Source organism: Stegodyphus dumicola, chromosome 10 (assembly GCF_044657685.1).
Source record: "Stegodyphus dumicola isolate Sdum_Otavi_A_Nest chromosome 10, ASM4465768v1".
NCBI classification, from domain to species: domain Eukaryota; kingdom Metazoa; phylum Arthropoda; class Arachnida; order Araneae; family Eresidae; genus Stegodyphus; species Stegodyphus dumicola.
The window spans coordinates 134,987,948-135,132,126 of record NC_140777.1 but is presented as its reverse complement, the minus strand read 5'-3'; the positions used below and the strand labels follow the sequence as shown (position 1 = coordinate 135,132,126).

The following is a 144,179-nucleotide window of genomic DNA, read 5'->3' as shown; positions in this document are numbered from 1 at the left end:
CTCTGTAACCGCTTATCCTTGTTTGTACTTAGTATTATTCTGCTTCTACTTATCTGTGCTTGTATCTCTGGATATCTCAATAATAAATATTAGCTTTGTAGACCACGGCATTTTCTATGTTTAGCACTACTAAAAATACCTAACCGAACACAAGATTCGTAACAAAGGTATCTAAACAGTGATATAAAAACCAAGCTCTCAATCTTAGGCATGGATAGTTAGACGCAATAGAATAAAAGGATCACTTGAAAGGTGACAATAAAAAAATGGCTTACTGTACTTGTTGTGAAATAAAGAATGCCAATAAATTAATGTTACTATTGTTCAGACAATATCAGGGATAGTGAGTTTCATCAGAAAGATTATCCATGAAGGAAAAAAAAGTGAGAACTAAAATCTTCAGAGTTTATAAATTGGTAATGCCTTATATTTTATTTTTACAATGTGCCCATGCTGTAGAAGCATGTAAAAAAGCATTCCATGACAGCAGTTTTACGAAACAAGTGCAGGTGATGGTGATTAAAAGAACATTATTTTATATAAGCATAGTAGCATAGTCGGACCATAAGCATTTCTAACATATGAAGAAACAAAATCTTTTGAGTATAATATAGGAAAGTACACGTTATAACTCTGTCCCAAATTAGTTCCTACATTTGAATACTTTTGTACTGATTATTGATACTGAAGATCTTACGAAATCATTTGTATATTTTTTTCAGAAATTTAAGAGCGCTACGTTATCAATCAACATTTACTTACCAAGCATTCCCTCCTTAAATCAGTACCAAATTAGTTTAAAAAATCCAGGGTTCGGACTCCCTTAAGGCACGCCTCATTTTGTAAGGACTCTTCCATCAGTAATTGCGTAAAACTAACTTCTAGCTAATAAATTGTGAATTCAATGATCTGTCTCGTGTATGCGAGCCAGTTCACATATAACGTCCTCCAAGACGGCATCCATCGCCTTAGGCAGACAGCCCTCGAAGCTTTACCTTAATCATATAAACATGATCTTTCGGATATACTGGCGTAGAGTCCTTACAAAATGGGGCGTGAATTTTAAGAGCGCGCGAACCCTGTGAATTTGCTACGAAAAATTGTCCTAATATATGTGCTACATTTCTGAAAAGTAAAAACTGACAATGAAAATTTAGTTACATTACCTATTTGTGTTCATTGTATAACATTGTATAATTTTACTTTTGTGGATTTACTAACTGAATCGAAAGTTATTTATGACTCCTACTTGAAATGTAGCAATTAATTTGAGACAAAATTTTCAAACTAAAATGCAACTAATTTGGGATTGAGGAAGTATAGCATATAACAGCATCAGAAGTTCTAAATATTGATGGCAGGTATATCAAAACGCAAAAACTTGAAACTACTGCTGCAACATTAAGGAACAGCGGAGAGTGATCAACAATATATTTCATAGCCACCGCTTTGCCTGAAAGTGACAAAGCAGTTTTTTTTAAAAGAGTTCATCATGGAATTTAATGCGGATGTGAGGCACATTTATTGAAAATCTTTGTATCACACTTTTGCAAGAGGGAATTGGTAGACAAAGATTCGACAGAAATTTTTATTTTTTCATGATAAGCATAATATTGGATCATTTTAAGATGCAGCCGCGAAAGATTTTATGCCTATTACCCAAAATAGAGAACCCAAGCGGAAGTGCGAAATGGATTTCAGAGAAAACTATAAATTTGCCAGTTCCTGCAGTGTTACATTCACATCATTTAGAAGTTTGTTATAAATTATCACAGACGTATGTTACAGTTATCAGAGCTAAATGCTTAATATCATAAATGGTGATCGTTTCTCGGTCATCGAATGTATCTCCACTGTTTAGATCTAGCGTCGAAAACAACTTGCTTCCAGAAAAGAGTGTCCAGAATATCGTCAAATTCTGAAAAAGGGGTAGCTGTCTTTTTTTGCTACGTCATTCAACTGGCGATAGTCAATGCAAAATCTTCTTCAACCGTCTTTCCTTCTGACAAGGTCCATTGGGGGATGCCCGTGGACTTACTGATAACATCGCTTTCTATGTCTATGTCATATCACTTAGTAAGAGGCAATCGACCATTAACGGCCTTTACCAATATATGATACTTGACTTTTAAATGCTACATCGCTTTCTTCCATATCCTTTAGAAATGATTCTACCTCTTCCTGTTTAGAAACTGGTAGACGTTTTGGATGTTGCTTAATTGGTGGATGAAGCCCGGTATCAATTCTCAACTGGTTCGACCCACGTCAGAAGATGAGCGGGAGAAAAATTACTTGAATTTCTTAACTGACATGTTTGGCAGCATTCCTCTCTTCATCGTTTAGTTGATTGTGCATTTTGCAATAACTCTTATTAATGCTTTGTGAGAAGACGGATTCCGGGGTGTTACGGTTTCGTTTAGTACTGGTCACTGGAGTACATGCTGCAACTACTTCATTCTGAATAACTCTCTCCTTATCAGTTACATTGGCAACTCTCACCCGGACAAAACAGTCCTCGATAGGTGGACGAGTGCTGTGGCTAGCAGTACTCCTTTCGGGCTGTTACAGTTCTTGTGATAATCTGATGGCGTAGCGGAAATTTCTCTTTTTGGCTATGGATCCATAAAGTAAAAATTATGTTCTTGCTGGTATTGTGATATCGTCTTATGATTTTCCGGTCAGATGTAACTCCTGCAGCATTACAACAGGGCTATGTCCTCAGAAGATGAATAGAATTCGTTATTTTTAAAGTCTTAGAAAAATATTGTATTTCCTTCGATGAAATGATAATTAAAAAAAGAATCTGATGGCGCAGCATATTTAAAACGTTATCTTGCGAGAATTGTCAACGTGCATAATGATAAGGACAATATTACCAGTGGTGTTACGATATAAAGTTAAAACACAATAGCAATAAAATATCATGCAACTTACAGCTTTAAACTTTGTGAATTAATATAAATATTACACGGAATGTTATATTTCTCATAGATTTTCTATACACGTAATGTATGAATTGAAGTCATATGATTTTGTAAAATTGTTATTACTTTGGTATTTCAATTGTTTTAATACCATTTATATGTTCAAATTAGCTGTCGTTTATTCGTGATCATCATCAAAGTACCAGGACGTTGACGCTCTTCCCAGCGTGATCTTCGTTCCCACCAACGGCCGAGCGGTAAAGTCGCTGAACACTGTTAATAGCGAACGGGCTAGTTGCGAGGGCGTTTTCGTGGTTTTCTCCCATCTGTAGCGCATTTCCGAGACAGTTTCTCTTAGAAATTCCTCCACGAAGACATCACTCCTCTTAAGCAGACAGCTCTCGAATGCTTTGCCATAATTAAATACACGAAATCAATCCATGCGTAGGCTGGTATGTCGTCAGTCTCTCACTTCGTAGCAAAATGCCTCTAAACATTTGACTAAATGAAATGTTACTAAATGTTTTAGAAAATTTAATTAATGTATTTAATAAACTGAAAAACAGTATGTTTAAATTATTAAAAAAATCGTCTTTTTATAGCCCATTTAAAATGTCCTTTTAATTTTGAACTAACGGACAGACACAAATAACCAAACTTAAAATATGTTAACTATAAAAATGTGGACTATGAATTTCTTGTAAAGACGTAGTGTTACCTAGCCACTACTTGTTTTAAAACTAAAGTTACTGTAATAGTAAGTTACAGAATTATTTGATAATACTTTTTTTTAAAGAATTGTAGATGGCGCACAACTTGAAAATGCTTTAATTATTCTTATACGCACTAATGGTCTTCAATTTAATTTTAAATGTCTTAAATCAAAGTTATATTTCAGAAATAAACCTGTTTTTTGTTCCAATGCTGGCTTTTGTTTGATACTACAAGAAAAAGGCTATAGGACCAAGGCGCTACAGGTTCTAATGACACATTATTTCAGACCTAATGCCAGAGTTGCGACATTTGTAATTTTATTTTTTTAAACAGTTAGCTTCAAGTTAATTTCCTTATTTTATGTTTTGTTTCATAATGTTCTCGCTCAGTCCAGACGTTTACGCATACTAGCTAGGTTAGGATTAGGTTGTAATTGGAACTCACGTTCTGAATCAAATTCTCAACTGTGTGCAACTTCTTGTCTAAAAAGATGCTCATTAAATTAGAACGTTGAATACCTTCAGCCGCGTTCATTAAGCGTAGAAAGCTATATGTGGTTTTCAGTTTGAATCGATAGAGCTGTAAATTTATGTAGTTGAACCCACGCTTGAAAAAGCTTCATTTTATTGTACAGAAGAAATAGCAGAATATGCAAGTATTTCAAGAGTATTCTGAAATTTAGTGAAAAGCTATCGTCTGTAAAACAGCTTTTACTGCTGACATATATTGCGGGTAAGGAAGTGTCATCGATGTTAATCTGTAATTCAAGCTTTTATTTAGCTAAACTCTTGGTGTCTGTCGTTATGGTCCAAAAATGCATCCTTTTTTTAAAAAATTTTTGATAAACTATCGTGTCTAAGTTCTGTGTTCACATTGCTTACAAAAGGCAACGTGCAGAAACGATTTTTTTTACAATTTTATCTATCTCTATATATATTTTCTGTTGAAACCGTTTTTCCGCGCATATTTTCATTTACCGAACAAGGGGAAAATTTCAGAAACTATTACTGTTTGTACCAACAGATACAGATGAACAGATCTTTTAAATAAATTTTCTTTAGATTTTCCACCTTTGAGTTCATAAATAGATTTATAAGTTTTAAATAAGAGCTCAATTTATAAAAAGTTTACATTAATTTTTTTTTTCCTTTGAAATCGATGGCTGAATGAAGTTTTTTTATATGAAAGAATAAAATGCAATTTTTTAAAACTGGATTTTGACAATTACCTAATTTTTAATGAATAGTAGATTTGTTTTTGAATTATTGGAATTTCTAAGAACTTTAATAATAAACTATAGTATTTTAGCACTATTAAATTTTAAAAGTGATAAGCGTTTGGTAGGGTTTTTTTAATTTTTTGGGGGTTATTATGAAAGACAGAAGATATTCTTTACAAAGACTGCTGAATCTTTCTGTCGAAGTCATAGATAGCTCGAGAGAAATGATTGTACCCTCACTGGACACACTTTCTAAATCATTTTGCAAGACTTGAAAGAAAATTAGATAAATTAGATTACTAAAATCTATTTTAAATTTTGAAAAGGGTTTTTCTTCTGCATTTAATCATTTGAAATCGTATGTTCAAATGTAAATATTCCTAAACTAGACAACGTTAGCTTCTGCGCAATTTATAATCCCTCTAACAATCGCATCACAGAAGAAGACCTGGAATGCTATCTCAGTAATCAAACCCCCACAAATATTGGAGGCGACTTCAACTCGACCGCAAATGGGAATGTAATTCACCATTACGTGGAAAACGAACCTATTTATATTTGTACCAGATCAGCCGACCTATCGTCCAAACATCCTCAACAGACGCTCTGATATCTTGGACATTTTCATTGCAAACTTCAATCTTCCCTTCTCTATGGAAGTGATTACGGATCTAGCTTCGGATCACGTACCTGTACTAGCAAGGCTCGGTGTTAACAAACTTAATTTTACTCACCCAAGGAAAATAACAGATTGGAAGCTTTTCTATAAGTTTGCATTGACATCACCAATTAATATTGTTAACCTAAGGACTCCAGAGAATATTGACACGGCTGTGAAAAAATTCTCAGAAAAAGTTGAATGATTTCCTAATTCAGGCCACGACAGAGAAGATCGACTCCTACACTCACGGCACCTTTTCCTCACACATCAGATCAATCATCACCCTGAGAAATATAACCAGGAAACGGAAACAATCTAACCGCACTTGAAACTCTGCAATAAAAACTGAAATTAATAGACTAACCAAGTTCAAAATTTAAGATCATCGCACTGAAACTTGGAATGCAAAAATTTAAAATTTAAATCTAGAAGACAGTTCATTCTGGAACTATCTGAGAAGAATCAAGAAACCCTCATAGATCATCCCGCCAATCAAAAGCCAATACGGCTTTGCCTTCACAAAACAACAAAAAAAATGATTTTGTTTTCGCAAGTCACTTATCCGAGCAGTTCATCGCGAACGATACTCCTTCCGATCAAGGCTCGATCGCCGCCATTACTGGTAACGTTAAAGACTGGATTGCAACTCCTACTCCGCACAATACCATTAAATTTGCTACTCCCAGAGAGGTCTGGGAAATTATAAAGCACTCCGAAAGCATGAAAGCCCTCGGAAACGACAGAATTACAAATAAACTGCTGAAAAACATCCCACACAGTACTATCTGCACGCTTGTGAGCATCTACAACGCCTGTCTTAATAACTCGCATTTCTCATCTGTTTGAAGCACGTTGATATCTTTCTCAATCCCAAGCCCAAAAGACCACCGGGCAAACATCCAAGTTATCGCCCTATAAGCATCCTTTCCTTACTAGGGAAGATACTCGAAGGTCTCTTCTATAACAGACTACTACTACATCTAGGATTTCTCCCAAATGAGCAATAAGGCTTCAGGAAGGGTCTTTCTACGACGCATCAGTTAATCAGGATTTCTGAGTTTATTGGCTCTGCCTTGCGAACAAACTCATTAAAATGAGGTTCCTTTCCAGATTTAACGAGATGGTAACCCCTCTCCCTCAACCGTGGTAACAATACAGTGAGCAATTACGAAACTATATTCGGTCGCTGTAGATTTATTTCCAACTGTTTGACCAAAAATATGTAACCTATATCTCATATGCTTTAATAGCCCCTCTTATAAGTTCACATTTCTCATCCTAATTCTGAAATGTGGACATATGTTTAGTTTGAAAATATATTTGTACACCTGACGTGCGACATACGAGTCTGTCGCGACATAACACACGTCTAGGGGACGATCGTTTGTTGTAGGAATCATATTAATTCGTCCCTTAACGTTTTTTTATAAAAGGACTGGTTTAAGCGCCCAAGATTTCTAATCGGTATCTGATTGTGTTTTGCATTCTTGTTCACTATAGATGGTATTGATTATCGCATTACTACTAATAAATATAGAAACGTGTGTATTTAATTATGGCAAAGCACACTAGGGCTATATGTCTAAGAGGAGGGATGCCTTTCGTGGAGGACTTTCTAAGGGAAACTGGCTCGTATACACGTTACACATGGGGAAAACCACGAAAACACCCATGCAGCCAGCCCGTTCGCGGGATTCGAACCTCGGACCGAACTACCAGTGTTCAGCGACTTTACCGCTCGGCTGCTGGTGGGCAATATAGAAAGAGTCCATTATTAGATTTTGTTTCTGATTCTCATACAACAAAATACATATATTCTACATTTAACATTTTCCTTTTTCAAAATGGCTTTCAAAAATGTTTTTGAAAATGTGAAGAAATATTTTTGCGTGAAGCTTTGCATACATTATTACATGCAGACAGCGTATTTTATTTGTTTTTCTCTACCATTAGAGATATTAATTCAAACCTTCTCATACTATGATTTGAGAAACAACGATAAATTGGGCGTGGAAAGGCAGCGGCCTCTATAAATATGGGGCGAAAATTTCTCCTTAATTTGAGAGTTACAAAATGTATTAGATAAAATATAATTTCGAAGACTTACCTAACGTTATAAATGAATTAGCTACAAAACCCTTTTGAGTTGAGTGGATTATTTTCTTCCGGGCATGTATTACTAACGTATGAATCATTATGAAAGCCCTATATTACCTTTTTAATGTCATTTGATGTCGCTACAAGAGAGGCCCTCACACGCTTTGAGACTTTCGTAACGGCTACATACAATCGAAAAACTTAACAAATCTAATATTTACATCCTCCCCCACAAAAAGCTCGTTTTATAAGATTTATTTGAATTTTTCAGATCCTCAAAATCACTGGTATGTTCGCAGATATTTTTACTGGGCGAATGACGGCCACGGGGTCGCATAGAGAAGTTATCCCAAAAATAAGTACCTGTTTTATGAAATGAGGCAAAAAAAAACAACCATTAATATAAAGCATGTTTAAAATGTGAAAAACTGTGAATTAAATTCAATTTTTTCTATTTACAGAATGCTGTATTTCGTATTGTAGATAAAGTACTTCATCTGGTAGATTAAAAAAAGATTTACTGTTTAGTTTAAGAACGAAGTTATCATTACAGAAAATGGGCAATGCCACGACCACCTCATCCAAAGTATGTACGTACGTTTTTAGTACACCTAGTTTTACGTGAGAGATATCTTTTACAAAGACCTCAAGTCCCTTATTTGCTTACTTTTCCTAAGGGGAATGAAGTTTTAAAATTGGAAAATCTTCCGGTTGCTTGAGGCAACTTGCCTTTTAGCTGAGTGCTGCATATTCGGACTTTAATCTTAAAATTTAAAATACTCTGCATCGTAACTGTCCTTGTAATTAATTTTACATTTATTCTAGATTAACGCCTGAATTTCCCTATGCGTATCTATCTATTTGAGACGTTTATTTATCTCCATCTAGTTATCTACATCTCTCTATATATACATGTATATTATCATTATTATGATGCTATTTTTATTTTAAGATTTATATTTTTGAATTCGTTGGAGCTCAAAATGTCAAGTGGAACGAAACGCGTGGCCAAAAGAACATATTTCTACGAATGTTAATGTTTTATATTATTACCCCTTGATGAGTTATTTTGAAATAATATACATATACATATTTGCATTTTAATATTATTTTAATAATATTAAAATTTTAATATTATTAAATTTATTATTTAAATATTTATTAATATTTAATATTATTATTTTAATAATACATTTAAATAATTATTTATCATTTTAGTTTAAAATATTTATAAAAAAAATCTAATGTATTCTAGAATTTCAATTGACAATTTACTTGGTTTTAAAATTTAATAGCTAGTTATGTTTTATTTTTAAAATCTATTAAAAACCTTTTCGAGATACTATTTTATTTTTAATATATATATGTACGTATATATATATATAAATTGCAGGATATGTATTTTAATTACTAATTTTTAACGAAAGGGAAGAAAACATACACAGTTTAGAGAATGGACTAGGCAGATTTCTTCTTTTGGGTTATATATATATATGCATTTTCACTTTGGATGAAAACTCTAAAATCGAATTTTTTTTAAGGAAAAGCGGAGTTTAAAATAAAATGGAACACAGTGTAATAGGTAACATAAAGCATTGCCAAATTGCTGACCACCAGTTTTTTCGTTCTGTCTTGAGGTATAAATAATTGGAAACAATTGTAAGATTAATCGTGTGTCTGAAATGGCGTGCTGAAGCTTTTAAATAAAACTGCGTTGCTTTTTAAGGCAAAGCGGTGGTTTAGGAAAACATTAGATTATTGTTTTGCTTTTTCTGTAGCTAATTATTCCTAAGAATGGTGTTGGCTACTAAATGTGTCTGCGATATAATTCGGAACTTTTATTTGTAATGTCAGTGAAGAAAATTCTGCTAATTTAAAATCGCCCGAAATTGCAATAAAATTCAAAAACCGTAGTCTAGACATTTTTCTTTCAGAAAATGAGGAATTAAGTTGGATATAAAAGTGAGTTAAGATTCATTCAGGAATTTATTTAAGGCTAAATGTTGAATGGAATGATTCACCAAGAAGCCCTATTAAGTACCACTAGATATTATTATTATTATTCATCTTTCCCAAATATGAATTCGGATTTCTGATAGAACTTGTACTTACTGTGCCGTCAAATTTCGGCATTTTAATTAACAACTGACGCTGGTTATTGTAATGATGGATCGTAATGTCTACAGAAATTAAAATTCTTTAGACTAGCTTGCAAATAAAGCTACAAACAGAAGCAATGCATAAAAATATGCCTCCCAAAATGTGCCTCTCAGCATCCCTTTCAGTATCAAATATTCCGGAATCTTTATCCAATGGACATAATGGGGTATATGGTAAATAAAATCAATTCCCTTATCCAGTACATCTCGTTTGATGAAGAAAGATTCAGCCTTTTTTTAAATAATTTAAAAGTTATTTAACAAGATTTAAATAACTGTGCTACAAACGGGTTTGTATAAATAATGACTTCAACAATGTAATTCAGTTTACTTATAGTGACAAATTAATATTGATAATTAATATGTCACTCATAATTAATTTGTTTCATTATCAATATAATATTGATAATGTAACATTTTTACAAAATGACTTAAAATTAAGCATAACTAAAAAAATACAAAACCAATAAAAAGAAATCTTCTACATTTTCCGGATCCCAATGTTAATAAACGGATGTCCGAAGTAACACAAAGTTACCATAAGTGCTTATTTTGATCTGTAATGTTATATGTACTACCAATATTTGAAATAGAAGTTTTGTTTATTATAGAAAAGTAATTAGTATTATGTTGCGGTGCCAAATAATTCCTGTCTTTTTAAAATTATACAATTAAAACTGGTGTTAATTCAGATTATAATTCTGGTAATACTGTACGTTAAACTGATGCACTAAATCAGCCCTGTTCCCTTTATAACTGCAAGCACAAAATACGCACTGATACTTCTAGTCAAAACGATATTTGAAGATTGGAGTCCTTCTTTACACTCTATGACGAATATTGAATTCAGTACAGAAGACTTAACTCTTTCTGTAACTGGTTATAATACCTCATATGAACAAAACATCTATTACGAAAGTAGCTTGAAGTTTCACATAAAATAAATTTACATCCTATTTCAGTTTGAAAAGAGATTAAGATATAAAATACTTGCTACACCCACTTTTATTTCTAAAATTTGGTTAGGTTTAGGCTAAGATTAAAATGGCTAGGGTTCAAAATGGACGAAGAAAGCAACGAATATTTATATCATATGCAAAAGCAATACAAAGTACATATTGCTGTAAATAACTATTTATTTGTATACTCTTGGGAGAATATTCCCTTAATTTCACTTTTGATTATGTTCACTAACGATTATGTTTTACTATTGAAACGTAAAAGTATAAATTTCATCTTTCATGCTTAAAGGATCCCTTTATAAATATATATATTATATAACTTTATAACTTTATAAATATGCCCTTTATAAAAAATTGAGTTTCATGTACGAGGGCTTTATTATGTTCTCGCTATCAAAAGAACTCTATTAAATTAATAATGAAATGTTCGTATCCTGACATAGATTGATATAAACTGGGAGGAAATTTTAGTAAATGGTATATGGAATTTTTTACTTCAGTGAATAAATTTCTAGAAAAATATATTTCATCAAATACGTATATATGCATATAGGACTATGCGATAACAATAAGATCTTCGCCTTTGTTTATTAATTATCTAAATAACATAGGATTAACTCTGTCATTGAAAGGGAACATAGACAGGGATTCTGTAAGAAAAAGCTGTAATATTTCTTCCGTTACTTCGAAAAATAAAAAACAAATATTGCTTAGAAAAAATATTTAGGTTAAAAAACTGAAAGATGGGCAGCTCTTGCGTCTTCCGCGATATAAAGAACCACGAAATTTAAACGTTTAAAACTCTAAGACACCCATCATCAGCAAAAGGGTCATCTGTGAATATGCTCATCTTTGTGCTGTGTTTTTGGATTTCTAATTACGATTTGTGTGTATATGTTGCATTTATTTTATTGTTTTCTCAGTAGCGCTTAATGGTAAGTTGCATTTGTTGTCCCCATCTCACCGGCTTTCTGAATTACCAACTGAATAGCCCTTTTTTTTTAATCCTTATTCTAACTCACCAAGTTACCTTTTCAAATTTATTTAGCAACTTTTAAAGAATGGATTTAGAAGTGGTATCAGAGTGTGCAAATGTACCCTGGTATCTAACTACCGTAGTGGTACAGCACATGTTCGGAAGAAACCACACGACTCAGCGCAAAACTACTTTGTAACTAATTCGTTACAAGCAAAATATTTGCAACATTAAGCGAACCTCCGAAATTATATTTTATATAAAACACTTTGCAACGCTCAAATTAGACAGAACGTATTTCCTATACTTTATCACTTTTTCTCAAATAATTATATGAGAAGGTTTGAATTCATATCTCTAATTTTAATGCAAAGCCAAATAAAAGGGAATCTGTCTGGAGACAATAGTGTGTATGCAAAGTTTCCCAGAAAACATTTCTTGGAAATAATACTTTTTTAAAAATAAAACGTGAAGTGTAAGAAACTTTATATCTTGTTGTATGAAATTAACCAAAAAAAAAAAAACCTGGGAATTGAATGTGTAGATCTATTTATATATTTATGATCAATAATGAGATAATCAATACCATCTATAATGAAGAAAAATGCAAACAGGATCAGATACCGATTACAAATACAGGGCGTTTGACCCAGGCCTTTGTGTTAAAAAAAGAGTCAAGACTAAACAGCAGTTTGAATGAGGCAAAGGCTCTGAATAAGGAGGAATGGAGTTAGAAGATAATAAGACACGGGTCTCTTGCTGTAGGAAAAAAACTGAAGGTATGCGCCAAAGGAAGTTTTTTTTCATTAATTTTAAAGTAATAAAAAATCAGAAAGGTTTCAGGTTTTATATTACGCTCGCGGAGGCTTTTTTTCATTCACATGCATACAAATTTCATGAATACAAATTTCATTCACACATGCATTCATTCACACAAATTTCGAGAACATTTGAGGTAATATATTTAGAAACAGCACATCTTTAGAATTTTCGATACACAGTCTCATGTACTGGAAATAAAAATAATTTTCCCCCCTACAGTGTTGCCACTGTTAGCTTTGAAGTCGTAGAGTTTTTTGATAAAAAAATCATTAAAAGTTTAAAAATGTGATAAAGATAATAAAACAAAGCGAAATTCAAAGATTCGGTCTTCCAGATGCCCATATTTTAACAAAGGACTAAGTTATTCTAAAGTTTGATGGCTCTAGGTTACGCTGATCTTTAACACTGCAAGAAAAATACATACGTTCATTTTTTATTATTTAATTTCTTTACATAGAATACAGTGCGATCATATTCGGTGGTACAATTCGAAAAGTGATAGAGCCGTTTGTAGTGATTCCAAGTAAAATGCTACTTCGAGACTAATAGCCTTTCTGCGCTAGCTTCCTTTTGGGTTAATAATAATTTAAAATTTTATATTTGTATTCCATTTCAATTTTTGCTTTCTTTTGCCGGAACGTAGGAAAAACTACTGTCATAAACTATCAGAATGAAGCTATTTCTACGGGAAATCCAAAGGTAGAAAATCAGCATGATAACGAAAAGTAACAGCTGATAATTAAAAAATATTTATGATTCCAAAGATTTTTTATTCGCATATTTTAGTTCTATATGCTTAATTTAAACGTTCAGAATCTAAAATACATAAGTATTGTTAAATCCTCCATTGAAACCAAATTACTGAACCCCAAATACATATTAAATATTTGCCTACTAATCTTCTGTTTCACATTGAGTCCGATCGAAATAAAGAAAACAATATGAACAAAATTTTCGCTTTCTAATTTGAAAGGTTTTCTTTTTCTGAATCCTGACTCAATTTAAAAAAATTAACTTAGCTCCCAAATTAATTTAATTGAAAATTTATATGAATTGTTTAGAAATTTAGATGAATTTACTATATTCTGTTAAATATAATATAGATTAATCGTCCTTTCTGTGTCTTATTAAAATTCTGTCCGGGTAACTAAGATTTTGCTTACCGTAGAAGCTTTGTTTCTTTAATGGCAAGTCTACTCTCGATTGAGAAATCATGACCTGTATATCATGACCATGAATTTTTGGAATACTACCTATTCTACTTATTCATAGTATCGTAACATGGAAAATTGTCATGTATACTTACTAAAAATTTATCCACGGAGCTTAAAGAAAATCCATCTTCAAAGGCGAATTTTCCCAGAACAAATACATTTTTCGTCGGAGTTTATAGGGCAATATATTCTGAGTTGTATATATATTTTTAGTTGAAAAACCTTGCAGGTTTATACTTAATTCGATGCAAAAAACTCTCGATAAATATTTTAGAATTTAAGAAAAAATTCCGCTCATTTTATAAAGCGTGATGGATTGCCATCACGCATATTTGTTTGCACTTTTAGAAAAGGCAGAAAATTCATCAAGAGGGAACAAACCCACATAAACATATGGAAATAGGAAAACAATTCCGCTGATGGGAACGGTCAAGTACAGAACTATGCTGTAAGGCGTATGCATGCATGTATATACATTCCAAATGCATGGTTATCTCTTCCTTATTCTTTACCGGAAAAACCTTTCCTTCACCCACTAGTTTGCGTAAGGTATCACATTAATTGCGCCTCCTTCTAAGAATTATTCTATAATCACCACTTTGCCCCGAAGAGTCAACGCACAGTTGTTTGTTTAAAAGAAGGAGGTTTTTGAAAAACATTTTCTCTTAAGTTTGGTAGCGTCTTCAAAGTTTTATGCTGCGAAAGGGCAAGAAAAAACTGGCGGTCAGCAGGTTAGCAGTTAATTATATTAGATTGTATTTAATTTCAAAATCCATTAATTCTTCGAATAATAGTTTGTTTCGATATATTCGGTTTCAAACTGAAAATACGTACACTGACTGAATAAGTTTGGTCAGGTTTGCATTTATCAAACAATATAAACTTGCTTCTCTTTCGTTAAATATTAATAATATAAATATACATCTTATATATATATATATATATATACATAAAAGTTAAATTTCAAATCAGAATAAAATAGAATATAGTATCCTAGGAAACCAATTTAAAAGGATAAATTATAGAATGAAGTAAAATGTAAATTGAAATGTTAAATATGTTGAAATTTTTTAGAACTATTTTAAACTAAAAACTATGAAAATGCAAATTAATTATTCATTTTAATGATTCAAATGGACTCGTAAAGGGCTAATAATTCAAAGCACTAAAATTTAAAAAAAAAAAAAAAAAAGAGTAAAGACTCGTTTCAATTCGTCCACTTGACATTTGGAGCACCAAAAGTAAAAAAAAAAAAAAATAAATAAAATAAAATAAAAATAATAAATAAATAAATAAATAAAATAAAATAAAAAATTAAAACAACGTAGAAAGTGAATCGACGCAAAATGCCAAAACGAAACTAACAACCCTCCTGAGCTAACGCTCCTTTCGGCTATAAAATCTGAAAGGATTCAGATTTTAAATTACGTCCAGAGGGGCGTTTTTGTAACATATTGTGTGTTACCTTTATTTATTAAATATCATGTTCTTCGCAAGTATACTAGGAAGTTCGGAATAGTGTCCTAACCAAAGCAAAATAAAATTAAAAAAAATAATAATAATAATTAAAAAATCTGAAAGTTTTCTGATTTTACATTACGTCGAAAGGAACTTTTTTTAACGTTTTCTGTGTTACCATTATTTATTAAATATGATCTTCGCACTTCAACCATAAATTTCAGTTCAACAGCAATATCGCAAAATAATTTTAAAATGAGCATATCTTTAGAATTTCCGATACAGAGTCTCGCGAGCTGGAGATAAAAATGTTTTTTTCGTACAGTGTCGCAATTGCTCGCTTTGAAATAGTTTAGTTTGTTAATCAAAAATTCGTTGAATTGCTACGAAACATAATAAAACAAATTTCAAACTCAACTTTGGGCTTCCGCACGCCTATATTCTATGAAAGTTTTACGCTATTCAAATTTTATGGTCTCAGAATGCCTACAGTGCAATATACATCCACCGCTTTGCTTTATAAAAGCAACGCAGTTTTGTTCAAAGTAAGTTTGTACGAGTGCTAAAAACCGATTTTTAAAAATCTTTTATATCATGCAAAACGTAGAAAAAGACTGGTGAGTAGGTTATCGTTGTTTTAAGAGATGATTGGAATATTGTATACTTTTTTAGACAGACAAAAGAATTAAGATTCGTTCATTGATCAATATTCAATTTTAATATTTTCTTTTCAGTCTTTACGAGTGAGACTTAGTTCATGTGTTCTTATCTCTAGGTGTGAAGTTCTTTCAATTGGCACTTTAAATCAGCAACTTCATATTGTCTCCTGGGTTTAAGCGGGTGGTGTTCGGACCCGAGGACAAATATCCAGAACCGACCGCATAGCGGGAGGAGACCTGCTGTTTGATCCAAAGCCCGAACTGCCGGTTCCCTGACCCGGGGGTCGGATGCCTGGAATCGGCTGGAAAACACTGTAAGCGACGTGAACCGTGCGCGGGACATTGTCGTAAGCAGTGGAGGAAGGCAGGAAACCCGACGTTTGATCCATGGGCAGGGGCTGTGGGAATGGCTTCAGGTTCGCCTGCTTGCGTCTCCCACAGCTCAGCGTCAGCCTCCTCGTGGCCCCGCTGGAAACTATACGATGCCTTGGTCCAAGCCCTGGCTCGTATAATCTAATGACGCTGGGCAAACCGATTCCAGGGGATCGACTGTTGGGAATTTCCGGAACCGACCATTTATGGGAGGAGCCCTGGGGTTCTCTCAGACCACTGGCTAGACTTGTGTCCTGACAGCGTCGGTCTCTTTGGGTATATAATCAGACTTCACAGGACTAGAACCATAGGTCTATCCTATGGTAGTTGCAGGCTTGGCAGGGACCGTACTAGTACTGTCGTGTCTGTTGCCTTCGCTATAGGGACGCTCTCATGTAGATATTAAGCACTGTGCCGGGGGGACCACTCCCCACGCAGCCCGCAGTGTGATGAATTGTTGCGATGAACATGAGAAGTCTCTGCAAGCTGTTCGGTGCGTTGGCGCCCCGCCGGCACAGTCGTCCGAGGGAGGCTGTGAATCATGCTAAGGCGCTCTAGAAGCAGCCAGGTAATATAGCCCGACTTGGTGTTAATGTCTCCTTAACTACGTATTTGCGTTTGTAATGCGAATCTGTTTTTGTAAGTATCATGTACTTGTTAGCGCTGGTGACAGCGCATTTGTAAATATCTTGTATTTGCGTATTCTCGATTGTATTGTGTATTTGCTTCCGTAGAACTGTGTACCTGTAGATATTAATATCAGCGTATCTGTAAAAATCATGCATTTACTCCAGTATTGACACCTGTAAGTATTGTATTGTAAGCACTTATATCGGTGTATTACCAGAATAATCCACAACACCAGCATTTCTATAATAGCATAATTATTTACATAATAGGAATGTCAACATGCATAGCTATTGTCCCCCTATTTACGATTTCTATACAATATTATAATCGATGTAACTGTAATGTGTATCTGCTTTTAATGTATCTACATTAGGGTATTTGTATATGTGTAATTGCGTACTTGCTTTTGAATTGCGAATTTGCTTTTTTTTTTTTTTTTTAAATAAGTATCATGCAATTGTAAGTATTAGTGCCAGCATATTTGTAAATATGATGTATTTGCGCATGTATATGCATGTATATGATGTATTTGCGCATGTGTTAGAAACTGTATTACGTATTTGCTAATGTAGGAATTGTGTACTTGTAATAACTAGCATCAGCGTATCTGTAAATATTGTGTATCTGCTCCAGTCTTGTGAACTTGTAAGTACTGTAAGTACCGCATTTTGTTACTGTCATTCTTTCTCCTGCCTTCTCTCTCTGTTACTCTTCTATGTTTATTTATATTTATATGCACCTTTGTACAATCACAGCATTATGTTATTCTATCACCAATGTAAATCTGAAACCGCTCCAGTATGATACTGTTACCTCTATGTTTCAAATCATTATAAATTCCCGGTGGAGCCTTCTATGGCTCCAGGGAGTTAATGCTTCTAAATAGGGGAGGACGCGGGACACATGCCTGCTTACCTATGTTAGACACCAAGCGTCCCCGTCCTCCGTCACCTGTTACCTGTTAATGTCTCCTGTGTTTGGCGCATAAGGCCTTGAGAGGTTTGTCCAGAAATTCATTACCAATAACTTCATATTAGATATAAAGTGTAGAGAACATATAGGTGGGCCTCCTGATTGAAGGAAGGGCTAAAAAGGGAAACATTGCATGTCTTTTTAAGGCATGTCAAGTTTTGAGTGCTATTTGTTGTAATAGTCAATATAATGTGCAATTACCTTTTCGTGATTTTTCTTATAAATATCAGTTTAAATTAATTCACTAGTAATAAATATGTGTCTGCAAAACTGAAGGAAATTACCTTTTTTTTCTATATTTCTTAGAGTTTGTTATTATAAGTCAGCAATTGAAAAATAGCACGCTAAAGAAATAAAGTAATTACATGGTGATTACGTCATGACTAATGTATTAGAAAATATTTAAAGAATGTTTAGAAAAATATAAGCCATAACAGGTCTAAATCTCAATCGTTCTGCAGTTTTATATGTGTTGTGTCGTAAATTTAAATTGTGTTAATATAATTTAATTAATTGCTATTAAGGTCTTTATTTAACATAAATTATATAACGTGCTTATTTATCAAGTCTAAACATTTGTTCTGATAGCAGATTCCATGGTGCTGATAGACAAGCTTGCGAATATTCTATTTACTGAGTTGCGAACATTTCATTTCCTACCCTCCTCAGAATATTCCATAAATATTTAAAACATATGTATTATAGTAATCTAATAAGAGTGTGTGTGTGTGTATTTAATTATGGTTAAGCACACTAGGGCTATCTTCCTAAGTCGAAGGATGCCTTCTAAGGACTTTCTAAGGGAAACTGGCTCGTATAAACGTTACACATGGGGAAAACTACAAAAACGCCCATGCAGCCAGCCCGTTCGTGGGACTCGAACATCGGACCGAACTGCCAGTGTTCAGCGACTTTACCGCTCGGCCGCTGGTACGCTCAGTAATCTAATAAGAAAACACAATAGTTAATCTCTATACATGTAAAAGTTGTTAAAAGAGCAAGTATCATTTCACATTCAGCACAAAGCTCTTCAGATTGCTTAAAAATTATTATTCCTCTTGTTTAGTATACTACAACTGCGCGTTACTATGAAGGATTTGGGTTTAAAAACAAAGTAAATAGATATTCCTTTCGAGTCTGCAACCTGTAGCTTTCTTATAATCTTCGGCATCGTAGAGTTTAAAATTTAAGTTTTCCATTTTAAGGGCTCTCTCTCTCTATATATATATGCTGAAGAATAAGTCTATATTTTCTTTCATCTTTTCCCAGTTAATATGTAAATCCGAAATAATAAGAGATTGAATTTTATTAACAGCTTTCCTTACAGATTTTATTTTCTCATGTCATTTTTGCTGTTTCGTTATCCGATTCCTATCTTTATTGCTAGTGGCTCTGTTTTGATGGCTGTTGCGTGATACTCCTCATGTCTTCATTGCTGTTGCATGATCTGATTCAGGATTACTGTCTGTTATTCCCTAGTTCATTTCATCATCTAGTTGGAGGGACTGAAATTTGTTTGAGTGTTCGATCTCAGGATTGGTGGATTACCAAAATATATAAACCTGATATGCAGTAGTTCAATACACAACAGGCAAGTACATCATGACTAAGAAAACTCAGAATACTACGCAATCGTACGTTTACATCTCATATAACAAATATATTTGAAGAAAAGCTTTTCATTACATTTAATAAATTACAAATTAGTCCGTAATAGTCAACAAAATATACTTTTTTTTCGTTTAAAATGCAATTCTGCTCATTTTTTATTTTACTAATTTTCATTCAAATTCGCTAACATCAAATAGTAAAAAAACACATTTCACATTCACACTTAACAAAAATATTTTTAAACATCTTTTTCAGAAGTATGAATACTTCTAAAGCTTTTATCTTTCTTAAGATGTTTCCGTATTCTAAGATCCATAATCTGGTTTTCTGATTAAGAAGTCTATTTATCTTTTAAAGCAGACGCATATCTTGTCAAGACATTAGACTTTTACGCAAAGACGCAATGTATATTTAACATTGGCATTTTTACAATCCATGCATTCAAAATCACTCCTATATTCCCGCTCTTTTTATCCTGATCTTATATATAGAGAAAATTGGATTTCGTTCCGATAAAATGTCCATAACCTTGGCATTAAAATATTTTATCACGTCAAGATAAATTCTTCACGATATTCTTCAGTCAAGTATTCTCTTAACCATTTCAAATTAAATTTTCCAGTTTTAAGAAAATGTTTATATTTTCCTCGATGCACTTCAGCAAAGCCACGCAATTTACCATTTTTAACTTTTATAGAAATTTTTATAGAAAGTTGAAAAGCACCATCACAAAACTTTTAATTTGTCTTTTGATAGCACCTTCATTCTTATCACGAGTCATTTCAGCATTGTAAGTAATAATCTTATATTATTTCAGCCGGTAACGGTGATTAAATTTCGTCTTTTCATAAAGCATTTAACTTTATTTATACACCTAAAGTTTTCGTGTGCATTTGATGCATGCATTCAACCAGTATACCACCTCTGATTTTTTCCTTACATTCTTGATACCGGTTTTAAGTTTCGTGGCATCTATTACATCTAGAAATTTTGATTTTGCTTCTCCAAAAAACCTCTGGCTTTATTTCGATATAATAAAAAAAAACATGCTCTTCTCTTTCTCTTTCTTTATCACGTTTCAGCGAAATAAATATTTCATCTGCCTTTTGCACTTTTAAAAACTCATCAAAGGAGAGTTCAATATTATTTTTTGTTGAATTCCGTTCTTTTTCCCAGTTGCATAGAAACCTCCATTCCAGAGCTTGTGAAACAATCATACGAAATAAAGGCTCTTGTGCAAAGATAGTCTTCTTTTTTTAGTTCCACCTATTCTAGTTGACCCTTAAACCATTGTCTAATTATCACTTATCAATAGTCGAGGTTTATTAACCGACTCAGTGTTCATCAAGAACTCAGGCTGCATGCCCTTATGAATTTTTACATCTATTTTCTCTAGCTTGGTATTAGCCTCTTCCCGCAGGGTGTGTTGTCCTAGACCACGACAAGATTCGAAATTCTTTAATTTGTCTCATTCTTTGTTGTCAAAAATAGCTATAAACTCTTAATCAGGTTACACCAAGAAGACATAGTCAACCTCTCAAATACAACAAAAATGTTCTGGGTGACTGCATAGAAAATAACGGAATGGGGACTGTTGCTGCCTGGCTATAAGCAATCAAAGCAATACGCAATGATAACAAACAAATAACATTCGAAAATGCGCAAAGTGAAAAGTCACAGAAGCGAGGCGCCTTCGACGAAGAAGCTCCGAATGATCCTGGCATTGATATCGACCTTGGGCTCTTCAGTAGTTGACAGTACGTTGTTTCTGAGATCAGTTTCAATTATCTCTGCACCTTATGCTTTGCCAAGGAGATTAAAATGCAGACAGGAAAACTTTTCTAACATTTTTCATCTACGCGTAAATAAAGCTTGTCTAGCAAATGGCGATCCTGCTGGCAAAGCATGAGCATGCCTATAAAACACTGAAATATACATTTTTCTATGACGTTGACTGAAAAGAAAACTCTAGCGCGAAATACATCTGTTAAGCAAGTCTATTATCTGATTATTGTTGATGTGAAGTATGTATTAATTTTCAAGTTTATTTTACAAATTCCAATACTTTGCATTTTTACTGCAGTCACTCAATCGCGAGATTGATGTTTAGAAAAAAGCATCAGCTCAACAGGCTTACATGCGGTTGATATTCTTAAAGAAATCAAGGATTTCATAGACAAACAATAAATATACCACGAAGCGCATCTGAAGCCGTAAAGAATTCCCTTTGCAACATTTCTTGGAGTCTGAAGAACGTTTCACGCAGATTACGTTAAATACTCCGCCCGATAGGAGTAGGTTTATCATTAGAATGAGGTTTCTTTCAAGATTTACCGAGATGGTAACCCTAATCCCTCAACCGTGGCAACAATACAGTGAACAATCACGAAACTATATTCGGTCGCTTTAGATTTGTTTAACCAAAAAAAAAAAAAAAAAATGTAACCTATATCTTGTATCCAGTAATAGCTCTTCTTATAAGTTCATATTTCTCATAGTAGTTCTGAAATGTATACAGGCGTTTAATTTGAAAGTGTATTTATACACCTGAAGTGCGACATACGAGGCTATCGCGACGTAACACAAGTATAGAGGAGGATCCTTTGGCTGTAGGAATCGATATGAATTCGTCAAAGGGTCTTGAAAACCGCGAATATCAAGCTTTTTTTAATGGTCATTTGATGAAAAAAAATATGTAGGAATAAACTCTCACAATTATTAAACAAATACGAGTTTTTACAATAAGAAAAGGTACATATCATAAAGTTAAAAACAGCCTATAGCGGTAATAAAATGTGCAATGCTATAGAGATTAAAGTAACCTGCAGCGGTTATATGTCATAAAGTTTAAAATAACTAACGTACATCCAACTAAAATTCGACTATCCTCTGAAATTATATTCGATAAACGCGTATCCGTACGACAAACCGAATGAAAGGCAATTATTATGACAATTATTATTATCATCATTATCATGTAATATATCCAAACCTTTATTGCTTCGAAACCTTTAAATTTAGATTTTGTTGCAAAACAAAACTTTTTTTTGCACACCTGAATCTGAATAGTTTGAATTGTAGGAGTATTTGGTGTATTTAATTATGCCAAAGCACACTAGGGCTATCTACCTAAGGGGAAGGATGCCTTCGTGGAGGACCTTCTAATGAATTGTAGGAGAAGTAGTGACTTATATAAGGTATTTGTGTTGAGAATGGTCAGCATTCGAATTAAGTAAGTTTGAAGAAATTTAACTGTTTTACTGATTTAGTGTATTAATATTGATATTATAAGTGCTGTTATGAAATGTTCGAATGGTTGCTTTGAAATAACGGCTTGAGTGCGAATGCAGGCAGTTGAACAGTTTTATTGCTACAATTGTTGACTCTAAATGTAATAGACGATAAATACGTTTTCATGTGTAAACTGTAACATTAGATTTTGCTGTACATATGAATAAGAACTGGCGGAAAGTCGCTTTCAGATAACGCTTATCCTCCAGTTACGAAGTGCACAAAAACCAATACGAAATTTGATGGCTCTAGGTATCTTTGTTTTTCACAATGCGAGCAAAATACATACGTTTATGCAGATTTTTCATCATTTAATTTCTTTAAATGTAGTAAAGAAAGATAATACATTTAATTGCTAATTTGGAATACTGATATAGCCTATTACAGTGATTCGGCGCATAATCTCGTTCCGAGACTAGAGCCCTTCTGAGCTAAAAATAAAGATCAAGAGTCAAGAATAGAGGTTAGGTTAGGTTATGTAATTACGGCAAAGCCTCGAGGGCTATCTGCCTAAGAGGAGAGATGCCTTCGTGGAGGACTTTCTAAGGGAAACTGGGTCGTATACACGTTACACATGAGGAAAACCACGAAAACACTCATGCAGCCAAACCGTTAGCGGGATTCGAACCTCGGACCGAACTACCAGTGTTCAGCGACTTTACCGCTCGGCCGCTGGTGAACCCGTCGAGAATAGAGAGAAAGTGCGTTTTGCCGGTATGGGCAACCTCAGAGTGATATTCTGAAGATTTGTTCCTGTTGTTTGTTTGAAAATCCTATTATTAAATTGCTGAAAACAGGGTAGCTAATTTTTTACATTTAAAAATTCTAAATAAAATGCTTCATATAGTCAAAATGTATTTGTTTTGATGAGCAAAGTTTTTTATTTCAAGAATCTTTATTTAATATAATACTAAAGCATAGAGAAATTTATTTTATTGTGGAATATGGAACAGAAGTATATACTCGCCGGTCTTTCTATGCGATGAAGCTCTTTTCATCTCTATTGCAGGAATCCGTCATATTAGACGTACTCATTTAAAATATTGAAATATTTATTCCTGATAAGTTATCAAAATTATTTTGAGGCATTCGTTTTTTTGCATTTCGAGCAGGTGCAATTATAAATTTAGATTATTCATCGAATTCTTTTAATCGTTTAGTAAATTTAATTTTAATAATTAAGTTTTGAACGTTAAATCGTTGTGTTTAATGTTAACGACAGCAAGTAAATTTATAGTAAAAAAATCTCGCGCAGTAATATTGTACAGCTAACATTTCTACTCAGTTCAAATATAATTTAAAGTTTCTTCAAATATGAAGCTATGGTGGACTGTAACTAGTTCCTAGAAAGAGACCAAGCCAAAATTACGTTATAAAAAGGCGTGTCCAAGCCTAGGACAAGTAAAGAATGTCTTGATTTCTCCAGCATGTCCTAGGATTCAGCCTTAAATTTTTGTAATTTAATTTCTATTTTAATGAAATGTTAGCCAAGAAAACCTTTTATTTAGGTTTAACTTAGTTATGTTAACAAAACAATACTTATTTACTATCGTTTTTATGAGTATACTGTTACAAAGCTGGTATTATTAGTATTGGTGAATATTAGTATTTTTTGCTATTTTAAAACCTGTTCTTTTAGACGAAAGGTTTGCAAGACTTCTTGCGCAATAATATGCAAAATTTAGAACTTCTGTTTTTATTTTTCTTACATGCGTTTTACTTTGAGATGTGCTACTTTAATCGTATGATTTAACTGAATCGACATCTTTATTGAAAAATTGGTTATTAAAAAATATAACGATACGAAAAAATCAGATTTAAAAGAGACAGACGAGAATCAGTCATCACTGCAGCACGGATTTTCTAATCCCGTTTAATTTATAAGTGCATAACAACAAACGGAAATCAATAAATCAACTCCAATAATAAATTTAATTGTTACAAAAATGTAACGGGTCTGGTAAAACTGTACTGGAAACGGTTTTCCTTAAATTTGTTCTGTCAGGTCTTATCGTTCCGTCGATTAGATACGAAACACAACTTTCTTACTGTAACACAGTAAATCGGCGATCACTGAGAACAGATGTTTGTTTAAATGCTATGCGAAGCATACTTCTTGGACATGTTGAGTGAGCTATGAAACATAATCGTCTCATATTGGTTTACCCGTTTCGTAACTCTTCCAATGTAAATTGAGATTTGGGTTTCGAGACTGCAGTTAAATTTAATGATTCTATTTGCTTTTCCAAAAATCTGCATAGTGACTAACCTTTTTTCTTAATTCCCTGCAAAAGATCAACAAATTGCTTTTATACCCTATTTCTGCAACCTCGCTGAAGGTGTTTAGAAATAATTTCAAGTATTTCATTATGTAAAGATCAATTGGATTCCTTTTAGATTGAGCTAAAAAAAATCATTCGCAATGTAGCAATGAAATAGTGCACCTTAGTTTGAATTACAATTTCATCCTGAACATAAGGCACTCGCTTTCCGCTCTTCTGAGTAGCTGGTTTGCTGTCGGCGGGTCTCTTCTTATTGCAAATCTATCAAAAATGCAAACATTTTTAAATAGGCACAAATATTGTGCCAAGTTGTTTGCGGCCGCAATATATTTACTGGAAATAAAATGAAGATTTAATCTGCCTCGGCTGCCAGTTTCCTATTCATTATAGAATAGTATTTTACTCAATTAAAATTCTTGCTCTTTATTACGGATTCAACCTTCTACTTTCGATACCATCAGTATGAAAGTTCTTTTTTATTACATACATATGTAGTCATTATGTATTTATATATTATATATACATATGCAGAAAGAGAGAAGGAAAGGAAAGGATTTTTGAGGTATCATAATGGTAAAACAATAATATCGTGACCCTGATGTAATAAAGATGAACTCATGTCACGTTAAATAAAGTTTTTGCAAATATTTTGAATATAGCAAATGATAAAATTTACTTCTATTTCGCAGTGGCAATTATTTCTTAAAATATTTTACAAGAACAAAGAAGCATTATTTAATCTCACATTTCAAGCATAATTAACACATAACACACACATGATTAATATAGTGCATTCACAGTTCAAAAATAATTAACATATAACTCACAGCTGATAAACATATCGATCTGACGATCCAAATATAATTTAGTTGAAGCATAATATTGATCAAAAGCATTCCGGGATGTTAAAATATTATTTTCTTCTGATAAAATATTGTTGCGTGGGTATGGATTCGTAATAAATTGAATGTACACAGTTCCGATGAGAGGTTGATAAAATTCATTTTACCAAAGAAAACACCTCAGAATTCTGGAACTTTCTTTCAAAAAATAGTCATACAAATCTTCACAGTACCACAGAGTACAAACAGTAGTACACTTCAAACTAAAAATTTTAAAGACAACATAATGCAAGGTTCATCTAAAGAGCGAAGCTAACCCGGAGATATTTCAGTACTTTGAGTTCACTCTTACATATCCCCCCACTTTCAAAGAAAAACAGGCTTGGCGACAGAAAAGACTTTTCGCAAAAGCATTACTGCAGTATCAAGGAAATTTTAAATGTAAAATTAAAAAATATGCATACCAAAATTATGAGGATATAAAATATGTAAATTAAAATCATAAAGTAATCATAATAATATATAATATAAATCATAAATAATAAATTTTCTAGACAGCGTCATATATAGCTTCATCTATCTCGTATGGGCCCACCAGCGGCCGAGCGGTAAAGTCGCTGAACACTGGTAGTTCGGTCCGAGGTTCGAATCCCGCGAACGGGCTGGCTGCATGGGTATTTTTGTGGTTTTCCCCATGTGTAACGTATATACGAGCCAGTTTCCCTTAGAAAGTTCTCCACGAAGGCATCCCTCCCCTTAGGCAGATAGCTCTAGTGTGCTTTGCCATAATTAAATACACCACAACCACCACCATCTCGTATGATTAGCGTAACACTGACGACGTAGCTGATTCGGAACTTGAAGTTTTGAGACCTTTTGCTTCTTTATAGCTCCTGAGATATATAGAGTTTTTTCCCCCTCGTCGTGAAACTGAGCAGTGCAATGTAGCAAAAGAGCTTAAAATGAAAAATAAAGAACAATTAACGCTAGTGCTAATATGACTTTTAGTCTCTGAAGGGGTAAGGTAGAATTTTTGCTAGTCGCCTTTCAAAATTGGTCGCTACATGAGTCACTGCATTTTTAATTGGTGGGTAATTGACGGTTAATTCAAAACTAAAAAGGTAAATGACTACCAATGATAGTGATATGCAAGTTTCAAATGCTTGGGGTGACTTCGATTTTATAGTTCAAATGAAGCAGATTTATTTTTAAAGTGAATATCGCAAAATAACTCATCCTGACTTTAGCGATTAAGAGTAAAAAAAACACATTGTAGTGAATTAACTTTTTCCTGTTTATGTTATTATTATTATTAAGTGAGAGATTAATTCATCGCTAATTTAAGACGTTCTAATACACACATTCAAAACATATATACACATAATTAATCAATAGTCACCGCTAAAGAAATAAAACTGGTGTACTCGTGAATTTTCATTTTGGAATAATTTCTTGTAAATTACATGTGCTAGTTGAAGGTTTCTTGGAAAGCCAATTTTTTGGCTCGTTTTGAAATAGTGATGGGCAGAATACGAAAATGTTTTCATTGTTATTTCGGTCTCAGAAAATTTCGTCGCTTTCATATTTTCTACTTGGACTTACATTCTGTCAAACTATTTTAAGCCTCCCAGTACAGTCAACTACATTCGACTGCCGGAACACGTCCTGCGGAACGCACTACAATAGCGGCGATCAGCGAAAGGAGACAGAAACTTCATTAATTGGTACTTTTACGTCACGAGCAACGCAATCGCAAATTAGTGCCTCAGAATGCAGTGCACCGTTATTCCTGGTTTTTCAAAGTGTGTGACGCATAGTACTCAAAGTAAAATTAGGTTCTTTTAACAAGAAAAAGCACAGAAGAGCTCTCAGTCTACAGGGAATTCTGCTCTCAATAAGGGACGTTTAAAACCAGCTAGGTCATATTAAAGCCACACATAGGAAAAAACAACAAGTAAGCCTGGGTTTGGATTCAGGTCCAGTTACCAGCATTTGAAGGTCTTTATAAGCGCTCGGTAACTGACCGAATGCGCAGTATCTAAAAGCTACTTGCCACAACTTTCTGCTCATATGTACAGCAATATCTGATGTTACCGGTTACGCATAAAAAATATATTTAGCATCATATTACATTTTGAGCAGAAAATTGTAGCAATAAAACTGTTCTTCTGTCTGTATTTATACTGAAGACGCTATTATAAAGGAAACACTCGAACGTTTCATCACAACATCTATAATATCAGTATTATAATACACTAAATCAGTAAAACAATTCAAATTCTTCAAACTTACTTTACTAGAATGCTGACCATTCTCAAAACAAATACCTCATAAAAGTCATTACTTTTCCTGCAATTGAAACTAAAGAAAGGTCTGCAAAGAAAAAAAAAGTTTTGTTATACAAATAAGCTTTATAAGTTTCGAAGTAATAAGGGTTTAATACATTATATAATTATGATGATAATAATAATTGTCACACATGCCCCGCCTATTCGGCACTATACGGATCGGTCCCAGATGAGATGTCCTTATTTTAGGCAAGTTGTAGGTGACCAGACGAGCATCTCCGAGTTGTATATATGTGGTGCACGGGGAGTCTGCATGTTCTCAAAGGAAAAAAAAAAATATGCTACCGGCCCAGGGCCCCATTCCGAGTCAGCAGACTTAAGAGTTTTCTCTGTAACCACTACTACCAGCAGCGCATGGGGTCAACACTCCCGGTTCCCAGGAATTAAAGTGGCGGGAAACATGCAAGCCACCAGGATTTGGCTAATCTTCAGTATTTCTACCTACGAATACCGCCATCGTCTGCCGTATTCTCTGGAACAGTTCTTAACACTAATCCGCCCAACCTGGGCGGCATCTGACACCTGTACAAGTGAATTGGTTGGTCTCGCGTTGGTCTCCCCCGCTGTCGAGACTGCTAAGGTATAGCTGGTATAGCTGCGAACCAGTACAAGAAAGACTGCCAGCCAAATGGCGGTAAGATAAAAGTAATCACCAGATTTAATTACGAGTAACAAAGTAAGTCACTTGTTTAAAAATCGAGCGCCGAATGATTTATAGCGTATGTTTGGTGTGCGACTTTCTTATTGGTGAGGGATCAAAAGTAGTCAGGTTGCTATTTATACCAGGGCGAAATTTTAAAGGAAGCACTCGAACATTTCAGCAATGAAAAACCTAAAATACTGTTTCTTTTAAAAAGCATTTCTGAGTGCAAATTTACATTTAGATTATAAATTTAGTGATGAAAATATGAGATTTTTATTTTTCTGGGAAACGAATAGAAACCTGGTTTTAAGAAAATGATTTCTGAGTACCGAGAAAGATTCTAATCACTAAATGACACTTTGTCTCGAGTTCCTTAGAGAGCGAGACAATTACGATCCTGACAGAGCGAAAAACGTGTGTACAGAGATTAAACGCATATGTCTTTTCTCACAATTTTATGATCTTGAATCCTAGAGCAGATAATTGAATATCACTGAAACTCTGCGAGCCAGATGATTGAAAGTGGAGAAGCCAGAGAAACAGACAGGAATGCTTCTTTACTTGTGATCTGTGTCACATAATTATCTGACATGAATTCATAGTACCATATTTTCAGATAAAAATGAAAAAAAAAAAAAATAATGACTAAATCCAGAAATAAATTTCGACGTGAAAAGAGAATTTTAAAGGTATGTACCCCGTGAGACTAAGGTTTGCTTCATTCTTCAAGTATCTAATTGCCCAGAAGCAATATTCACCGAAGCAATCATAAACTAGATAAATTGAATGATCTGTCATATACACCGAATCTTGGAAACAATGTTACACAACAGTGTTTGGAACTTTTGGTTTGAATTCATCACCATAAATCATGAAGTTACGCTTTAAAAAATAATGAAACGGGCATAGACACTCATAAGTTAAAAAGTTATTAAAAGTTTGAAATATCAAAAGAAAATTCCACCTGACAGAATGCCTCCATCAAGCATTGCACAGCGGAGACTTTTATGCAAGAAGACAAAGCATACTTTATTTCCCGCAGGTATTCTAGATAGTACTGAGAATTTTAAGTAAAAATAAAATCTCGTAGACTAAAAATTCACTTGTTGATCATTACGGTGATCTAAACAATTTTTTATTTTAACAAATTTACCAAAGGACGGAGAGTAATCTTTCTTGACTTTAAGGCGTCATGAAATCTCTTGTACCCTGTTTATATATAAACACTCAGAGCATATGTCTAAACAACAACATTCAAGTGGTATATTTAGTACATACTCAAGTATGCATCTTTAGGTAATTTAAAGCGAAACATACTCGTGGAGAATTAAAATGTTTAGTGTAGGCGAATGGTAAGACACTTACCATCATTATTACTACTTTCAATTGTACTTTTGTTTCGAATTTCATTTGATATAAGATTTTTCTTAATCAATCCAAACATGTTTTCTGTTAAATACATTTTTTTAAATTTTTACGAAATATTTGGAATTTGTTCTGCCATAAATATCAATGGTAAGAAAGAAATCTGGAAACTTTTTGCATAAGCTCTATTTAAAATCACTCAGTATACGATGCTGTCTCTGACTGATATTGGTCCTCGTTGGAAATTCTAGAATGCGTGGACAAAACGTGTTTTGTCATATTTTACTTTTGTGAAATTTAAATCAACCTATTTTTGTATAATATTTACACAAGTAGATCTTCCGTATTGATGAAACATTTTAGCATGCTCTAACTAAAAGCACAAACGAAATTATTTCCCGCCGTTCTCTAATGTATCTCCTAAATCTAGATTTATTAAAAGGAATGTGTTGAAAACTTTATAATTATATTGCTGAGTGCTTACGGGTTCGTTACGAAATGAATGCACAAGTCCGATGAATAATGAACAAATTTATTATTATCACAACAAAAATGTTTAAATTTTCTCAAATATTCTTGCAATATTACAATATATCACAGTAGATATCTTTTAACTACTAAAACGTTCAAAAGAACTTAATTATAAACAGATAAAGAAAGCTAATCCGCAAATTCGCTACAGTCAACAAGAGCAGTTTTCTAAACAACAACAGACTAAGTAAGTAAATGCGAACTGAGAGGTTTTCCTCCTTTTATAAGATTTTAAAATCGTTTGCGAGAATTTTCTAGTAATTTCTCGAAATCAAAAAGAGATATTTATTAAATGTTTCATGCACGCGCTCTTGTGTTTTAATTTTTCGGCTTAGCTTTCTTTTAATATTCATCACGCGCTGCACTGCGCGGAAAATAAAACCATTTAATTTATAATTGAACTAACATTAGATTTTTAAATACCAAATTTATAACAATATTTACGACTGTGGTATATAACAGTGTGTTTATTCTTTGGTGTTGTATAAAGATTTCTGCTAAAAACATAAAATATAAACTTGTTAACCTTCTGTTTATAATTTTCAGAAGATGCTTTACATGCAAATTACTATATGTTGGAAATGCGCCATCTTATGGATCAAATCTTCCGCTTTTGACACATAATATAAATTATTGCAGTTTCGTTTAAACAGACATTCTTGCAGGAAACAAAAACTGCTTTTAAATGTCAAAGAACATTTTTGTCGTATCTTTGAAAATAATTTTTGTTAGGGAAAAGATTTTTAAATCGTGACTTCTGCATCTTCTGCACAGTTTCGTCCAAAAATGTAAATTTTTTATGCTTTAAATATCTGAGTAATGAATCCATAACTTTAAATGCTGGCCTTTGCTGAAAAACGCAGATTTCATCCATAACGAACTAACAGTAGCTTATGTTAGCTAAATTATTAAATGAAATTTTACGGTTATGAAAGACAGATTTGATCAAACTGTGTTGAAATATGACTATCTGTTTTTTATGTTAATTAGACGCTGTTCTCCAAAAAAATCGAATAATATTTCTCGTGCATGAATTGTTCTTTTATAAACGGTTAGTTCAAAAGAAAGTTTTTTCATTTTAGCTGTTCAGCTGTATGCATTTTAAAAATGCGTTAAGGAAAGATTTCGGCATCTCCTGGGCTATTTCTCTCGTTGTTTGAGCCGTGTTTGGCACGCAGTATTCGGTGTTAAATTATTTGAATACGGCTAAGCAAACGACTGCTATTTTCATAAGAGATAGTGATGCCTTCCTGGCGAACCTTCTAACGAAACATTTCTGGTATTCTCCCTGCATAAGAGGAAATCAACCAATCAGCTATCCTTTCGCCTGGGTTCATGCCATGATCGGTTTTCTATGAGTTTCGAGACATCGAACACATCTAGCGGTATTATGCCATGCTTTCTGTGTGTGCCCGTATCACTGGCATTTAAAACATTGCACAGAACCGGGCTGAGATCTATATCCGACAATTTTGACACGCATATCCATTATATGTGTAACTTGATGAATTCTCTTTCCGTCGGGACCTCTAGGGATTTCTAGATAAAATACAGGCTGAAATGTTGGGACGCTTTCTCATTCTCTGTAGTTGCTGGCATTTTATTACTTTAATGTTAAGGTTTAAGAGCTCTTGTTTGGCGTCTTCGACCGGTATTTCAAGGGTCAGTCCTTTAATAAGGGTTTTATGGTTCTTTCTTATTTTAGGAGAAAAGTGTGGAGTTCGATCTTTTCCTTAGTGATTTTTTTCTTGAACACTTGGAAAGTCGTCTGCAGTGTAAAGCTGAAGTTTTAAAGTATCATCTTCTTTCTTACATTCGAGTTTTGTAACTCCGAGCTTTTCTTTAATTTCCTTTCTTATTTGTAACCAGTTTCTTATTTGTAACATTGCTAGTTATGATAATTGGCGATATTTTTATGGTTCATTTTTAAAGCTTTGTGAGCTGGAATTACTTTGAGTGTTGCTATTATTTTGTGTGACAGGAGTACTGTCATTATCCATTTGATCAAGGTTTTGATTTCCATTTAAAGTGCTAATTGGAAGACTCATTACATTGACTACCCGCTATGTTTTCTTGCGCGTTTTGATGGCTTTACCGTTTGCTGTTGTTATCCTTATTTCTGTTTAATTCCTGGGTGTTAAGTTTGATGATTTCCATAATAGAATTTTGGCGTTTTTGAGTTTCTTCTTCAAGAGGGGGCAAATATTTTGCAAAATTCTCTAATAAATCTTCGGTAGGTTTATTCAAAGCTGGACACTTTTGTTTTGTTGCAATTCGGTCTCTTTCTAAAATAGTGACTATTTTCGCTTTAGATTTATCGTTGGCCCAATTTGGGTCTGATTTCAATTTTTGCAGTGAGTCATTTATTTCAGATGCTCGTAACGGTGCTTCGCGTTTAGTCTTATTTTCATTACTCATATTATTTGCGGTCGAATGAGTGGAGTGTTCAGAGTCATCGGTTCTATTTGCCCAACTAGTAGTTGACATTTTAGATGGCAAGTAGCATTGCGAGAAAAATCACTCTTACAAACCGAAGTGAAGATGCAACACGAAAATTCCCAATAATTTAAATTTTACTCAGCCATCGGTGGTTATAGAAATTTTATGTATAGATTTTTTTCTTAGAAGCGAAGTAATAGGTCGTCTTAAAACTAATGGTGATCAGTCTGTTAGCTCGAGTGACAGTTGGTCACAGCCTCCTTCTCCTTCTTCATCCCCTAAGTTGATTTCTTTCACTTGGAGCTTGGATCAGTCTGTTAGCTTTACAAATCGCATCTGAACCGAAGAAATGTATTCTGCCGTGCATATATTTCCAAAAGTACATTCATGAATTGCGACTTTTATGATTTAAGTACCATTAGCATTAATTGATTTAAGTTCCATTATCATTAATCGATATTCTAACCGTAATGTTTGCGTTGTGTATATAAAAAAGAAAAACATTATAAAAAACAACGAGAAAAATAATATCATTATTACTCTTCCTTCTAGGCTATCTCGAACCATGTGGCTCTCTGTAGTTTTTCCCATTATAATCTTTATGTATTTCTACTCACTTTTTAAAAGATTCTCTGTAAATTTTAATCCATGGTCTTGGACCAGATAGACGCCTGGTAACTATCCAGATATCGTAGGGACTTTTAAAGATATTACTCAAAATTCCTTTCAAGGCTGCTATTTTGGAACGCGCATGTGACGGAAAGCTTATGTGTTATGTGCTAGTTTTGAATATTTTAAAAACTGGAGAACAATTTTACAATATAAACGTAGATCTATAGTCTAGAAAAAATGCTGTCAAATCAAATATTTAAAAAGAAACTCTTTACATTTTAAGCTTTAATTAAACGCCCTCGAAATTATTCCAAAAATGTCTAAACATCCTTTGCAACCGCTATTGATCTTTATTCTCTTAAATGTTTTGGAAAAAGTAATTATTTATATCTATCTGTCGTATTTGATCATAGCAATACAAAAATGCAAAAATTATCCTGTATTTATATGCTTGGGGAAAAATTTAAAAGAATCTGAAATCTATGCATTACTACGGAATACTTGTACTATTGAGATACTTAATCATTAATATGATTAAATATCTCAATATATCTATGCTGTATCTCAATATATCTATGTTACCGTGAAAGACCGAAATTGGAGAATGTCGACTTTCACCGGAGAATATCAACATTCACCAAATACGTCGGTGAAGGACCGAGTATTTTACTACATTCTTGTATATTCGGACCCTCACCGGTGTATGTCGACAATCACAGATATGCTTTGGTGAAAGTCGAAAAGAGAGGTCATGAACTTGTTGCAATAAATAAGATTTGAATCACATAATTTAATAAGTTTTTTACTACTGTTATTTTATTTTCTCATTTAGAACGTACTGTATAATTAAGTAAGTTTTTAACTTCTATTATTTTCCTTTCTCATTTTGAATGTATTGTGTGTTTTAGGTTCTCATGTTCTTAAGTTCTTATTTCAAGTCTCAAGTGCGTTTATTCGCGACTGAATAACGGAGAAGAAAATATAATATTGTTATATGTTCAACATTCACCATTAGTACACGGTTAATGTCGACATTGACCGGTGTAAGTCAGAAATAAGAGTATTTGGAAAATATTTCGGACATACACCAAGAGACTATGTGAATGTTGACATTCACCGGTGAAAGTCGACATTCTCCAGATTTCGGTGTTTCACTGTAACATCTATACTCTCTATACTGTATTTACTCTCGAAATCTTGTTATATTACATGAAAGTCAATTTTTAAATTTTTGTATTCTATTTTGAGTATTTCTGTTTTGATCATTTTGTTTTTAACATATTCTGGGCTCTGTTAATAAATACTTATAGAGCAAGCTGGCGTTTATGTTCATAGGCATGACTGGTATCAAATTGGAATAAGGTTTAATTATCGTCTGCAGCATTAAAAATATTCTTTTCTTTAAAATGTCGTTGAAAATAAACGATGGATCAAATATATATATATATATCATCAAATATATTTTCACGCTGTAAGAAGAGAAATACTCTTATTCAATTATTAAAAAAGATGTGAAAAACATGATTTTACTATTTCTACATAATTGATATGAAACGTCAAAGTTTACATCTGACTGGGAAAAAAGGAAAAAATGCCATACCGATCAATACCATACCACACTTATGGTGTATTCCACTCTTATTAAATCTACAGTCGTATCTCATGTTTTAAAGGAAAATCTAGCTCCCACTCCCAAAGAACTATTGAAAAATCTTTAAATATCTCTGTAGGAACTGTGAACAAAATTATAAAATCAATTATAAAATCTGATTTAAAGCTAATGAAAACAAAACAAACAAACAAACAAACAAACAAGCAATAAAACATGATGTTCAACGCCTAACGCCGAAACATGTTTCTCAGCGTAAGGCAATGTGCAAATTTCTGTATGAAAATTATTTGTTAGGTGAAAAAGGAAAATATATAATTACTATTGATAAGGCGTGGATATACTTATCTGCTTGAAATAAAAGGAGATCCATTTACTACCGAAAAAGAGGAGAAAAATACTGAAAATATGGGTTCCGAGAAAGCATCGGAAGTTTTTTTAAAGGTATAGGTAATTACTGGATTCTCTTATAGTAGAAAACCAAAATAAGGAAAGTAGAAAAAAAGACGAAATTAATTCGAATTACTATCAGAAATATGTTTTAGCACCTATTTTTAAAGAAGGAATTCCATCTCCTTATCCAAATAATCTTCACTCTGTTAAGTTTCCTCAGGACAAGACTCCAAGCCATACCTCTAAATCCATCCCAATCAAGTTCCCTGATGTATCTCCTATAGGTTACTGTGCATTTGAACTATTAAAAGAAGCTTGTACTTCTTTAACTGTCCTTTGAAGCTTAAACTGTCCTCTTCCTTTGAAACATGATTTGATTTGCAAAGATTCTAGAAAATGTAAAATGTTTAAACGTTATTTAACTAATTTCTCTTAAACCATATTGAGAGAATGAACTTCAAAATTGGAAGTATTCTTTATTTTGCAAATGCATTATGCAATTCCATTCTCAAAATTATTTTTTCTGAAATGCAGACTTGTAATCTCACTTTATTGAAACTGTTTTTAAATAAAACAATATTTTGTTGCCATTACTGTCACTTGTTATCTTTATTAATTATTATAAGGAAATAATTCAAGAAAATCGTGATTTGAATATTTCTCCTTGCTATCATTAAACACACATTATTATAAATGTGGCTAAAAGAGAACCCTTTTCTTTTGCGGATCAAACATTCATGCGAATGTGAGAGGCAACAACAGATCGACTAGAATTTTTATGCCTATCCCCAGATATAAAAGTAACTTTTGTACGTAATTAGGATATAATAAATACTCACAACACGGAAAAAAAGTTTTCATTCATTTTCGTTACAAATTGAAGTGTTAGCTTCCTCTCCCAAAGAATTAGTTGAAAATATTTGCTCTTCGAAAAACTAAAACTAGGTCTTCTTTAAAAACCTTCCTCTGGATTTCTTACACAAACACAATTTTATTACACTGTGAATTAGTGAAAAGTACTCCATATAAGCCTATTTTAATAAAGCTCATTGTAAAAAAAATCAGTTGTACCTAACTAAACCGAGAAATAAACTCTGAAATTCGATATGTTAGTTTAATACTCAGTGTCAGGCTTCATTAACATTTCAATTACAAATGGCGAACATTTTAATCCCAGGATTTGGCTTCTCTGTTCAACCGCAGCATGTCCTCTTGTGAAAGTCTTTATGTTAAATTACATAACCTGAACAAATCTAAAAGGGAGAGAAAGAGCTTATGTGAAACATAAATTTAAAATTAGAGAAAAAAAAAACAAATGCAAAATTCGATATGCTAATATTAATCTTTTTATAGCAAAATAAAAACAGTAATTTTTTCTCCTCTGAAGCGTTTTAATTATAATGCAGGAAGGAAGACCAGAGTTTTGGTCACAGTTGGAAGCTATAAGTAATGTAAAATTTTTAATGGTAACTCGAGTCATTACATTTGCAAACATTTTAAAATATACAAAAAAGAGTCTTAGGCGGCGTAGGAAACAAGAGAAATGATAATTAGAGAAAAGAATTATACTACTGAAATAAAAACACTTAGGACTAACAACTGGAGGTTTATCTGTCTCAGAGAAAACAGAAATACTCAGTAACCGAAAGTGCTTAGCCATCTCATTTTCGGAAAGACCATTGGAAAAAAATGTTTAAAGAACTTCCAAAATTATTAATAAGGTGAACTGCTTTAAAACATTTTCTTTTAAGATTTCGTCTCTTTTCAATTGTTTTAGACGGAAACTAGGAAATGACGAAAAGTAAATATTTTTTGAAATTTTAATTTCATTTATTATTAATATAACCACTCAGTTAGCAGCATTAGAAATGCAAATCAAATGCCATCAAATCACTAAGGAAAAAATTATTTTCGCATGCGCATTACCGGATTTTAGCTAGTCAACGATAGCAAAGGAGTAAAGATGTCTCTTAACAGACAGTCAGGTAGCAATATTAATATTTAAAAGAATTATTAACAGGGTAAAAAGTACGAAAATTTATACTTAACAAAGAGTGACAACATAATTTGAAAGCTAAATTATCAGCTTAAATACAATGTGACGTACACTGCAAAGTTACAGAAAATAACTGACTGTTATTTGACTTCACATTTCAAAACAAGTACTTCTTGCGTGGCTACAGAAATTTCATAGTATAAGCATGTTTGTTTAAGCCCTTAAAATGAAAGCTCAAAGAAATAAATTCCGTTTTGTAGAAAATCCATTGTGTTAAACGCAACCCCGCGGTGTCAACTTATAAAGCGTCATAAGCAGAAGAAGAATATAGAGGCACTTTGTTCTTCAATGAAAGACTCTCAAGTGGAAATTCCTTCATTAGTGCTACTATATCTCTAATTGCTAGAGAGAGGAACATTTGCTTTGCAGTAAAAATTGTGGGTATTTACTTTTAGCGTTCATGCTAATTGCATGTTAAGCGCTTGAGGACAGTGAGTTAACTCGGGCCAATCACTGCGTGATAGTTCTCTCAACACGAAGTAATTCGGGCGATCAGGGATTGAGTTAACACATTATTTGAAAATAAACACATATTATGTTACATAATAATTGAACCAAAATCAAATAACGAGAAGTAATTATTATTGCTTCAACCCACAGAGACTAAAATATGTGGTCAACCTATCAGGCTAGTTTTCATGAGGCACACGAGGACTGTGTATACTTGAGAAAATGTGCTCAAACTCTGATGTTTCTAAGACGCTTCAAATAATACCAGTAATTCTAGCGAGTAATCTGCAATCAAGTAGTACAAATTCTACAATCAAGTAAAAAAAAAATTAAAAAATAATTTCAACATTCTTCTTTCATTTGATACAGAAATAGAAAAAAAAACCTGTAGATGACATGTGTTTTGGATATTTAAAGTCCAAGCATTTGAAGCTCTGCCTAACTGATTTTAGGAAGAGAGCGGGTGCATTGTTAAGTAATGCATTTATGACATACAAAGAAATTTATGCCAAATAGAGTAAAATTTCGCCATCAAAAATTCTCGTGGAAAGAGTGTAACGCAGTATACATAAAATTAATAGTCTTAAAGCAAATAAGAAATTCTGGTTTCCGTTTGCTGTAACATTTTAGTTTTAATAAAAATGACTCTCAATCATAATTTTGCTTTCATGGTTAGAATTCTTTTTTCCCTTAACATTTTCCCCTTTAAAACGAATTCATGTCTTATTCGAAAGATTAGCGGCTTTCATTGAAGCGTAATGATCTCCCACTTTTGCCATTTCAAGAACTGTTATACAATCTAAACACTGTTATACAATAGACAGTTAAATTCAGATCTGATTCAGCTGGTAAACGTTACCAGAAGACCTCACAAGAAATGGAATCAAAATTAAGGATGTGCTTTCAGAAAAAATTAAACATAATTTAGCACCTACAATTTCTATATTAATAGTTTTCCCACTGAAACGGGCGTATAATTGTTTTCAAATTTCTATCATTAAGGATAATTACCGTAGCTCTTCGATTTTAAGATGAATGCTTTGATGCCTACAATATACGATAAAAAAAGAAGCTATGCACAGCTGTAAAGTGGAAATAGAAATCAATTTATGTGAATGATTATCCACTTATTAAAATATAGGCTTTATAGTTAAATTGCAAGTCAGAAAAACTAGTAATACGAGGGACTATGGTATTCTAAAATACCTCCGTTCTCACTGACTTCATGTAAAATGTACATCTTAAATTTCAGAAATCTGATTTATACCCCTGCATCTCCATGTCTAAGGCACAGAGAGCTGAATTCGACACATAATGACATTCTTCTAAACACACACAGTGCTCTTAAGAGCGATAACACATCATGAATCATTTACATAATAAGATATGATCGGGTAATCGTACATAAAGTTTTCCATTTTGTTTTAATATATAGGATAAATGAGCTGCTTGTAATATTTTGCATTTCATTAGAAACACTAATCTACCTTTTGTCTGTCTGATTATACAGGGTGATTCTAAATAGTGTTTACAAATTAGGAGGGATTATAGTACTCATCCAGATGAGCAATAATTACCATAGAACTTTGGGTCGCATTCCGCTCTGAGAGGCAGAAAAGAGGAATATTGGAATTCCAACCTGATCTTACAACAGTATTGGAATACGGAATACGGAATTCACAGTATACGGAATGAATGTACAGTTTTTCAAGCAGAACTTCTGTGCATTTATCTTGCCGTCAAATGGATCCAGGATTATGGGACAACATCCTCAAAGTACCTTATTTGTTCTGATTCTCTTTCTTCTCTTCAACTTTTGAACAGTATTACCAGCTGCGATAAATTGGTTATCGAAACCCTAGTAACTGTTAGTTCACTTAGAATTAGAGGTATTGGTATCTGCTTTGCTTATGTGCGTGCTCATCATGGTTTCTACGGAAATGAAAGAGCTAATTTCTTACCTAAAGATGCCTTAAACTTACCCACTGATATCAACATTAGCATTCCAAAGAGCTATTGGAAGTCCTTTCATTATAAAAAGCTTTTAGCTATGTGTAATAAGGAATACATTTCATCTTGTAATGCTGAAGTCACCAAAAAGTTCCGTCCATCTATTTACCATAGACTGAATTCCGAGTATTTCCTCTCGTTAAATTTTAAAGTGTCTCAGTTTTTATCTGGTCACGGTAAATTTGCAAGTTATATGTTTCGTTTTAATCTACGATCAAACAATTTATATAAATGTTCAAAAAGAGTTCCTCAGGATGTGGAGCATTCGATTTTCTCGTGCCCTACATTTGATGGCCCTAGATTATGCTTACAGAACGATTTGAAAATGTTCGGAGTGACTTGGCCAGTGAACTTATCTGTTTTCGTGAAGTCCAGACTGCTGTTCTCTGCTTTTGTTCGCTTTATTTATGCATGTAATTTTTAATGTTTATTTATACATGTAACCTTTAATGTTCTAATTAACTTACTTCTGTAAGCCCCGTGTTGTACATATGTGGTGCAAGGGGAGTCTGTGTGTTCTCAAAGAAAGAAAAAAAAACAGTATTGAAAAGCGAATGAATGAGACCAAAAGGTGCTTAGTAAGTTTAATGAAAAACTCACAGAAAGTGCACAAAAAGGAAAAAACCGAAAACTTGGCATTCCAGTGTTACTTCGTGCTCACTTTGAAGGCAAACAATCAAATGCACAGCTTTGATTCGCAAGATGTCAACCTCGTAAACGATCGCAACAAGTTAATTATCTAATGAATGGCTGAATACATTGATATCAAAGTATCAAGCCCACCAGCGGCCGAGCGGTAAAGACTCTGAACACTGGTAGTTCGGTCCGAGGTTCGAATCTTGCGAACGGGCTGGCTGCATGGGCGTTTTCGTGGTTTTCCCCATGTGTAACGTGTATACGAGCCAGTTCGCTTAGAAAGTCCTTCACGAAGGCATCCCACCCTTTAGGCAGATAGCCCTCGTGTGCTTTGCCATAATTAAATAATCCAATCCAATCAAAGTATCAATTTTTCCCCTTTGCCATCTTCTATCCTGCCCTCCTGGACATACTGTTCTGCGCTCATTCTACTTGAAGCACCCTTCTATGGGACACGAAGTTCTGACTGCCGGAACACAGCATGAACGTTTCATGCTAATCTCGGCATTCAGCGTTGCCGTTGGAGTAGGTTGATAATATTCACTTAGTAATATTATTCTTAATTTGTAACAATTTAGAATCACCCTGTATAGAAAACTGGGCTCATATGATCCAAGATCTTACAATTCGCAATTATTAACTTACAATATAGCGGAGCTGTAATCTAAATTAATGTCCATTTTGATAATATATAGTTGAGCAGCTGTTAAGAGTCTGGCAACACGACACTGAACTAGTTATTTCTGTATAGTGTACAAGTGATAAAGCTTCGACTTCAAATACTGAACCTTGTTAAATGCTCCAAATGAAAGACCCATTTTAATTACGCAAATGTCTCTAATTTCTAAAAAGAAATGTTATGCCCTAAATGAAGCTTTTAATTTGTGATTACTTAAATATTTGAAGAAAACTGTTATATTGTATTGCTATTTTTAATGTCTTGCGAGACAAAAAATTTTAAACTGTCCAGAAACTCAAGAATTTAATTGTTCATAAATATTACACACCAAAGAAACTAAATTATCACTTAATTGAAAGAAATTAGTCCTAACTCGGACATTATTAGTATTGGAACTGGAAAAATACGGTTTCCTTTCTATTTGTTTTAGTATTTTTGTAGTTATATTTAGTTTTCACTCATTACAAAAAATGTTAAATTAAATAATTTGTTATTATTAAGTAAGTATATAAAATGAATTAAACATTCGTTTAATTCCTTTTGTATACACAGCCATTGCTAGCACAGTTACTTAAATATTCCGACTAACCGCTTGATTTATTTTAAAAAATAAAACTGTGTCTTTCTACAGCAAATGAAATACTCTGAAATGAAAGCTATTATTTTTTGGCATATGGGACATTTTCTCCCCTGGTTAAAGATTTCGAGAATATTTGATGTTGAAAGTGATGTCGAGAGGTAAATTTTGTGTAAAATATTTATGCTTGCTTTTAGCTTTATTTGAAGTGCTAGTCTAGAAAATTTGAATACTATTGAAGATTCTTGGCATTGCCAATCATCATTTCAATAAAAATTAGCATTTCTCAAATAAAATGGTGAATTTGGCACGCAAAGTAAATATATAAAATTCTATTTGAAATCCCAATTTATACTTGGAAGAGTTTAATAATAATCTGTACTGCTATAAAAGAGAATTTATTGATTAATCACTCCATTTAGCATTAAACAAATTCCTGAATGAAAGGAAGCTCTGTTTCATGTCTAGCTTAACTTCATTTTTCGTAAAAGGCTTCCAAAACTCTTGAATTGCTAGTTGTATGTCAATTGAAACTCCATGTTGGTTTAAGAACACCTATTTGTTAGAGGGCAGAAAAGTAGAGATAAGTTTTTAAATTTTCTTAAACTGTCTCCAAACTCTAAGTTAAGTGTAGAGTCTTCACTTATAACACAAATCAAAGTTCCGAAAAAAACCAGAAACGCATTGGGCAGCGAAGTACAATCTAAACAACAAATATCTAACATATACTTTAAAGCCACCACTTTGCCTCAAGGAGACAATGCAGTTATATTAATGAAAATTCCTGTACATTACCAGATTTTACTGTAAGAGAAGCGATTTCCAAAATTTTATACTACAGAAAGTGACGAAAGAATTGGTGGTCAGTAATTTGACAATAAAATTTGCTAAGCATTTAGTGTCGGTTTATATTTCATTTTAAATACCATTATTTCTTCGAATCAAAGCTTGTTTCTAAAATTCGTTTTCATATGTTTCACTCAATCTGAAAATGTATATTTTGACTTAAAACTCAAAGAACAAATTTACCCAGCTTTTCTTTCAGTAAACAGCGTATGTTTGTTTCTCTTTCGTTAAATATTAATCAGTGAAATACATATCCTGCATGTGTTATTCATTTTAATAAATTAAAATTTCTTTCTAAAAATCTGGTATAGTTATTAAAATATCTATGGTAATCTGTAGTGCGACGAAAATGCTCTTTTTTTCTCTTTTCCTTTTTTCCTTTTTTTTTTTTTTTGTTATTGCTCGATAGATAATGTGCAACGTACTTTAATATTTATGCTCACATTTCAGTTAGAGAATTATTCGTACATCATAAGATTGCCATCTTCAGCCATCTTTCTACAGTCCTAGAGAAATTTTTTGCACGGTTCTTCAAAAAAAAGTCAATACTACATCTACGTATTACAAGGCCACTTCTATGTATGTTTGTGCAGCCTGGCTGTCGGACTCAAATGCAGAAATCCACAAAATTCATGTAGCATGGAAAAATAATATGAGAGAAACGAACTGATAAACGATGACTTGAAACTCGACCGATTATTTATGTGGAATACATAATAACTAAGCAAGCGTTTCTTCAAAACTGTAATGATGCAAATTTTTCAGAAGTTCTTAGTTACCAAATCATTCCACAAGATGATTGGATCGGATCTTTTCCTTCTCATGTGCTTAAAGATCGCAACTTCGTAATCTAATTTTGACTGCTGAATTTCTTTTTTATATTTTATATTATATTTTTTCTTTTTTGCACGGTGTGACTTTTATCTCTCGTCGCTTTTCATCTGATTAGCAAACATGCAGTACAGGAGGACAATGGTGTCTCCACTTTTACCTTATTTCTTGAACGTTCTCGAAGTTTCAACATCTAAATCAATTTTTGTGTTTTAAGTTAAAAACTGTTGTCACTCTATTAAAGTTTATTTAATTAAATTAGGAGTTTCGATGGATTCTTCTATTTGAAGGTAGGGAATATGGTCTTGAAGAACTGTCGAAAGTGACTGACACAGTCTTTATAATGAATATATATATATATATATATATATTACGTATGTTTTTCATTCTAGGATATTGCCGATCATATAATATGACCTATGTTCATAATAATCTGTTCACAACACAGCTGGTGTAAGCAGCTGCCAGTGACGACAAACCATCCAGAGAAATATATGGAGACCAGACTCCCCCTGATGTGTATTTTCCTCCAGATCTATTTTTTTCTGTTTATCATCTAGATTGATACACTTTTTTTTTACAAAAATATCGCACCACCTAGGCGGTTTTCCTTAATTTTTAATATTAAGTGAACATTTATTTTTATTTCTCTTAATTACAGTAAAATTTGATAACAATTTAATTTTTTTATTTGTGTTCTGTAGTGATACAATAATAGTTTGTAATATTTCAAGTGCTTGTACAAAATTCTACAGATGCCAAGGCATTTGAAAGTTTTTTCAGGGTTCTAATATCTTCTATGGGCAGCTTATCGGGCAACAAAAAGCGGTCTTTACTCTACAGCCTTCGTGATCCTTCGAAGGATTACTATTACATTATTTGGTGTAAAAAAAAGATTCAGATTTCGCTGGTTTCAGTTCCATTTGAAGATTAACTTCGCTTTTTGAGGAACGAGTTAAAAATTCCCATTACAAATTATACAAATGAAGCAAAATTTCTACCAAAAATGCCAAAATATAAAATGAGTTTAAAAACAGCAGTTACAACAGATGATAACGCAATCTTAATGATAGGAACTATTCACGTAATGTAATTAAAAAATATAGTAATTAAAAAATTTTATGAAGAAACACAAGTCCTAAGGCTTTGTCAAAAACAGTTCCACTCTGGGTAAACACAAAGTCCTAAGTGACACAAAAAACAGTTGATACTAGATAAACACAAAACACAATTCTTGGTTAAATACTAGTAGATATGGCAAAAATATGTAGAGTATGTACACAATCACCACTTTGGATTGTAGTGGATAGATCGCGGTCTTTCTACGATACTTTCTTAGGTAGAATCATAGTTTGTAAGTGCTTTAATGGCGCTGTATGGTGAATTTTGAATATTTGCAAAGAAATTATGCGCATTGACAAGAATTTGATCATGAATGCAGGGAATTTTCAGGTCATCATTAATTTGTTGATTTCGCACAAACCACGGTGTATCTGTAATAGCTCTGAGTATTTTATTCTGTAGCACACTTATTTTTATTCTCTCCGTCTTATTTGCAGTTGCCCATGCAGCCACTGCATACAGCAAAATCGGTCTTATAAGCGTAATGTAAAGTGTGCGTTTGATTCTTAAATCAAGCTGTGAATTTTTGGACCCCTTCATTTACTAAGCTATTTCACGTCCCTCCTCGAGGGCTGAATATGGATTTCATTAGGTAGGTGGGCGCACGTGCTCAAATGAAATTAACTCAAATGTTGCTGGTTTGAAGTTTCACTCTAAGTAACCAAGTAACTGAGGTGAAACACAAGCCTAGATTCGTGTCTTTCTTTTCTTTTCCTCTGTATTATTAATACAAAAACATTGCTTATTTTGTTTTGCTCTTTTACATCGTATAATTTCTTTTCCTATCAAATCGAAAGGCCACCAGCGAACGAGCGGTAAAGTCGTTGAAAGCTAGTAACTCGGTCTGGCTGCATGAGTGCTTTCCTTGTTATCCCCACTTTCTTGAGCCATTTTTCGTTAGAATATTCTCCACAAAGGCATACATCGAGTACTATGCCATAACTATAAACAGAACCAAACACGAAAATTTTGTACATTTTTTACACTGTTTACGTTAAAGCTTGTTCTTATAAATTTTTTTCAGGACAATTGTGCCCATATCAGCCTTCTGCACTGGCCAGCTCATGCAGTTGTTCACCTTCAGCGCTCTTAGAAGCACCCATATCAGGACAGCCGGAATACAGCATGCACATATTGCATGTTAATAGCGACTTAAAGAAAAATTTGGAACAGTGTGTGCAGTGCCAGACAAGCGAAGGAGAAAGATTTCACGTAAAGCTTGATGGTAAGGCAGTCGTTGCGCTGTTATTACAACAGTATATAGCCTAAAATACGTAAGTGTTTGCTAAATCATCCACCCAAACCTGTTATTCGTTATCCATTTGAATCCGGAAAAATCCGAACTTTAAATTAAATATGTACCTGTGCATTTTCCATTTCATATAGAACCCGATCGAAACATAAAAATAATGTAAGCAAAATTTTTCTCTTCTAATTTGAAAGGTATTTCTTTCTTGAATGATGAATTTACGTAAAAAATTAACTTATTTTTCAAAGTATACTGATGTAAAATGTGGGTGTATTATTTATTATTATCTGTTAATTATAATGTAGATTAATCTTCCTTTCTTCGTCTTATTAAACTTCAGTTCTTATAACTATGACTTTAGCTAACCGTGGATGCCGTTTTCCGTTAATCGGAAATCTACTGTAACTAAATTTGTGGATTGTACCTATTCTAATTGGTCATAAATGGAGTAACATAAATTATTGTCATGTAGTACTTACTCAGCGTTTCTCCTTTATGCGAGTAAAAGGGATGTTGGTCCCGCAGGACTGGGAAAACCTTTATCGAAGCTGATTGGTTTATTATGAATATTTTATTATCCGAACCATTGATGGTGATAAGGAGTTACTTAAGAAATAAACGAAACACGTTATAAGGACATTGACCGCTTAGCAAATTTAACAGGTTATTATATCTTCGTGACTTCTGTTAATGCTAAAATTTCTAATCAAAGCAGCTAATTTACCCAGCAAGTGGAACAATTTTAGGCAACATTCCAAATACACTAATAACAGAAGCCATAAAATGTTACCAAATTTCTACGGTGAAGGAAACAAAATACAGACACGTTATGAATTATTTACGTATTATTACTTAAGATGGCCATCTGTCTCTTCCCGGGCAGCGTAGAATCATAGAATTTTAGATTTTCAAAGCTAAATATAAGCAAATCTTCGTCGCCTTTGCGGAATTAAACATCTTGGACTTAAACGCTCAATCTGTAATATCTCTTTATTTACCACGACTCTCACTTACGTTCTTCATACCCAAAGTTATTTTTAAAATATTATCGAAGTTTATATGCTTTAGTAGATAGAAAATGGGGGTTCACCTGCACGCGGTGTGGGGTGTGGGCGTGGCCAACGACGTCACACAGAGGGCGGGACCAAAGGCAACGTCATCACACTAGGAGGCGTGGTCACGAGTGGAGTTGAGGTGTTGGTAGATTGCTGATTGAGTTGTAGACCTCCTGCTTTTCATTTAAAGTTAGTTTTTTATATTGGCAACGGGAAATATTTTCTGCATCTTAATTTTGATGATATAGCGATGCTGCCCTCTATTAATGAAAAAGTGAATGATATGTTTTAGAAATATATTTTTACGTCTGGTGTTAAAATTATTCAATGCGCGACTCTGAAAACAATGTAAAAGAAACAAATATAAAAAAGACTTTCCTTTAATAATAGTTCATCATGTCATGAAAATGAAATTACAAGATAATTTGTTTTTATTAGTCAATTTTATTCTGATACTTTTATCCTTTCTAGTTTTTCATGAAACTTTAACTTATTTCTCAGGTTTTCTGTTTCATAATAACATATTCATTTACTGTCATATTTTTTTAATACTTAACACGTTTCTAATTTGTAATATTTTATTTAATTTCCACATACTATTTTTTTTCATACCTTTCATAATTTCAGAATACCTGATTTTTAACTTATACGTTATATTTCACAAACGTTCCCGCACGTGCTGTTTATTTGTTACATTACTTAATTTTAGATGCAATTTCACACTTTTTTTTAACGTTATAATGTTCAATATATTCTGAATTTTAACTTCATTTACTTTTCATTTTATTTCATTTTAACTTCATTTCTTTCATTTTTTTTAAACCATTCTAGTATTCTATACACACTTTAACTTAGTGGTATGAAATTGTATTTAAAAAGAAACGTTTATTTTTCATGATCTTAGTTCTTTTACTAAATTTTCTACAGAATTTCTAATTTCTTTCACGTGTTTAACAATATCTTCCTTACATTACCGAATATTTTTTAAAAAAAACTTAAGTCTATAACTGTTAATTGCTTTTCTTACGTTCATGATTTCCCTTCTGTGTTTATATTTCTTAATTCTAGCTTAACTTATTTATTATAATGTTTTTATTTCTGTCTCATCACTCGTAATTCCAACATTTTATCCCTTTTTATTCATTTTAACGATATGGATTGTTTTCATTTACTCCATATTCAAATATTTCCTTACAATTTTTATAATACTTGTTTTATTCCTCGATCATAATAGATCATCTACAGGTTTTACTCAGAAATTTCCATTCACAACTTTACAGTTTAATACCATTTATATCTAAATGTATTTCTTTCTCATATAGTTTTATGGTCTTCAAAGTTTCTAACATCATATTTAGTTTTAAATCCCGATTACCTTTAAGTGTGTTGATAATTTTCATTTCTAATTTTACAACCACGTTCAGTGTTTCATCCACACATACCAAAATATTTCTTACATTTTCTGATATTTAGTCTATGTCATATTTCAGTACTTCAAATGAATTTACACTGCTCACACTATTATTTTTTCATGTTTTAGAGACACTGACTATACTAATTTTACTATTTTTCCAGCACTAATTGCATCTATGTCAGCACTCATGATAAACTAGCAATTGTTTTGCATCACATGCATAAAGAAATTCTTAAAACCAACTTTTTCAATATCGTACTTAAATTACTGTTTTCCAGATAGGAATTACCAGTATTCTTTGGTTTTACTCTGTTACATCTTTTTAAATTTTAACATCTTACTTTTAATTCTAACATACATCTTTTAAACAGTTTTTTCTTTTAATGATAGCCTTACCTTATTTCTTCAAATTAATTCTTTCATTCACCTTCTTTACTACCTTTCAGTACCTTCATAATTCACTATGCAAACGCAATGTCTTTCACTAACATTCTGTTTAATAATACCACAAGTTTCCTTAATTGACAAAAAGCGAATTATTTCTCATTTCAAAATAGAACTACTATATTTTTGCACAAACATTTCCTTTATCCAAGCCACCCCTTAATCTGTAACTGATGTAGCGATAGGAAAGGAGATTCTTATCATATGCTCTTTCGACATTTGAGGTTTCTAGAACTTCTTTGACAAGTATATCAATACCATCAGAAAATATACTTAACACTTTTACCCAGTTTAAAGGCAACATACTGTTATAAGAATGGTTTTAGTTAAATTTATAACACAAATAAACGCATTTTGTGCTAAATAGGCATAAACATTTAGATTCAGAGTATTTCTTTTTAATCCGATGTAAGACTTGAATTTCATTCATGATACGGATTGTCTCTTGATTTTCTTTTTGTTTACCTTACACTAAAAGAAAATTTTTATTTTACAAGTTCAGCTTTTAATGAAATAGAAATAAAAACTACGATACACCTGCTGATTTTAAGAAAAGGAACTTTGATATATTTCTGGAAATGTAAATGCTTTTAGAGTTTTCTTTCAATAGCGTTGATTTTCATTACTTTACTAACTTCAATAATTCTCTTATTAGCTAATATGAATGAAAGAAGATTGTCAAAAATGTGACACAGTATAATTCTTACGAACATATGTACCTTTACCAGCATACAGATATTACCGATTGAAATGAAGAAAGATACAGATATTTTACTCCAATCTACATTAAATTAAAAAAAATATTTAAACTTTCATACATTCCAAAGAATAAACGAAAACTCAATAGATATTGTCATATTTGTATATATGAGATAAAAGTTTTATGAATGGTATTTAAAGTAATGCTTAGAACTTCATAAAAGCGAACATTCACTATGTTAATACACATATCATCAGTTATTTACATTAATCAATGTAATATTAATCATTACATGTACTATATGCATATATATTTAAAGTTTAATTGTCTTACAATTGAATAATTAACTATTGAGAGAAAGAGGTTCATATCTTACACTATTTAATTCACATGGAACAAATTTTTCCATCAACCACATTGAACCAAGTTTATTAAATCCACCAAAGCTCTTTTATTTCTGCATTTTCACACTCACGACACATTTTAAATGTGACTATTGAATACCATTTCAAACACCGATATCATAACTCAGTGTTAACTCAGTGTAACTACATCATAACTCATTTTTTCCCTACTAACTACAATTTTATATATTCAAGAAGTACATCTAAGACATGATCATTTTCTATGTTCTAGCAAATCGATTCAATTGCGAACATACTATTAAGACTTGCGATTTTAGAAGACTTGCATGTATTAACGATGTCAACGTTTCTTCATTTTTATAAGATTCACATCAAATCATGTCGCATTCGAATGTGGTGTAAGAGATCACTTTTTCTTTTAAACACTTGTAAACAATGGATGCAATTTATAAGAAGAGAAGTATCATGCTGTTTCAAAACATCATCATCAGCATATTTCTGTTTCTTTTGACACCGGCAAAATTTAAAAAAAAAAAAAAAAAAAAAAAAAAAAAAGGTTCGTGAGATTTTCTTCAAATTCTGTTTTACTTGAAAAAATGTCCGAACACTCAATACGATGTAAAGATTCATATTGTTTTAAATTCTTATGCTCACTAAATATTTTTTATCACGATTTACTCTTAAAAGTAACTTTATAAGTTTTCATATCCTTTTTACATGAAAAGAACTTGTGATTATTCACTACAAATTTCTAAGACGAGAAGCTTCGCGACTTTTCAAACTACAAACTTAAATTTCTTAGGACATACACTACATCTAATGTTTCTTTCATGAGATTTCAAATATCTCTTCAGATTACTCGTATTCAAGAAACCTTACAAATATATCACATAAGTTCAGCGAACAATCGCTTCATAAACTATTAAATTTTCAACACGAGTGAATCACTTGAAGCATATACTGCACTGTAAACATACAATACTTAAAAAAATTGTTATAAAAAATAAAAATACATTCATTTCACCAAGAAGCTTTTCTATTTAAATACATTTATTTATTTCCAAAGAACAAGTTTCTGTATTATACATAAAATATACTTAGAATTTTCTTTCATTAGTTAATATCAAATTAACAACAATATCCATTTACTGATATTTGATATACATGTTTGCTTTAAAATTAAAACTAAAATTTCAATATATTTCTATTAAAAAAACATAAGGAAAAAAAAATACTCATAACATCAACCAAAGACAGAAATTTAAATAGAATAGCTGTACTTATATTAGTGCATTTTTATAATCTTCATAACATTTCGATTCAAAAAACCTATTACAAAATAAATGAAACATTTTTTTCTGCCTTAAAGAATCTCTTATATTTTTAAAATTAATACATAAAAATATATCTTCCCCAATATATTTAATTCTATCCTCAACACTTATTATAATGCAATCATGTCTTGTTTGTGAAGGATGATTTACAATACAACCTTCGCATTTAAATAGTTTTTTAATCCTGAATTTAATTCAGTTTTGATAGAGTTTATGAGTTCTTTTAAAAAGTTCATCATCATCACTTACCATATCCGAACAATTGTTTTTACATTTGATTTGCAACGGTAAAATAATTTCAAAAATACTTTTATATAAAGTATTAGATACATCAGGAATAATTTCTTTTAATTTTTTTTAAAATATCACAGTTTACCTTTAGGTATGTAGGTTTTAGTTTAAAAGAATTTTCATCTTGTTTAAAAACTTGTTGAAAAATACACTCACCTTCTTTGTTGAAAACTACCAACTCATTATTGCAAATGATGCTGGCAGTCGAATAGACAAGATTAAATTCATATATTTTTGAGGAAAATTCTTGCCATGTTGCAGGAGTTATAACAACACCGCGTGTAGTAGGGTATAATATTTTATTTTGTTCCACACATTCACGTAGATGAATGTTCATTCTGTTTTCAAACTGATTTATGGACACAAAATATCCCCAACCAAGAGTCCACTGTGCAATCAACTTCGAACTTTTTTTTTTCTGTTCTCGATTATTCGGCATGAAGATATTTTCAGGAACACACTTCATATAGTGGGCAAACCAGTCATCCTCTGGAAGTTCATCCTCATTATCTTCCAAGCGTCGTTTTTTAATTTTCGAAATTTTTATGTTTCGGAATGTGATACTAATTCTAGGATCTTTAACGTCAGGTTGAGAGGGTATTCCGTGCATCCAAAATTGATTCGTTGGGGGTTTCATTATAAGGAGAGTTCCATGAGTTAAGTCCACGCTTCGAGATGTGAAATTTCGCCTGGTAAATACCATTTCACGTTTTGCACCTAAACTGATGATAGGTATATCACTTTCAGGTTCGAGACAAGTTTCATTGTCTTTATGCGTTGAAATTTTCGCCACTCCGTCAGGATAATAGTTCAATAAAGTAAAAATATATTTTTTGCCAGTTATCCTTTCAACATAATCTTTTACATTTAGAAGTGTCTGAGTCCATGGTTCTGCACAAATGCTCGTTCCAGAGAATTCGTAACTAAGTCCTTCATCACCAAAATCACCAAAACCGAGTACTTTTCTTCGTGGAACATACTGAGTCCCATTAATTTCAAAACTAATATTTTTAAAATCATAATTTGATAGTTCATCTAGCAAAATATCAGCTTCATTTCGTGAATAAAATTCTTCGTATAATTCCACATTTAACTCTGTATCACATATATTCCTCATATTCGCTTCTGAATCTAACGACAATTCTGAATGATATAGAAATACGTAGCATTCTTAAATAGCAAAAATTATCTAAAACATACATTAACGAAATGATTTCATCAACACTTATCGTAATACATTCTTGTCATGTCTTGTTTGTGAAGCCAGTCTTTCCGGCGTCATATGTGTAAAAATAATCATGATAGGATAGTGGGAAAGAGTTATAGTGTCCTAATGTTGTTATACTGAACCTCGATATTACATATATGCATAAGGAGAATCTTAAAAGCATCATCCACTTATCATGATAGAGTAATGGAAAATTTCTAAAACTCTGATAATCATACGCGAAAGGATGTATTATCTTAAGGTTGTTGTTGCTATTCCAAGTTTGACAATACATACAGAAGTGAAGGAAGACCCTTGATAAGTGCTGCACGTTATCATGATAACGTGTAGTCTACAGCGCTTATCAAGGATCTTCCTTCACTTCTGTATGTACTGTCAAATTTGGAATAGCAACAATAACCTTAAGATAATACATTCTTTCGCGTATGATTATCAGAGTTTTAGAAATTTTCCATTACTCTATCATGATAAGTGGATGATGCTTTTAAGATTCTCCTTATGCATATATGTAATATCGAGGTTCAGTATAACAACATTAGGACACTATAACTCTTTCCCACTATCCTATCATGATTATTTTTACACATATGACGCCGGAAAGACTGGCTTCACAAACAAGACATGACAAGAATGTATTACGATAAGTGTTGATGAAATCATTTCGTTAATGTATGTTTTAGATAATTTTTGCTATTTAAGAATGCTACGTATTTCTATATCATTCAGAATTGTCGTTAGATTCAGAAGCGAATATGAGGAATATATGTGATACAGAGTTAAATGTGGAATTATACGAAGAATTTTATTCACGAAATGAAGCTGATATTTTGCTAGATGAACAATCAAATTATGATTTTAAAAATATTAGTTTTGAAATTAATGGGACTCAGTACGTTCCACGAAGAAAAGTACTCAGTTTTGGTGATGAAGGACTTAGTTACGAATTCTCTGGAACGAGCATTTGTGCAGAACCATGGACTCAAACTCTTCTAAATGTAAAAGATTATGTTGAAAGGATAACTGGCAAAAAATATAATTTTGCTTTATTGAACTATTATCCTGACGGAGTGGCGAAAATTTCAACGCATAAAGACAATGAAACTTGTCTCGAACCTGAAAGTGATATACCTATCATCAGTTTAGGTGCAAAACGTGAAATGGTATTTACCAGGCGAAATTTCACATCTCGAAGCGTGGACTTAACTCATGGAACTCTCCTTGTAATGAAACCCCCAACGAATCAATTTTGGATGCACGGAATACCCTCTCAACCTGACGTTAAAGATCCTAGAATTAGTATCACATTCCGAAACATAAAAATTTCGAAAATTAAAAAACGACGCTTGGAAGATAATGAGGATGAACTTCCAGAGGATGACTGGTTTGCCCAATATATGAAGTCTGTTCCTGAAAATATCTTCATGCCGAATAATCGAGAACAGAAAAAAGAAAGTTCGAAGTTGATTGCACAGTGGACTCTTGGTTGGGGATATTTTGTGTCCATAAATCAGTTTGAAAACAGAATGAACATTCATCTACGTGAATGTGTGGAACAAAATAAAATATTATACCCTACTACACGCGGTGTTGTTATAACTCCTGCAACATGGCAAGAATTTTTCTCAAAAATATATGAATTTAATCTTGTCTATACGACTGCCAGCATCATTTGCAATAATGAGTTGGTAGTTTTCAACAAAGAAGGTGAGTGTATTTTTCAACAAGTTTTTAAACAAGATGAAAATTCTTTTAAACTAAAACCTACATACCTAAAAGTAAACTGTGATATTTTAAAAAAAATTAAAAGAAATTATTCCTGATGTATCTAATACTTTATATAAAAGTATTTTTGAAATTATTTTACCGTTGCAAATCAAATGTAGAAACAATTGTTCGGATATGGTAAGTGATGATGATGAACTTTTTAAAAGAACTCATAAACTCTATCAAAACTGAATTAAATTCAGGATTAAAAAACTATTTAAATGCGAAGGTTGTATTGTAAATCATCCTTCACAAACAAGACATGATTGCATTATAATAAGTGTTGAGGATAGAATTAAATATATTGGGGAAGATATATTTTTATGTATTAATTTTAAAAATATAAGAGATTCTTTAAGGCAGAAAAAAATGTTTCATTTATTTTGTAATAGGTTTTTTGAATCGAAATGTTATGAAGATTATAAAAATGCACTAATATAAGTACAGCTATTCTATTTAAATTTCTGTCTTTGGTTGATGTTATGAGTATTTTTTTTTCCTTATGTTTTTTTTAATAGAAATATATTGAAATTTTAGTTTTAATTTTAAAGCAAACATGTATATCAAATATCAGTAAATGGATATTGTTGTTAATTTGATATTAACTAATGAAAGAAAATTCTACGTATATTTTATGTATAATACAGAAACTTGTTCTTTGGAAATAAATAAATGTATTTAAATAGAAAAGCTTCTTGGTGAAATGAATGTATTTTTATTTTTTATAACAATTTTTTTAAGTATTGTATGTTTACAGTGCAGTATATGCTTCAAGTGATTCACTCGTCTTGAAAATTTAATAGTTTATGAAGCGATTGTTCGCTGAACTTATGTGATATATTTGTAAGGTTTCTTGAATACGAGTAATCTGAAGAGATATTTGAAATCTCATGAAAGAAACATCAGATGTAGTGTATGTCCTAAGAAATTTAAGTTTGTAGTTTGAAAAGTCGCGAAGCTTCTCGTCTTAGAATTTTGTAGTGAATAATCACAAGTTCTTTTCATGTAAAAAGGATATGAAAACTTATAAAGTTACTTTTAAGAGTAAATCGTGATAAAAAATATTTAGTGAGCATAAGAATTTAAAACAATATGAATCTTTACATCGTATTGAATGTTCGGACATTTTTTCAAGTAAAACAGAATTTGAAGAAAATCTCACGAACCTTTTTTTTTTTTTTTTTTTTTTTTTTTTTTTTTAATTTTGCCGGTGTCAAAAAAAACAGAAATATGCTGATGATGATGTTTTGAAACAGCATGATACTTCTCTTCTTATAAATTGCATCCATTGTTTACAAGTGTTTAAAAGAAAAAGTGATCTCTTACACCACATTCGAATGCGACATGATTTGATGTGAATCTTATAAAAATGAAGAAACGTTGACATCGTTAATACATGCAAGTCTTCTAAAATCGCAAGTCTTAATAGTATGTTCGCAATTGAATCGATTTGCTAGAACATAGAAAATGATCATGTCTTAGATGTACTTCTTGAATATATAAAATTGTAGTTAGTAGGGAAAAAATGAGTTATGATGTAGTTACACTGAGTTAACACTGAGTTATGATATCGGTGTTTGAAATGGTAATCAATAGTCACATTTCAAATGTGTCGTGAGTGTGAAAATGCAGAAATAAAAGAGCTTTGGTGAATTTAAAAAACTTGGTTCAATGTGGTTGATGGAAAAATTTGTTCCATGTGAATTAAATAGTGTAAGATATGAACCTCTTTCTCTCAATAGTTAATTATTCAATTGTAAGACAATTAAACTTTAAATATATATGCATATAGTACATGTAATGATTAATATTACATTGATTAATGTAAATAACTGATGATATGTGTATTAACATAGTGAATGTTCGCTTTTATGAAGTTCTAAGCATTACTTTAAATACCATTCATAAAACTTTTATCTCATATATACAAACATGACAATATCTATTGAGTTTTCGTTTATTCTTTGGAATGTATGAAAGTTTAAATATTTTTTTTAATTTAATGTAGATTGGAGTAAAATATCTGTATCTTTCTTCATTTCAATCGGTAATATCTGTATGCTGGTAAAGGTACATATGTTCGTAAGAATTATACTGTGTCACATTTTTGACAATCTTCTTTCATTCGTATTAGCTAATAAGAGAATTATTGAAGTTAGTAAAGTAATGAAAATCAACGCTATTGAAAGAAAACTCTAAAAGCATTTACATTTCCAGAAATATATCAAAGTTCCTTTTCTTAAAATCAGCAGGTGTATCGTAGTTTTTATTTCTATTTCATTAAAAGCTGAACTTGTAAAATAAAAATTTTCTATTAGTGTAATGTAAACAAAAAGAAAATCAAGAGACAATCCGTATCATGAATGAAATTCAAGTCTTACATCGGATTAAAAAGAAATACTCTGAATCTAAATGTTTATGCCTATTTAGCACAAAATGCGTTTATTTGTGTTATAAATTTAACTAAAACCATTCTTATAACAGTATGTTGCCTTTAAACTGGGTAAAAGTGTTAAGTATATTTTCTGATGGTATTGATATACTTGTCAAAGAAGTTCTAGAAACCTCAAATGTCGAAAGAGCATATGATAAGAATCTCCTTTCCTATCGCTACATCAGTTACAGGTTAAGGGGTGGCTTGAATGGATAAAGGAAATGTTTGTGCAAAAATATAGTAGTTCTATTTTGAAATGAGAAATAATTCGCTTTTTGTCAATTAAGGAAACTTGTGGTATTATTAAACAGAATGTTATTGAAAGACATTGCGTTTGCATAGTGAATTATGAAGGTACTGAAAGGTAGTAAAGAAGGTGAATGAAAGAATTAATTTGAACAAATAAGGTAAGGATATCATTAAAAGAAAAAACTGTTTAAAAGATGTATGTTAGAATTAAAAGTAAGATGTTAAAGTTTAAAAAGATGTAACAGAGTAAAACCAAAGAATACTGGTAATTCCTATCTGGAAAACAGTAATTTGAGTACGATATTGAAAAAGTTGGTTTTAAGAATTTCTTTATGCATGTGATGCAAAACAATTGCTAGTTTATCATGAGTGCTGACATAGATGCAATTAGTGCAGGAAAAATAGTAAAATTAGTATAGTCAGTGTCTCTAAAACATGAAAAAATAATAGTGTGAGCAGTGTAAATTCATTTGAAGTACTGAAATATGACATAGACTAAATATCAGAAAATGTAAGAAATATTTTGGTATGTGTGGATGAAACACTGAACGTGGTTGTAAAATTAGAAATGAAAATTATCAACACACTTAAAGGTAATCGGGATTTAAAACTAAATATGATGTTAGAAACTTTGAAGACCATAAAACTATATGAGAAAGAAATACATTTAGATATAAATGGTATTAAACTGTAAAGTTGTGAATGGAAATTTCTGAGTAAAACCTGTAGATGATCTATTATGATCGAGGAATAAAACAAGTATTATAAAAATTGTAAGGAAATATTTGAATATGGAGTAAATGAAAACAATCCATATCGTTAAAATGAATAAAAAGGGATAAAATGTTGGAATTACGAGTGATGAGACAGAAATAAAAACATTATAATAAATAAGTTAAGCTAGAATTAAGAAATATAAACACAGAAGGGAAATCATGAACGTAAGAAAAGCAATTAACAGTTATAGACTTAAGTTTTTTTTAAAAAATATTCGGTAATGTAAGGAAGATATTGTTAAACACGTGAAAGAAATTAGAAATTCTGTAGAAAATTTAGTAAAAGAACTAAGATCATGAAAAATAAACGTTTCTTTTTAAATACAATTTCATACCACTAAGTTAAAGTGTGTATAGAATACTAGAATGGTTTAAAAAAAATGAAAGAAATGAAGTTAAAATGAAATAAAATGAAAAGTAAATGAAGTTAAAATTCAGAATATATTGAACATTATAACGTTAAAAAAAAGTGTGAAATTGCATCTAAAATTAAGTAATGTAACAAATAAACAGCACGTGCGGGAACGTTTGTGAAATATAACGTATAAGTTAAAAATCAGGTATTCTGAAATTATGAAAGGTATGAAAAAAATAGTATGTGGAAATTAAATAAAATATTACAAATTAGAAACGTGTTAAGTATTAAAAAAATATGACAGTAAATGAATATGTTATTATGAAACAGAAAACCTGAGAAATAAGTTAAATTTTCATGAAAAACTAGAAAGGATAAAAGTATCAGAATAAAATTGACTAATAAAAACAAATTATCTTGTAATTTCATTTTCATGACATGATGAACTATTATTAAAGGAAAGTCTTTTTTATATTTGTTTCTTTTACATTGTTTTCAGAGTCGCGCATTGAATAATTTTAACACCAGACGTAAAAATATATTTCTAAAACATATCATTCACTTTTTCATTAATAGAGGGCAGCATCGCTATATCATCAAAATTAAGATGCAGAAAATATTTCCCGTTGCCAATATAAAAAACTAACTTTAAATGAAAAGCAGGAGGTCTACAACTCAATCAACAATCTACCAACACCTCAACTCCACTCGTGACCACGCCTCCTAGTGTGATGACGTTGCCTTTGGTCCCGCCCTCTGTGTGACGTCGTTGGCCACGCCCACACCCCACACTGCGTGCAGGTGAACCCCCATTTTCTATCTACTTGCTTTCTTTCTGTCTATAGATGGAAAACAAACAGGGTTTTTTTTTGTACAAGTATATTTGGGGAGCAAAATATTTAGGTACACATATGTGTACCTCTGGATACAAATAAGTAAATAATCTCATATTTTAATAATTATAAATTTTAATATTTAAAGCAGCCATTAGATTAAAATATGAAATAAAATGTGATACCCAAAGGAAATTCACAACAACATCCTAATTTATAAAATTTATTATATTTTAAGGAAATTTAATTTTTATTTTATCTTTAGCAACACATTATTTTCTATGAAACTTCAACACAATTATTTTTAAAAGACATAAATGTACTCTACGTTTGGTACAGAAGACCCTTGTTTTGATGTACAGCCAAGAATTCTACATTTGGATGCATTTTTGTCATGTAGGAATTTTGGTACGTTATTTACACCATACAGACACAAGTCTTTTACCTGGTTGAGCAATTACGTTCCTCTGCTTCTTGAGGTGTTCTTCCACATTGGAGCTTGAAGGATGTCTTGAGCCTTCATCTATTAGTGATTAGATTTCTTTCATATCTGCACAACGCTGATGGGACTAGCAAGCGATATTCCATGATAGATTTAGCACCTGTGAGATTATTTTGCTTGTGATAGCAGGATACTAAATTATCTGAAAAATGCAGATTTGGGCGCAAAGTGAATAGTCTCTTGCGAAGGTTTCAAGGAAACATCCTATCGATAAGTCTCTTGACAAATACAATTTTGATTGAGAGAAATTTCAGTGTGTCGATCCAAATATGGAGAAGAGCAAGTCGAATTATTTTATTTGCATTTTCATTACAGATTAATGTTTGGAGAACTGAGTGGAATATAAATTAGTTTGGGCAGCTCTTTTCTTCAAAACATTCAGCCCTCAGGTATTCAAAAAACGAAGCCGATGGTGAAAGATACTGTAGGGCATTCTCAAAGTCACCCTGCAAGCATAAAAATTTCTCGGTCATTCTGCAATAATAATAATAATAACGTACCTGGCATCATAAAAATTAGATTCAGGAAAGTATATTTAAAATAAGTTTTATTTCTTTTCAAAATATTAAATAATTATTGTCTTTCAGTAGGCTCGACTTTTAGTAGCTATACTGATTAATTTGTACATTTCTCTATGCTTGAAATTATTTAAAAATATGATCCAAAAGTATATTGCTTGTGCATGCATTACATTGTATTAAATATCGTACATTTTTTCTTCTATACAACTCTTTCAATTTATTTACAATGCTAAACGAAATTGAGACATTTTCACTTGTATTCTCATCAACTCAATCAAAACGTGATTCTGAACAGACACTATCTTCCCTGTTGACAGAGGTAGGCCACTCATCATCACTGTTATCAGAAATTTCTGACAAATCAGTTTTTTGCAGAAGACATTTTATGTTTTCAGGAGTTAAAATGTCTAAAGTAAAATATATTATATCTTACGTTCACAGAACTGCATTGAAAACCATCTATTACACCGCTTGCTCCTATTTGTTAGGTGTGGTGTGTGTAGGTGTATTTAATTATGGCAAAGCACACGAGGGCTATCTGCCTAAGGGGAGGAATGCCTTTCGTGGAGGACTTTCTAAGGGAAACTGGCTCGTATACACGTTACACATGGGGAAAACCACGAAAACGCCCATGCAGCCAGCCCGTTCGCGGGATTCGAACCTCGGACCGAACTACCAGTGTTCAGCGACTTTACCGCTCGGCCGCTGGTGGGCCCCTATTTGTTAGGAAAACTTAATTTTAGTTTGTAAATGATATCAGTTACAACTGATATCATGAAAGAACAAAGTAATTACAAAAAATAAATTATATTAAAAATACTAAATTAGCTCAACAATAGCTATGGACTCGCTTTATTCTCAAGGGTCTAGAAATATGGAGAATAAAACGCCAAGATTATAAAAATTGCATTTTAATTAAAAAGGAGGTAAGAAAAGATCCAAAAAATCTATAAAATATAATTTGTTTTTCATTACAATTAAATACTAGTTCTGTATAATCATTTATGTAATCAATGGGCTGTTTCGGAAACATAAACTTCAAGAACAGCAACTGACATTCAGAAATATCCCCCCAAAATTTAACAGGTGAGCCTAATTTATCTAGCGGATTAACGTACACGTTTGTGGACCATATACATTTCCATACAGTGCAATAAAAAATCACTTTAACCAACAAAAAAACCACGTTAAATAAAAGCTGTAACCTAAGTCTTTCTAAATATGCACTTTTAAATTATAAATAAATTGTTAGTTAATTAATTATTACTCGTGTTTTCGAAGGTTTTGCGACAACGCCATTTTTTCAATACAATCCGCTTGTTGCTCTGATTTTTTTTTCAAAAACACGCACATCTGCTGCTATCCTTCTTAAAACTTAAAAGCTGAAAAATTCACAGACATGATGATCAGGTTGAAATTGAGTGAATGATACTGGAATCTAACCAGCTACTCAAAATCGAAGGTCCACTTATGTGGACCTCTAAAGTCAAGTTGGTATGTTTAAAAGACTTACCACTAAATTTTCGTGTTTTCATAAAATTGCTAATTAACTTTATTTTTTTATTATTATTTATTCTTTATTTAATTAACTATTACATTTTTAGTTTCCGAAAAGCTAGAAACGTGCTCTAAATGTGTCTATTCCAAAACCTGGCAAGTCAAAAAATCCAAAACCCTCAAAATTATAGACCTATGAGCCTCCTATGTTCGTTATCAAAGATTCGTACTGCTTGAATGTCTGAACGACTTCTGAACCAAAATATCGTTATTGATGAAAGATTTGGATTCTAAAAACAACGGTGCACGACTGGTGAGCTGGTGAGCTTCTACGAACATTATATTACGGTAAAAACCAGAAGAAGTTTTCCTAGGTCTAAAACATAGCATTTACCTGTGGCTTAGTCCGAAGTAGGCTTTAATATTATTCCATTTCGGCCTTTTACCGAGCCTTTGCGATAAAGCCAAGGAGTAACCAACGCCTTCCGGTAAAAGACCGAAACGAGGGATTACTTATGATAGAATTTTCTATTCTCAGATATAATGTATACAGTGTGTCCCGAAAAGGTTGGAAAACACTTCAATTTTTGAATTGTTAGCATAAATTGCAAAAGTGTTCAAAATAAGGTCTGATTTAAGGTTATATTGATAAAACTGTCCTACAATTATCTTTCAAACAGTTACAAGAAATAAAAAAATACAATATTTTGCCATTTCACAAATAAGATCCCATGTGAAAAAGCTGAACTAATGTACAATTCACTTGATAACAACTGAAGAGATTTGAATAATTTTTAAAAATAATTTTGGCAACAGTTAAAACATTTAATTCATAGCTCAGAAAAGAAATAAAACTAAAAATTACGAAATTTAAAAGATAAGAAAAATGTAGTGTGTTTTTCTTGAATACATCTAATACTTCTTACTACCTGTTACAACAAGGTTGATTGTTGTGGCATTTTGAATTACCAAGTAGATCAGCTGATTTGCAGAAACACATCTTCGTAGTACACTTCTTTGAACCGTTGCATTTTCTGATTTCTTGCCCTCCCCCAATTAAAGAAAGATTTTTACTACTTCATGTACACTTATTTCTCCTTTACGAACTTCTTCGATGTTGGAAACATTTTCTTTTCAAAAGTTAACCTGGTTTCTTGCATACAACGATTTTAATTTATCAAGCGTAGTATGAAGAATATAAAACTCATCATCTTTAATATCTCTAATAATGGCTGTTACTAATTTTGATTCCATTTTCGATCTATAAATATCAGGTAATTTTATTTCAACATTTTATCCTACACTACGTTTCGGAAAGATTTTAGTAGCTGCAATCTTCATCTTTTTTACCTGCTTCTGAAGTCCTTCCTTAGATGCCATTCGAAACACTTTCAAATTTTGAGCTTTGCTGATAATCGCACTCGTTTTGTCAGAGCATATATCTGTTTCTTTCTTTCTTTTTAGAATTTGAACTTCAGTATCTACTTCCATCGTTATGCATGATCCTTTTTCACATGTATTATTATTATTATCTTGCGATTCTAAATCAATTGTTCATTCGAGATTAGTGTCTTTGTCTTCTGTATTAACCCTGCATTCATTATTAATATTTATAACTTTTTACGTACTCTTCAGTGGCCATGTTACTATTCAAATGACATGGCAAAACTAAGTTAGCAAGTCTCGGCTTCATAGGACAACCAAACATAGCTTTATAATGTGAAAATTTGATTCCCTCGTGATATGCTTTGTTTTTCATTGATTGAACAAATTTTAATCCTTCGACCACTTTTATGTCTTGTTTGTTTACATCCGTGTTGGCCACATGCTTTCAACGTCTTCGTTCGCCCGTTCGACAGAACCTTGCTATTGAATGTGTCTTGAATTACACTGAACTATTTTTATATCACTCCGCATTTCACATAAACTCTTTATGAGCTGATTGCAAAATTCCCTTCATTGTCGGAATGGAGAATGTTCAGGGCTCTAAAAATTGTGAAAATATCCAGAAGACGATATGTTACTTTATAAGCTCTATCGTGCAGACTTCGGAGTAGGACTAATTTTGCAAGATGATCTCTATATATTAAAATCAATTTCATACCACAATCAGGATTATACTGTACATCAATTAGGTCGACTTGGAATCAAGAATTAATTTCAATATGCACAGCTGGTTGGATTATTGTTTATTCATTGAAGAACCGTGCTGATTTAAGCATATTTGTTTAGGAAAATGTTACGGTTAGTGACTTTTGTTTTTCTTACAGTTTCCGTGGAATTGCCATCACTCACGTTGCAAATCAAAGTGACAAAACGCAACGTGAATACGTTTAGCAGCCAAAATCATTCTAAAACCAACCTAGATAGAAAGCAAACTGTCAGCTAACACATTTTCGAAAGCACCACTTTGATTCAAAGAAACAAAGCAGTTTTATTCAAAAAAGAACAACATTATAATCCACGCGTGTCATCAAAAGCTCATTTTAAAATTCTTATACCACAAGATAGTATGAAAAAAACTGGTGGTCAACAAACTTGGCTTAAATTTGATTATGAAATTGTTTAATTCTGGGAATTAAAACTTAGTCGCAAAAATTCAATTTCACATTACTCATCCAAAGTAAGAAAGCATAAATTAAAAATAATTTTGCCAGTTTTTCATTCACCAAACAGAGCGAGTTCGCTTCTCCTTCGGTATTATGTTAATACATAAATTATATTTCTTACATCTTATGTATATATAGTATATACAAAAATTAAAACTTAAAGCATTTTATTGATGAAGCCTACGTGAATGTATTCCACTGTTCGTAGAAGCTGGTGAGTCGCATAGTATTTTTTTTTTTTTTCGAATCCAAACTTTTTAATAATATTGCTATTTTCGTTTCGGAGGAAAACATTGATGTTTTCAGGAAACGTAAATTCGTGTTGCATTTGATAACGAAGATAAGAGTTAGTTAATTTTGAGGGTTTGAATGGTGCTGCTCAGGTTTCGAATAGGCAATATTAATTCACATTTCTGTTTTCTTTAAATATAGCGATGTAGTTAATTAGCAATGAACATTATTATGGGAATAATAATGTTCATTGTTAATGTGCAGAGACAGTTTAGTAATTACCATTATTACAGGAAAAAACAAATTTGGACTTAACGTTTTTTATCATACGATTGGAGGTAGAGTTAAGTCAAGGAGCATATTTAGGCTTGTGGTTTAGCAATATAAGTGCTAACCTCAAAAAGCGAAGTTAACTTTTAGTCTCTTGAAAGATGGGTTTAAGAAACGTTCGACATCTTGTGGGGAGGTATAAGTGTTGTTCGCGAAATATAGTATCTTCGCTATGGAGTGCTAATTGGGTTTGGAGACTGTTAACCCTTTAACTGTCAAGTTATTTTGATGATTTGGGTACACAAATTGTCAAATTTTTTTATTTCAAAAACCAAATGTTTAGTACAAAATAAAATATACTTAAGAAGTTAAAAATTGATATTTTGACTTACATGGGTAAAATTTTTAAAGTTTTGTAGCCACTGCATATTTTCTTTGAGGCAGCTGTCACTCAACATGGCAGTTGCAAAGTTCGCTTCTAGTGGAGCATTATTTTCTAAAAATGAAAAAAATTAACTATTTTCTAAAACATAAATAAATATAAGTGAATACCTATTAGTAGTTCAGTAATTCAATCTTATGTGGTACAACTGGAAACACTTTTCCAAGCACAAACCAACTCCATAATCACTACACCAGAATCGTGATTCCTTCCTTATCTTTTCCCCATTTTTATCCTTTTTCGAACAACACACTTTGCACTATCTTGTAGGCTCACGTTTCGCAGGAATAGGAGGAAAATGGGATATAAAATGTCGTTCAGTAAGACGGGCAGGGTTATCTATTGTAGTGGTCTGCCAACATTCTTTTGTCCAGAAGCTGCATCATCATATTTATGAAAAACTCTTCTACAACTTGGATAAAAATGTAATACGTTTCCTAACTACAATTTTATAGAGAAAATATGAGTTCCAGAGTACCTTGTCTAGTAAATGTAAAAGTATCTTTTTATAATATTTTATCTGACGTTTTCGAATTGTTGGATGAAAGGATATTTCCTGATCACAGCGATCTACACCACCCATAGTTAGACCGTAATTAGAAACAATCTTCGGCTTGAGTATATCTCCATTTTTTATTTTTGAGGCTGACCATGGAAGTATCATGAATACTGCTCATCAAACACACATCCTTCATCTTCGGTTGAAGAATCTAAATCATCTATATAACGTTTCAAAGAACTGGACGCTATTTTACAACAAAAAGATCCCATGCACCTTGAACCAAATAACCTCTAACCTTTGAAATCTTCAGTAAAGTGCTGTCATCTATTGAACTGAGCGCACATTAACTTTTCCCGAGATACAGTCGGGTTTGACAAAGAGATGAAGCCGAAATAAACGTCTCCCAATATATATTCGGGTATAACAATACGATGCACTCAAAAAAAATTACCCCTAGTAATACTCGGGCGTGACATTTTCGAACACTAGTGCTGTGCCCGAGATTATCTCGGGCATGACAGTTAAAGGTTTAACAATAGAACTCGGCTTTCTTCGTGTCTGTGGGAGCTACCACTGCATCTACAAAAAGAACGGAATCAGTGTTTTCTGCTTGTGTTACCCGGCAGATTCACGCCCAAGATTGTTGCCACTAGCCGTTAGAGACTTTATATATTTTGGATATTGTGATTAGAAGAACTGGTCGCGTGATGTCTTCATCCCATTCTGGAAAATAAGACAAAATTCGAATTTTTATAACGACAAAACTGATTATGAAAATTTAAATCACCAGCAATAATAATATTGTTGAGAGTTTAGAGCAGTTTGTTAATATCTTCCTCAGGGATTTTAAAACCTTTGGAAGAGATCCCAATTACTGAAGTTGAATTTGGAAAAAAATTCGATATATTAGCTTCGGGTTTGTTCAGACTCAGTGTATTCATCCTTCTGTGAAGGGTATGGTCTTTAATATCTATACATGTGCCACAATGATACATTTCCAGCCGACTGACAGTTTGCCTGTCATGAAGAAAAATTGTAATTTGCAAGCATGAGAACGCTCCCTGGCTGGAGTTTGGTTTCTTGCATAAGAATAGGGTGAAAACACTTTTCATACAGATTTTACTCTGAATTCGCTAAGATTAGGTATGATATCATTGGTATTCCATAAACAGAGTTTTATAACGTCGTTAAAAGTATTGAATCTTCATGCTGAGGGGAATCGTAAAATTGGAGCGTAATATAGTTCTTAGAGTTATAGTAGGCTGTGTCAGCTCCAGAGTGAGCCACTCTAAGATGTGGCAGAGCGGCTTTGAGAGTTACAGCAACACTCTCTGGTCAAAACCAGACTGATTAGAAATTTGTATGATTCCTGAAAGAATATCGTTACAATTTAGAATAAAATTTCGTTCTTCGGGTACCTATAAATTTATAAAAGAGGGGAGAGCAACATGTTGTTCTCCTGTTACAACACTGGAGTTGAGACTCCGGAAGGTATATTACTAGCGTTAAGAGCAGCGACTGGTCTGCGGTTATTATTGATCTCTTTAAGTCCAAATGGCGAATTTCCCCTGAAGGACTATTGTTTTCGTTTTCAGATTTTGCGTCGAAACCTTTAAAATACTGTATCACGTTTCAAATCGTTACCACCAAATATTATCGCCCTGTATTATATTTGAAGAAATTAAATAATGAAGAATCTGCATAAATAAATGTATGTTTCTTGCGTTGTGATAAAACAACGGTACCTAGAGCCATCAAAATTTGAATAACGTAATCTTCCATAGAGTATGGGCATGGGGAAGACCTAATTATAATTTCAAATTTGTTTTGTTATCGATTTCATATTTTGTAACACTTTAACGAATTTTTGATTAAAAAAACTAAACGATTTCAAAGCGAGAAAGGGCAACGCTTACAGAAAAAGTATTTTTATCTCCAGCGTGTGAGACTGCGTAGGAAATTCCAAACATATGGGCAATTTAAAATTATTTTATCATATTATCATATCATTATTTATGAACTGAATTTTATGGTTTAAGTGCGAAGAGACATGGAATTTAACAAATAAAGGTAACACGCAAAATGTTGAGAAAAACTCATGTTGAAAAAACCCTCATGAGTTAACATGAAAAAAACTCATGTTAACTCATGTTAAAATCTGAAAAACCTTTCATTTTTTTTTCTTTTTTTGTGTGTGTTGTTTTTTTCGTTTTGGTTATTTTGGTGTTGGTGATGGTAGAAATGAAATATGGTGTGGGATTTCCTTCGGCTCGTTTAGGTTCCTTAGGTTCAATTTGTGGATTCATGACATTATAACAATTATTGTGTCATCTACACACTACATACTTACATCTACATAGTTTCATCTACATACTTCTCCTACGCCTAAATTTAGTTCGAATCCAAGCAAAAGATCTGCGGTCATTCGGGAGGGACTTTTACCATCAAAGGAAAAAATTCTCTTATCTGCACACTTTTAGTGGACATAAGAAACATATTGATACTTTCCTTTAATTTGTTTCTTCTCCAAACTTGGAAATGTTTCTGTTCACTCAGGTATATACTCCGAGAAGTGGGAAAATAGTTATAATCTTGATTCCACTCCCCTCATTACAGTCCTCAGCAGTTCTTCAATTGAAAAATACCAAGTCAATAAGATATTTCATAAGGGAAATAAAGTAATCTTTTAAATCGTCTGTACTATCACAATAAAGGACTACCCTTCACAAAACGCACTGCTTGAACGTTTAAAGGTCGAGAAGAGAAATGAAGCAAGCTATTACTAGGTTATCATAAAACGTCCTCAGCTGCTTTTGCACCGAGTATATTTTAAAAAGTTTGTGAAATTATCTTAAAGGAATCATAAATAAGAGTGCATAAACGGTTACTTTATCGAAATATCAAGTTTATTCTTATACTTTAATATCTATTTTAGGTTGAAAGGAAGACTTTAAATTGTATTAAAAAATATCAGCTCATATAACAAGATCAAACCCTGCAGTCCAAAAGGAAAAAAGAGAAAGTAAAATTCTCCTTAACAGAGGAAAGCGTAGATACTCAATTCATCTTAGAACAAAACAGTATTTAAGGAATCATATACTCCGCAGCCAAAAAATGAAAGATTCTCAGTTAACTAAATGCAGCTAACAGGTTCTTAGTTATCGTGCTGTGCAAACAAAAGTCCTATCAGTTACATTATGGAGCGAAGGAGTACTTCTATGTTTAGCCACCTCTTTCACACTTGTGATTATTCTTTGGGAGGATGAAGATTCATTAAGAAAAGTCTAAAGTCGGATTAAAATCGAAATTAACGTACAATTTAGAGAAAAAAAAATTAAATTACTTACCTTTCACACCTTTATCAGGGTGAACAATTCGGCATCTGCAATTTTAAGCGATACAATAAATACTTCACATTCTAGATCTTTACTTCCACCTCTATAAATATATATTTTACTCCGGAGGAAATGGTGCTGTATACCAAATGGTTGGAATTCCGTGCAGTGTATTCAGAACCTAAACCAACTGGTACTAAACGTTTTACTTTACACGAATATTTATTTAATTGCCGAGAGATTAGTTTAATAGCCATTAGCCACTACAAGGGACGGATCCGTGGCCTCTTTTGAAGGGACGGGCAGCTGGAATCATGCCTTCTTCGAGATTCGAACTCGGACCCATCGTTACGGCAGTCAGAATCACTAACCGCTATATCGGCGGAATATGTTAAATTAAGATCTTCACTTGAGTTCACAGAACGTAGCACACCACCATCTTCTTATGCGATATATTTGGATGTTTTATGCAATAAAACATTATTCAGATCTGTAATATATTTGAATAATTGATTCATTATCTAAGATTTTGCATCTGAGAAATTCCCAAAAACGTTTCCAAGGATAGTTGCTGTGCATATTATGGTGCATGTGGAATTTGTGGGGGCATAGAAAAAGAGTTATATTTTCCGAAATGTAGTAACAAAGCAATAGACTCCAGTTATCTACTAAAAAATAAAATGTATGTTATTTTTTTAACTTGTTGCTCACAGTGTAAAAAAACTCATGCAAAGTGCTAATAATATGTTTAATTCTTTCTTTGAAATTTTAAAAATTCCATAATAAATGTCGATCGATCCCGATAGATGATCTGATTATAAATGCATCTTTGTGAATTTATCGGAGCATGAATTAAATACGGTACTAATTTATTTCCTTTCAGTAGGAAGTACTTTATACTTAAGTAGTAATTCTCTTGCTTGATACCTTTGTAAAATGGCATTCTGCATCTCTTTGTGATGGTATAACGGAAATTTTAATTCCGCTGGATGTTTCTCTTCAAAAGCATGGGAAATTTGAAATATTTGATCATACGTACCAAACTCTTTTCTTTGAAAACCGTGATTATAAATATAATTTTCTATAACCAGAAAATATCTTATCATTTTTTAATAATAGCTTCACATAATTAGGAAATATTTATTCTGAAATATGTACGATTATTAATTCGAGAAATTGTATTTATAGTGCATCGCTTTAGCCCTTTATTCTAAATACGAATATATCTGAAATCATCCCTATAATGGAAATGATTTCATTTGAGATATAAAAAGAAAAAACTATATTTTATTATTTCCGACTTTCTTTCAGGATTTGAAGCGGAACCCGTTCTTAAATTTAATAAACGGATATTAGATAAAATACATGTTTGGGAATGTGATATATTATCCGTTTGGTAATACGTATGTGAGAAAATATCCATTCCGAAATAATTTAGGAATAGCTGCAATGCGTTAACAATAGTTCTTTCCATTGTAATAAATGTGAAGGCTTTATTGCGTAGATGGAATTTCAAACAGACGTGGCCGAGGTCAACATAATTTTATTGTTGGATAAAGAAATTCTGAAGACGTAATATTTGATTCACACATTTTTATGAGTACAATATTCATCCCACAGTTTATAAAAGCTTGACTAATCTTAAAGCAAATATTATATATTATAATACATTATAATTAAATATTGCATATTAATATAATAAACACTTTTATTAAGTTCCTAAATTTATTTCAAAGCTAAACACATCGTTGAAAGACCTTCATCTTTGAAACTGGAAAATGCAACAACAGTCACTAATTATGAAACCTTTACTACTACTATTTCGGGGTGCACTTGTAATTGTTCACATCTGCCACTGGAAAAAAAAAACTATTTCGGGGTGCTGTGTTAAAATTTCTTTATGACTGTGCATGGTTTCAATTCCGTGTTTGACAATGCCATTTGGAAAATAACCACTATTGCAGCTTTATCTTCTACAAACCTATGAAACTGAGTAAAAGTTTTAAAATTAACTGAATTGTCTTCACTCGCATTATGAATGTCCGAAATACATCACGAAAGCAAATGCCAAACAACAGTGGCAGCCTAGCCGCTAACGATAAGGCGATCTCAAATGTATGTTAATAACCACCGCTTTGCCTTCAAGGAGACAACGCGGTTTCCTTTAAAAAATTGACCCTGTTTAGCCAAGTTCTCGGAAGTTCTTAAAATTTTTCAGAATTTATACCACGGAAGGAGATGAAAAAAGCTGGTGGTCATCAAATTCGAATTAATTCATATTAAGTACCAGATTGGATTATATTTGAATTTAAATTCATTACTTCTTCGAAGCAAAGCTTGTTTCCAAAAATTCGATTTCAAATTTTTCAACTAAACTAAAAATGCATATCTCGACTTAAATTTCAAAGAATAATTTTTTTTCAGTTTTGCGTTCACCAAACAGTACAAGCTTCTTTTTTTCTCATTAAGTATTAATAGTTCTTATGTCTTATAAGTTAAAACTTAAAATCAGAAAATAAAATAATATGGTATCCTAGAAAAGTGTTTAAAAGGAATTTAAAAATAAAATATTACGATTAATAAATTTTAGAAAGAAGTAAAATGTAAATTGAAATTTTAGACTATACTGAAAGTATTAAAAACGTTTGAAATTAAAAACTTTGCAATTAATGCAAATTAAATATTCATACTTTTATGCTTCAAATCGACTCGTCAAGTGATATAATTTAAAATATTAAATTTCAAACAAATAATGAGTACTTCTTACGTTTTGTTGCAATTGACATTTTGAACACCAAAAATTAAACCAAAGACTAAATTTAAATTAAAACAAAATCTGAAACATTTCAGATTTTATACTACGCTAAATGTGAGTTTTCTTCATTTACGCACACAGACAAGTTTCGGGAGCATTTCGACTAATGTCCCTTTGGGAAAAAATATTTCAAACAAATTTATTTATTATAATATTTTTTAGAAATTCTGATAGACACTCTCGCGAGCTGCAGATAAAAATATTCTTTTCCTTACAAAGTTACCACTACTCACTCTAAAATTGCTGAGTTAAAATTCGTGAACGTTTTAAAAAATGTGAAATAGACAATAAAAAAATTTCTAAACTGGGGCTTTCCCACCCATATTCAGATGGTGTTGGTGCATTGAGAATACGGCAAAGCACACTAGGGCCATCTGCCTAAGGGGAAGGATGCCTTCGTGGAGGACTCTCTAAGGCACGAAAACGCCCATGCAGCCAGCCTGTTCGCGGGATTCGATCCTCGAACCGAACTACCAGTGGTCAGCGATTTTCTCGCTCGGGCGCTGGTGGGCTCCCATATTCAGATGGAAGTCTACGCTATTCAAAATATGATGGGTCTAGATACCGTTGTTTTTCCACAGTGTGAGAAGACATAAATTCATTACCCTTCCTTATTTAATTTCTTCAAATATAATTCAGGGCAATAATATTTGGTGGCAACAATTTGAAAAGTGAAACAGATATTTATAATCCATACATTTATAAACTATACATTTATAGTCCTACATATACATATTAATACTGTTGCTTTCGTATGCCTTCGTAATAGATTGAATGCATACAGCTCGAATGATAGGTTGATAAAGTTTATGTTATCAGAAGAAAAATTTCAGATTTCTGGAACATTTCACAAAAATAGTCGTACCTCTTTTCCCAGCATCACAGAGTAGAGGCAGTCGTCACTTGAAACTACAGTGGCAGCCTTTTGATCAGGAATTCGATACGCTTCAGGCCACGTGGAGAGTTAATCAATGACAAAGATGATGCATTTGTTGTCATCAGCTATTGGTGGCAGAGATCCCAGGATGTCACAGATCCCAGGATGTCAGAGACAATGTCAGAGCGCTACTACACTGTAACGTTGCCTCTTCCCTCGGCTGCCTTTCATTGGTCCTTTCCGACCTGGACAAGCATCGCATGATTGACACCCATTTTGCTCGTCAGATCTTGCATTACTCCAGTAGCACCGTTTTCGAACTATGTACAAAGTTTTCATTATTCCTCCTGTTGGACTGCTATGCAATTTTTTTAGCAAGTCCGCGATCCGGGATCTTGGAAGCACCATCCGCATCGGTGTGCCTTCCAATCATCTAACTCAAATTTCCGATACAAAACTCCATTTGGAATATGGAGTGAGTCCCAGAGAGCGCAGTATCATTTCATTATATATATATTATTAGTATATGGCATTAAAAATCATTAAAAAAAAATCTTTATTTTGCACACATATATATATATTTTTTGGGGGCGGGGGTTCAAAGGGAAGAACAAACTGCAAAATGAAAAATAAAACTTTAGGTTCTCTGAATCATAGATTTTTTAAAAGGTTTTTAGATAGGAATGTGCTGCCGGGTAGGTATTTTATTTAAAGATTCCATTAAATAAATTAAGAGTTTAATGCCGCCTGCTTCCAGCTGGTCTTTCTTGACGTGTTCGTCCCTCCAATGGTCAAGGCATGGTCAAGGCACAGACAAGCCATCGACCTTTCCATGTGATGATCCCTTCCGATGACGGATATTTATTTCATAATCTTGGATTCTCCACATCCACATGGTTACTTGGCCACCTGACTATCAGATTCGGGATTCCTGAAATTTAAGAGACAGGTCAACGATGCCTGATCTGTTCCTGAGCAAGAATTCCTTCCGCAATAAAATGTAAATTTGAAACTGTCCTTTTTTTTTTTTTTTTTTTTTTCCTTACATGCATTTTACCTTGAGATGTGCTCCTTTAATCTTCTGATTGCACTGTCGACATCTTTATTGAAAAATTGTTCGTAGAAAATATATCAATAGACGAAAATCAGATTAAAAAGAGACAGACGAGAATCAGTCATCACCGCCGCTTGGAGTTTCTAGCCACGTTTACTTTATAAGTGCGTTACAACAAAAGGAAATCAATACATCAATTCCTATAATAAATTTCATTGTTACTACAACAATGTAACGGGCTCGGTAAACGTGTAACACTTCTAAGAAGAAAATGCATTAATATTTTTCTTATAATAGAAAATTTCTCTCAAATTTGTTCTTGCAGATATAGGAACCGTTTTCCTTAAATTTATTCTGTTACAGTTCCGTCGATTAGATTTGAAACACCACTTTCTTACTGTAACACAGTACAACGTTCAATTAAAATCGACAGTCACTGAGAGGTTCCTTTAAATGCTACGCGAAGCATACATCTCATGCATGTTAAATCAGCTAGAAAACATAATCGTCTCAGAATGTTTTACCGGTAAATTTAATGTCTCTATATGCTTTTCCAAAAAGCTGTGTGATGACTAACCTTTTTTCTAAATTCCGTGCAAAAGAATTATCAACAAATTGCTTTTATACTTTTTTTCTGCAACTTTGTTGAAGATCTTTATAAATAATTTGAAGTATTTCATGGTGCAAAGATCAAGTGGATTCATTTTGGATTGAACTAAAAAAAATCATTCGCAATGTAGCAATGAAATTGTTGTGTAGCGAATTTAATTTAATTAAGTGATTCATAAAAATCAAAATTTTAATTTGTAATTATTCAAAATTTGAGCTACGCTAGTTTGGTTATATTCTTTTTGGGCCTATTAATTCTAGTGTAATATATTTTGGCTTTCCAAATTTAAGCGAACTGCGTCTTCAATCTTGTACACGCAAACAATGGATAAGTATATTTTTTTCTACGTAATAAACTCAGTTTTTCATGTCAAAAATTAATTTGATTTCTTAGTATTTAATATCATTAGTTTCAGAAAAATTAGCTCTTTAATTTGGCATAACTTTCATTTTTCTAACTTTAATTGCATTTCAGTTATGAGCTTTAATTAGTAGATTTTCTTCGTTTCGCTTGTGATTTAGTTAAAGTGGGATGAAATGCCTTCTTTCCAGTTGAAAAGTCACTTTTTGCGAGTTTTCAGCGTTCCTTCGTTGGGACCCTTGCAGGGTTGTTGAAATTCCTAATCTCCCCCGGTCGCAGGTGGTGTTTATTTGGCGAGGGTTTGGCGACATAGATTTTCCGTTGAGGTTTCAAAATAGTGGTTTTGGCGAGTTTGATAACATGAGGGTATGCTGTGGTTGCAACTATTTCAACTTTCGGCGAAAAATGGGTTGCGCCAACTTGGCAGTCCGGCGCTTTCCCTTTTAACGGGTTGTTTTGTGGGACGAGCACACTTTTTGACACTTTTTGCACTTTACTTCTTTTGCCCTTTGAATTGGCCGGAGGCGACAGCTGACTCCGACGAAGAAAATGGAGCTTCGCCCCGATAGACCTACGGGCCTCTTGGCTAAGCGCTGTGAGCGCGGGCCGTAGGTATGGGCATCTATGTCTTCAAAAAAAAAATCGAAATTCTTTCATCAGTTTTTTGTTGTGTGTGTTTGTGTATCTCAAGAAAAATATACAGAAGTAAATTTCTAGAAAAATGATGCGCACCATTGATTCGTCGCTTCACTCGAGACCAGAGCGTTAATTTACAACCGTTGTTTTTGGAACCTCATTTGCTCATCCTAAATTCTACTAGAACTTCAAGGCTACCGTAATGAATCCATACTGTTCTACGAACATTTTTTCCATTCAACAGGCCGCCAGCACTGTATTTCACTTATCTTGCCGTATTGGAACCTCATTTGTTCATCCTAAAATCTACTAGAACTTCTAGGCTACCGTAATGAATGCAAACTGTTCGACGAACATTTTTTTTTCATTCAACAGGCTGCCAGCATTCCTCATGAGCTTCGATGGTTTTCTTTTGTTTGATGCTCCTTAACAGATAAGTTCTTTTCTTTTTGGTTAATTCTTGGTTAGTTAAATATTATAGATTTCTGCAGTTAAAATGATTGAATTAACTTAATTTGTTAATTTGTTGACCCCTAAATTTTTTTATAGTTGATAACTTTATCCTAACTCTATAGAAATCATTTTTCTTTGGTGTATCAATCAAGTAAAAGCATTAAATGGAATAAAGATTTATAACCTTATTAAAATTATTGTAACTTAACTTAATGGTTAAGAAAATTAAGTTCTTCAGGAAATTATTTACTTGAATGTTTTTTTGAATTACTCATTGGTGAGGATGATTTGAAATAGTGCTTGTATTAGAGCATTCTTGTTTCTCAGGACGACTTGTTTGTAGAATAGTAAATGTGTCATTACTTATCTTTATCCGGTTAAACCTTATTTTAATTAATCTAAGAAAAAAACATTAAATAATAAAAATTGTTATGTGCAATAATAGTATTTAAATGATGATATTGAGTGCAATATTAAGCAATAATTTTTGTTGTATTGAGGAATTCTGTGTGAAATGGAAAGTGTAACTTGTTAATTTTTTTTTTATTTTCTCCCCGGGGAGGGTAGTGTTCTTAAATTTATAGATTATTTTGGTATGTTTTACCAGATTTGCAATATTAAATTTAATAGTAATTACAAGGATGTAAAAAAAGAAAAAAAATAATTACTTGGAATGTTTGATGTGTAAAACAATAGTTCAAATTTTGTTGAATCTATTTTGATATTTTTTTTCAACTAATGGATATATATATATTTATACTTGGCATTAATAGTTAAATAAATAAGTTTTTCTAGATCATTCAAAGGTTAAATTTTTGTGTGTGTGTTCATGATCTTCACCCGTCTCATTCTCAAGTTGATTTCAGGGTTAATCCGAAAACACAACGCAAATGTACAGGGCTTATTGATATTAGTATATTACTGTTAAAAAATTTTAAGTGTTATGTCAACAGAGTAGGAAAGGAAACAATTTTGGTACCATGTGATTTTTTAACATAACATATTGGTACCGTGACATTTTGTCACCATAACAAAATAATGCAACTCAGTCTGAATTACGATTTCATCCTGAACATAAGGCACTCGCTTTCCGCTCTTCCGAGTAGCTGGTTTGCTGTCGGCGGGTCTCTTCTTATTGCAAATCTATCAAAAATGCAAACATTTTTAAATAGGCACAAATATTGTGCCAAGTTGTTTGCGGCCGCAATATATTTACTGGAAATAAAAGGAAGATTTAATTTGCCTCGGCTGCCAGTTTCCTATTCATTACAGATCAGCATTTTACTCAATTAAAATTCTTTCTCTTCGTTGCGGATTCAACCTTCGACGTTCAATACCATCAGGATGGCAAAGTCCTTCTTTATTACATATATATGTTGTCAATATATATTAATATATTATATATACATATGGAGAGAGCAAGAGAGAAGAACCGAGGGAAGGTATGATTAGCATGTACACAAATATCCTCTGTTTGAGCAGCAACACGTACCCATAAATCCTAAGAAAGGAATTTTGAAGTATTTTAATAGTAAAATAATAATGACGCGACACTCATATAATACAGATGAACGCGTGTAACGTTAAATAAATTTTTTGAAGACATTTTGAACATTCCAAAAGATAAAATTAACATTTATTTCAAAGTTGCAGTCATTTCATAAAATATTCTACAAGAACAAAGAAGCACTATTTAATCTCACATTTCAAACATAATTAACACATAACTTACACCTGATTGATATAGTGAACTCACAATTCAAATATAATAAACAGCTGAATAACATATTGATCTCACGATCCACATATCATTTAGTTAAAGTATAATATTGCTGAAAAGCATTAAAATATGTTTTACATATCGTTTTCTTCTGATAATATATTATTGTGTGGGTACGGGTTCGTAATAGATTGAATACACTCAGGTACGATGATAGGTTGATAAAAGTTATTTTACCAAAAGAAACACCTCAGTATTCTGGAAGTTTCCAAAAACCATAGCAGTACAACTCTTCACAGTATCACAGAGTATAATCAGTATTTAAACTAAGATTGTTAAACACAAAGTAATGCAAAGCGCATTTAACTTAAAATCGTCAGTCACTGACTGAGCATAGCGGCTCCTTTAAAATCTATGCGAAATATCCATTTCATGCCAGTTGAATGAGTTATAAAACATAGCCCTGTGATATCTCCCTAGTATGAGTTCACTCTTACATATCCACCCTTCAAAGGGAAACAGGCTTGGCAATAGAAAATACTTCTTAGCGAAAGCATTAATGCAGTAGCAAGGAAATTTTATGCGTAAGATTAAAAAATATGTAAATAAACATAATGAGATAAATATATGTAAGTGAAAATCATAATTATAATTAGCAAGAATTTTAAATTTACCCACTCTATTCTAAAATACGTAATAATTTTTTTTAGGCTGCGTCGTTTGTAAATGAATCCATCTCGTATGGCTTGCGTAGCGCTTACGACGTAGCAAATTCGGAACTTAAAATTTCGAGAACTGAAACCTTTTGTTTCTCTTTAGCTACTGATATTACTGAGGCAATTTTGTCGTCAGAAGCATGATCAGTACAAGGTAGCAAAAGTGCTTAAAATAAAAAATAAGATCAATATTTGCAAATATAATGTAACCACATTAACTGTGGTACCGATAAAATGACTTTCAGTCACTGAAGGTGTAAGGTTGAATTTTTGTTTGTCGCTTTCAGAATTGTTCGCTTCAAGAGTCACTGCATTTTAATTGGCAGGTAATGGATGGCTAATCTAAAACTAAAAAGGTAATATATTGCCAATGGTAGTTATATGCCAGTTTCAAATTTAAGAGTGATTTGGATTTTAGAGTTCAAATCAAGATTTATTTTGATAGAGAATGTCACATACTGACTTTTCCTGTCTAAGCAACTAAGAGTTAATTGTAGTGAATATTATAGTGAATGAGCTTTTTCTCCTTTTATTAATATAATTAACTGCGAGACAATTTCATTTCTAGTTTAATACGTTCTACTACGTGCCCTTCAAGATAAATGTACATATAATATATCAACAATCACCGCTAAAGGAATAAAATTCGTTAACCTAACATTTTCCGTCTCTGTTGAAATTGTACCAAAATTTTATTTCATTTTCTTTACTTGTAGATTTACTTATCAAATTACAAAGCACTGTGGACTTTGTTTCAGCCAAAGCAGGTAGACTTTGTGTGTAAATAGTTTTTATTCTTGTGAAACGTTTCAATGTACTGCAAATTGTGTTTTTCATCATTTTACTTGCCAATTATTGCTTATCCAAAGAATAATTTTTATGAAATTTTAAAAATGCCTTACAATACATCCTGCAAGAGATGGCGCAACTAGGGCTCCAGTCAACTAAAATGCTTTTGATCACTACTAATAGATGGCGCCACACGAGCACCTCTTTTGTTCAAAGTTTACTTATTTTACGGACGGCGGCATAGGAGCCTCCATCGCTAGTAATCTCTGAGTTCTAGCACAGCATGTGTACAAGTACTTCCATATTATTGGATACAACTTACTCGATTCTTCAAGCATTTAAAAGTCAAGTGTCATATATTGGTAAAGGCCGTTAATGGTCGATTGCCTCTTACTAAGTGATAAGACATAGACATAGACATATAAAATTATACTACTCTATTGTTAATGCGGAGGTCTTAGGTCTTCACTTATTCAACAGGTATACGACCCTGAAGTCTTTGCCAATCTATAACTGTCCTTAGTAGGAATCCTAAAAGTGAAAAAAAAAATTCCAAATATTGGAATAAACCTGTACACTTGAAGTGTTGAATGGCATCCAATGTGGCAGTATGTAACAGTGGCATAACTTGGGCAAAATAGCGATTTAACATCTGACTTTTCTGGTAAAGCCAGTTTTTCGGCTCGTTTTGAAATAGTGCTGGGGAGAATGAGAAAATGTTTAGGGTTGTTCTATCAGGAAATTTTCGTCATCTCATTCTGTCTAACTAACCGCGTAGAGTCAACTACATTCGACAGCTGCAATAAGTCTTGCGGAACGCACGATAATCGCGGCGATCAGCGGAAGTTGGAGAGTGAAACCTCAGTTTTGATGCTTTGGTTGCATATTCTGGGAATTAATTTCGCTCTTAACACAGAATCTCGCGAAGAACCTCACACATAATGGCTCATAAATTGGTCCACCATAAAGAAGTGTGCCTTAAGATAAAATACAGGAAAAAAAAAAAACTTTGAGAAGCATTATCTCTGAATCGGTTCTAATTAATTCTTGTTCTTACGTCACGAGAAAGGAGATAGCAAATTAGTGGCTGACATGATTATCATCTTTAAATATGCCCTCATAATGTATTGTATCGTTGATCCTGCTATTTCAAAGCGTGTGACGTACAGTATTCAAAGTTAAATTAGGTTCTTTTACGAAGAAAAATCACAGAAGAGCTCTCAGTCTCAGTACAGAAAAATCTGCCTTGAGTGAGGGGCTTCTAAAACCATTCAGAGCGTATTAATGCCATACATTGGTAAAACCAACAGGTAAGCTTGGATTTGAAATCATGTCCACTTACTAGCATCTGAAGGTGTTTAAGCGCTCGGTAACTGACTCGGTAACTCAGTATCTAAAGGCTATTTGCCTCCAGTTCGTATTCATATGATGTTGCGGTTTACGCATAAAAAAACATATTTAGCGTTATATTACATTTTGACCAGAAAACTGCAGCAATAAAAGTCTTGAACACTCTGCATTTATACTGAAGACGTTATTTTAAAGGAAACACTCAAAACATTTCATTACAGCATTTATAATATCAGTATTATATTACAATAAATCAGTAAAACAATTCGATTTCTTCGAACTTACTTTACGCGAATACTGACCACTATTAAAACAAAGACATTATCCAATTCACTACTTCTCCTACAATTCAGACTATTCAGATATGGGGTCTCCAAAGAAAAAAATAAAGTTTTCTTATGAAAAAAATTTATTAGCTTTATAAGTTACGAAGCAAAAAAGGTTTTAACATATTACATTATAATGATGGCGATAATAATTGTCATACATGCTTCGACTAGTCGGCACTAACCGGAGCGGTTCCAGGGGAGAAGTCCCTATATTAAGCAGATGGTAGGTAACCAGTCGAGTATCTCTGAGTGGTAAATTTAAGCTAATCATGTTACCGACCCGGGCCCCCCATTCGAGACAGGAGACTTAAAAGTCCTTTTCTATAACCACTACTACCACCCAGCCCGTGTGTTCAACACTACCAATTTTCGGGGAGAATTGTGGCGGGAACCATGCATGCCACAAGGATTTGTCTAATCCTGAATAATGCTACGTACCAATACCACTACCATCTGCCGTTTTCTGTGGAACAGGACTTAACGCCAATGCGCCCAGACTTGGCCACATGTGACATCTGGACAAGTGAAACACTCAAGCTCGCTAGGGACTAGATCCGTGCCAGTACAATGAACACTGTCAGCTAAATGGGAAATATTTGAAAACTGCTATGCTATAAATATTAATGGGAAGATATCTGGAAAATCTGAAAAATCTGGAAAACGTTTGCAAAAGCTCTTCTTTAACACACTCAGTGCACGAGTGGCCGATGACTAATAGATTTCATCCTCTTCGGAAATTCAAAAACGAGCGTACAAAACGTTTTTTTTTTTTTTTTTTTTTTTTTTTTTTTTTTTTTTCATATTTGACTTTTGGAAAATCTAAATCCAGCCCCTTTTCGCATAATAATAATAATATATGCACAAATAGATCTTCCGTATTGACAACAAATTTTAGCATGCTGTATTTAGTTAAACGCACAAAAGAAATTCTTTCCCGCTGTTCTCTAATGTATTTCTTCAATCAAAATTTATTAAAAGGAATGTGTTAATTAATTAGTGTGTTTATTTAAAGGAGATTATTTTAAACATATTTACAACTGTGGCACATAACAGTGAATTTATTTTTGGGTGATATATCAAGATTTCTGCTAAAAAAATAAAATATAAACCTATTAGCCTACTGTTTATAACTTTCAAAAGATACTTTACATGCAAATTAATATATGTTCTACGTGCAAAATTTTAACTATCAAGTCTTCCGCTTTTGATATGTAATATAAATTGAAATACACACATGCATAATATAAATTATGTAGGTATACCTAATACATAGTATAAATTTTAACTGTTTAACTTAATCAGACGTACATCCATGAATCAAAAAACTGCTTTCAAAGCAAATTTTTGTAATATGTTTAAAAATAATTTGAAAATAATTATTGTTAGGAAAAATAAATGGTGACTTTTGCATCTTCTGTACAGTTTTGTCCAATAATGTAAATTTGTAATAAAACTCTGCTTTAAATATCTGAGAAATGAATTCATAACTCTCAGTTCTGGTCTTTGCTGAAAAATGCAGTTTTAATCTAGAACGGACTAATAATAGTTTATGTTAGTTGAATTATTAAATGAAGTTTTGCGGTTATGTAAAGCAGATTTGCTCCACATTGTGTTGACATATGACTCACTGTGCTTTCTGTTAACTAGACGCAGTTCTCCAAAAATTTGAGCAATATTTCCAACGCATAGTTTGTTCTTTTATAAAGGCTAGTTCAAGAGAAAGTTTGCTCAGTTTAGCTGTTCAGCAGTTTGCATTTTATTAATGGGTTAAGGAAAGTTTTAGGGATGTCCTGGTCTATTTCTCTTGCTGTTTGAGTCGTGTTTGGCACGCAGTATTCGGTGTTAAGTTATTTAAATACGGTTAAGCAAACGATCGCTATATGCATAAGAGGGAGTGGTGCCTTACTGGCGGACCTTCTAACGAAAGATATCTGGTCTTCTCCCTAAATGTAAGAGGAAATCAACCAAGCAGACATCTTATTGCCTGGGTTCGTGCCATGATCGTACCATCAGTATTCACCAGTTTTAGTGATTTACCTACTGTAATTTTTTATGTCCTGTATACATCACCTCGAGAAAGTTATTTATCGACCCGCACCTTTCGAGACCTCTGTCAGAGAACAATGAGTGAACAGCTCATTTTCATATTCACAGTAATCACCGGTGTCATAATTTACTCAATAAACATTCCGTGTTTGCTTCATTTTATGTATTAGGTATTAACAATAAAACTATTAAAATGTTCATTACTGTATTTTAAACCTAAGACATATTTTGTAAATTAATAATTGCGAACTCTCTAAAACATTTATCACGACAATATGGAAATGAAGAAAATACGTATTTTTTTATTCTTTAAATAATATTCGCATGACATCAATGTCGCATTAAAGTATGCGGACACAGACAATACACAAATCTGAAACTTTACTCAAGTCATCAGGTTCTGATAGCATTCGCCCTGCCATGCTGCGCTTTCCTATTAATCATAAACTAGAAACATAATTATTATTTACTCAGTATAATAATAATTATTATTATTTCACCTTCAAATCCTTATTTACTACTTTTAATCTGTGGCTGTGCACAGATCACTCTACAAGAGGGAGATAAATATTTAATCACTCTTGACAGTGAGTATTCAAAACGAAACAAGTTGCCAAGTGTCACTTCTTATATCTTTCTACCAATTCCTCGTGGTAAAAGGGTTGTGCTTGTTGAAGATCATCAGTATTTCGGTGACGAAATATTTACAATGGTGAGAGCGAACGCCACTCCTTTTCACCCGCTCCTTTTCACCCGCAATGCGAGGGACTGGAAAAATTTCACTCTCTTGCACACTGTCGCATCAGAGCTATAAGAAGAGAATATTTCGTAGTTTACCATTCAATTTAAAACAATTTATCACTGTTTTAGTACGTTCGAGCCAAGTGTCGGGTCTTGAGATTTGCATTGTATTGCACATTTAATTTATAACTGATTTATTACTCCTTTCAAAGTTCTATATAAAAATGTGGACTAAGACCGCAAGATTAAAAGAAATAATTTTTCTAGAAATCTGTAGCAATGTAAACAACCGAAAAATTTAGCCAGTTGTGTTATAGGAAGGTTGCCTTTTTAATTGTTTGGCACTTTTTCCCTCGAGGGCGTTGTCCCTTTTTTAGGAAGAATTAGTATGGTGTTTTCTGGGTAACATCAAAGTTGGAAAATTTCACCGCAGGCTGCGTTTTGCGAGCACTTCGATCTTTGAAATTGGGGAGGCGAAACGAATTGGTAAACACATTATCAAGCAGAAGATTAGAATTTCGAATCACATGTATGCCGTAGGTCCGCAGTAGCTGATAAGACAGTGATGGAGATTTTTTTCCATTAAGTGCAAATTATCGTTGCATTTTAATTGCTTTGGTCACATTTATTTGGCTTAAAGAGTGGGTATTGTCAAGTAATTATACATCCAAATGACCCACAAAAGATCTAAAGTTACGTTCAGCTAAATGTACGCTACTCAGTCAGGCAATGACGTACCTTTGACATGCCCTCTCTGCCATAGATAGGAGTATAAATCCAGAAAAAGTGTCAACAGTTAGAGATTGGAGACAGCTGAAAAATATCCATTAACAGAGAAGTTTCTTGGGACTATGCACATAATACAGGAGATTTCTATAGGAGTTTCCTTCCATCGCAAGAAGCTTTCAGAATCTAACAGAAAGCAAGCAAAAATTCTTCTGTAAAAATGAAAGTGAGGATGCATTTGTCAAACTAAAGGAAGCATTATATCTGACAATCCTGCCGCATCATCATCTCGACAAGTCATTTAACCTTCACACAGATGTGAGGAACGAGAGAATCGGAGCTATTTTTTCCAAGAAATAAACGGTCAAAAAATATACAATACTGGAATAAATGCTGGTCTAAGCCGGAGAGGAATTGCCGTGTCAATGGGAACGATTTGCTCGGCATAATTAAAGCCGTAGAATATTTCCATCGTTATCTCTGCGGCTGAAAATTCCTGCTCCGGAACAGACCATCCATTGTTGACCTGGTTCTTAAATTTTAAGTATCTCGAATCTAATAGCCAGGTGGCAAGTATCCGTGTGCATGTGGAGAGTCCAAAAGTATGGCATAAATATCCGTCACCGGAATGGATCATCACATGGAATCGCCGTCACTTTGTATAGAAAACCCTGCCTAGAAAACTGCCGATATTATTCCAGAATCGATACGAAATACGAGAGCCAGGTGGCAAGTAGCCGTGCGCATGTGCAGAGTGCAAGTTTATGGCATAAATATTCGTCACTAGAATGGATCATCACATCGAATCGCCGTCAGTTTGTCTAGAAAACCCTTTCTAGAAAACTGCCGATATTATTCCAGGATCGAAGCGAAATACGAGAGTGAGGTGGCAAGTAGCCGTGTGCATGTGGAGAGTGCAAGATTATGGCATAAATATTCGTCACCGGAATGAATCATCACATGGAATCGCCGTCGTTTTGTCTTGAAATACCCTGCCCAGAAAACTGCCGATATTATCAGCATCTTATCCAGGATCGAAGCAAAATACGAGCTGCTTAATCCGGTTGTACGTCAAGTTACAAATTTAACATCCTGTGATTCCGCTATCTCCAGTTCGCGAGACTGTCTATCGGAATTCCTCAAGATATGCTGTTTGTAAATATTTTTTGCCCAAAGGGACATTAGCCGAAATACTCTCGAAAGTTGTACGTGTGCGTAAATAAAAAAAAGTACACTTAGCGTAATATAAAATTTGGACGCTTTCAGATTACTTTAACTTTTTTTTTTGCTTTTGTTATAAATGGTTGGTGCTCAAAATGTCAAACGGAAGAAAATGTTAGGAAGTACTCCTTTGAACTTCAATGTCTTAAATTATTGTCTCTTGACGAGTCGATTTGAAGCATTAAAGTATGAATAATTAATTTGCATTTTCATAGTTTTAATTTCAAATGTTTTAAAAAATTTCATTATTTTCTAAACTTTTAATTTCCATTTTACTTCTTTCTAAAATTTACTAGTCCTAATATTTAGCTTTTAAATTAATTTTAAACACGTTTTCTAGGATATCTTATTCAATTATATTCTGATTTTAAATTGTAGCTTATAAGACGTAAGAACTATCAATATTTAGTGAAAGACTTTGGTGAATGCAAAACTGAAAAAATTTATTCTTTGAATTTTAAGTAGATATATGCATTTTCAGGTAAGCGGAAAAATTTTAAATCGAATTTCTTGAAACAAGGTTTGCTTCAGAGAAGTAATGAATTTTAATTCATATATAATCCAATCTAGTACCAAGTATGAATTATTGGGAAATCGTTGATCACCAGTTTTTCCATCTCTTCCTGTGGTATAAATGGTTGAACATTTTTAGATAAAATATTTCTATATCTGGACATATGTTAAATAAAACTGCGCTGTCTGTTTGAGGCAAAGCGGTGGTTATTAACAAATATAAGATCACTGTTTGCCATTGCGTTGTCGGTGTTTTTCAGAATTTAGATTTGTAATGCGACTGAAGGCAGTTCAGTTAATGTTGAAACTTTCACTCAGTTTGATCGGTTTGTAGAAGATAAAATAACTATAGTGGGCATTTTCAAATGACGTTAACAAGCATCTAATTGAAGTTATAATACAGCTCCGCGCGAATAGTAATAGTAAAGCTTTCCTAATTCGTAACCGTTGTGCATTTTCCTACTTTAAAGATGAAGGTCATTCAACTATGTTTTTAGCACTGAAATAAATTTAAGACATTATTAAAAGTGGCTATTAGTTTAAGTAGCTTGCTGCTGTACATCGCCTATTGTCTTAAAAGTAGTCAATCTTTTGTAAACTGTGGGATGAATATTGCACCCATAATGATGTGTCAATCAAATATTGCGTCTTCAGAATTTCTTTATTCGACAATAAAATTATGTTGACCTCGGCCACGTCTGTTTGGATGTCCATCATTTCATCTACGCAATAAAGCCTTCACAGTTCAATATAAAGAACCATCAACAAAGCATTCCAGCTATTCCAAAATTAATTCGTAACGGATATTTTCTCACATACCTATTCCCAAACGGGTATTTTATCTAATATCCGTTTATTAAATTCAAGAACGGGTTCCGCTTCAAATTCAGACACAAACATTGAAATTATAAAATAGACGTTTTCTTTTTATATTTGAAATGAAATAATTTCCATTATAGTTGAATCGAATTATTCTATTTCTCGTCGATAGCTGCAAACCACGATAAAATAATACCACACATATTATAGAAACAACGAAATCTAACTTTCAATACATTTATTTTCCATAACGACACTCTAGCGCTAGGTTTCTTTCTTACAGCGTAACATATGAATTGCAACTTCGATTGTGGAACAAAAATCAAGTTTCTCACAGACTCTAATTCAGCGCCGATTCTGGTGCCGCATGCGCTATTAGACAAGAATTTCCTCTGTCGCCAAGTATTTCTCAGCTAATACAAAACAATAGTGATGATTTCAGAGGATTTCAGCGAACTCACATATTTTCGTATTTAGAATAAAGGGCTGAATTGCAATGCAATATAATTACAATTTCTCGACTTAATAATCTTACTCGGTTCAGAATAAATACTGCCTAATTTTGTGAACGCAATTATCAACTCGAAAATGGTAAGATAATTTCTGGTTATGGAGAATTATATTTCTTATCACGGTTTCCTCTGAAATAATTTTGATATTTATGATTAAATATTTCAAAATTCCTAATGCATTTAAATAAAAATATTAAGTGGAATTAAAATTTCAGTTCACAAAGAGATGTAGACTATGATCATATCACAGAGGTGCTAAGCAAGATAATTACTACTTAAATATAAATTACTAAACATGAAAGTACTACTATAAAATTACAAAACTATTAAAGAAAATAAATGAGTACTTAATTAGGATTACTACTTAAAAGCAAATTTTAAAGCTTTTTTAATTACTTAATTATTTTTGAATTTTCAAGATCTTTGATGTTTAAATAAATATTTCAAGTGAATAAAGGTTTTAAAAGTGTTCTTTTTGCAAGAAATACATCTTATCAAAATCAAGAATCATTCAAATACAAAGAAAAGGAAAATTTTGTATTTGGAGTTTAAAATAAATATCCGTATGAGTATCGAAGGCAGGTACATATGGCAACAGTTTAATCAATAAGACTTTAGATTTTTGCTTAAACCTAAATATCTGTTCTTAGCTACATGTCGAGAATTAAAAAAAAAAAAAAAAAAGTCTACTTAATTGTTTTCGGGTTACGCATTTCGTTACCTCAGAGCGCTCGAAGCAGCCTTTGTGTAGTAGATGCTTCGTAAACATCATTCGAGTAGACAGTGTCGTGTCTAAGTTACGTGCCACTAAATTCACAAAGATAGATTTATAATCATGGCAACTAACGGAACGGGTTGAAGTTTATTAAGAATATTTATACCCTTGTACTTTGATTGGTTATTCTGGCACACAGCGGTAGATGCACTATTCTCGCTCTTTACAGATTGCTGAACATAAGTGAGAGCCCAAAAATGAAGCTTTTCCAGTTTCGATAGCCTTGCAAAAGCAACAGACAGATGAAGACAAGAACTTCGGTGATCAGCAAGCTATGTCTGGGGCAGCTGTAGAACAAACCCTTACCGAAAGAATTAAATATATTACTTAAATTATATAAATAGTACTTAACATTAGTTGAAAATTTTTTCACACTGTGAGCAACAAGTTTAACAAATGACAGACATATTTTTTTAGTTGTAAGGCAATAACTGCAGCCTTTGTTTTGCAACTGCATTTTGGAAAGGAACTGAATATATATCTAGCATATCAAAAAATACAACTCGTTTCCATGCCTTCAAGCGTACATAAGAACTTCCATAATTTTCCACATGCGCCGTAATATGCATAGCAGCTTCTTTGAAAACGTGTTTTTGGAATTTCTCCGAAGCAGGATCGTAGAAAATGAATCAAATATTCAAATATATAATAGATTTAAAAAATATTCAATTGCTCGATGCAGAAAACATGCGAAACAGATTGTTTAACCAGATGCTTGTGTGCTACATTATCTTAATTTAAAAAGATCTTAATTTAATTTAAAGACAAACATATTCCGCCGGTATAGTGGTTAGGCATTCTGACTGCCGTAACGATGCGCCTGAGTTCGAATCCCGGAGAAGGCATGATTCTAATCGCCCATCCCTTCGAAGGAGACAACGGTTCCGTCCCTTGTAGTGGCTCAAGACTAAAGGCTATTAAATAAAGCTTTCGGCATTAAAAAATTATTCGTGTAAAATTTAAATGTTTAGTACCGGTTGGTTTAGATTTCGAATAATCTGTACGGAATTCTAAGCCATTTAGTAATCCGGCCCATTTCTTCCGGAGCAAAATGTATTTCTAAAGGTGGAAGGAAAATATAAAGATCTAAAATGTGAAGTATTTATTGGATCGCTAGAAATTTCGGACTCCCCATTGTTCACCCTGATAAATGTGTGGAAGGTAAGAAATTAAAAATTTTTTTTTGCATTAAATTGTACGTTTATTTCGATTTTAATCCTACTTCCCACTTTTCTTAATCAACCTTCATCCTCCCAAGCAATAGTCACAAATGTGCAAGAAGTGGCTAAATACAGAAGTACTCCTTCGCTCCATAACGTAACTGATAGGACATTTGCTTGCACAGCACGGTAAGAGCCTGTTAGCTGCATTTATAATTCTCTGAGACTTTCATTTTTTGGCTACAGAAATATACGAATCTTTAAATACAGTTTTGTTCTAAGAAGGATTTGGATATCTACGTATTCCTCCTGTGTAAAGGAGAATTTTATCTTACTTCTGTTTCTTTTTTTTCCTTTTGGACTGCAGGTTTTGGTCTTACCATATGAGCTGATAATTTGACCGTGCAATTTAAAGTCTTCCGTTTAACCTAAAATTCATATTTAATTTTAAGGCTAAACTTCACATTTCGATAAATTAACCATTTTAACACGCAGATTTATGATTCCTTTAAAGCCCGTTTCTGCGACTTTTGCAAAATACGCTCTGTGCAAAGGCAACTGCGGTCGTCTTTTCATCTCCTAGAATTAGCTTGCTTTAATTCTCTTCAAATTTAAACGTTCAGGCGATGCGTTCTGCGAAGAGATTAGTCCTTTATTGGGATAGTATAAACTATTCAAACGATTACTTTATCTCCTCTATCATATAGCTTGTGAACGTGTTATGCCGCTACTGAAGAACTGCAGACGACTTTGAGGTGAGGCACGTGCAATCCAGGTTATAACTACTTCCCCATTTCCCGTAATACGTACCGTTATGAACATAAGGAACAGTTTGGAGGGTAAAAATGAAACGAAAGCGTCAAATAATTCGTTATTTCCACTGAAAGTGTGCAGGTGCGAGGAATATTTTCTACAATTGTAAAGGTCTCTTCGAAATGACCGCTGTTAGACCTATTGGAGTTGAATAAAATTTAGTTGCATCAAAACTTAAGTTTCTCACGTCTTCGTCTGCCTATGAGTCGATCCTTAGTCATTGTCTTTCGGTAACAGTGATATGAAATTTCAGCGTTCAGTACTGAACTTTCCAGCAAGCTGTAAAGTAATGTAATTGTTTCTCTTGTTTTGTGATTATGTTAATCAAATTCTGCTTGTAGTGCTGAAAAGTGAATTTTCACTAAAGAATCTTATATTCTTTCTACGATTTCATCCTGAGGATAACGCACTCGCTTTCCACTGTTCCGAGTAGCTGGTTTGCTGACGACGGATCTCTTCTTATTGAAAATCTATCAAAAATGCAAACATTTTTTATAGGCACAAATAATGTGCCAAGTATTTTGCGGCCGCAATATATTTACTGGAAATAAAGTGAAGATTTAATCTTCCTCGGCTGCCAGTCATCTATTCATTATAGATTAGCATTTTGCTCAATTAAAATTATTGTACTTCATTACGGATTCAACCTTATATATTCAATACCATCAGTATCGCAAAGTCCTTTTATATTACATATATATGTTGTAACTATATATATTATATATACACACATATAGAGAGAGAGATAATGATTAGCATGTACACAGATATCCTCTGTTCGAATAGCAGCACCTATACATAAATCCTGAGGAGGTAATTAAGGTATCATAATAGCAAAATAATAATTTCGTGACACTGTTGTAATAGAAATGAACACATGTAACGTTAAACAATTTTTAGCAAATATTTTGAACATCGCAAATGATAAAATTAACATTTATTTCAAAGTCGCAATCATTTCATGAAATGCTTTACAAGAAGAAAGAAGCATGATTTAATCTCACATTTCAAACATAATCAACACATAACTCACACATGATTAATATAGTGAACTCACAATTCAAATATAATTAACAGCTGATTAACATATTGATCTTAGGATCCACATATAATTTAGTTAAAGCATAATATTGCTCAAAAGCATTAAGATATGTTTTACATATCGTTTTCTTCTGATAATATATTGTTGTGTGGTTACGGGTTCGTAATATATTGAATACATTTAGGTACGATGAGAGGTTGATAAAAGTTATTTTTCAAAAAGAAACATCTCAGTATTCTGGAAGTTTCCAAAAAACATAGCTGTACAACTCTTCACAGTATCACAGAGTATAATCAGTATTTAAACTAAGACTGTTATACACAAAGTAATGCAAAGCGTATTTAACTTAAAATCGAGAGTCACTGACTGAGCATAGCTATGCGAAGATGTAAATAAAAATTATGAGATAAAAATATGTAAGTGAAAATCATAATTATAATTAGCAATAATTTTAAAATTACCCTCTCTATTCTAAAATACGTAATAATTTTTTTAAGCTGCGTCGTTTGTAAATGAATCCATCTCGTATGGGTATCGTAGCGCTTACGTCGTAGTTGATTTGGAACTTGAACTCGAATGCCGTAGGGAAAATTACCAGTACGACGCAGCAAAAGTGCTTAAAATGAAAAACAAATATAATGTAATCACATTAACCGGTGGTACCAATAAAAAAATAACTTTCAGTCATTGAAGGTATAAGGTTGAATTTTTGCTTGTCGCTATCAGAATTGTTCTCTTTAAGAGTCACTGCATTTTAATTGGCAGGTAATGGATGGCTAATCTAAAAGTAAAAAAGGTAATTGATTGCCAATGGTAGTGATATGCTAGTTTCAAATTTCGGAGTGACTTGTATTTTAGAGTTCAAATCAAGAAGAATTTTGATAGATAATGTCGCATAATGACTCTAATTCCTCTCTAAGCAACTAAGAGTTAATAAAACCATATTGTAGTGAATTAGCTCTTTTCTTTTTTTTTATTAATACTATTAACTGCGAGACAATTTCATTCCTAGTTTAATACGTTCTAGAACGTATCTTTCAAAATAAATGCACGCATAATATATCAACAATCACCGCTATAGGAATAAAATTCGTTAACTTGAGATTTTCCGCCTGCGTTACACCTAAACTTTTCCTTGTTCCGTATGCGAAAGTTTTCTCGTAAAGCCAATTTTTTGGCTCGTTTTGAAATAGTGGTGGTGAGAATGCGAAATTGTTTTTCGTTGTTCTTTCAAAAAATTTTGTTATCTCACGTAGGGCAACTACGCGGTTAGTTAGACAGACAGCTGGAATGAGTCTTGCGGAACGCACGATAATCGCGCTGATCAGCGAAAGGTGGAGAGAAAAAACTCAGTTCTGATGCTTTGGTTGCATATTCTGTTTACAGCTGGAATTAATTCCGTTCTTACTACAGCTTATCACGGAATCCCACAAGGGCCTCACACATAAGGGCTCATCAAATTAGTCCACCATAAAGGTGTGTACCTTAAGATAAAATACAAAAAAATAAGAAAACTTTGTGTGTGTGTGTGATTATGGCAAAGCCTCGAAGGCTATCTGCCTAAGGGGAGGGATGCCTTCGTGGAGGACTTTCTAAGGGGAACTGGCTCGTATACACGTTTACACATGGGGAAAAACACGAAAACGCCCACGCAGCCAGTCGGTTTGCGAGATTCGAACCTCGGACCGAACAACCAGTGTTCAGCGACTTTACCGCTCGGCCGCTGGTGGGGCCTAAGAAAAGTTTGAGACGTATTATGTCTGAATCAGTTCTGTTTAATTCTTGTTCTTACGTCACGAGAAACGCGATCACAAATTAGTGGCTGAGTTGATTATCATGTTAAAATATGCACTCAGAATATATTGCACCGTTACTCCTGCTATTTCAAAGCGTGTGACGCATAATATTTTAAGTTAAATTACATTCTTTTAACAAGAAAAAGCACAGAAGAGCTCTCAGTCTGCAGAAAAATCTGCCCTGAGTGAGGGGGCTTCTAATACCATCCAGGGCGTATTAATGCTATACATCGGTAAAACCAACAAGTAAGCCTGGATTTGAAATCATGTCCAGTTACCAGCATTTGAAGGTGTTTTAAGCGCTCTTTAACCGACAGATGCGCAGTATCTTAACGTTATTTGCATTTATAATATCAGAATGATATTACACTAAATCAGTAAAACAATTTCATTTCTTTAAACTTACTATACGCGAATACTGACCACTCTGAAAACAAATATATTATCCAATTCACTACTTCTCCTACAATTCAGACTATTCAGATTCGGGTCTCCAAAGGGAAATTTGTTATGCAAAAAATTGTTAGCTTTTTAAGTTACGAAGCAAAAACGGTTTTAACATATTACATAATAATGATGGCGATAATAATTGTCATACATGCTTCGCCTATTTGGCCCTACGCAGAGCGGTCACAGGTGAGTAGTCCTCATATTAGGCAGACGGTAGGTGACCACTCGAACATCTGTGAGAGGTAAATTTAAGCTCATCCGAGACAGGAGACTTAAAATTGTTCTCTATAACCACTACTACCACCGAACGCGTGGGCTCAACACTACCAGTTTTCAGGGAGAACAATGGCGGGAATTATCCACGCTACAAGTATTTGACTAATCCTGAATAATGCTACCTACCAATACCACTACCGTCTGCCGTATTTTGGTGAACAGGACTTAACGCCAAAGCGCCAAGACATGGCCACATGTGACATCTGGTCAATTCAAAAACGAGCGGACAAAACGTGTTTTTTCATATTTGACTTTTGGAAAATTCTAAATCCAACCCCTTTTCGCATAATATTTGCAGAAATAGATCTTCCGTACTGACAACAAATTTTAGTATGCTGTATTTATAAATTTAGAAGTCGAACAACAAAAATCAGCGTTATATTTTCAAATTCTCATAGGACTAGTTTCGATGGTTTTACCGAACCATCATTCTCAGCTGCAAAAGCGCAAATGAACGAGATAAGGTATAATGATTAGGTGAGATAAGAAAGCCTGGACAGGAGATAAGCCACTGGCGCCATCTGTTTATGAAAACAGAACTAACATATAATTTCTTTAAAGGCTGAAGGCAAAAATGGATTAGAATTAAGGTCGTTAACTAGAACAGAAAGATTTTTTTGAATGTGAAATGCCTCTAGAATATGCAGCTCAACAATAGAAGATGTTTTTTGAATATTTTTGGAAGCAGAAAAATTGAAAGTGGGATTTTCGGACCAACAATGTTGTGCAACAGAAGACTTTTTTCTAACATATGTCTCATGTTCCTTAACGCGAAAGTTTAAGGCTCTCTTAGTTTGGCCAATGTAAATTAAGCCACACTGGCAAGGAATCCTGCAAATACCCCAGGAATTCATGTTCGGAATGGGGTCCTTGAGTATGGAACTCGGAATTTTATTGATGGGAGAATAAACGAACCGAAAGTTAAATTTCTGCAAAATACCTGCAACATTATAGCTAATTGATAGAAAGAAGTGAATGACAACATAATTATTATAATTTCTCATCTCAACACAACAAAAGAAACGAAGACAGTTCGAAGCTGTTAATGGCATAAGAGTTCAAAGTCCTTCAGAAGTATGCAGTAGCTAGATAGGCCGTAATGAAACATAAAAATCTTGAATAAAATAAGTTTTTAATTAACATAAGTATAAGATGTAACACAAATAATGGGATAGAGTCCAATTTCTCGATCGGAGAAAGTTAAGCAAAGTTAATGACCTGTGGTCAGTGCGAAAAACATTCAGAGTTCAAGTAAATTTTAAAATTAAAATTTACAAGTTACAACCATGACGAATTGTGATGAATTGTCCTTGGGCGTTTGACAGTGTATTCAATGGTTGGATCATAATCCAACATTTGTTTAATTGCGTTATACTGACTATCTTTCATCTTCTCGAAGATGTGAGCTGTCATCAGTATAAAGTTATGCACAGATGCAATATCCAGGCCGTTATGAATTACAGATTTTCTCACGTACCAAGGTGCATTCACAATGCTACGTAGAATTTTATTTTGAAGTATATCCAGTTTTTTGCGCTCAGTTTTGTTGGAGATTGCCAAGGTCGGCACTGCATATAGCATGATCGGTCGAATTAGAGATATGTAAAGCATTTTCTTTATTTTTAGATTGTGCTTTGATTTTTTGCCGATAATAGAATAAATTGCCATGTAGGCTGAATTTGCTTTGTTTAAGATGTAAGAAATATGATCTTTGAAGTTGAAGGACTTATCTATGTAAACATCTAAACATTTATAGGAATTAGCTACAGGGTTCTATCTAAGTACATATCATTGTTGACTTTTAATCTTGTTTTGTATCTCCGATAATTCAGGGGATGATACATGTACTACCATTTCATGCAAATTTTTTTAATGCTAGAAATGGTATTTAATAATATTTTTAAGTTTCAGTTTTTTATTTGATTTAATAATTAATATCGGATAATGCAGGGTTAATGAATGTTATTACGATTTAAGAGCAAGATGACGTTCTAAAACGTTTCAGTGCTTATGATTGGCATAAATATAGCAGGAATAAATTATCACGTTATAATTATCTCAGTAACCAAATTAACCCCCTGAACGGTTCGGCGTTTTTAGGAAACGGCATAATTAATCGTGTGTACTCACCAGGTCTGTTGCAAAATGTTAAAAATTTTGTAAAAGGATTATAAAAACTAATATTTTATTTTATCAATTGTTTATATTTATCTCTATCCCTAACCTTTGTCGAGCATATGTGGCTCCCTCTAGCTTGCATCAAGTAAACTAACTTATGCAAATTTCTTATTTCTGGTCACTTTATTTAATTCTGATTAGGAGGTAAATGGTTTTAAACCATAGGCACTCCGTAATTTGAAATCATTGGCATTGGAGCGAGCCCCCCTTACCATGTAGATATAATTAGGCTAATTTTCCTTTCCGTTGAATTTAGCAAGCAAAATTAGTTTTTCTCCCTATGCTATCTTCGTCACATCTCCTATTTGGCTACTTTATAATTTGCATACTAACAGATGTGCTGTATATTACTCGTACCTTAAATCTGAGGATAGACTTATGCATTACAACATCTAACACCAAAGGAAGAATATAAGATTCTTTAGTGAAAATTCGCTTTTCAGTACTACAAGCAGACTTTGATTAACATAATCACAAAACAAGAGAAACAATTACATTACTTTACAGCTTGCTGGAAAGTTCAGTACTGAACGCTGGAATTTCATATCACTGTTACCGAAAAACAGTGACTAAGGATCGACTCATAGGCAGACGAAGACGTGAGAAACTTAAGTTTTGATGCAACTAAATTTTATTCAACTCCAATAGGTCTAACAGCTGTCATTTCGAAGAGACCTTTACAATTGTAGAAAATATTTCTCGCACCCGCACACTTTCAGTGGAAATAACGAATTATTTGACGCTTTCGTTTCATTTTTACCCTCCAAACTGTTCCTTATGTTCATAATGGCACGTATTACGGGAAATGGGGAAGTAGTTATACCTGGATTGCACGTGCCTCACCTCAAAGTCGTCTGCAGTTCTTCAGTAGCGGCATAACACGTTCACAAGCTATATGATAGAGGAGATAAAGTAATCGTTTGAATAGATTTTACTATCTAATTCTAATTACTTAGAACGCATCGCCTGAACGTTTAAATTTGAAGAGAATTAAAGCAAGCTAATTTTAGGAGATGAAAAGACGACCGCAGTTGCCTTTTCACAGAGCGTATTTTGCAAAAGTCGCAGAAACGTGCTTTAAAGGAATCATAAATCTGCGTGTTAAAATGGTTAATTTATCGAAATGCGAAGTTTAGCCTTAAAATTAAATATGAATTTTAGGTTAAACGGAAGACTTTAAATTGCACGGTCAAATTATCAGCTCATATGGTAAGACCAAAACCTGCAGTCCAAAAGGAAAAAAAAGAAACAGAAGTAAGATAAAATTCTCCTTTACACAGGAGGAATACGTAGATATCCAAATCATTCCTAGAACAAGATTGTATTTAAAGAATCGTATATTTCTGTAGCCAAAAAATGAAAGTCTCAGAGAATTATAAATGCAGCTAACAGGCTCTTACCGTGCTGTGCAAGCAAATGTCCTATCAGTTACGTTATGGAGCGAAGGAGTACTTCTGTATTTAGCCACTTCTTGCACATTTGTGACTATTGCTTGGGAGGATGAAGGTTGATTAAGAAAAGTGGGAAGTAGGATTAAAATCGAAATAAACGTACAATTTAATGCAAAAAAAAAAATTTTAATTTCTTACCTTCCACACATTTATCAGGGTGAACAATGGGGAGTCCGAAATTTCTAGCGATCCAATAAATACTTCACATTTTAGATCTTTATATTTTCCTTCCACCTTTAGAAATACATTTTGCTCCGTAAGAAATGGGCCAGATTACTAAATGGCTTAGAATTCCGTACAGATTATTCGAAATCTAAACAAACCGGTACTAAACATTTAAATTTTACACGAATGTTTTTTTAATGACGAGAGCTTTATTTAATAGCCTTTAGTCTTTAGTCACTACAAGGGACGGAACCTTTGTCTCCTTCGAAGGGATGGGCGATTAGAATCTTGTCTTTAAATTAAATTAAGATCTTTTTAAATTAAGATAATTTAGCACACAAGCATCTGGTTAAACAATCTGTTTCGCATGTTTTCTGCATCGAGCAATTGAATATTATTTAAATCTATTATATATTTGAATATTTGATTCATTTTCTACGATCCTTCTTGGAGAAATTCCAAAAACACGTTTTCAAAGAAGCTGCTATGCATATTACGGCGCATGTGGAAAATTATGGAAGTTCTTATATACGCTTGAAGGCATGGAAACGAGTTGTATTTTTTGATATGCTAGATATATATTCAGTTCCTTTCCAAAATGCAGTAGCAAAACAAAGGCTGCAGTTATTACCTTACAACTAAAAAAATATGTCTGTCATTTGTTAAACTTGTTGCTCACAGTGTGAAAAAATTTTCAACTAATGTTAAGTACTATTTATATAATTTAAGTAATATATTTAATTCTTTCGGTAAGGGTTTGTTCTACAGCTGCCCCAGACATAGCTTGCTGATCACCGAAGTTCAGGTCTTCATCTGTCTGTTGCTTTTGCAAGGCTATCGAAACTGGAAAAGCTTCATTTTTGGGCTTTCACTTACGTTCAGCAATCTGTAAAGAGCGAGAATAGTGCATCTACCGCTGTCTGCCAGAATAACCAATCAAAGTACAAGGGTATAAATATTCTTAATAAACTTCAACCCGTTCCGTTAGTTGCCATGATTATAAATCTACCTTTGTGAATTTAGTGGCACGTAACTTAGATACGACACTGTCTACTCGAATGATGTTTACGAAGCATCTACTACACAAAGGCTACCTTCGAGCACTCTGAGGTAACGAAATGTGTAACCCGAAAACAATTAAGTAGACTTTTTTTTTTTTTTTTAATTCTCGACATGTAGCTAAGAACAGATATTTAGGTTTAAGCAAAAATCTAAAGTCTTATTGATTAAACTGTTGCCATATGTACCTGCCTTCGATACTCATACGGATATTTATTTTAATCTCCAAATACAAAATTTTCCTTTTCTTTGTATTTGAATGATTCTTGATTTTGATTGATGTATTTCTTGCAAAAAGAACACTTTTAAAACCTTTATTCACTTGAAATATTTATTTAAACATCAAAGATCTTGAAAATTCAAAAATAATTAAGTAATTAAAAAAGCTTTAAAATTTGCTTTTAAGTAGTAATCCTAATTATGTACTTATTTATTTTCTTTAATAGTTTTGTAATTTTATAGTAGTACTTTAATGTTTAGTAATTTATATTTAAGTAGTAATTATCTTGCTTAGCACCTCTGTGATATGATCATAGTCTACATCTCTTTGTGAACTGAAATTTTAATTCCACTTAATATTTTTATTTAAGTGCATTAGGAATTTTGAAATATTTAATCATAAATATCAAAATTATTTCAGAGGAAACCGTGATAAGAAATATAATTCTCCATAACCAGAAATTATCTTACCATTTTCGAGTTGATAATTGCGTTCACAAAATTAGGCAGTATTTATTCTGAACCGAGTAAGATTATTAATTCGAGAAATTGTAATTATATTGCATTGCAATTCAGCCCTTTATTCTAAATACGAAAATATGTGAGTTCGCTGAAATCATCACTATTGTTTTGTATTAGCTGAGAAATACTTGGCGACAGAGGAAATTCTTGTCAAATAGCGCATGCGGCACCAGAATCGGCGCTGAATTAGAGTCTGTGAGAAACTTGATTTTTGTTCCACAATCGAAGTTGCAATTCATATGTTACGCTGTAAAAAAGAAACCTAGCGCTAGAGTGTCGTTATGGAAAATAAATGTATTGAAAGTTAGATTTCGTTGTTTCTATAATATGTGTGGTATTATTTTATCGTGGTTTGCAGCTATCGACGAGAAATAGAATAATTCGATTCAACTATAATGGAAATTATTTCATTTCAAATATAAAAAGAAAACGTCTATATTATAATTTCAATGTTTGTTTCTGAATTTGAAGCGGAACCCGTTCTTGAATTTAATAAACGGATATTAGATAAAATACCCGTTTGGGAATAGGTATGTGAGAAAATATCCGTTACGAAATAATTTTGGAATAGCTGGAATGCTTTGTTGATGGTTCTTTCCATTGAACTGTGAAGGCTTTATTGCGTAGATGAAATGATGGACATCCAAACAGACGTGGCCGAGGTCAACATAATTTTATTGTCGAATAAAGAAATTCTGAAGACGCAATATTTGATTGACACATCATTATGGGTGCAATATTCATCCCACAGTTTACAAAAGATTGACTACTTTTAAGACAATAGGCGATGTACAGCAGCAAGCTACTTAAACTAATAGCCACTTTTAATAATGTCCTAAATTTATTTCAGTGCTAAAAACATAGTTGAATGACCTTCATCTTTAAAGTAGGAAAATGCACAACAGTTACGAATTAGGAAAGCTTTACTACTACTATTCGCGCGGAGCTGTATTATAACTTCAATTAGATGCTTGTTAACGTCATTTGAAAATGCCCACTATAGTTATTTTATCTTCTACAAACCGATCAAACTGAGTGAAAGTTTCAACATTAACTGAACTGCCTTCAGTCGCATTACAAATCTAAATTCCGAAAAACACCGACAACGCAATGGCAAACAGTGATCTTATATTTGTTAATAACCACCGCTTTGCCTCAAAGAGACAGCGCAGTTTTATTTAACATATGTTTAGTTATCGAATACCACTGAGATCAGTAGTTTATCTGGCTCAATCAAATTTATGCCGGATGGGCACAATAACATAGAACTATCTTCACATAATAAAATGTTCAACCATTTATACCACAGAAAGAGATGGAAAAACTGGTGATCAGCCATTTCCCAATAATTCATACTTGGTACTAGATTGGATTATATTTGGATTAAAATTCATTACTTCTCTGAAGCAAACCTTGTTTCAAGAAATTCGATTTAAAATTTTTCAGCTTACCTGAAAATGCATATCTCTACTTAAAACTCAAAGAATAAATTTTTTCAGTTTCGCATTCACCAAACTCTTTCACTAAATATTGATAGTTCTTACGTCTTATAAGCTACAATTTAAAATCAGAATATAATTGAATACGATATCCTAGAAAACGTGTTTAAAATGAATTTAAAAGTTAAATATTAGGACTAGTAAATTTTAGAAAGAAGTAAAATGGAAATTAAAAGTTTAGTAAATAATGAAATTTTTTAAAACATTTGAAATTAAAACTATGAAAATGCAAATTAATTATTCATACTTTAATGCTTCAAATCGACTCGTCAAGAGACAATAATTTAAAACATTAAAGTTCAAAGGAGTACTTCCTAACATTTTCTTCCGTTTGACATTTTGAGCACCAACAATTTATAACAAAAGTAAAAAAAAGAGTTAAAATAATCTGAAAGCGTCCAGATTTTATATTACGCTAAGTGTACTTTTTTTTATTTACGCACACATACAACTTTCGAGAGTATTTCGGCTAATGTTCCTTTGGGCAAAAAATATTTACAAACAGCATATATTGAGGAATTCTGATAGACATTCTCGCGAACTGGAGATAGCGGAATCACAGGATGTTAAATTTGTAACTTGACGTACAACCGGATTAAGCAGCTCGTATTTTGCTTCGATCCTGGATAAGATGCCGATAATATCGGCAGTTTTCTGGGCAGGGTTTTTCAAGACAAAGCGACGGCGATTCCATGTGATGATTCATTCCGGTGACGAATATTTATGCCATAAGCTAGACCACTCACTTTTCATATGCAGCTGGATAAGCAGCCTGACATTGTTGCCAGATGGTTGTTGTATTTACAGGATTTTGATTACTCTCTAAAACATATACCTGGTTTTTCCAATCCTGCAGATTTTCTTTCTAGAGTTCCTGAAGCATCTCATAGTGTAAACAATATCAACTTATTTCATTCAGATAATACTCAGTTAAGCATCCAAAATATAGTTAATCACCAAAAAAATGACAAAACTATTAAGGATATCTTAAGCCAAATTAATAATAATAAAGCTAATACTTGTGGAAAATATTTTATTGACACAAAAAATGGTGTAGTAATGATAAAATTAAGACCTAGAGCGCATCATTTAAAGACAAGGCATTTAGAAAATAAAATTCTACTTCCAAATTCTTTAGTAAAACCTTGTTTAGAGATTGCTCATGCTCCGCATTTTGGTACTAGTAAAACTTATGAATTCATTAAGAAAAAGTATTTCTGGAAGGGCATGTTTTTAGATACAAAAAACTTTTGTGAAAAATGTCAACAGTGTTTGGAGAATAAACCAAGGTCATGTAAAACAATTACAAGCAATATAAAAAAATCTGATTTAGCACCTGGAGAAATGTTAGCAATTGACATTGTGGGTAAATTGCCCAGATCACATGATGGGAAATTTTTCATTCTAACTATTATTGATCACTATTCAAGATATTTAGAAGCTATTCCTCTGGCAAATATTACCTCTGCTACAATAATAAGGTGTATGAATCTTTATTTTTCAAAATTTGGTATTCCAAAAGTAATTTTATCTGATAATGCTTCAAATTTTTGTTCAGCTGAATTTGAAAAATTTCTAAAAGATCTCAATATTGAACACCGAAAAAGCTCCATTTATTATCCACAGTCTAAAGGAATCATAGAAAGAGTTCATCGAACTATGAAAGAAAGCATAGCTTCTTTATCCAATAAGGTAATCGAATGGTCAGATAGATTAGCTTTTTTCAAACTATATTACAACAATTCTAAACACATAGTGACAGGTTTTACTCCCGCACAGTTATTTTTTGGGCGAGAACTCAATACACCTCTAGATACAAATAATGAACCGGCAACGGTAGATAATCCTTTGTTACGTCAGAGAGAACACATTAAAGCTACTAGAGAATTAGTGAAACAAAACGAAGAAAAATATTTTCAGTCTCAAAATAAAGTTGTTAAAGGCAGAGAACCACCAAAATTTAATATTGGAGATGAGGTATTTTTAAAGGCTTTACAACCACCTCATGCTTTTCAGCCAAAATTCAATGGACCTTTCAAAATAATAAAAATTTTTCGAAATAAAAACTACTTAATTCAAAACATCGAAGACAACAAAACTACAAAAATTCATTGTAGCAAATTATTTAAAAGAGTTGATCCAAGGTTCAATTTGATTAATTAAGAACATTTATTTCATCGAGCTTGTTTTTCTTGTTCACTAAGTTAGAAAAAATAAATAAATAGAAAACATACACACATTTGTAAGTGTTAGGAAATTAGTGGATTTATTTCCAACAAAAGAATTTTTTTTTTGAGATTTCTTGATCAGTGTGGGTGTCGGTTGGCCACCTTCACTCACACGTTTGGTTGGCTGCAGGCTGGTCCGGGTTGACTAATGTCGTGGAATTTACAAAAAAAAAAAAAAAAAGTGTGCAGTACACTTAGTGATCATTACAAGTAACGAGCTAGACATGAAAATTGTGCTACTAAAACAAGCTTGAGTAGTAAAATATATATACATATATAACAATAATAAAAAGAGGAAGAAGAAAATTAATGTAAAAAAAATGCAATTGTAGAGTAATTGGTCTAGATGAATTTAGTAATTTCAAGGGCAAATTGATGTCATCCAGAAGAATTTATAGAATCTGTATAATTAGAAACTTGTCAAGAAAATGATCATTAATGCAGAGTTGTCTTTAACAGTGAAAATGTATGAATGTAAAAATAGGCATTAGCTTACAATTTCCATTTACAAAGAGAAAATTGTAACTTGACTACAGATTGTAATGAAAGTGTATGCTGTAATTATATGAGTAACTTGTATGATATGTATCAGTTATTAATTTTTGATTGTACTTCATATGTGTAGCACTTATCCCAGACAGTGAAATTATGATAAAATAATTTTTGACTATTTTTCATTTGATTTAACTATTATACCAGATCATACTTGTAATCAGTGTTGTGCGTCAGTAAATTTATCGTGCAATGAACTGTGTTTCGGTGAAATTTATCATACAGTGCTCAGCGTCAGTGAAGTGCAGTGTTCATGCGGTGATCTGTGCTTTTTCTTTGGCCGGAGGGAATGTGCTAGCAAGCCGGCATCTACCATCAGACGATATCGCTTCAAGAATTGTCATCGTATCGTCCAAGCCTTTGGTGGCAGTTGTTGGACCGGTTTTTTTCCTCTTCTGCTGCTGGCGTTCGGGGGTGTAGGACGGGCTTCGGTCTGTCCTCTCCCTGGCCAATATGATGTGCCATTTTCCTGCTTCGCTTTGCTGTTCCTTCGATGCTATCTGCCATAGATGAAAATCCTTTTAGTGAGATTTTTACATGAAGATTCAAGAAAATAATTACTCCTGTTTCCTGTACATTGCTGCAGAAGATAAATTTTGTTCGGCTTCTTCCTCCTTTTGAGAAATCTTCGCAGCACGTGTTTGTGAAACCTGAAACTTCCTGATCTAAAGAAGAAAATGCAGAAATACCAGGATTGATCAAGTATGCTTAATGACTGCCATCAAATTTTGATTGTTCCTTTTACACCAAGACTTTGTTTCGAGTGGATCAAGAAAGATTGACTTTATTCTGAGTGCAACGTTAATTCTGGTGATGCGCATCACTCGTGCTTGATGTTCAAATTTATTCGCCTTTGTTTATATTAATACTTAATTCAATATCAAAGATGAAGAATAAAATATAATTGATTTGGTAACATACAGTTGTCATACTTTGGGGTAAGTACTTTATTTTGCTGTCCTCTGTGGGTCACATATTTTATCCCTGTCATTCGGGTTATTGCGGAAACAACGTGATGTACTCTTAATCATTGTTGTAATTTCATCGCTGATAATTACTTACTAAAAAATTAAAAAATATAAATATTTTCACTACTTATAGCTTTTCTCAATTAATATTTCACCACATATGGTGCCATAATTATTTTTTACCACAGATACTAATATATTTTTACTACAGTTCCGTATAGACCACAGGCAAACATAGCAGAAAGAGTTAATAAAAGCATTGTAAAAATAATTCGCAGTTGCGTTAGCACACATCACAAGCGCTGGGATGGCTACATAAATGAGTTAGCTTATGCTTTAAGAACGGCAAATCACGATACTACGGGAAAAACCCCAGCAGAATTATTTTTAGGCCGAAAGTTAATTACGCCTTTAGATAAATTATTCTTTGTGCAACAAAGAGAGCAAGAATTTAAACAGAAAGATGTGCAAAAACTTATTGACCAGGCGCTTAAAAGCTCGTATACGGCAAGAAATAAGCAAAAAATATATTACGATAGAAAACTCCGTGAAGCAGATTTTAAAGTTGGGGATAAAGTATTGAAGCGGAAATTTTCTTTATCAAGTGCCCCAGACAATTTTACTGCAAAGTTAGCTCCAAAATTTGAAGGCCCCTATGTAATTCAGGAAATCAAAGGAGTCGTATTGTACCTTAAGAACGAGAGAGGGGAAATCTGTAAAGCAAGTCCCGACCAGGTGAAAAAATACTATAATCAAAATGATTTTGAAATCCTTAAACGTTTCTTGCAGGACTCAAGCCTAAAAGAAGTAGAAGGTCCAGAAATAACGTCACCCGTTCCACCACCCAAGAAGCAGAGAACTGAAGAGAGACCTAGCCCTTCTACAACGACGGTACCGAAAAGAAAAAACGAAAACTTTCAGACTCCAGCATTTAAGAAAAACAAGAACGCAAAGCCGCCGCGTAAAGAAACCTTGGTAAAGAGGAAAACACCACCTACAACGTATTGCAGTAGAAATTATACATCAAGGAGAACGCTCCCACGGCCAGAGAGTCAGGTGCAAACAAGGCCGCCGTTCCCGAAGATCAAAAGACAGCAGGAGGAACGAAAAGACCAGCACCAACAGAAGAAATTCAAGAATGACTCCAGACCGGAGGACGCCAAGACCAGCAATCCAAGGGAAAAACGAAAAAGACAGCAACCCGACGACTACTACGCCAAGAGGCCAGCATGCAGAGGACGAAAACGAAAAATTAATGTGGACGACACTCGGAGGTCATTAAGGAGAAGATTAACGTCCATGAAACCTATAACGTGGGAACAGTTCTGCCAGAAAAGAATGACGGAGTTCCAAACATCGAAAACTCAAAGATAAGTTAAAATTCTCTATAATTTTTTTTTCTTTTATTCCGAAATGTTATGCGTAAATACAAAGTTCTATATTTTGACGAAAGTCAATGTGTTTCGGTTGAGAATTAGTTTTGTTTTACTTTATTTAGCTAAGGCAAAAGTATTATTTTCTTTCAGTATAAAATCTAAGAACAAGCAGTTTCTGTTGGTCGAAAGACTAATTCTCTTATGTTAAAGCCAAAATTTGGCCGAAGATAAAAATAACTTCGTATTCTTGTATTAATAAGAATTTTAGTTTCAGTGCCGCCAGCTTGGCGAAGAATGAGTAAAGTAAAAATTTATTTTTCTCTTATTCATTTTATGGTAAATTGTAAAAATCATATGTATTAAAATTTTGTAAATATACGTAAATACTTGAAAGTTATGTAAAAGTAGAATTTAGTCTAGAAGCAGAGCATTTTAGATGCTAAATGCTTAAATGCTCAAAAGCAATGAATTCGAATTTAAGTATTAAACTGTAAATAAAATCATGCTTTAGTGCGAAAGCCTGCATGTCTAAAGATGAATGAGGGGGAAGTTAGAATGAATGTATTTTGTAGGGTTCTCCACCTACACTTGAATTTTAAGAATGTTAAAGTAGCTCATCGAGTGTTAGAATGTCGAGTAAGGTGTGTCTATTTGGTCGTTGAATTCTAACAAATCATTGTGTTTAGGGGAAGTGTTGCAATACTAAAACACGAATATTCCCGTTTGACACCACACATGGTGGAGAGCCAGGGTAAAGTTAAATTAATGCTTGAATACTTGAATGAATGTGAATTAAGCAGTAACTAAGGAAAGCGAATCATTTAAAAACAAAAATTTCTTCAGTGTCAAGAAAGTGTAAATTATAATGTATTTAGAAAGATACTGATACTTATTCCTTCCAGATGCTGGAAGGAAAAAAACAAGATTGATTGCTGAAGTCCAGGAAAAGTAGCTGTAAGAAGAGAGATTTAAATAAGTATCTAGATAAATTTAGTATACCTTTTGTGACATAAGATTTTTTTATGTAAACGAGGCTCTTAAAAGTTAGTTCAGAATTGTAGAAACTTTACAACAGGTCGTTTGTAGGACCTGCTTCCAAGTTTTCCAAATTCTGGCAGCGGCAAATGTAGGGTTTATATTTATTTTAACTAACATTTATTTTAAGTTTAAACTATCTTTCCTGTCAAGCCTTACTTTCCCCTGGAACTGCCAATGCCAGAGTATGTAAATTTTAGTAGAACGCGCAAGGATTCAAATTATCAGCGGAAGTATTCTGAGTTAAATAGAAAGGAAACGAGTTCGAAGGTGTGCTTTTCTTACTTCACGAGCGCGGAGGTAGTGAGTTAGAAATTGAAGAACCACGCGTTTCGGCCAGTGTGCTTGCCTCTGCAAAATTGTTAATCTTTCAACGTAATCTTCAGAGTTTGCTGAATTATCAGCGGTATTTTAGAACGCGGTGAGGTTAGTTACGTTTAGAGAGCCTCGTAGTTAGTAGCTTGTTAGTATTTCTTTTCAGGTTCTTATTTTTATTTTACCGCCGGGTCGGCGTAGTTTGTGAGCGTCAAGAGCACGCATTTGTGATTTCTAAAGTTGAATAAAAAGGGACTTAAACCCTTCGCAAGACTCTGTCTAATTTCCAGTTTCAGCAGTCACCACTTTGTTGCGTGCAGGTTGGAGGCGCGCAACTCTACAACGTAAATAAAAATGTATCGAAGAAGTTTATTCAGTTTATACTAACTTATTTGTTAAAAATGTAACTACTTTAAATGTAATTAAATGTTCTGTCCTTTCAAGTAGTTTCTTAGATGTCTTTTGTATAAGGTACTACCACACACATATATATACACACACACACACATATATATATATAAGTATATATATATATATATATGTGTGTGGTTTGGACAAAAATATGGAAACACCTCTTAAAATGCATGTTTGAACTGAAATGTTTTTTCCTGAAAAAATTGGTGGCCGAGCGGTAAAATCGCTGAACACTGGTAGTTCGGTCCGAGGTTCGAATCCCGCGAACGGGCTGGCTGCATGGGCGTTTTCGTAGTTTCCCCCATGTGTAACGTGTATACGAGTCAGTTTCCTTTAGAAAGTCCTCCACGAAGGCATCCCTCCCCTTAGGCAGATAGCCCTAGTGTGCTTTGCCATATTCTCAATAGACACACACACACACACACACACACCCTGAAAAAAACTGATGGTGACGATAATATGTTTCGTCCCTAACGCCACCTGTACAACATCCTCGATACGTCGCAACTGTCTTTCGTTATCGAGATAATTTTCTGTGCATGAGCGAATGCGTCATGTCAGAGCCAAATGAATTCGAAAGTGGGCAAACTGTTGGTATTAGTATGGTGGTTGCTTCCGTAAACAAGGTAGCTGAAGTGTTTGGTGTTTCAAGAGGCACAGTATTTGAGATTTTTAACAGGAAATCCTACAAAATTACATCCCCTAAATCTTAAAGCAGTTAAAAATGTGTGTTGAGTGATCATGAGAGACGATCATTGAGGAGGATTATGATGATAAATAAGAGAACGACAATGACTGCTGTACTCAATGTCGCACTCTATCGCTGCATTCAATGCCGTAGACTGCTTAGCTCAATGTCGCGCTCGAAAACTCTGTAAGCACAAAAATAGTACGAAGGGAGTAGGGTATTTTTGGTATCCATACGAGCAGGGTATTTTTAGACGATGCAAAAGCTACTCATCAGGGTTCTAAATCCCTGTAAGAGGAAAAAGTGGCGCCGAAATCATTAAACCTGTAACGAAAAGGTATAGAAAACTGCCATTTGTTCGGAAGAGTCTCTCCTCACACTTTTTCCGAGTCTTACGGGACTCGGAAACAGTGTGAGGGTTTACGTCTGGCCAGTGCTGTCCTAAGCGTATGATAGAAACGTTTTGCTGCCGGCAGTGAAACATGGCGGGGTTTTGGTCTTGGTTTGGACAGCCATATCGTAATACTCCATGTGACCCATCATTACTGTGCAAGGCCTCATTATGTGATTATTATGTCATATTATGTGATAAGAATTATGTGACTATTTCAGCTGATCACGTCCATCCCATGGTAAAAATTTTGTTTCCCAATGTGATGCTGTATCCCAAGACGATAGAGCTCATATTCACTTAGTTCACATTGTCCAGGGCTGGTTTTATGACCATGAGGCTAAACTGTCCCATCTATCACGGTCACCAGAGTATACCACCACATATCATCATTATTTTCAAATACTATAAGGTACTTTGAAGAGAAATCTGCGTGAGCGCTATTTACCATCATCATCGTTAATTGAACGTACCAACGTTTTACAGGAAGAATTGTACAAGATACCTATGAAATCGTACAAGACCTCTAATTATACATACCGAGAAGACTGCAAGCTGTTTTGAATGCCAACGGTTTTCCTACACATGGATTTCTGTTAGTCACCGCCCAACATGTTATATTTCGGTGTTGCCACATTTTTGTCCAACCCCTTACTTATGTGTTCTGTTTATATATGTGTTGTTATATATATGTGTATTGTAGATAAATATGTGTGTGTATCAAATCTTTGTAATTCCTTAAATATATCATTAAGTATACATAAATTATACATTAATATATCCTGAATATTTACAAACAATAACGGTACCTTCAAGCAGTTTTGTAAATAAGAATGCATAGCATGTCATATAGGGAGAAATCTATTTCTCTTTAAAATAAAATTAAAGAAATACAGAAATTTCGACTTTTGATCACAGTGTTTAGCTTCCCTTTACTGTAATATTATAACTGTAACGCTTTTTTCAATAAAAATGCGATTATCTGTTCATAAGGTTTAGATACGATCATGCCGAAGTAATTCCATATTTCTTCCCAAAATTTTCCAGAATTTTCTATTGACCATTTGTGGAAATCCCAATAAGAATCTGCAAAGGAATTTACATTAATTTATTTTTAAGTGGTCTTAGAAGTAAAGACGTGTCAGAAAAAAAAAATCACTTTTAAATTTAAAGGATAAAAAATGAATAAAATTATTGTTGACTGAAAGAATATATAATTTATATACACTCATCTCATCGAAGATTATACATTTAAAATAATTATGCACTTAAAAATATAAATAAATATTGACTATTCAGTTAGAAAAGCATTTCAATAACATAACATTAAACAAAGCATTTTCATTTTACATTTTATGTATTTTCATTTCGCGATTGTTTGAATATTGTGTGTATAGTTTCCATGATGAAAGTAATAAATGAAATTGTGAACATGGTTACAAACATATTATTACAGCTTTCGGTTGTTCAGGGACAAGATAACATATATCTATGTCAACGGATATATAGATAATCAACGGTCTGGTGTGCATAACATTACTGGAGAACGCCACGTTTACTGATTGACTATGAGCGTTTATTAAGTGCTATGTTGTAAGCCAAAATAAAAATTCAGAAAAATATGACTTTTTGAAAAGTTTCAAAGGGTTTATTAGCAATATGATGCAGTAGAATATACATCAGAAGGTATTGCGTGAAAAGTGTTGCATTAAAATAGTTCACTGATGTTATTTTAAGGTTTCTGAATAAATTTAAATGCCAACGTTTCGTATGCCTTGTGATGATATACATTTGGAAGTCTTGACATGATTGGATTGGATGTATAGAAAAACCTGATGTGTACATCCCTTGACTTCCTTGTACAAATAAATTATACGCAATTTTCCTGCATTTCATTTAAACATATTGAATTAACAGTTAACGAATTTTGAATTAAGTCTATTTCGTCGATAGCGCATAAACCACAACAGAATAAACCCACTCTTTAATGTTCACTATATTTATTTACCATAGCGACACTTCGGCGCTAGGTTCACTTAACAGCATTACATCTTATTCATTTTACAACTCAGAGTGCACAAAAATTATATCACCTGATTTATCACCTGAAAATTATATCACCTGACCATGTGATTATATCACATGTTCTTTTCAAATACTATAATAAATCTAAAACGATGTTTAAGAGAAATTAAACAAATAATAAAGACGCAGTTTTTTCACGCCACTTACCTAATGCGCATACGCTACTAATTAATTCTGTTCTCTCTTCGCGGCAAGTCAAAAATACATAAAAATTCAAAATATTTCTCATAGATGTCAATCAAAGTGAATTCGCTCGCTGATTGGAGAAACGCATACGCAGCAGTGGAAACGGGCCTTAAGAACGATATGCAATAATGTATCTGAATACTCTCTAATTAAGTAATTCAAATTAAGTAATTTGGGTCCCAATAAGGATACAAATGAATGTAATAATATAATACTGTATAATGTAATAATGATTAATGTATGTGTAATGTATATATAATGTATGTATAATGTACGTAAAATATATAATGTATGCCATTGTTACGCAGCAATAGTTTGTCAACAATATGTAATAATGCCATTATCAATCTTGCCTTAGACTTTCCCAGCTTGCAAATGCAGTGATGACCCTTGTTAGACCATGTAATTTTCTATATATACAACAACAAATACAGAGGCTCGGACAAGCGGATGGGAGAATATCCCCGGAGGGCGCTTTTGGTCAGTGGGACCGTCCTCGGGGTATACCGGACGCTGGGTTTCGGCGCCCCGTGCGAGACCCACGTGTGGCTCTCAAGTTCGACTATAGATACTGGTGGACGTGGCGCTACACCAATTAACCATATGGTAAAGGTGTGGTGCCCACGTCCTCCGTCGCATGTCGCATGTCATTAAAAATAGAAAGATATAGAAAAACATAAAACACCAAGTACAGTTAAAACAATTAAAAAAACAATTTTTACAATTAAAATTACACTTGTGCAAAAACAAGCTAATAACTTAAATGATAATTCCAGAATGAATTAAGCATAATTTAATTCGCAATAATAAAAGAAGACATTACTTTGTTGTTGCGAAGCTTAATTTCTCTAGATTGGCAGCAAATCAACTATTTTGCTAAGTTTCAAATGTAAACAAATATGGCTGCCGTGCTAATCAAAAATTAGGCTTAGCCGCACTTAAAAAACTTTTAAATTGTTGATATTGCAGGCAAGTTACCTAAAGGCATAAAAACTTTAAACGGAAGATAAAAACAACGTAAGTCAATAATATTTAAAGCAAAAAATGCACAATTTACAAACATATAAGAATAAAGAAACTGACCTCACTGAGCCTAGTAACAGAGTGGATATATATGTATGCATATATTTATATACTTTTGGTGCGGCTGATTACAACCAAAATGGTAAGGTGCACATCTACATTTCATAGCAGTCCTATATACAAAATTTCAACTTTCTGAGGTTTCTCGTTTTTGATTTGAGTTATGTGAGATATTAGGTAAATAGGTACAGATGCCACAAAAAAAATTTCTTCAGAATTCATTTAAAATCATTTTTATAATTTCTTGTGGTCCTTTATTCTTATGCATGGATGTCACAAACATAAACATCGTTAAATTGCATTCGATAGCGGTCAAAATGGATATTTTCGATGAAATATGATACCCGAAATTTTTCGCGATAACAATACTTCCTTTTTACTTCACACAAGGAAGTAAAAAAGAATGGAAACACGACTTAGATCTCCATCCACTGAATTGGAAGGGGGAACAATGTGGCCCATGAGCAATGCATTTCTGGCGTTGAGTGTAACGCAGATGCAGAAGGGGCAACTGAAATTGAAATTTATTACATGCTAACTATAAATGGCGAGCAGATACCAGAACGGTAAAAAATTATAGATTACACTTTATAAAAATTTATATAATGAAGAATTATAGTTTAAAATAATGTAATAAAAATTACTAATTTAATTACACATAAGCAATTCGTTGTGATTTATTTCTTAAGGTCCACGAATTTTATAATAACAAAGAATCAAGTGTATATCCCTAGCTTCATTTAAACTGCCAGATCAGTCCAAGTTTTAAAAAAGTATCCTTTCACTTGGACGGATCCGAAAGTCTCCCTATTACCATTACAAGAGAGCGGTATAGCTGATTGTTTATGTTTCCTGATTCGGGATAAATGTGGTGACTCTAAGCCACCCAAACTAAAATGTGGTAAACAATAATATGTTGTCATACGGATTTGGCCACTGGATCACTTTAAGTGGAGAAGAATGTAAGGAATTTTCTTCTCTCATATTGCGAATCTTTGTGGTGTAATTGAAGGCACTTCCGATTACCAACCGGAGTTCAGATTCCGGAGCAGACGTTGCTGATTTTTCGTGCTTCCTGATTACTTCTAATTTTATGTTTATTCAAAGTCCGAATTTCCTGCTTCATAAATTTCTTCTCATGCTCCCTAATTTAAAATATTTAATTGTACAACGTGTCATGCCTCGCGCTCGTTCAAACACGAGGTGGGTTCTTCTGTGTAAACTTACCATAGTGGGAAAATAACAGTTGTCCGCTTTGACATTTTCTTCACTAATTTATTACACAAACTGCACTATGGATACACCATACAACGAGTACACTGTAACATAAACTATATACAATATATATATACAAGGCGCGCAAAAGAAATTAAAATATATTTCTTTTTCTCTACGTTCTCACACGGCATGCTCGCCGGTCCAACTCCCCGTGCCCTCTCCGTCCAGTCTTTCTTCTCCCCACCAGCCTGCCTCGACCGGTTTTTCCGGGGTAAGTCACTTCCGTTCTTCGTCTTTCATCAGGGGAAGGAACTTCACACCTCCCCTCTGGTTTGTAAATATTTACGACTGAGTCGAAAAATTTGAAACCCATATTATTTTGGCACTTACCAGGTAGTCCCTCTTTTCCGGGACACCGCACAAGGAATCACAGTAAAATCAGAGAGCAAAAAAAAAAAAGGGTCATGCTACAGTTATAAACACTAACACAAAAAAGAACACTTAAAACACATAAACATAAAAACTGCACATGTCCAAATTTCTACAGCGATACAAACAAAACATTGCAATATCAACTCACTGACACTTCTTTAAGGAATAATTCGTTTACTAATATACCCTAATAACACAATCTTTTCTAAAGTAACCACAATAATACAAAAAAAATAATAAATGAAAATTACAATATCTATATACTTTTTGCCATACTAGCATTGAACATTATCGTTTCTAGTGTTACAATAATAAACAAACACACACAAAAAAATATATGATACCAACATTAGTTTCCTTTTTTTTTTTCAATTTAGTTCAGATTATTGGTCACTTATACATTCGTGAGGGATCCTCGACAATGCGTCTGCATCGGAGTTTTTAGCTCCTGGTTTATGCATTACAGTGACTTGGAAGCGGGATAGAGCTAATGCCCATCTCTGTAATCTAGCATTCCGGGGTATCCCTTCGGTTAAGTACTTTAATGGGTTATGGTCTGTATGCAACAAAATTTTATTTCCGTATGTCCAAGTTTCGAACTTGTCGAGAGCCCAAATAATTGCATACGCCTCTCTTTCTATAGTGCTCCATTTAGACTGAGCGCTAGTTAATTTCTGGCTAGCAAATGTTATCGGTCTAGCTTTCCCATACTCATCTCGTTGAAGTAAACACGCTCCAATACCTATTAGTGAGGCGTCTGTGTTAATTTCAAAAGGTTTCCGTATATCCGGCGTATATAAAGACGATGCCGTGTACAAAGCATCCTTTAATTCTTTGAATGCCTTCTCGGCTTCAGACCCCCAAGGTATATCATTAGGTATAGATTTTCTCGTGAGATCAGTTAACGGCCTAGCTACTTTTGCATAATTCGGAACATACTCTCTATAGTAATTATATAACCCCAAAACTGATCTTAATGCCTTTTTGGTTCTAGGTGGCTTCAAATTTTTAATGACCTGCAATTTCTCTGGATCTGGGCCATGTCTGCCTGAGCCTACTATGTGACCTAAATACTTTACCTCCGACTTGCCAAAAGAGCATTTCTCTAAATTAGCCGTAAAGTTCAATGTCTGTAAAGTACTGAGTACGGCTCTTAAATGTTTAAGATGTTCTTCCCACGTTGACGAATAGACAATTATATCATCGATGAAACTTTCAGCATAATCACTATGTGGTCTAAGAGCTTGATTCATAACTCTTTGGAAAGTTGCGGCAGCACCTGACAAACCGAACGGCATCACTTTCCACTGATACTGACCCTTCGGAGAAACAAAACTCGTCAGATGTCTACTTTCCTTCTCCATAGGGATTTCCCAATACCCCTTAAGAATATCTAGCGTAGACAAATAACGTGCTGCCCGTGCCTTATATCGAAGCTCTTCTGCGTTTTGCATAGGAAATGGGACAATCTGACTTTCCGCATTAAGCCCTCGATAATCACAACATAAACGTACGCTTCCGTCCCGTTTCGCTACACACACAATAGGGTAAGCAATCTCTGCTGTGGAAGGTTCAATTAAACCTCTTTCTAACAAATCAGCAATTTGCTTTTCCACCTGTGGCTTCAACGCCTCAGGTACCTTATAAACATGAGGTTGCTTTCTTTCAACTCCCGTTTTTAACCTGATACTGTGGGATCCTACCTTCGCACATTTAATCTCCCCGTCAAACACTACATGGAAAGATTTGATTAATCTGCTCAACTGATTCCTTTGTGACCTATCTAAATGTTTCCATTCCTCTGAAACATAGATCCTATCTAAAAGTTTGTCTACTTTAGGGTTTCTTTGAATAGGCGCGTGCTGCACCTCCCCAAATTCTGTGTCAGCCTCATAGATTATCCCTACTGCATTTATAGGCTGTAAATATTTCCGCAACTTATTTTGATGCAAATGTCTAACAGATTCATCTGGAAATTTTACCAAATATGAATGTGGAGACTTTTTCGCAACTATTTCTCCAGGTCCTGTCCATTTCGAGCAAAGTTTATTTGTTGACGTTGGTATCAGTACTACTACCTCATCTCCTATCTCGAATTCATTTTCCTTAGACCTCAAATTGTGATGATGAACATATTTCTGCTGTTTAGCTTCCGAATTTTCTTTAGCGAATTTCTCTGCCTCCTGTAACCTATTTCGAAGAGAAATTAAATATTCAGTAATTGATTCCCCAACTCCTTGTGGTAATACCGTCTCATCTACCCAACTTGATTTAAGTATCGCCAGTGGCCCCACTGGCACCCGACCATACATCAGCAAAAATGGTGAGACTCCGGTAGTTGAATTCGGTATCTCCCTATAAGCCCATAACAAATATGGTAACTGCTTATCCCAGTTTCTTCCTTGAGTATTTATCGCGTGATGCAACATTGACTTCATTGTTCCTATCCACCTTTCCACTAGCCCGTTTCACTGCGGATACACTGGCGTAGAAAATTTTGGCGAGGCCCCTAACCTAGTTAAAAATTCTTGTGTTAGCTTAGCCTTAAAGTTCGTTCCGTTATCCATGGCTATCATTCTCGGAACTCCTGTTCGCATGAAAATATCAATGAAAGCGTCACATGTAGCTTTCGCTGTTATCGCCTTTAGTGGAATTGCCTCCGGCCATCTGCTATGTTGATCAATAACACATAACACATACTGGTGCCCTCTTGAAAATTTTGGCTCAATCGGCCCTAAAACGTCCGCATTAACCACTTGAAATGGAAGTTCTGGCCTCCCTACTGCTGTAATTGGAGCCCTATCCTTCACTTTAACTTTCCTTCGTAGCTGGCATTCCTTGCAAGCTTCGCACCACTTCCGCACCTCCTTTGACAATCCTTCCCACCAAAACGACATTTTAATCCTTTCCGCCGTCTTCTTTGCTGCGAAGTGCCCCCCTTGTAAGCTTTCGTGAGCCAACTTCACAATTTCTTTCCTGCGGCTTTGAGGAACAACTAACTGACTACATCGCTGCCCATTGACACTTCCCGTATGGTACAAAATTCCTGACTCCAGCCAATACCCATTCTTGTTATTACGTGCATCCATGAACGCGCTTTTCAGCGAAATACATTCCGCTTGCTCCTGCCTAAAACGTTGAGTTTGCGATAAGGGTGGGTTATCAGCTGACACTTGCTCACTGCCTCCCACTTCTACTTCCCCCTCATCTTTACTCCTTACCAACGGTGTAGTACGAGCTATTTCCGCTTCACCTTCGACCTCGTGACTGGCTTTTTCTGTCGATTCCTTTCCGTCCAAGTTACTCGATACCTGACCAACTCCCAATACTAGTTTTTCTTCCTTATTTTCTCCCCAATAAATATCTCCTTGTTCCCTGAGAAGTCTAAAATCTCGAGGTGTCACCAGCGCCTCCTCGTTCAAATTATGCACTACTGCTGCATGAACGTTTACATAAGGCTGTACCTCCTCTTCTCCTGACCAGATACTGATAGGTACTGTAACTAATTGAGCTTCTACCTGGGGTCCCACGGCGGGTTGTAACCATATCTTCCCTCCAGACTCCAAATATTTTTGTGGAACTACCGATTCATGGATTACAGTAACTTCTGCTCCGCTATCAATCACTCCTCTGAATCTAGCGTTGCCTATCTGTAGTTCTATCCTAGGTAATTCCCCACTTGCCCTAGTTAACGGAATTTCTTCTGCATAGTTAGCTAACTTCAACCCTACGCATATTTTATTTAATCCCTTTGCTTCCACCTCATCCGTATCCTCTTTTTCGCTTCCTCTCTTGGGTTTCGCTATCAGGTTTATCGCTGGACAAAAACGCTTTATGTGTCCTTCACCCTGACACTGAAAACATTTTAGAACTTTCTTATTTGCCTGCATCATTCCTTGAGGTTCTAAAGTTTTTACCCCTTTGTACTTCTCCTTATCAACCCTGTAATCAGAACTGAAATTCCCCTTACTCTTATTTGGTCGTCCTAATTTTTCCCCTTGTCTTATCGGTTCCTGTTTTGGTCCCACTTTATTTACTTCCTGAGCACTCGTATTGTAATTTCTAGGCATTGCTGCAACGTAATTATCCAAATCATTTGCAAGCTCTGACGGAGATAACCAGTTTTCTACCTCTTTTAACAGTATATGCGCTTTAACATTTGCGGGTAATTGATCTTTTACTTGATCGACAATCAATAGTTCTCTTAATTTATCAAAAGTCTTAACTTTTCTGGATTCTAAGTAGAAATCAAGTGCTGCCTCAACCCTCGCTATGTGCTGAGTATACGTTTCCTCATATCTTTTTACACATTTTTCTAAATTCTTTTTATGTTGCAATGGGGTAATCTGGAATTCTTTTAATACTGTATCTTTAATCTTAATATAATTATCCAAATCCCTTTCACCCAGAGTTGAAATCAAACTTTTAACTTTAGTTTTTAAACTCTGCAAAATAATTTTCCCCTTATGTTCTTCAGGAATTTTATAGAGATTAAACATCATTTCCGCATGATGGAAAAAGAACGGCCATTCCTCAGCTTTAGATGGCGGGTCAATCATAACTCCTTTCATTATTTTTAAATGTTTCAAGAAATCATTTCCCTTGCTCTCAGCATCTGAAACCCCTTCATCCTCTGAACCCGATTTATTTCCTCCTTTATCTATTTTTCTACTCTGAATTTCTAATTCTTTAATTTTTATCTCGTGTTCTCTCTCTAATTGTCTTTCCCGAAATTCCATCTCTTTTAATCGGTCTTTAGCCGCATCTGCCTCTAACTTACACTTTTCTAGCTGCAGCTCCATTTCCTTTAACCTAATTTGAGCCTGCATGTTCTTAATAATTTCATCAGATTCTTCTGACACCCTATTTCTCCTTTTAGGACCCATATTAACTTCTGGTATTTCTTTTTACAGCTTTACCCATACAACACATAAATAACACTTAATTTTACAGGCAAACATACATATTTCACTACTACTGAATACTACCATTATTCATTTAGCAAACCTTATCATTAGTGAACACAATCATGAATACCTTTCTCATATTACTATTAACATGTATTACTACAACATATATTTAACATATATTTCTATTAACATATATTTCACCATATATTGTTAACACATAAATACCAAAAATTATATTAGCTTTTGAATTAGTACAAAAAAATAGTTCTGAATACATTGGCCTTACGCCGTAATACCTTACATATTCTGGAAATGAAACAAACATTTACTTATTGTTCTCAAACCATTAAACTAATTAATTTTTAATCAACCTATTAACTTTAATGACTAAAACATTTTGCCAAAACACGGCAACAACAAAAGTAGATAATTTCTACCTTAATTAGTAACATGAGCACACAATTAAATGTTTCGAAATTACTGCTGACATATTTTTGAACTATTTTAACATTCATTTAGCATACATTATCTCCTTAATAACAAAATTAATCATAATTCCTTATTTGCATATAAAATATACTTTCTAAGTGTCTACTGGCTTTAACGCCTGGCATTCTCATCATGTTATTAACCGACATTAACACAATTTAAATTTTCTCCGTTAGTATAGTAATTATAGGGAGGGAGCTCTCTTCATTTATATATTGTGCTTCCCAAGAAATTAAGAGGGACTTACCTTTGATCCCGATAGTAGAAAATGACGAGTTGTGCTCAATTCTGTACAATTTCCTCATCGCGCTGCATAACACTTCACTTAATAATATCACCACGGTAATGCTGATGATCACTTTTACCATCCACTGTTTCAACACTGCACGAACATTTCAATTAATAATATCACCACGGTAATACGGATGATCACTTTTCACACGACGAGGTTTCATACACCCTTTCGTTTATTTGCACGTGTAGGCTTACGCGCGCCACTTTCCGTCTTTCATGACCATCTTTTGTCATCTTCCTTGCTTTCGTGAATTATTTCCTTCATTTAAACCACGTTCACTCAAATCACTTTTTACGATCTTACTTCCTTCGTATTTTTGGTGATTTCTTTTTTCCCACTATCCTGCCGACTGCGCCATTTGTCATGCCTCGCGCTCGTTCAAACACGAGGTGGGTTCTTCTGTGTAAACTTACCATAGTGGGAAAATAACAGTTGTCCGCTTTGACATTTTCTTCACTAATTTATTACACAAACTGCACTATGGATACACCATACAACGAGTACACTGTAACATAAACTATATACAATATATATATACAAGGCGCGCAAAAGAAATTAAAATATATTTCTTTTTCTCTACGTTCTCACACGGCATGCTCGCCGGTCCAACTCCCCGTGCCCTCTCCGTCCAGTCTTTCTTCTCCCCACCAGCCTGCCTCGACCGGTTTTTCCGGGGTAAGTCACTTCCGTTCTTCGTCTTTCATCAGGGGAAGGAACTTCACACAACGTATTTTCTCTTCAAAAGTAGCTTGCATCCAAAATAAGATACAGCGAAAGAGGGTTTAGAATGCTAGGTTATTGGGGCAGAATACATATGAGTCAGAAATTCTTTAATTCAGGCAATGAAATTTACAGTATGTTTTTATAGCATTTTGAGTAGCTAATAATAATTAAACAATGTGATTAATATAAGAAAGTAATTTTTTTTGTATTCTAGAATAATTTAAAAGTAAGATTTATTTTAGTCTTTTTTTTTTTTTTTTTTAATATATATTAACTAAATGTGTACTTGAAACCTCCAGTTAAAAAAAAAACAAAAACAAAAAAGAAAACAGAAAAGTAAATGAAGTAAAATAAAATAAAATATGTGTTTACCGTAGATTTGTAAAATTATTTATCAGTCAAAATGCATGTGATTAATCTTAAAATGTTTACAAGAAATTTGTTATAAATGCGTAAAAATTCCATATTAATTTATGTTTAATTAAAAAAAGGTGCATACTCCAAACATTAATTCTAATTTTTAACTTTTTTACAGCTCATGTCTTAGTCAGTTTAATAAAGGAGCGAGCCAAAACCGCTCACATAATTGTTAAAAGATATTGAAGGCAAATATTCTTATCCCCCGCCCCCCTCAAAAAAAAACTTGAAATTTCCATAAAACTTTTGGTTTATGTAAGGACAGATGATCAACTAATTTTTTTTTTTATTTTTCAGGATTTTCAGTATTTGTGGATAAAACATTTTATGAAAACAGATATTTTATTTCTTGTAGTGCTCTAATACACTCGTGTGCAAAAGTAAGAGAATTTCAAAATTATATTTATTTTTACGACAGGTATAGTTTCAAAAATACTAATTGTGATACCGAAGAATTATTCAAACATTCAGAGTCTAATACGTAAATTTGCGTACATGTACCTGTCTGTGGAGCTGTGGCTATAGAGGGCACATAAGCACACGTGGGGGTTTCGACGATTTGTGTGCTTGCACTCCTTCACGATATTTGCTGTGTTTCTCGCAAGAGTTGTTTAAATTTTGTAAAATATCAAGAAAATGAGTAGCCTAGGATATATGGGTGACGGAATGAGATGGAGAATTGACGGTAGATTGGAGGTAGGCTAATCACAAACGCAGCTGGCTACAAAGCTCAATGTAACACCTATTGTCTTTCGCAATTTATGAGGACACTCGATTTATATCCAGAAGCTCTGGAAAATGTCGACCAACACACGTCAGTGAGAAAAAGGATCGTTATTTGGCATTTTCAGCGTATACCCAGTAGACCCGCTGCTTGCGTCCCGCTCACTGCAGGACACAAACGAACGCATTTAAACATGGTGCAGACACCGCACGCTTTAGACCGAAGATCAATGCAGCACATTTTTTTACAGATTAGTCGAGATTCAGTATGGACACTTATTCACGAGTACCTGCATTCTGCACTTATTCTCGGCGTACCTGTATTAATGGTATCGTGTTCCAAAGAGAGACTATGGAACACAAAGTCCTTATAATAGTGGAAGTGTAATGGTTTGTGTAGACATTACGTTGGACAGCCAATACCCCTGGACGTGTATGATAAACCCTCCCTTACTGCTATGAAACGTCTATTCCCTATGTAGCATAGACAGGAGATCTTAGAGCCTTATGTTAAACTATTCGAAGGTACAATGGCTCCTGAGCTCCAGTTAATGGAACAAAACGCTTATCCACATAGGGATTAGCTGGTGGTCAATTACTTGGAAAATGATGATATTAGCCGCCTGTACTGGCCAGTCAGATCTTCATAGCTCCTGAATTTAACAGTAGAAAGCACGTCTGGCAATTTCATCTTGCCATCCCCATCCGAGAATCATCCCGGTGTTGCACACTAGCTTGCTGCTGGCGTGGAATCAACTATCACAGGGACTTCTCAACTGCCTCCTGTCTAATATACAATCATACTGCGCGACCTGTCTGGCTGTGAAAGAGAAACATACCTACATCAGATTCACTTTCGGTTCTATATTACGACGTGGATTTCGAACATCCCTGCATTATCAGCTTTACTGATAATCATATCTACATAAAACAACTTTTGAATGGCACATCTCTTTCTCTATTTTAAGTGTATATTCATGCCAAATTTAATTAAGATCTGTCCCTTAAATTTTCATAATTCAAATTAATGTGCAATTCTCTTAACTGTGCAATTCTCTTAACTGAGAGTACATCTTTGTTTAATAGCAAAGAGAAAATTAAATTTGTTTCATGCCAACTATTCAACTTACTAATTAACATCGTCTAGTACTTTAAAAAATGCTTGTGGTGTTAATAAATTTGCTAAACATTCATATACGAACTTCTTCTCTTTTGTAGAACAGTTGGTAAATTTGAAAGCAGTTACGATAATTCATTCCATTACCATATGATATATTGGCTGAATGAACGACTTAATACAGTCCACGTGACAGGCATAAATCACATATGCATTATGAATAGAAAATAAATAATTTGGAAGTCTGAAAAATGCAATTTTGAAAGAAATTATTTTATAAAATAAGAGCAAAAATTTAATTGTAGAGACATTAGGTTATTTCGAAAGCAAGAGAGATTGAAAAAGGAGCAAACGCCTTCGCCGGGAATCAAACCGCGGACCTCTGGAATACGCACCCAGCGTGCAGACCACCACACCACGAAGGCATGCCAAGAAAGCGGGAGAAATACCTTACAGAATAAGCAAAATTTGATCGAACTTCCTATAATCCTAAATGTTTAAATGCCTGCATCTGTTTTAAAATCATCAGATCGAAGTTTACTACGTTTCTAACGCATTTAATTTCATTTTCCTTTGCAAAAAGAATTCTTAATTTGCACAAAGCTTCAAATTCATTCATTTTTTTAAAAGAGGTTGAAGATGTAAAATATTTTTGAATTGCTTTTTTACTTTGATAAAATACTGTACCTTTTCTTGATAAAAATCTGGTAGGAAACTTCTGTATACCAAGCAGTTTTGTGTTTTAAAATAATATAAATTTCGCTCAGTTTTCCCGACGCAAGTTATTTTTACGCAATAATTTTAAACTTACCAAAATGTAGATTGAACTTCTTCTCGACTACTTTCTTGAATTTTTCAAGTTGCGTGTCTGGAACTTTCTTGTCCCACGAAAGCACTGATCGGAATCCCACAAGTTTTGAATGATCTTCTAAAAAGAAAAAAAAATATGAAGCGTTTAAAAATTATTTATTATAAGCATAATAATCAGAAACACTTCCCACTATTCACGAATTAACCCTTTAAAGGCTAAAACGCCCGAGACGCCACATTCATTCGAACGAACACAACCGCCAGAAACAACCGAGATTGCGAGGTTTTCTTCCCTAACTCTAGAGTAGGAGTACAGTAGTAAGTAGATTTTGACAGTAGGAGGTGCAGTTTCCTCAAATGCGTTGTATCAGTTTATTGTAGACAACTTGTCCCAAAAGGCTAATGGAAGCTTCTTTGTCAGGAAGTAGAATGGATGTCATTTTAAATCGTCCCACTCTTTGTGCATTAATGGAGGGGGAGGGCAGAAAACGGAAGGACGGTAATGGACGGGAACGGGCTTTCTGGTATTTTAAGGCCACTGGTGGGTTTAGTAGGATACAGGTTAGTAAAGGCTTTGGTTTTCTAGCGGTTAGTAAACTTCTCAAGATTAAAGTTTCTTGCATCATTATATCCCTCTGTTCATGATGCACCTATAACTGCCATTTCACGTCCGCAAAACTTGCAGTAATTGCCTTTCACTGTTAGGTGGCATGACAGTATTCACTAAAGACATGCACAATAGTGACGACATGTGCGACACCAACCATTCGGCGCGATGTTGCATTTTGAGCAAAGACTTTTGAGTTTCCTTCATCATAAGCAGATTCCTTTCATTGAACAAGACATTCAGATCAGATTTATCGCTCGCTGTCTCCATTGTTCCTTGCTATTCTTGTATTCCTTATTAAGATACGGTATACTCTTAAAGAAAACATTAATTTAATTAAAAAAAAACATTTGCAATCTTAATCAAGTTCAGAGCCTTTCAGTGGCCAGCGCTGAAAACTGGTAGTTTGGTCCAAGGTTCGAAATCCTGCGAACGGGCTGGCTCCAAGGGCGCTTCCGTGGTTTACCTCATGTGTAGAGTGCATACAAGCCAGTTTCCCTTAGAAACTCCTCCACGAACGGCTCCTTCCTCTTAGGCAGATAGCTATCGGTGCTTTGCTGTAATCATATAAACGGAACTAAACACCATAACTATTGATAACAGCCAGCTTGACGAATTTGTAGTTGTTTGTATGTGTAAACAATTGCAGAAATTTTAGTGTTATCAGACTTATCAGAGCTTCTATCAGAGCAGTATTCGCTGATACTAACTTTCTGTTTAGCATTTCAGTATTTCTTCTTAAATTACTCATGATAACTAAAGAAGCGTGTTTCATCAAAATTATATGAACCAAATAGCAGTTTACTCTTGTTCTATAATAATATTGACAATACTCATCTAATTCTTTCTTTGCAATCGCCTCCTCTCGCATTAACTGAAACTTTCTCTGAAATGTCTCCACACATTGTCTGGAACTCAACGACTGCAGATTGTTCGTTAATCTTGAGCCTAACGCTTCTTGTTTACCCTTTAGGCACGTACGATTGATATATGGGATATGCACGGATACGTGGCACGTCTCTTGCTCTAGCATGCGGTACGTTGATTTTGGGTTTGAAATTATCGAAATATATTTCGGTTGAATTACGATTTTTATTTAATATCTGCGTTATTTTGACATTTGGCAACAGAAAAATAATTTCTAAAAAAAAAAAAAAAAAAAAAAAAAAAAACGATTTATTATGATTAACTATGAAACTAGCTCACAGTCATTTTGACAAGTATCTTTACAGCTATGTATTCATAATACAGAATTATGAAAACAGAGCTGGAATTGTTGAAAGGGGAATAAATTTGGTAATTTATTCGTCTCATTACATCGATAATTGTCAGCATAAATTAGGAGCCTATAAAAACAATGTTTTTTGTAATTTTCCTTGTAGAGATGTTATGTTAATTGGAAAAGCCAGAGAGATGAAAAATAAGCAATTCCTTCGCCGAGAATCGAACTGCGGACCTCTGGAATACGCAGCGAGCGTGTTGACCACCACACTACGAACGCACGCCAAGAAGGTGAGAGAAATACCTTATATACCCCATTTTAAAGGGCGACTGGGTTTTAGGGGGACCCCAATCGCCAAATCCTGGGTGTGGGGAATCATCATCCACCAGCCTTTTAGTTCGGGCGCCACTGTAGAGACATTCGGCATTTTTTGGAAGTAGGAAAGATAAAAAATGAGCAACGCCTTCGCCGGGAATCGAACCACGGATCTCTGAAATACGCGCCCAGCATGCAGACCACTACACCACGAAGGCACGCCAAGAAGACGAGAGAAATACCGTATATCTTCATGAAGTCCGAAATACGCTGAAGTGTCTTTTAAATAAGTTAAAGGCAATTCAAGTTATCTTAAACGATGCGACAGACACCAAAAGAGGGAATTTACTGATTATTTTAGGAGCCCCATCCCAGCGGTAAAATCACTGAAAACTGTTAGTTTTCGGTCCGGGGTCGAATCCCAGTGAACGGGCTAGCTGTATGAGGTTTTCCCCTGTGTAACGTGTGTACGAGTCAGGTTCCCTTAGAAAGTCCTCCATGAAGGCATGTTTTCTCTTAAGCAGATAGAACAGGCTTTGTCGTAATCAAATAAACCAAACTAAAAAATGTTTTCAGGATGTATCAGGATAACGGCGTAAGAATATATGTTCCAGGAAATGTTATTTCAATGAGGATTAGGTAATAATTTAGCATTTTAAAGGGGTTTGTCCTATAAGTATTTTCCATGTACGTTTTGAATATAAGATTATACATTTACAGTTTTTGTTTGTTTGTTTGTTTACAGCTAACTCCTGATTAATCAGGAATTACGTCCGTTGTTAATCCGAAAGCAGTTAGAAAAAACACAGAAAAGAGAAATCATTCATACCTCACAATCAACAAGAAAATGGCATTCACAGTTAACGTGTATATTCAAATTGTTACGTAAATTGAACAAATAAACAAAACAAAAATAATACGCTGTAAATAGCAATAAAGTAAACATTAATAAGAAGTGAAGAAAGAAAGTTATACATGGTGTTAAAGAACAATATTTAAAAGAGAACTCGGAAGAAAATCATTGTGTTCAAACTTACGTAAGAGCCGGTTACAATATTTTGCTTTTTGACTCAATTTATCTGCTGCCACTGCTCTGAACACGTGGATTTTACTTTTACTTTCTGCATTTTGAGTGAAAAGTTTTGTTTACGCTGATGATTTAAGATTGCAAGTTTTCTATCACTCTTCGATAAACAAACTTAAATATTTTTAGACAGCATCCTGTTAATTTTTCATATACATTTTACCAGCTTTTACGGAGTGTTAGGTACCCACTGGTCCAGTAGTAAAATCGCTGAAACATTGGTAGTTAGATCTGGGTTAGATTCTAGCCAAACGGGCTGATTGCATGGATGTTTTCGTTGTTATCCTCATGTGTAATGTTAACACAAGCCAGTTTCCCTTAAAAAAAAATCTTCCACGAAGGCATTCTTCCTGTTAGGCAAATATGCGTAGCGGGCTTTTGTCCTAATCAAATAACAAACCAAAACATGAAGCTTCAGTTAGCTGAAGTTCTTATAATACAATATAATATCTATGCAAATTGGGGGAAATTAAAATTTGTAGTTAACATTCAGCAAACTTTAACTTGTTCCTGAACATTAAACACTTGTTGCGCCTCAATGAAATGATATTTTAGTCTTCACTACGCCTGCCTTCTTTGATGGAAATGAAGGAGACAAATTAGAAGAAAAACAAACTGCATTTTTAATTTGTAAAATTATACTGTCAGTTTTCCTCAGTCTTTTAAATATTTTTCAGTCTTAATATTTCGATTTTGTTATAATCTAGATTCATTTTCAGAAGCACATACACTTTTCAGAAGTAAGTTGGTTTAACTTTACATAAAAAATCATAAATATTTAGGAATTTGTTTTGTACAATATAAAGTGAATCTACTTTTATTTTCAGTTAATCTTTTCAGCTAATTTTCGAAAGTAGAATGTACCTTTCTGGATAGCATAATGTAATAAACTTACATTTTGAAAAATTTGATGTATGCCTTACATTCTGTCACGCTCCTTTTTGTTTAAAAATTTCTGACCCGCGAACTGGAGCACAAGCTGATAGCTACTTATCTATATCCTATATCTCATTTCTTAGAAGCAGAAAAAGTAAAGTTAAATTGGATCATATATTTAGTAAAACTTCTTAAGAACTGCCTCTCAAAAGGTATTTCTAAGGGAAAATAATTCATACTCATATTATTTATTTAAAAAAAAGCGAACCAAGCGAATGCACATTTTGAAATGGGAAAAAAAATAACATCTCAAAAGTTGCAACAGATTGACAACTAAATATCTTAGATAAACTGAACAAGTAGAATTGAGATTCTACTTGTTCAGTTTATCTACACCAAGATTAACATGATTATGCTAATATTCACAGGATTATTTATTTTTCGAAAGAAATCTCTTCGTTCTGTTTATTGTTTCCAATTTGCAAATTTTGTAACATAAAAAATAAGAACTGTTACTTGAGGAAGATATTTGTTGCACCCATGAAAGTAAACCATCATAAATACAACAAATATACTTTGAATAATTAAATCTTTTCCTAAGAAATCCAGTTGACAAGTATCCACCTGATATTGATTTATGACGTAATAGAAAACATATTTATGATGCAATAGCAATTTTTTTCTTTATCATATGGATTTGCCATGTAAAAAGCCGATATTATATGGAAGATTGTAATCTATAACGTTAATTTCTGGAAACTTAATTTTAAATTAATATATTGTTGTGATGAATCTCTCTTGTTTAATATCAGAACAATCCCCTGAAATTCATCTTGGCAAAGGAGCAAGAATATGACTGTCGTTGACAAGAGTCTTATGCACCAAGCAGATTACACTACGACTATGCTCTTATGCTCTCCCTCCCCCCAATTTTAAAGAACACCTCAGGGGGCCGGGTTTGAGGGTCTCCCATCTCTCTTCTCGTACCACCAACCTCTCGAGATTACTTTCAGCTCGCCACATATTTTGAGTGCCCCCATGCCACAAATAACACTATACATTAACAAACATCCATGCCTTCTAAGGAATTCGAAACCGGGTCTTTCAGCACGGTAATCGAAATTACTAACCACTGTCCCGGTCTGGCGGCTTAATTAATATGCCTTTAGTAACTACTTACCTTAAAATTGTTTCAAGCGCTAAATTAAAATTTGCATACCAAAATCAGATTGGAATTTTTTCTAATAAGTAACGATAAACTATTCAGATTTCGCGCTGTAATATGAAGTTTTAAGATTGCATTATTATTTAAAAAATTTTTACGAGTCCGAAAAATTTTAAATATTCCAGAACATAATTCAGTTGCCATAATTGTAACAGGCCTTAATTTTAAAATTAAGATTTCGTAACCCTTTGGATAGCCTCTGGAATAAAAAACAAAAATAAACGATGGTCATTTAAATAGAAGGCAAAAACAAAATGATAAATAAAAAAAATAATGTACTGTAATAAAAGATAATCATGTTCTGATAAACCAGTTTATAGCCAATATTGCGCAAGCAATTTTTCATTGATATGTTTTGCACAACGATAATTTTCACTGATATGTTTTGCACAACGATAATTTTATTAAGCCAGAATACAAACATTAGCTACATTTTTTACTCATGTCAAAGCATAATAAATAGATGTTTATATTGGAATAATTTAATTCAAACAAAGCACACAGGGTTGTCTGACTAAGCTCAATCGCAGGTTTAAGCCCGAAGGTATCGCATTGCTATTCACTATTAAGAACCTCTCAAAGGGACTTTCAGCGGGACGATTTTTAAGACCCTCCATACTGCAAAGACAATAAAATCACAAATTCACAAGCTTATCCGGGATTCACTATTAAGAACCTCTCGAAGGGACTTTCAGATGGACGATTTTTAAGAGCATCCATACTGCAAAAACAATAACATCATAAATTCACAAGCTTATCCGGGATTCAAACCTAGATCCAACAGCATTGAAATCAGTCAGACTGTACTAACCTGTATACACTGACCTTAAAAATAAAAAAATAAAGAAAAGGAATATGTATTCCATGAGTTATAAAATATTTGTTGACATTTCATTTCAGTTTTATAATTTGAGTGCCTGCGTCGATATCTTTGAAAGTTCTATTTGTCTAAATTTTCTTAATTCCAGTTCTCAAAGTTATAGTTTTTTAGAACTTAGAATTATCAGAACCTGAATCAGTTTCCAGCAGAATTTATGAATGACTTTTTTAGTAAAAATTTACACTGGATTTCAAACTTTAAAGATAGGAATTTAATGTTTAAATTCTCGGAACTTTTACTGTGTGACTACTTTGAATTTAGCTTACATTTAAAAGTTACTTGGAAATTAAATTTACTTAAATAATACAAAGTTACGATAAAAATTTCCCAAAAATTTTAATTGTTAATAGTTTTTATTATTGAAAAATAATCATTTCTTCCAACAACGAAAGCAAGCTGGACTGTAGTTACGCAGAGTAGTTATCTAAGGAAAAATAACCTTTTTATACATTACTGATAAAAAGATAAGAGAAGAACAGGAAATTCAAAAGAAAAATGCAAAAAATGTCAAAGCAATATAAGAAAGTTTGAAAAATGAGCGAGAGTCAAATGACTCAAGACAATGCGAGAAAGTTAACAGTTCAAAAACAAACCAAAAAAAGCAAGAAATTCAACTAAATTTAAAAAAATGCAAAAACGTTAAGAGTTTAAAAAAAATGCAAGAAGGTGAACTGAATCAAAAAAATGCAAGAAAGTTAAGAGCTCAAAAATGAAACAAAAAAAAAAAAAATGCAAGAAAGTCAATTGAATCAAGAAAATTAAGAGTTTAAAAAAGAAAAGAGGAGGTAACAAAAAAAAGTGGAAAAACATCAAACTGAATCAGAAGCTGTAAGTCTAAATTAAAAAAATATGAAAGAAAATTACCTTTTCTTTATTAGTAATTAATGCCGTTATTCTAATGAAATACGATGAAAATTCTATCTTCGACGAAACCGAGTATGACGTTAAAATTAGCGTCAATAATGAACACTATTTTCTATCATTATTTATGCTTGTTTCTACATTCATCAAATTTATATCGTCAATTATTACATTACAAATAATCTTAAAGGTTCATACTCACTTTTTCCCATGCTGTTCTTTCGAAGAAAATCAAAAAGGTGATATAATATAGAGAAAAATTAATCTAATTTATTTCATTGGCTTCAAATAGGTAGCATAAATAGCAGGTAACATTTTAGCTTTATGCGGACTGGAACACAGGCTGGGCTTCTTAAGAGCTACAATGCTGATAACAATTGGTATCGATAAAGTAAATAACAACAGTCCGAGACAAAAACTGTTGCTGATTCAAGCGCAATATCTCACTAGACATATACGTAATATCGTCATAGTGGAAATTGGCGCGTTGTAATATCGCTTTATCAGAAGTTTCAAAGTACTTTGTCCGACATTAAATATTAAAGTTAAAATTATCGTCATCGATAAAAATGATTAAACATTAAACTTTAGCAGTTATCTGGAAAACGATATTTCATAACATTTCGTAAAATACTTAATATTGAAAAGAAAAAAAGTAAATTTGTATCATGTATTCTTATTTTTTCCCATTGAAGTACGGTTAGTAACGTTATTTTCCTATTGGGGTTTTTATACAAAACAATATAATTAATCTATCCTTAAAATATTTAAGATCTTTTTACATCAATTAAAGCTTCTCAACGAACGATGTTCAGCATTTCCAGTTCTCCCTCATATATTTTTTCTAGTAATTCCTTTGCATAAAATTACCAAGCGCAAACTAATTATAGCATTAAGATATGCGAATACAATACAGAAAATTGGTTTGTTTTCTTTGGGGGGCAGGAAGCCAGTTCAAAATAACTCTCAAATAATTGCATTTACAGAAATATTTTTCCTAAACTTTTTGTGTTTTAAATGTTCCATTTGATAATCCTCATTCTTCCCTATCTTTTTACACCGCAATTTCAGGTTTTAAAGATTTGTTTGGGTACATTCCCATTCCTCTTGAACAGCTTCTCAAAGACCAAAATCCGGGAATGATACATCAGACGATTTAGTACGGATATGTGTGTCGACAATGTACTTAATAACCGTTTCCTGTTTCATTTTTCGAAGGAAAGTAACAGGGATTTAGACGTGTGACTGCTTGCTTTATCTTGATGCAGTTCTACTGATTGAAGGCTATGTGGGTGAAGAGAAGGTATTTCATATTTGAAAATTGCCTATAAAATATGTTCCTGATAATATGTGGAGCTGACCTTAACAGCTTTCTGCACTCTGTTTAATTTTTTGGCGTTATATCAAAAACCAACAACAGTCATAAATCCCTTTGAAAACTTCTCTTCAGATTCTTTTAATCCGCAAAAAAGTGCAAGAAAAGTGTAATTTTAGCTAAAGGGTATCCAAAGAAACATTGAACATCCCGTTATTTAGATATTTTTTATTAAACATAAACTTTTTTCTTACTAAAATTTATTAGTTATAAACTTTATTCAACGTGTCCGTATAATCATAAGAGTTTATTTTTTGAAGTTTGGGATATTTTTTAACCAAAAATGCGTTGAATAATTTCATACAAAATAAGAACTTTTAAAAAAGGTGATCTGTAGAATACGTTGAAAAAAATGAAATTATTTCAGAAGTGTTTAGTAACTGATATTGGCAAATAGAACTGGAAACCCCAGATGTCCGAAAATGGACGTGAACCACTGTGTTTAGGAAAATTTTAAACATATAGCAGTAGCTCACAGTAGTTTTTGACATATGTGCTTTTCAGTTTCATTTACAAATATTAGCTACTAAATATTACTAACATACTTTCATTTTTTCATATATACTATTGATCATCTATTTTAAAATCTGCTTGTTTTGAAAAATGTTATTCAAAACACTTTTGGTAAAAAGAAAAATTTATTTAAACGATTCTGAAAATTAACTTAAATAAGACCTCGGACATTTTAAACAAAAAGTTTATACATGTATTTGTTAAAACAATTTAATAAAAATATGCAAATAACGGGGCATTCGTTGATAACTTTCATGTGTTTTGACATGGATTTAAGTAACTTTGCAACCGTTCTTCTGCAAACACTTGTCTTCTATGAGCTAGCAGCACAACCCGATTTTTGCATTCGAAAATTGCCCACCAGCGGCCGAGCGGTAAAGACGCTGAACACTGGTAGTTCGGTCCGAGGTTCGAATCCCGCGAACGGGCTGGCTGCATGGGCGTTTTCGTGGTTTTCCCCAAGTGTAACGTGTATACGAGCCAGTTTCCCTTAGAAAGTCCTCCACGAAAGGCATCCCTCCCCTTAGATATCCCTAGTGCGCTTTGCCATAATTAAATACACACACGCATTCGAAAATTATTGTGACCGGCAGTTTACACCTGGAAAAAAGATTGAGCCGATCTCCAACACCCAAAATTTAAATTCGGGATTTAGGGTTTTTGTAAAGCCAAACCGAAATTCTCAACATTTCCTTTAACCTGGGCGCCATTTTGTATTTGTTTGTTTGCTATTTCTACAAATACAAGCGCCGGCTAGCTTTAAAAGTATTTATTAAGAGAGCAGAGGAACAGTTACAAAGAAAATTTGCATCGAAACAAAACGTACATCAAAACTAAACACCTAACATTTAGAATCAACGTTTAAAATTAACGCTAGTGTTACAGAGACACAATAATCGAGAATCCATCCTCATCGCAACTAGAGCTCGACTTACTGCAAGTTGTTCTCGTCGCCACTGGATGGCATTCGATAAAATAGTTCGATATACAACCAAATAGTTCTGCAACAACTTTTTTATGAAAGAATGGTCCATTCCTTTCGAAGGAGTACCATATTTTTTCATATTTTTTCTTACATATTTACTCCCTACATGTTTGACAGGATTTAAATTCAGAGAGAATTTAGAAGTTTGAATAATTTTAGGACAGTTTTATAAAAATCATAAGCGAATGTTTAGGGACGTATGTTTAGGATCGCTAGCTTGATAGAACTTGAATGTATTTTGCATTCTACGTTTTCCTGCAGATGCTTTCACGTTTACATAAATAGAATTATACTAATTATATTATTTCCGATAAACACAAAAATTTTATTCCATAGGCAGCAAAATGTCCACATATAATTACGTTTCTATTCCTGTGCTTAACGGTAGGCATCCGATTTCTGAAATTCAGCTCTAAATTAGTTTTTTGTTTGTAAGAACCACTTAGCTGTCTTCCAAAGTGACAGCTGAAGTAGGTGTAGAAACTACAAATGAGAAGCGTTAAAAGTACCCTTTACTAAACTCTTTAAAATTCACAACACGTTTGACGGTAATACAGTACGCTCACTCGGGAGGTAACTCAAATCACAAGAACTAAACTAAAATTCGAAGATATTTAACAAGTCGTAGAAATTTCGCTACAGGGCTCAGAAACTCCTGTTCTTTAAGGTTAAAACTGCGTCGAAATCTGGTGGAAACAAAGTAACTGCTGTTATGCCTCGTAAATCAGCAATAACTGCTTGCTACCAAATTTAAATATCCTGGCATTGACAGTTACGGAAATGAAGGCTTATAGGAAAGAACGTTAAATTAAATTGGCTATTTGAAATAAATATAAATCGCTACATGTTACATATTATTATTTCGTCCATCTGATCCAAATGTATTATTTTTTTTTTTGTTCAAATACGAATAACTTTGTTCCAGGATGGTAAAACTCTGCTTACTGTTGATTTTGGGAAAGCCAGAATTTTTTTTTTTTTTTGGACAAATTCTGTTTTTGCTGATCGGCGAGTGTATACTACATATGCCTTAAATAACTTTTCCTAAAAGTTTCAGACTTAACTCGTACTGGAAACTGTTCTTCTAAATCTGTTGAACGCTTTACAGCGTCAATTTTTGGCTTTTATTTGATTTTTCAAATAAAAGCCAAAAATTGATGTTGTTCAAACTTCAATGCATGTTCCTCGTAATTCTATCGTTATATTACATCAAAGATAGCTAACGTTTTTACATGAAGGCTATTTTCGATATTTCGTTTACTTTTACTACCTTTAGAAAGATTAATTAATAAATTCTAACAGAACTGGTAGTTAATTTATAGCCTCTTGCCGTCTTCACCTCAGATACGGGAATATTAACATACAGTTAGTCACAAAAGTCTGCGTACAGACTAAATTTTAAATTAAAAAAACACTTAAAGCATAGAAAAATGTATTTTAATCATTGCATTTTTTTTTCTTCTATTAGCTAAAATTGTAAGCTTAAATAAAAAGTAAATAATATCAGTGTAATACTTTTTACATTTTTTCAAAAACATATTTTGTCGAAAAAACTCAGAAATTCCCTCCAATAACTCTGCGTACACTTTAAAAAAAAGCAAAATATAAGTTTTTTACATTACTTCAATACTTTGTGGGATATCCTTTATTCTTCAAAACAGCTTGCAGACGTCTGGGCATTGACTGAACTAGTTTTACAGTGTCATCCGATGTAAATTTCGACCATTCTTCCGGCAATTAACTGATTAGCTTATTTCAGGACGTAATATTGTGTTTTCGAATTCGTTTCTCCAATTTTGCCCACAAATGTTCGATTGGATTGAGGTCTGGTGACGGTGGAGGAGTACGCAACTGTCTTGGAGTGTGATAGAGGAGATATTCCTTCACAATTTTAGCTGTACGTTTTGGGTCGTTGTCTTGTTGGAAAATAAAGGTATTAGAAAGGTTTAAATTTCGGGCACTGTCTCGTATATTTTTCCTCAGAATATCCAGATAAACATACTTATCCATGACTTCATCAATAATGTGAAAATTTCCAACTCCTTTCGACGACATACACACCCATACCATCACACCGCCAACTCCATGTTTGACAGTTGGATTTTAATTTCTCAGATTCAGTTCTCTTTCTGGTTTTCTCTATACAATAGGGTGGCCATTAACTTTAAATATTGTAAATTTACTTTCATCTGACCAAATTACATTGTTCCAGAAGTCCTGCGAAGAGTTTAAATATGTTTTGGCAAAAGCAATTCTTTTCTTTCTATTTGTCTCGGAAATGTATGGCTTAGACCTAGGTTTGCGTCCAGGATAATCGGACTTTCGCAGCACTTTTCGTACAGTTTCACGAGAAATTTTCTTGTTGCTAGTTAAAAAAATGTCTTTTGCAATGCTTGCAGCAGAAAGTTTAGGATTTTGTTTAATTCGTAAAAGAATTTTTCTTTCTTCTCTCTGCGTTAGCTTCTTCGGTCTCCCACATCGTGGTTTTAAAGTAAGATTACCAGTGTCAAGATAGTTTTGAATAACTCTTTGCACACTAGAAAATGGTTTTCCAATGGTTTTACCAATATAACGAAGAGTTTTACCTTCTTCTCTCAATTTGATAATTAGTTGTCTCGTAACTAAAGGAATTTCTTTATTGGTTGTCATTTTCGTCAAAGAAAATAGAAATAGCAATTTCCAATCAACGTGAAATTTGCTTCGGAAATCAATGACCTTAAAACTGTAACCTTCTTTGCATTCTCAAGTTTGAAGTTTAAAAGTTAGATAAGAAATCCCCCGCCTCCTTCGCGTTGTACGCAAACTTTATTGGCTTTGATTTCTGGCCACTTATCTTTTAAAAATTAGAGTGCATAAATTATTAGATATGAAAATATTACAGTTAAATAATTTCAAAGTCCCTTATTGAAACTAAATATTTAAAAAATAAAACTTAAGAAACTACCCTTTTAGCACCTTAAAATTTGGATTTGATATTACTTTTCTTGATGTACGCAGACTTTATTGACTAATTGTATATTGACAAACAAGTACCGTTATGTATAATGTTCAATGTATCATTTTTGTATTTTTAGTTTGCACAATATCTTCATTTTTGTATTGTAAATTGTGTTTCCTTCGTGTTTTTTAGCTATTTAATACGTTGACTATGTTTGCCAAATTGCAATAAATATAGAACGTTTGGCGAAACTTTTAACAAAGCTCGTTAAAATCGGCCACTCGCCCCTTGTTGGCGATAACTTTAGCCTTTAAGCTTAGTTGAATAAAAAAAGAATGGATTATTAAATTAATTAATAGAATCATTTTTACTTCTTTATTGTATTTATTCCCATATTTGGAAAGAGCTTTTCAGTGGTGCCATCTATGACATAAATAACCAACTAAAGCGATAGATTGCATACTATATGAATACCCAGTTGTTATATCCAACAAAATACATCTAATGGTTTACATTCAAAAGCAGCAAAAAGCAAATTAATAGTATTTTAGATGAATTAACGTATTGTAACGACGTAGTATAAATATGATGTACGTGTGAGTAACACGTGCATAAGAAAATATCCCTAACATTAACTAGGAAAGCCGAAATCTTAGTTAAGATAGACATGTTACAATTAATAATCAAATTTAATAAGGAAAAGTAACAGTTGCCGGGTACATTATAACGGCTTAAGAAATTCAGAGCACAGTACAGATGCGAGTACACAAGTTCCCATATCTCGGCGAAGCAGAGACGCACACATTTGTTGAAGTAGTTCCACTTGACTGCCGGGGAAAATTCTTCTCTCCCCGTCAGCCTGTAGGTTTGCCAAACGGGTTTACTGTTTCGCCAATTGGCGCTTTTCTGTACAGTTTTTAAGTCCGTATCGCCTGTTTGGCGCTGCCGCTGCATACGCCCTCCACAGTGTCAACGAAATGTGACATACCGATGCGGGGGTCGGATTAATCGTCCAGAACGGGTGATACAATTGTCCGAAGTTTTGTTCACACTCTTGGAAGCAACTTGAGAAGAGTCCATGGTTACAAAAGCGGGTTTCAGTCTATCTATGGAGATCGTTTGCTTAGTCCTTTTTATTTCAAGATCAAACGTTTTATCTTGTCTTTCTAGCACCTTAAATGGTCCATCATAAGGAGTTTGAAGTGGTTTTCTAACTCCGTCGTGTCGAACAAACACATATGTGGACTTGTGAAGGCGTGGATGAATGAAACATGTTCGCTGGCCGTGGCTAGAAGTCGCGGTCGGGCGGACACTGGCAAAGTGAGATTTTAAATCCTCCACACACTGTTTGGGGGACGCATCCGGAGGTGTCGGATTGAAAAATTCTCCTGGGAGACGGATAGTCTTTCCATACACCAGTTCAGAAGTGGTTGCTCCTATGTCCTCTTTGAGAGCGGCGCGGAAACCCATCAGCAGCGTTGGAAGGGCAGCCACCCAGTCACTGGTATCGTGCGCTTTTAAGGCAGCTTTCAAAGGACGGTGAATTCCTCGATCCGTCCATTCGCCTGTGTGTGGTACGGAGACGTCCTGATCCTCTTGATTCCCAATAATTGGGAAAGGGCTCGAAATAAGCCGCTTTCAAACTGTCGCCCTTGGTCGGTAGTAATAACAGTCGGACAACCAAATCGAGTAATCCAGTGGTCATAGAAAGCCTGTGCTACTGTGCGTGCTGTTATGTCTGGTATGGGTACTGCTTCGGGCCATCTAGTAAATATATCTATCATAGTTAGACAGTAATAATTATTTTGAGAAGGAGGTAGGGGACCAACAAGGTCAAGGTGGACGTGATCAAACCTCTGTGATTGGTCTGGAAACTTCATTAACGGGGTTCTAGTATGCCTGCTTACTTTTGCTTTCTGGCACGGAATGCACTGCCGTGCCCATTTCGCGCAAACTTTGCGGATGGAAGACCAAACAAACCGTGAACATACTAACTTTGTTGATGCGCGAATGCCGGGGTGAGACAATTTGTGCAAGGTGGCAAAAACTTTCTCACGGAATGCCGGAGGAATGTAAGGACGGGCGTTACCTGTTGACACATCGCAATATATCGGTAAGCTACAATTCGGTAAGGTAACTTTTTTGAGATGTAGAACTTTTGACTCTTTAAGCAATGTTTGTAATTCTGGGTCGATTTCTTGCATTTTAGCGATTTCCTCATAGTCGATAGGGTTAGGCATGCTTATTGCTTCTATACGCGAAAGTACGTCGGCAGCGATATTCTCTGAACCTTTTTTATGACGAATTTCAGTGGTGAATTGTGAGATAAAGTCTAACTGCCTAGCCTGACGAGGTGAACACTTATCCAAACGCTGTCGGAATGCATACGTGAGCGGTTTGTGATTGGTGATTAAAGAAAAGTTCCGTGCTTCCAACATATGCTTAAAATGCCTAATAGCAGCATAAGCTGCCAATAGCTCTCGATCATACGCACTATAGTTTCTTTCCGCCTGCGAAAGCTTTCGTGAGAAAAATGCGAGAGGCTGTAAATTTCTATCAACTATTTGTGATAGCGTTCCACCGATCGCGAAGTCTGGCGCATCAACCTGTAAAACCAACTGGGCATCTTTCTTCGGGTGTGCCAAAAGAACAGCATTAGCGATTAGCTGTTTGCACTTTTGAAATTCACTCCGCGCTTCCTCAGACAAATTCAGGATTGTCTTATCATTTTTCTTAGCCCCTTTTAAATACGAAGTTAAATGTATTTGATTCTGGGCTACGTTGGGTAAAAATCGACGGTAAAAATTTTAAAATCCTAAAAATCTCTGCAAATCTTTTACCGTTTTAGGAAGTGGGTAGTTAAGTATCGGTTCCACTTTGTTCGTCGGAGGCTTGGTACCATCTTTATTGATTATATGGCCTAAAAAAGATATTTCCGGAACGCCGAAAACACATTTCGAAGCGTTAATTGTCAATCCATATGAAGTTAATCTTTCAAAAACAGTACGTAGGTGAGATTTATGCTCATCTTCCGTATCACTAAATATCAAAATATCATCTAAGTAGACGTAGGCGAATTTTAGATCTCCAAGAATTTCGTTCATAAACCTTTGAAAGGTTTGAGCTGCTCCGCACAGTCCGAAATTTAAAAACGGAAATTCGAAAAGACCAAATGGGGTGCAAAATGCAGTTTTCGGTATATGATCTGGATGGACTGGTATATGATGATATGCCCGAACGATATCAATTTTTGAAAAAATTGTCTTTCCGCTAAGCGTATTATTAAAGTCTTGTAAATGCGGGATAGGGTATCTGTCGGGTTCGGTGCACGCGTTTAGTTTTCGGTAGTCTCCTACTGGCCGTATGTCGCCCGAACTTTTAGAAACTACATGAAGAGGTGATGACCATGCTGATTTTGATGGTCTACAAATACCTTGATCTATCATAAATTGAAATTCTTTTTTTACTGCTTCGTATAACTTAGGGCTTAACCTACGCGGTTTACTGTGCACAGGAGGACCGTTTGTTTCGATGTAATGAACCGTACTATGCTTTACTCTACCCGAATCGGATTTTAACTTCAGTACTTCCGGAAAGTCTTTCAAGATTCTGTGATATGGTGAATCACCAGATATTAAATTTACCGAAAAATAATTTTTAGAATCGGAAAGAGAACCAATACGAGTTAATTTCGTAGTATTATCGATAAGCCTACCTCGTTTTAAATCGATTAAAAGATCAAAATGCCTTAAAAAGTCGGCTCCTATTATAGGCACTGGTACATCGGCGATTAAAAACTTCCAAGAAAAGTTTCGTCTAAGTCCTAAATTCACAGTTAACATTTTGTTCCATACGTAGAAATTCTGGAATTATTCGCGGCAAATAATTGAAGCGAATCAGGATGCATTTTCTTAAACTTAGAAGTCGGTGTCACACATGAAACATCCGAGCCCGAATCAATCAAAAAGTTTAAATTTAATCTGTTATCGTAAACATGTAAACGACATGCATGTGCGACTGCCGATAATTTCGATCGACAGCCGCTACTACTAGTTTTCCTGGGCCGTAGTATTCTGAGAAAAGAACAAGGTGCTCGACATTTTCGTGCATTATTACCGAATCGCGAATGAAAATAACAATAATTGTTCACACGCTCTCGGGAATGCCCACGCGAAAAACTACGTGCTTTGTTATGTTGATCCCGGGGGAAATTATTCCTCGTTTTTACCGCGGGAGAGTCGCTCGACTTGTTTACTTAGGGCAGAGATTTCACTCCTTAAGGCCTTAAGCTCCTCGGGGGGGCACCAGAATCGTTAGGGTTTCTGGGGGAACTGGCCGAAGCTGCCTGGACCGCGAACACGCTGTTGTTCGTTGGCGTGCGCACTTCAGCTATCTTATCAGCCATTTTTGCTAAATTGTCTAAGGATTCCGAACTTATTGATAAAATGGCATGCACCTCGGAAGGTAACCTTTGCAGCCATAATGATTTTAAAAATTCGTCAGTTATACAGTTTCCACCTAATTCTCTCATTTTTCTCAATAAGTGAGATGGTTTGTCGTCCCCTAAATGCAATTCAGAAATAAGTCTGCGTATTTGCTCGCTTTCCGAATCTGAGAATTCTACTATTAACCTAGCTTTAAGGGCATCATATTTAGCCGTCGCTGGGGGATTAAATAAAATATCTGATACTGCGGAAAGAGTTTCAGGGTCTATCGAAGAAACCACGTGGTTGTATTTTGTACTATCGCTACTAATCTTCGCTAAAGCAAAGTTACTTTCAACTTGAATAAACCAAAGTTTAACATTTTTTTTCCATAAAGGGGGAATTTTAACTGCCACGTGTGAGATTTGTGGCTCCTGAACCGCCATATTCGATTCCTCGTTGGTTTGGCCTTCCGATCCTGGCATGGTTGCCAATTATAAATATACCGTAAATCGTAAACTTAATGTTTTGCACTATACCTTATCAAAACAGTATCAATTTAGAATAAAATAACGAAGACATTCAATATCTCAATAAAAGTGTGAGCACAAATATTACTCAAAGATCAATTTTAAACAATCAATAATTAAATTAAAACTATAATTTTAGAACAAAACATATCACAAAAACATAATTAAGACCAATCACAGATAATTAAAAAAATTTGACCACATACCTGTAAATCCTCCTTAAGTGTGATAAACCACGTGTAATCCGTACGATAAAATGAGGAGGAAATAAATAGGGTGGAGCCTTTATCAGTCATAAGGAAGAGCATTGGCATCAAAATAAGGCATATTTTTAGTTTTTTTTAACAAAGATTGAGACAGATAGTCATTAGGGATCGAAACAGAAGGAGCGAGGGACAGGGTCACCAATGATGTACGTGTGAGTAACAAGTGCATAAGAAAATATCCCTAACATTAACTAGGAAAGCCGAAATCTTAGTTAAGATAGACATGTTACAATTAATAATCAAATTTAATAAGGAAAAGTAACAGTTGCCGGGTACATTATAACGGCTTAAGAAATTCAAAGCACAGTACAGATGCGAGTACACAAGTTCACATATCTCGGCGAAGCAGAGACACACGCATTTGTTGAAGTAGTTCCACTTGACTGCCGGGGAAAATTCTTCTCTACCCGTCAGGCTGTAGGTTTGCCAAACGGGTTTACTGTTTCGCCAATTGGCGCTTTTCTGTACAGTTTTTAAGTCCGTATCGCCTGTTTGGCGCTGCCGCTGCAAATACAATATAAAAATCCCGGCCTGTTCTCATAGTTCAATTATTTCAATTATTTCTACTTTTAATGTAATCTGTTTTGAATACTTAGCTTTTATTTCACAGATAAGATACTCATGTTTGACTGCAGCGTCAAAAATGTTCTTAGCGCAGCTTCGAAATTTGGAAATGAAGAGGTTGAAGTATTTAGTTATCATTACATGGCTCAACTTGTAACTGTTCTGGAATATCGAACTACTGAAAGTGGAGAAATTCTAAAATAAATGTTTCTGAATGCAACTTGAGCAGAAATTGTACTATAAAACTAAGCTTCTTCAAGAATAATTGTAGCACAAGTTTCTGTATCTTGCAAAATACTCCACGGCTTACACACCCTGCGTATAAAAGTATTTGCCCTCTCATGGCTGAACAGTAAAGTCGCTAGTTTGACCTGGATACAATTTAATTTTTCCTTTTTTCAAAGCTGAATATTTAGCGTCTAGTGTTATATTAACAAAATTTCTCTTAATGCTGATATGATAATATCTGGCGTTCTGGGAAAGTTCTATTCAATTCAACACTTGACAAAATAATCAATGACTGTTCATAAGATGTGCAAAGAAACAACATAAGGAATCGTTACTCGTGAGTCTGAAAAAAGAGAATATGGCAGCGCTTTTTTTTAAGATCTTTCGTTTGTTCGCTCTACATTTTAAATTAAAACTCATTGCTATCCAGTTGAGCTCTCAAATTAATGCAGTATTCTTCAATCCTACTAAGAAACAATCTGAAGCGGGCACCACAAGAATTCACCTTGTACGGCCTATTAAATTATACACATTTGTTGCTGCAATTCATTTAATCGTATTCCTTCAAATTTCATTAGAGATATGTTCCTCATTCAATTCTCATTCTTCATTCAGTTTTTCCTTCGCGATAAGGCAAAATACATAAAAGCACAAAATATCTTCATCAAAAATTGTAAAATACAGAAAAACCTAAAACACTAAATACAGTTAAAAAAACCATTTTTACAAATTAAATTGGAGTTTATACGAAAAAACAAGCAATTAGGCCAGCGGGCAGGAAGGCAAAATTTCGTTCCACAAAATCGAAAGCTCCACTCGATAAAAAGACATTGAAGGTTCAGAAACTGACTGAATTCACTATTCTATTGAGTTTCAAATGTAGACGAATGGCGGATCGTTAGGCTTAACTAGCCACTTAAATTTTTATACTGTTGATAATTCTACAAAAATTGCATGAAGATCACTTAAAGGCATAAAACTCTTAATCGAAACATGAAAACAATATAATTCAATCACTTTTAAAGCAAAAAATGTATAATTTACCAACATATAGGAATAAATAAGTTCAGCTCACCGGCTACACAGTGGTAATATATAGTTACGAAATGTACAGGCGCGGTAAGATGGCTTCCCCGTAAAGCAGTTTTAGGGTTGCCATAAAATGGCAAGGGAAGGCAAGTTTGCCACATTTGGCGAGCAATCGTCCATTTGGCGACAAAATTATCTGTATGCCATGGACGGATGGAGAACCTTCTGGAACGAATTCTCACCGGTTTAGCCCAGAATGTTCTCAAACACAGGCCGAAAGCTATATAAACCCTGCTGGTCCGCAGTCAGTTAGTGTGTCTCTTCTCTAGCGAGCTGATAGTCAGTCATTGAGGGAGTGTCTCGAAGTCTAGCGCCGAGTTGGTCGTCGAGTGCATCGAAGAGTCGCGAAGAGTGTATCGCGGTTAGTGCCTCGTCGGGGGAGTGTGTTGATGAGCTCCGGGAAAAAGTGAACCAAGAGTCGGGAGCTGTGCTCTCTGTGTCGTCGAGTGCATCGCGATTTGTAGCGTGAAGAGTCTCGAGAGTACGTGGAGTTTCGAGAACAACCGAGAAGAGTCGGGAGCTGTACTCTGGTGCTTTGAAATGAAGCTGTCTCCACCGTTGTATCCTAATAACCTGAAGGATGTGTCTCTGATTGTTCCAGCGACTTTATAGACGTAAAACGATGACTGTAAAACGTG

At 33.6% G+C, this 144,179-nt stretch overlaps 1 protein-coding gene across 3 annotated transcripts; it reads right to left on the bottom strand.

Moving 5' to 3' along the window:
• Window positions 1-36,776: 36,776 nt before the first annotated feature.
• Window positions 36,777-131,083, bottom strand: LOC118200559 (acetoacetyl-CoA synthetase-like). 3 transcript variants are annotated; one of them, XM_085825572.1, is made up of 4 exons: window positions 130,832-131,068; window positions 123,561-123,677; window positions 65,526-65,629; window positions 36,777-37,058 (listed from the first exon to the last, which is right to left on the bottom strand). In XM_085825572.1, exons 1-4 carry the CDS (start codon window positions 130,839-130,841, stop codon window positions 37,035-37,037), a joined length of 255 nt encoding a protein of 84 aa, XP_085681698.1. In that variant the 5' UTR covers window positions 130,842-131,068; the 3' UTR covers window positions 36,777-37,034. The 3 variants fall into 3 exon arrangements, with proteins under 3 accessions (XP_085681698.1, XP_085681697.1, XP_035228409.1); XM_085825571.1 differs by lacking the exon at window positions 36,777-37,058 and adding an exon at window positions 59,713-60,451 and having other exon boundaries at window positions 130,832-131,062; XM_035372518.2 differs by lacking the exons at window positions 36,777-37,058; window positions 65,526-65,629 and adding an exon at window positions 109,917-110,157 and having other exon boundaries at window positions 130,832-131,083.
• Between the last annotated feature and the right edge of the window lie 13,096 nt (window positions 131,084-144,179).

What these genes read in the sequence shown, in the direction of transcription:
- LOC118200559 (XM_085825571.1), bottom strand. An exon ending in GAAGTTCAATCTACATTTTG is followed by an intron (nt 65,630 to 123,560) that starts GTAAGTTTAAAA and finishes TTTCATTTTTAG; the next exon opens with AAAATAATGCTCCACTAGAA. An exon ending in ACTTTAAAAATTTTACCCAT is followed by an intron (nt 60,452 to 65,525) that starts GTAAGTCAAAAT and finishes TTATGCTTGCAG; the next exon opens with GGTGACTTTGAGAATGCCCT.